This window comes from Amphiprion ocellaris, chromosome 18 (assembly GCF_022539595.1).
Source record: "Amphiprion ocellaris isolate individual 3 ecotype Okinawa chromosome 18, ASM2253959v1, whole genome shotgun sequence".
Lineage (NCBI taxonomy): Eukaryota > Metazoa > Chordata > Actinopteri > Pomacentridae > Amphiprion > Amphiprion ocellaris.
The window spans coordinates 30,937-152,832 of record NC_072783.1 but is presented as its reverse complement, the minus strand read 5'-3'; the positions used below and the strand labels follow the sequence as shown (position 1 = coordinate 152,832).

The window sequence follows — 121,896 nt, the reverse complement described above, 5'->3', positions numbered from 1 at the left end:
AATGTATATCTAACGAGTAATTGATGCCAGAAGTCTGAATCTGTGAATATCTTTCCAACTTTACTGAACCGTAGCCCCGAGGAGCCGTGATGGGCGTCCTTTATTTTCGTTTCTGAAAGGTGGCAACCCTAACGGTGTGTGTGTGTGTTTGATCTCATCAATAAATCCATTTCCTTCATGCCTTCATGTCTTCTCATCTCGTACATTCATGATGGAAACTCATAAAGCCTCCAGATGGATTTATTTTAGTCTTTACTCTTTTATTTTAGATAAACATTTTTCTTCACCTTAATGATTGAGGAATCAAGTTGCATTGTGGGAAACGTAGGATTTATGACATTTGAACAACTTTTAGAAACTATTGAAAGAAATCACTACAGTGATAATTCATTATATTGAGGTTCTCCTGCACTTGTTGATTTAACCTGTTCAAGAAAGTTTTTATCTACAAAAATATTCCCTTCTTGACTTAAAATGGCTTCCTGCAGCTCGAGCACACCAGCTCACCTAGAACTGCTCAAACACTGTAAAACTACTCCACCGTGCACAATAGCAAGTTGTAAATCGGGAGTAATTCAACCTTACATGTTTGAGAACTGATTTTGAAGAAGAATATTGTCACAGGAAGTCCTACCCTGCAGGCTGACAGGATTGGTTCCTCATTTTATTACATATGAACCCCCTGAAATCTACATCCATGTTTCTGAGAGCAGCATTAGTTCACTGTGGAAATGTTCAGCTCTGAAGTCAGCTTTCTAATTAGCGCATAAAGTATGTTCCAGCATATAAAAATCACACAATATGGGCATGTTAATAAAGTAAAAACCTTGGTTTTCACCAGAAGAGCTCTTTAAAATCCCATTAAAATTCTTACAAACACCTGGTTTAAAGCTGCACTGATCGATATTTTAACACCAACAATGGGTCAGATGGCGTTGTCATGTGAAATAGATTGATTTTAGCAGCGAGAATTATCACCTGACTCTATATTTCCATCAGATGTGTGTTTTTGACCCACAGTTTTCCTGTTCTGGTTCAGTCTCAACACTCATCACTGGCTGCTCAGATAAACCTGCTGTCAGGTCCGGCTGGAATCTATTTTTTCATACCTTCCTGACATTTCACCAGGTTATACAGTATATTACAGTGTTTGGGTAAAAAAACAGGTAAAAGCTGAGATGCTGGTGATAAGTCACTGCAGCATGCATGATAAGGTGCTGTTCATGGATTTCTGCTGGAGTTCCCTGAAGGATCCTGACACATCAGAGGGCTGCTGGAGATGATGTGTTGGTGGCAGCCTGGCAGGAGAATCTAAATCATGCACTAATAAAATCATCTCAAGATAAAGTTATTTGTGGCGTCAGTGTCCATTCCATTCCCATTTTTTCCAGTCCTCTAACGTTGTCCTCATCACTGCAGTCTTGACCATTCTCATGTTTGCCAGTTCCACCAGTAGAAACCACTGACTGTATACGAGATGGTTAGAAGCCGAGAGGTCTAACCCAAATCCAGACTAAGTTTTATAGAATTTCTGTAGCGCTTTATTGGAAAACGGTCCAACCCACAATCTAAATACAGGAAGTCCTCGGTTTACGATGTTCCTGACTTACGTTGTTTCTGTGTACGGCGTTACGTCTGAACCGGTTCAGTGGAACTAGCTGGCGAGCAGAGCGGATGAATACATCGTCAGGCAGCGAGTGGAGTGGATGAATACTGTATGTACAGTCGTCACACGGCGCTATCAGATGGCTTTGTTTCCATTTGCCGCCACATTGGATTTTTCTATATTCACTACCTTCATTATGGCTTCCAGTGTCAGTCAGACTCACAGTTTACATTTTCACCGGTATTTTCCCACCGAGCTGTGTTTCATAGTGAGCTAATGACTGCTTGTCGTTACTGTAGTTGTATAAACATGTATACTGATTGATATCGTGACGCAATAATGGCCTTGTTTATATTTTAACTGAAGTTCTGACATACGGCGATAATCGACTTACGTCAGACCGTAGGAACAGAACTCCGATATAAGTCAAGGACCTCCTGTGCAGCCTTACAGTGGTGCTTGGAATGTTAGATCATTCTTAAAAACACAAAACTTTGAACCCATTTTTCTCTAAAACTACAAAACGTGGATTAGACCACTCTGCTTCCAAACCCTTCATATAAAACATGGACGTATCAACGGTGATGTGAACAACAGCTGTAAAGCCTGGAGTCTGGCCGGTGACCGCTGCCATCTTAGCTTCTGGAAACAGGAAATAAAAAGTGAGGGGTCAATCTGACATGAAGACAATACATATGGTGATAGGGCAGTGGCCTGTCAATCACAAGGTAGCCCTGCTGTAAATCATGCCCTTTATCTATTTTACACCAAGTACGACAAAAATTTACAAAATAAACATCATGTTGTATTGAAAGAGACTTGAAATTAGTGATTTAGACCATAAACCCATCAGTAAAATGTGTACTGAGGTAACAAATCAAATGAGAAGTTGGGTTATTTTCTCATAGACTTTTATACAATCAGACTTCTTTTTGCCCTCGCCCCCTACTGGCCATTAGACAGAATGCAGGTTTAGGCCACTTCCATGTTTCTTTCTTTTCCAGATCCAGAGGATGCGTCCATCTTCTACATACAGTCTACAGTAGAGGATGATATCTGCTGTCTAACAAATATTTTGCTCCAATATAGCATTTTTGTATGAATTTTGATAAAAATAGTAGAATCTGTGTTTTAGACGGCATGGAAAATTAAACTTTAAGATATCCAGACAACCTTTTATGGTGTTTATTACCAGCCCAGCCAACGAGACCTACACTGTCTGGTACATATTGGAATTTTTAAAATTGCCTTTGTATCTCACAATTTGCTAAATCTGTCAGAAAATTCTGATTATTTTACATTTATTAAGCCACAAAAGTCACTTTGTCATGTTGTTCCAGTGAACTTTCCCTGTAAACACAATAAACACGATCCGATGTAAAAGAACCACCCAAAACTTTCTCAGAGGCCCAAATATTACAGCTGGATAAGAGTGTCTAGTTTGTTCTGGAGAAAAGTGATTTATAAATGCAGTTATTTTACCATTCTAATAAATTCTGAGGTACAGACTCCCAGTAATCCAAGTATAAGTGCTGCCAGTCCCATTGAAAATCTGCATGGCCGTCTACGCCAAAATAAATTCCCATCTCGCAAAGAAAAGCAACATAAACAGACTCAGATATTATTATAGATAGATAGATTATTATTATTTTCCTTAAAAAACTGCTGACCAAACCAACACTAAAACAAAAGTCCATGTTGGATTTCAGTCAAATGTAATCTGCTATTGTAGATATTTCTTCTTGGTGTGTAGTTTAAAAAACTCAATCATCTCCGTCTTTCTTGTGCAATTTTACTCCGAATGTAAAATCAAACATTTTAGGGCATGTTAGATCATGTTATGAATAAAAATAACCTACTTGATAAATTCTTCACACTATGAAACTGTGCTCTTAAGATTTCAGATGATCCTCCGTTTGCTGCTGATGCTGGAGAATTTTAGATTTTAATATTCTGCATTCGACAGAGCCGACCTTACAATAAACTGTCTGGAAAAACACAGACTCCAACTTCTAATGGATATGTTCCCGTAATAAAGAGTTAATAAAGAGTTTTGGAGAAATGCTGGTTCATGTCTGCTTCTGTTCACTCGCCTCTGTTCCCCAGGGCTCAATTTCGTGGTTGCATTGTTTTAAATTTGCATTCTTTCCTTTAGGGCATGTAATTTGTAAGCATGATCATTTGTAAGCATAAAATCGGGTCTAATTGCTATGCAGATGACACCGCTTTGTGTCTCGTTGAAACACAGTGATGCTGGCAGCTTCTCTGACACTGTGACCTGGATATTAAGTGTTGGTGTCTCAGAGTTTCTTCCAGACTGGCCACATTAAACGGAAGACTGGGATCACTTTAACACCATTATCAGCAACAAGCACATAAGCAACAGCCTCAGTGTTTCAGATTCGTTCTTTATTCGGAGCTGTCTTTTATCAGTCAAGTTGTAGATTTTTGCTCAGTCTACTTTTAGCTGTAGAACATGTCTAAATTTAGGGCTTTCATTGTTAGGCTGCACTCCAGAAGGTTATCTTTGCTTTTATCTCTCATCATCAAGTCTTCTAACGTCCCGCTCTCCGTCCTATCAGGACATTTCATCTCCAGCAGGCGTTTATCTAAGTTAGAGATGGATCATATCATCAGTAGCATTGACTGCCTTTACTGGTCTCCTGTCAGTTTTAGAGAAGCTTAGGTTTAAGGCCCAGAAGAGACGAGCCTTTAGCTGTCAGAGTATTATAGTATTTCCCATGCATTTTCATTGAAGCTAAAGTACTGTTCATTGCACTAATTTGTTCTGTTTTATTCACTCCTTCTCATTTTCTTGCATCTGCCTCTGTTGTGTGCCGCTTTACTGGGCTTTTTAAAGTTTTTCTCCGTGCATAAAATCCTGCAGCTCTTGTGCTCGAGGTCATGCTCAATTTGTAAAGTTATTTCTGTCTTTTATATAGTGTTTGGCCAGAAAAGATTATTGATATGAGACTGCAGCGCAGCAGTACAGTCGGTGTTAGGCGTCTTGGCTCTGACCTAATCACTCCCTGAAGCATGGATGTAATCTAACACAGAGAGAGAGATTGGGGAGTGATGATAGCAGACATCTTCCCCAGAAGCCTGGAGCTGCAGCGTACAGGTGGATGGAGGTGGAGCTGATTAAATGCTAAGCAGACAGTGGAGATAAATGTGGAGAGCAGTGGAGCGGTGGCACCGCTGCAACAGCCCAAAGAAAACATTGCAGAAGGCATCAGTCATTTGTTCAAATGCCCAACAGTACAAATGCTTGAATTTACCTGAGAGAGACCTTACGGGTGGGAGAAGTTAGGCTTGTGACTATTTATATCTGTCTCATAAAGGTGCAGAAGATGGGGGTGGATGGCTGGGTCAACAAAGCCCAGTCAAGAGTGTGATTTCCATATGAATCAACAGTCAGTAAATAAGTAAGTAAAGTTTATTTGTGTTCCCCTTTTTCATAGCACAAAGCCACAAAATGCATAAAGAAAGCCCACATAAGCCCATAAAAACAACAAAAGTAGAGTGAGTGCTGGTTTCTTTTAAAGGATCACCATCACCACATTTTTTCTTATCATAACCAAGTATGTCTTTAAAGAGCCCATATGATGCTCATTTACTAGTTTAGAATTTTATTTTTGTGTCAGAGTATGTTTACATGATTTAATGCCAAAAACAGAAAGATTATTTTTCTCATTCTGTCCGAAATGCTTCGTTTTAGTTCCTGTCTCTTTAAGCCCCACCTCCAAGAGAACCCAGTTTGTTCTGATTGGTCAGCTCGCTTGATAAAAGCGGTAATGTTGATCCACTTAAACCAAGTTCTCTAACTATAGGGTTGTACCTTCAGCAGAAGTTGGCGGAAAAACTTGAAAATACAGTGAACGCTTTTTTAGTTGTTGGTAACATTTAATTTAATCGTACAGAAAGAAATACGGAATTTGTCCAGCATCTCTTTCGAAGAGGAGTGAGAACTTATTTATAAAATGATGTTGAATACGACACTTTTTCCACTGGCTCATTTTAAATGCTTTGAAAAGTATAACCTTTACAATTCTTCTTGACCAAAGCAGATGCTGTAAGTGTACATTCCATAAGCTGACAGAAATGCCTGAACTCTGTTACTTATTGAGGCCTGACATCTCTGATTTTGACCCTAATTTTGCAGCTCAAATGTCACGTTACTGAAAGTAGCGACCAGCTTCAACCTGAATAAACAACAACTTATAGCTTCTTTTCACCACTCTAATAATGGTGAGGAAGCTGCTCATTCTTTGTCTGAGGGCCCTTTAAAGTAGCCACTAGGCAGGTGATACGGAAATGTGTGTCATGTCATCACTAAGTTACAGTAGAAAAGCCTGGACTTCAAATGAGGCATTTCAGGTAGAAGAGGAGGAATGTCTTCTTGATTTGGCGTAAACTGTGAGCTTTGTAAGCTTGCAGAAAAGCACAAAAAAGCTAAAGAAAAGGTTAAACCCCAAAAAGCATAATATGGGCTCTTTAACTAGCAATTTCAACACAGAAAGATCAGTATTGTGAGGACACTTTGGGTCATATGCTGGACTTTTTTTCAGTGGGACAAGTAATAATCTCTGTTGGGTATCTGACAGGTTGTTCTGGTAAAGAAACAGTTCAGCTCATAACCCTTTAAGGTGTCAGGATTTTGTCAGTTTTGGACAGTAATGCTCTTCATCAACCTTCCTCACACAAAACAAATAAAGATATTTCCCAAATCAAACAGTATAGTGAACATTAGACGCTGTTATTGCAGATATCAACAGTTAGCTCACAGGCTCTGCTCCATTAGCTGAATGTCCGTTCTGCTATTTTACAGAGAACTATTGCAAAACAAGTTGCACAACTAACTGTAAAAATAGCCTGACCTGCGGCACAGTAACAGAATTGTCAGCCAGGAGGATGATTCACTGAACCTGCCAAGAGCTGGAGGAACGTTGTCTGGCCCGAGGTCTTTTAGTGGCCGCAGTGAACAGAGCTGTCCAGAGCGCTGGATCCTTCGCCAGGGGTTTAAAACACGACGACGAAGGCAACCAAAGATTGTTTTCACAATGGAATAGTGTGGGAATCATTTTTCTGAAAAGCAATTACATGTTTGGTTCATGAAATATCCAATAAAGCTTTAAAAATAAATGAAAGAGAACACTTTATCTGCACTGTACTGGCAGGTTTGTGTTTTCAAAAGTTGTCATAAATCACTGACAGTGCTTCTGTTAAAGTTCAGTTAGGTTTAAATGGCTGTTAAAGTTCAGGAAGAATGGTACTCATGATTAAAAGGTAATTTCTCCCATGTCAGGATAGCCTTTAGAAGGTGACGAGGCCATAAAAAAGTGATCTTTGATCCAATCGTCAGTCTAAACCTCCAAAAATGTTCAATCCACAATAAAATAAAGAAAAGCAGTAAATTCTCACTTTCTAGAGGCCAGACCCTACATTTTTGCCATTTTACTTGAATATTACTCAAAAATTGTGGCTAATTTAAGCTCATTTGATGACCTGATTGTTAAAAAGGTGAAAAATTGTCTCTTGGTCTAACTAGGATTCTAAACATTAAACATGATCAATCTACAATGTGATAAAATGAAGAAAAGCGGCGTCGCTTTATGGAAAGAGCTCAAAATTCACCAAAAATCAAGGCTTATTTATGCTCGTGATCACTTCAATATCATAAAAAAGTGAAAAATGACGTAAAAAAGGTTTAAAAAAAAGTCATTAAAAAGTGAAACATTGTGCCTCAAATCACAGTGTGATAAAATAAAGAAAAGCAGCAAATTCTAACATTTAGATTCCAGACATTAGTATTTTTTCCACTTTGCTTGAAAATTGCCAAGAAATTGTATATATTTATACTCATGTCATCATCTGAATGTCATGCAAATGTAAAAAATGTGAAAAGGTGTCCCAAAAAAGTGAAAAAAAATGGCAAGAAAATGAAAAAGTGAAACATGTTCCATCACCACTGGGATAAGTTAGAGAAAAGCAGCAAATTCTCACTTTTAAGAGGCCAAACCCTTAAATTTTTGTCACTTTTCCCGAACATTACTTCAGATTTGTGCTTATTTACGCTCATGTGATGACCTGAATGTCATAAAGAAGTGAAAAATGTCATTAAAAGATGGAAAATAATGTCTTTGACCCAGTCAGTGGCCACTTTGCCTGAATGTTACTTGAAAATTTCTGCTTATCTATGCATTTTTGATCACCTAAATGTCATGAAAGTGTAAAAAAATGTCAAAAACAGTAGAAGAAAAATGTCATAAAAAGTGAAAAATAGTGTCTTTAGCCCAATCAGTGGCCACTTTGCCTGAATGTTACTTGAACATTTGTGCTTATCTATGCATTTTTGATGTCCTAATCTATAAATCAGATTATATAATGTCCACGTTGTTTCAGAGCTTCAGATGTTCCTGGCAGGAGCTGTGGATTTGTTGTTGGTCTCATTGACTCATCTCAGCACATATATTCCAGAAATCCTCTTTGACAACACACATAATTGTAGAATTAATTATTTGCCTGTCGGCCAGTGAGCTTTTCGCAGTGAACATGATTCTGAGTTAATCTGTGGATCCGATCGGCTGCTGTCCAGAGAACATATGTTCCCAGCCGGCTGCTTCTCCACGCCGTCCAGCTGCCTTTCAAACATCTGTCTGCTATTGTCTGCCTCCATTCATCAGAGCTATCGCTGGATCCACGGCACAGAGAGGAAAAAACAAAGAGAACACCTCAGTCACACAGTCTCACATCTATTTTAACACTCGTCTGTATTTATAGAGCTGTTAAAAGGCTTGTCACCTGACCAAGCTGCCTAGTGAGGGAAAAAAGGAAGAAAGCAGCTTTTATTAGAAGAGATGGAAACCTGCAGGAGACGACACTCTTTAAAACCATGAAAACCTGTCCGACGCTATGAGGGAAACAGGCGACGAGAGCAAAGTGACACTTTCTGTCTCTTTTGCAATATTAAAGCCAAAAGTAGGAGGAAAAAGGTGCAAATCAGGGACTGAAAACTCACTGCCTTGTCCTTTCTGCACAAACTCATGCATGTCAATCAGTCAACACAACCTACAAATTGTGTTTTCTTTCTGCAGAATGAAAGGTGCAGGAATTATGATGGATTGATTTTTCTTTTTTCCCCTTTCTTTTCTCTGCAGCTTTTCAGTTAGCTTGCAGGCAGATGATTGCCTTCACAGCGAGCACTTTGATCTGAATGAGACGGGCGGCGTACAACACAGACAGGATTTGTATGCCACCAGCACTTCCAGGTCTATTGTCATCTTCACCGGCTCCTGTGTTTATCCTGTCGATACTCCAAGGTAAATATGGCGTCCAAAGATTGTTTTCTTCATCGATTAACGCATCGTCTTTCCAATTAACCGTCACGTCCCTCAGATCTCAAAAACTCGTCAGCTGTGAGGTGAATGAGAGACGATCACAATGCAACACAAAAGTCCTTAATTATCTCCATAAATACGCCACTAATCCCAATGAATTCAACTACATGCAAGAAAATAATCTCAACCCAAAGCTCCACTGAGCAGCTTTTTCAGGGTTCCACTATTTGTGCAGAGTTTTTGTATTTGCAGATTATTTTTAACATTCTGTCAAATTGGTAATGATTTCTTTTTTATTTTTTTTTTATTTGATGGGTTAAAGAAAACACATTTGGTCAAAGATTTCCAGTTTATAATGAAATCCTGGTGTTTATGATAGAGCCAGTTAATGGCATTGTTGTCTGAAAAATAACTTCAGAACGTTCATCATTTCTGTGGTTTCGTTTCAATTATTTTCAGCCCTTTGGTGAAAATCAGGTTGTTTTTTCTTTAGTTTTTACCTCGTTAACATGTTCATCGACCAATCAGAACAAGCAGCCATGACTGAGCGTTGAAACTCAAAAACAGTCAGACTTTCTGTGTTTCATACAAAACAAACTATAAACATAAAAACTTTGTGTCATTTTCTTCCTCAGAATTGATTTCTGGTTCAAATATCCATCCATCATCTATACAGCGTTTAATCCTCATTAGGGTCATGGGGGCTGGAGTCTATCCCAGCTGACTGAGGGTGAAGGTTCACCTGGTCAGGTAACAGTCTATCACAGGGCTACACATAGACACAAAAATTCACACCTACGGAGAGTTTAGAATCACCAGTTAACCTCAGCATGTTTCTGGACTGTGGGAGGAAGCTGGAGAACCTGAAGAAAACCCACACATGTACAGAAGAACATGGAGACTCCATGCAGGAAGATCCCAGGAAGGCCGGGATGCAAACCGGGGATCTTCTAGCTGCAAGGTGACCGTGATAACAACCACGCCACTGTGCAGCCCTGGTTCAAATATGTATGACTGAATTTAGAATAGAATAGAATAGAATAGAATAGAAAGCCTTTATTGTCACTATACAAAATGGAACAAAATTTAAAGAGGTACTCCCTAAGTGCACCAACAATATACGCTATACAACATTCTAAAACTCGATAAAACACGATAAGAACACAATCATAATAACAGCAGTAAGTGGCTCATCATCATTCCATTTCCTCTACCTCCCATATTGTATATATCTGGCCTCCTTTGCAGAAGTTGTCATTTTTAATATTGTTTTGTTATATATGTACATTTGATTTTATTATTTAATGTTGATATTTTATTACTTATTGCTTGTTGTTGTGCACCATCCAGCGGAAGCTATTTATATGTTCGTTGTGTCATGTATGATGACAATAAAGCCATTCTAATTCTAATTCTAATCAACATTAGGACCATTGGCCGCTTGAAATCGGAGCTTTGTTGGTGTGTCATGCCCTTTATTTAACACTAAAGTGACATTCATTAAAATGTGATTAAACAAACAAAGAATATCTGACTGTGTAGCTAAAGTCCGGTTAAAATGTTCTTGAGTTGACCTTATAAATTAGTGAAATGGGTCCAAATAGTGGGCTTCTGTGTCTGTCAATAACTGAGGTTTGGCTGAATTTGAATTTGGTAAATTTTTAAATATTTACACCAATGTTTCATATGTGTTGTTTTACAGCAAATTTGGAAAAAAAACCCAAAGAATTGTAACGACAAAGCCAGAGAGCCTACTTTGTCAGTAAACTATAGCTCCGGCTACTATAGAAGCAGCACGGTGTCACTGTAACCATGACAACAAGTGAACACTACATCAGCTGATTGTGATCCTACTACAAATCCACCGCTGAGAACTTATCAGGACTTATCCATCAGAAATGATCCAAGGAACAACTGATTAAATTGTGGGGGTGTTTCTGAGTCCCATCAATTCCTGCCGCCCACTACATATTTAGGTCACATGATTCGGTATCCGTACATAACATACACATGCAGAACACACACCTGGGCTCAGGTCATTGTGTTTGTGGGTACATCTATGTTAAATGGACACATTCTATGTTGCTGTAATTTCTGATCATCAATAACTAATAAACAAATGCTGCATTTCTGAGATATGGGGGAATGAGCAGCCTTGGAGGAGGACTGCTCTCTGAGTGCTTTTCTTGTTTTATTCTAAATGAATATTGATTGAATGGCAGACATCAGCAGACATCTGGTATCATTCCTGCTGGTGCTCATCTACAACCAGCTTCTTGTTTTGGGGCCTTATGTTGCCTGGGTAATCATCCTTTAATTCAATTTCCAATTCCGTTTTATATATGTAGTGCCAATCCATAACACACAGTGTCTACAATAATTCATTTTAACTGCAAGAAATTTTGCCCCCCACCCCCTTTTTTTTGCTTTTTAATATAACATAACGTACACATGCAGAACACACGCCTGAGCTCAGAGCAAGGTCATTTTTTATTAAGATTTCCTCCGTCAGAAATGACGCAACGACTGAGCAGCCTTGGAGGAGGACTGAGCTTTTCTTGTTCCTATTGCCTCTGTGTAATGTAGAGAAGTTTTACAGTGTGTGAGCAGATGTAGGTGAGCTGGAGTGCTCGAGCTGCAGGAAACAACAGTTTAGAGTTACATCTAAGTCATTTCAAGGAAAGATGAGATGATTTTCCTGGAATAAAGAATGTTAAATCAAAAATCTGAGAATAATTTTAATATAAATAATGAAAGATTACTTGAGTGATAGTTTCTAAAAGTTGGGAAACTGTTGATATTCCTACATTTCCCACAATGCAAACTGATTCCTCAATTACTATGGTGCATTCAACAGCAAAGAAAAATGTTTCAATGAGGCAAAAAAATAAATCCCAAGGCTTTATGAGTTTGAATATATGAGATGAGAAGACATGAAGACAAGAAGGAAATGGATTTACGGATGAGATCAAACACACACACACACACGCACGCACGCGCGCGCACACACACACACACACACAGACACACACACACACACACACACACACACACACACAGACACACAATGCATGTTTGTAGCTAGCTATAGCTAATATCTGCTCCACTGGTTCTCCTGTTGAACAAACACACATTTCATGAAGAGTCTTGAGTCAACACTTTCTGCATGGCAAAGCTGATTATTCTCTCAGGCTTCAGAGCCACAGAAAACATGATAATATCATTTCCACAGGCTGAGTATGATATGTTAGAACTGGAGGAACTTAATGTGTAAAACCCTTTAAATGAGTCTGTTTCAGCAGCACAAAGTTAACGGTGATGTTTGTTTTGTCTGCGATGGTCTGTCGGCTCATAGAACTGGATTCACACAACGAGACTGGGAAACAATCTGGACCTGTTGATGAAGAAAGAAAAGAGACACGGAATGAAACAACAGAGCAAGACAGTGAGGAGGTGATTTGGGGGAAAAGAAGGCAGGATGCACAACAGGAAGAAGAATAAAAATGGGAGAAAAAAAGAAAAGAGAAAAGTGGGCTGGGAGGAGGAGAGGTGGAGGCAGGAGGAGGGGTTGATGCTGGAGAGAGCGAGAGGAGGAGAGGAAGGGAAGCTAAATCCTCACACCATTATTATCAGGACTCACATTCAGCCCCTCCTGTGATGGAGTGAGATAGAGAGAGATACAGGGGAGGAAAAAAGGAAAAGATGGGAATTCTAAGGGAAATGGAAAGCAGGATTACTGTGACAGCGCAAGGCAGATGAACGGCGGCACATCGGAGAGGGAGGAGAGGGAACTCCGGTTTGAAGGGAGAGAAGCCAAACCAGAGCAACAGGATGAGGACCTGCTAGTGCACATCTGTCCTCCACCCACCATCCTCCAACATCTGGATCCTCATGGGAGAGAGGGCAAAGGGTGGAGCCTGAGAAACCAAATCTGATCCTTGCTTCACCCATTTTTTTATCCCTTTTACTGCGGAGTATCATCAGCACAACTGGACCCAAAAGTTTCTCCTCCAAAGATGCAGAAGGAGATCTGCTAAACTTCCCAATGGATCTGGAGGGAGAGGGAAAAAGGAAAGGAGGCGGAGAGGGGGAGGAAGGAGGAGACGGAGGGGAAACCTCACCGCTGCTGAAGTGTTAACCGGCGTCTCTCTGAAGAAGCTTTTTATCATCCTCATCAAGCAGCGGGGAGCCTGAGGGATGCAGACTGAGGGCTAACAGGGCTCATATCTGCATCCTGGGGGGCTTCTTTCACATCATCACTTTCCTGTCCACATCTTTTGACATCCTGTCTTCACCTTCGCCACCACTGGTGCTCACTGTGACAGAAAAAAAGGAGAGGAGGGTTTTCATTTAAATTTTTTTGCTGGTGAAGTTCTCCAGGGAAGTCAGACATCCAACGCTGCCAGAAACACACTGAGGCTGGGTGTGAATGTGAACTCCTACAGGTGCTGGGAGGAAAGAGGGAGGCAGGTGAAAACAAGGAAAACAAAAAAAGACATTTTTGGTGGAAAAGCAAAGCCGGGAGGAAACGATGGAGCAGCAGGAGTTCAGGTCGGGTGACAGCAGAAAGCTCAGGTAAGTCTCATCCAACATGACGCTCTGATTCCTGATCTGTTATAGTTACAGTAATGATAGTTTCTATACCAGCAGCAGAACAGATCTGAGAATAAGAAGTGAAGAGTTTCCTTGAGAGAAAGATCCCATCTGCTGCTGACAGAAACAGAGCAGCCAGTTGTTCTACAGCAGGAACAACTGGAACACGGGACTCATTATTATGATTATTATTATTATTATTATTATTATTATTATTATTATTATCAGCATCTTTATTAGCATCTTTCACTCACAGGTTTGCACATTTATCTGGATTGTCTCTTCTTCTTCTTCTTCTTCTTCTTCTTCTTCTTCTTCTTGTGGATTATGGAGCTGCAGTGTTTTACAGCCGGATCAGTTATCTGGAAATGCTCATCGATTTGTCGCGAGCTGCGAGTAGCGGCTCTTCATTTTTCTCCATTAGCGACGGACGCTTTCTGCTCCAGTTTACATACATCTTGCTGGTTCCCAAGCAGAGGTTCAGGGCCCTTTAAAGACTCACCAGGTGAATCTGAGGGGTCCCAAGATGCTCGAAGCAACCAGAGAAAACACATTTCTTTTAAAAATATCATATTTGTGATTGTGTTTTACCAAATACATCATCAAGCATTTAGAAACTGGTGCAATTGAAATATATGAGTCACATTTATTTGGGATTAAAGGACCCGAGATTCACAAAGATCACAAAATGCCAAAGGAGAGATAATAAAATGTACAGCAGCATTATATTTATGTGACTTTAATCTAACTATTTTTGGTGCCACCAGTTTCTTTTTTCTGTTCCCAGTCTGAGGATCAGAGGCATCATAAATGATCAAACCTTTTTTAGGGTCAGAAGGTTTTTAAAGAGGCATTAAGAGCAGAAATAAAATCAAAAAGCACCTTCTTTTACTTATTTCTGGATTAGCAGATTACAAATTCATGCACACTGCAAATAAAAATAAATAAAACAAAATGAAAAACAATAAAATAAAATAATTTTGTCAATTTTTTCTCATACTTTTGAAAAATGCAATTAAAAAATAAAGACATTTGATTATGAATTTTCAGGTCTATTATAAAATTGTAGTTTTAAAAAGGAATTTATTTCATTTAAGTTTTTAATTTTTGACATTAAAAAGCCATAAAATACAATTCAAATTTAGTGTAATTTTACAAACATTTCCTTTCCATTTGATAGATGAAAATGCTAAATTCCAGTCTACCACTGTAAATACATTTCTGGAATTAGATAATCGTTCAGTAATATTACATAAATATATGAGATTTGTTTGTTCAATGAGAAATATATTTACATATATAAAATTCTAACTGGCTAGATAATATATTTTAATTCTGGAAAACTACAGTATTTTTATATGATGGTTGTGTTTTTATATGATGGTCCAGTGTTTTTACACCAGCTGCTTCTCCTACTTTTGTCTAATTGTTGATTAAATATTGAATGCTTAAACCATTTATATACATGACTAGCAGCATGTGTGTGAAACATTTTGCAGCGTCTGTTCCAGCAGATTCTGATCGCTTTACGTTTGAGTGGCAGCCGGTTTAAAAATGTCCTCCACATGTCAGCATGTCCGGCCAACGCGTCCGGCTGGCAACGATTTCCTGTAAAAGCTGTCAAATCTTTACATGTGAGAGCAGCAACCCACCGGGAGATGGGGTTGGAAATCCTGATTATGATGAATTTATCTGCTGCACTTTGTAATAAGCTCAGAGGTTCAGAATAACGCACTCATTTATTCATATCCCCAGCTTCTAATCAACTCGTCTTCTTGAAATCATCTATAACGAGGGATGAAGGGGTGAAAACAAAGATCAGCTGAGCTTTTGACTGAGTGGCTGCTCCGACTACAGGCCCAATGGTGCTTTAACTGTCACTTACAGGATGGTTAATTCAACCAGTTTGATGATGGCTTCAGGACAGGTTGATGGAAAACGCGTCATTGACAGGAGTCTCATTATTCAAATGTGACTGAAGTCCTGATTTTGTTTCTGACATTCTAAATAGTTCATAAAATGATGTAAATTTAACAGAAGAAGGCTGGAAATGGTAACTGACCAATAGGAAACAGACCTGGAAGTCGATGTTTTAGCCACATATCAGATGTTCATTTTTCTTAAAAACCAGTGAATGCATCAAAAGCAACAACAAATCTATTAGTCCATCTCAAACACAACTTCTGAGGAAAAATGATCCACAATTAGGTGCTTATTTACTCATCCTGTGACATTAGCAGCTACTTCAGAGTAATTTCTCTGCCCATCAGATGAAAGCAAATCCAAGATTCTCTCTTTAGATCTGATCTCTGAAAACCATTCATCTCCTACCTACTGAATCCTTCATGCTAGACTTCATGTTCTCCAGCTAACTCTGTGTTTCTGCTGCTGGGAGTTGGGCAGGTAATACAAGCTTTTAAAATGTGAAAACAGCAACAGCTGCAAATCATGTTGATGAGACAGCTGAGCGTGGAGCAGAAGAATGATGGTGACATGCTCCGTAGAGCTCAGAGTCGCTGATAATTGCCTTTGGGTTTGTTCCTTCAAACACCGTCTGTCACAAACACATTAGAGCCACTGTTAGATCAGAAATATTGATCAAATATGAGGAACTAAAGCCAGACAGAGCAGAGGCCGTGCTAGGAAACAGTGTGGGGGAACTTCAGGTTCAACTCTGGGTTTCTGGATCTCAGTGCTGGTTCAGTTTAGGGGTTGAACATCACCATGGTAGGTTATGCTGCAGATCTAACCTGCTCCAAAACAGGTCATGAGCACGACAGCCAATCAATGCATAGAAAACATCCCCTACTAACCAATCAGCTCTCCTTCTGTGGATCCCTTGGTGTTTGGACAGTAGTTTTTAGGCATTTAAACCCTTTTTTCCCATGTTCAGCATAGATTCAATAGATAAAGATTCCCAGTGGAGGGGACTTTAGTCCTCTTTGCTCTCTTTTTTCTTCTTGACTGCTAAAATTCCCACCAGAAAAAAACACCAGATTGTAGAGGCTAAAACTTTCTTACACCCCAGAAGAAGAGTCCACATCTGAGCAACACCTATCAGGTAGAACACACCTGGAAACATAGCCAATAACTAGAGGGCAGAGATAGAGATATCAGGCCTGTTGACTTAGGAAATAAACTGCTTTTAGCCTGTATTGCATATTTAACTTCCTCGTATTGGGTTAGGATTATGGTTTGGCTTTCTTGTGAGAATTACACAGCGCTGCATCTGAACATGTTTGGTCATCTGGGGCCAACAAAGTCCAGTTTATAGCTGCAGTCAGAAACACTGGGCTGACTTACCAAGCCAGATAATGAAAAGATATCCTGGATTTGTTAAACTCATTTTATGGCACATTCTCAGGTGACAGAAACAAGACATCAATCCCAGAACGCACCTTCTTACGTCTTTGTTCTCAGTGCTACCCCCAGTGACTGAAAGACAGAATGCAACAATCTACAGTCCTTCAGTAGATTTCAGCCATCAGAGAGAATCATTCTTGACCTTGCAATGCTTAAAATCAGCCATTAGGTTGGTTCCTGGTTCAGGTAGAACACCTGTATTCTTGCACCTCCAGTGGACATGAACTGGTGGTAGAGATCCCTGATGTCTGCAGATCTTTCCTGCAGCAGGTCTCTAGAGATCCCTGATGTTAGCAGATCTTTCCTGTAGCAGGTCTCTAGAGATCCCTGATGTCTGCAGATCTTTTCTGCAGCACGTCGATGTGTCGATGTTGTGTTCTACATGAACACCAGCTCTCTAATTAATGCACTCAAGTCAGTTTAAAGGTGCTGTGGATAAAAACACGAAATTTGAGCCGGGCATGTTGATAATTCTCTGGTGATGATGCTCATCCCATCAACTAGATCCTCTCTGCTCATTTCCTGTCCACCCCCTGCAGGCTCAGTTCAGGGACTCCATCATATTCAGACTGAGTAGTTAAATGACTGAATGATTCCTGCTGTATGTACAGAACACTGAATGACAGAGAACTGGGTTACACATTAGCTTGTGGTCCAATATTCCAGGTTTATAACATACATAATGCTGTTTTTATAGTCATATGTGAAGCAGTCCAACTTTGTATTCAACATGAAGTTCCATTATTTTCATTCAATTACATTTAAAAAATCTAACTGGATTGTGTAACATGTTAAGTTTTTCATTAACTCCTCTCTTTTCTTGCATTAATTCTGATCAATGCTGCTGTATAATTAGTAGAAATTATTAGTGCCCTGCAGGATGAGTTTGGATTTGTGTTTTCATGTCGATACCTGTGCAGGTACATCGCTACCTGAGACAGTTTATCCACATGTCAGAGCTGCTCTCCATCTGGAAATCTGCATAATAATAGGAAACCTGTGAATGCACCACCATGCTCAAACCGTGGATGTGATTTTAGAAATACACACAAACATTACAGGACAGTGGGAGTATGCTGTTTGCTGTACTGGTGTCTGATGTTTGGCTGCTTCTGGTCTAAAACGTCATTTTTAAACATGCTGTGGCCCCATTGTTGCGGTCGCATCCTTTCTAATTGCACTCTCGCTGCTGATCTGGGCCAGACACGCTCACTCCTTTAACTTCCAAACCGCCATCACCCCGACTACAATCAGGCCTAGTGCTAATCTGAAGCCCCGTTATGCCTCCTTCCAGGGATTACCCTGTTAAACGAACATCTGACCTGCTCTCCAGTCCTATCATCCACCCAGTCAGCATCTCTATGTCAGCTGTCTCTATTTTTATCTGTTGCTGCTGTCCTCCGGGTTACCTTTTCCAACCCCAGCCTGTTCTGAGGTAAACAGCATTATTATTTCTAAAACAGTACTTCTGCTTGTTCTGATGATTTTGTCTTTTGAAAATCACGCAAAACTTGTAGCTTGAATTGTTTTTCTTGAGGAAACTGCAAACTCTTCATTTTGTACTCTGCTGTTTGAAAAGCAGGCATTTTAGTTAGCAAATTATCATGACCAATTAGTCTGATTCTGAAAAAAAAAGAATTGTTGCATCAGTTTAAAGATTGGTAACACGCAACAGAATTAAGTTTATCTAAATTAAGTTAGGTGTTTAAGTTAGACGTACTAAAATCATTCGATTCTCCTCAAAGAGGCGTTCCTGCAACTTGAAAGTCAACTTAAAGCTTCTTTACCCAAAGGTAAAATGTGAACAAAGATTCAGTCATTAGATTTACTTTTTTCTGCTGCAACTCAGCCAAGGTTTTCCTGAAGAAACATGGATGTCAGATGCACAAAGAAAAGGAGCAGTAAACCTACTTTTCACTATTTTACCAACATATAAATACTGTTTTAAAAGGACTAAAAGACTTTACAAGTTTTAATACAATCATGCATAAACATGAGCTTCCTCTTTTTAAGCCTCTGTTGCCTTGAATAACAATGCCAGAGACTAGCGCCGTGCACTGATAGGACTAATCAAATAACAATATATTATGTCCATGAAATGATTTTACAGGAGTTATATACAGTAGTTTACTAGAGGAAAGTTTCAGTCAAAGCATAAACTGTAGTTCAGAGTAAGCACACAATTTGTAGCAGCAGCTGTAGGTGATGTTCCTGTGGAGTGTAATAAGCAGCATTTACTCTTTGTTTTTTAAATCCTTTGAAGGAAAAATTGTGTCTCATGACCCCCCACTTTGGGAATCTCTCATAAACTACTGAATTAAGATGAAACACAAATGTACATTTTATCGATATCCAGGAATTTTAGCACAATTTTCATTTTCAAATACTCCCAAGATGCCAAATAAATCCCAGAATATGAGCATATTTTTATTTAAATTCTAAAAATTATGAGCAAAAATACCTCTCCACCCTCAGGATATCAAAGTTGTCCCTACAATAACCTAACTGTGCGATGACCAGAATGTAAAATTTGCTTCATGCACGACCATTTCTTCATCAGTTGTCATAGAGGTTTGTATTTAAAGCATTTATTCTTTCTCTTTTATTTCACAGATTGTTTAGAACACAATCAGATGTTGTTTGTCAGGTCTGCCAGTCAGAATCCTCTTCAGAGTTTTGCTGCGTGGGGAGGTTTGTTTGTTTTTAATCTCAGCTAAGCACAAGTGGGTGTTGATTTAACAGATGCTTTGTGCTTACATCAGGATATAATGATTCAATGGAGACAAATAACATGATCTCAGTGAGTCAAAACAAGCAATACCAGGATTTACCAGACAAAGGGATTTATCTCTCTGCACTACTACAGTCCTATTTCAGATTTGAGATGTGGCTTTATGTGTGTTTACCTGTCAATGCCCTTCTTAGTCTGGACCTGATGCCACGGCTAAAATCATCTGAAATGTCACTATATGCGGACGACACTGCTCCATACATCCGTAATCTCAGCTCTCGTAGGAGGCGGTCGCACTTTTCCTCGCTCCGCTATCTCTGTTCCTCCCTACCCTCATGTTTCCCTGCTTGCTGCATTTCTTCGTCTTCGTCTCGTCTGTCTGACTTGGAGCGATCGCTTGGCACTGGACCTTCGAAACACCGATCATGGAATTGATTAACTGGTCTCTCAACGCAATTGACAAGATTGTCGCCACAAAGAGCTCAGGCCTAGGGGAGCCTACCTGCCCGGATGGGAGTTTTGCCTCTGGTTACGTGATCGACGCCTGGGGGAAGTGGAAGGGGATCATGTGCCTGGCACCCCTATCCGTGGAGGATGTGGAAGATGTTTATATATTCAGATTTATGATGACAGGCCTGCTGATAATTGGCTTGTTCACTGGCCTGAGCTTCTGGAAAATCAGGAAGACCACAGACAGAAACGACGTCCAAACTCTGTTGGTCTATGCAAACGAACGGATCACGGCTGCCGATTCTCGGTATGACGAACTCAATCGTAAGATGAACAATTTGCTTGGTGTGACTGTTGATTTGAGTCACAGATTGGAAGCCATCAGGTTGAGAATCGCTACAGCTGAGGTCTAAAATTGTTGAGAGCAGTAGGGAGAAGGTGAAATTACTTCTCTCCCGCCCAAACATGAGAATAACTGATTACATTCTGGCGCCCCTGGAACAATAACAAATTCCTCTGGAAGTTTCATGGCCAAGAGATAGCTCTCCTACACCCCCCCCCACTTTCCCAAGGACACCTGTTGACTTTTGGACCGGGCCAACCGAGGACGTCTCCATAGCAACCTTGCTGTGTTATCGCGCTCCCACCCTCGTGAACTGAGACACCGGAGGTCTGAGACGGAAGAAGATGGGCTACACTCATACACACACATCGGACTCATGAACTGAGGACTGAGCTAAATATTCGCACACACATGTCCATAAACCCCTTCCCCCCGCCTCCACAAGCTTTCCTCACCATACACAGGAGCCAGGAATCCGTGCACAGAAATTGCTGCACAGGAACCGGCTAACTGTGTGGTGCTCCCCCCTCCACCACCCCACATCCTTATCCCAACTATCCTTGTCTGATGTCATGCTTTGCCTGTTTGCGGGTTTGGTTTTTTTTAGGTTTCCTTCTCAAATCGAATTTCCCAATAATTGGAGGTTTCATTTGATACAACGGGCCTTTTTTTTTCTTTTACCCTCTGCTATCCCTACCCAGATCCCTACATGTTTTTTCTTTTTTTTTTCCTGAAGAAAGGCGCCGCGCAGCACTGCGCAGCAGCTGGAGCTGTCATTGGCAGGGCAGCTCAATGTAATTTCATTGTATATGAAAGTGTGCAATGACAAATAAAGCTATCTATCTATCTATCTATCTATCTATCTATCTATCTATCTATCTATCTATCTATCTATCTATCTATCTATCTATCTATCTATCTAATAAATAAATTCAGTTCCACAGAAGGACAATATGCAGCATTACCGACCTTTTGCAAAACCAGGCACCTTGAAAAAAACAAAACATAATCTACACAACATTTAGTAAATGCTTAGAAAAGCCCATAAAAACACAAGAGAGGCAGCTCCAGCTCCATGTCCATCAATCTAGTTTTGACCTCATATTGACTGAATGCTGCATCTTTCATCTGCATCTAATAGCAGGATGGATCATCTTTCAGGGGTTCAAACTATATATTTATTGCTATGGACACCTAAAGCCCAAGCGCTCCAAACCTTATTAAGATGAATGATTGATCTGCCACAAGCACAAAGAGTGTTGGAAGGGTGGGACATGTTTAACCCAGCGTTGCTTTGAATCAAAGCTGAGAGCTACTGTTAATTATCAGAGGGTCTCTGATGACACCGACACGCTATCCATCCCATCCTACCCTTCAGATATGTGTGTGGATGTGTAGATCTTCATTTGCTATATGAAAGACCACCTGTCAATAGTTCAAAGGGATTGATTGAATAAGGAGAGACCTTCAAACAGTGCTTTAATACAGTTTCTCCTTCTATATGCAGATTTTGAGTTGTTCAGTGAATGCTCTTCAGGAAGGTGGTGCTGATTATGGTGGTGGCACATTATCAAAGACCTGACTCTGAACTCCTGTAATTTTATCACTGTTCAAGAAAAGGTTTTTTTTTATTTTAGACTGTGGTTATTGAGATGTTTCAACATTTTGGGGACAAATAGGCGTTTTATAAGGCACGTTGAACGTTCTGACTTCAAACCTTCTGGTTCTGGAGCTTTGAAGGTTCTGGCTTCAAACCTTCTGGTTCTGGAGCTTTGAAGGTTCTGACTTCAAACCTTCTGGTTCTGGAGCTTTGAAGGTTCTGGCTTCAGACCTTCTGGTTCACCGGAGCTTTGAAGGTTCTGGCTTCAGACCATCTGGTTCTGGAGCTTTGAAGGTTCTGACTTCAAACCTTCTGGTTCTGGAGCTTTGAAGGTTCTGGCTTCAGACCTTCTGGTTCACTGGAGCTTTGAAAGTTCTGGCTTCAGACCATCTGGTTCACCAGAGCTTTGACGGTTCTGGCTTCAAAACTTCTGGTTCTGGAGCTTTGAAGGTTCTGGCTTCAAACCTTCTGATTCTGGAGCTTTGAAGGTTCTGGTTTCAGACCTTCTGGTTCACCGGAGCTTTGAAGGTTCTGGCTTCAAACCTTCTGGTTCTGGAGCTTTGAAGGTTCTGACTTCAAACCTTCTGGTTCTGGAGCTTTGAAGGTTCTGGCTCAGACCTTCTGGTTCACTGGAGCTTCTAAGGTTCTGGCTTCAGACCTTCTGGTTCTGGAGCTTTGAAGGTTCTGGCTTCCGATCTTCTGGTTCTGGAGCTTTGAAGGTTCTGGCTTCAGACCTTCTGGTTCACCGGAGCTTTGAAGGTTCTGGTTTCACACCTTCTGGTTCACCGGAGCTTTGAAGGTTCTGGCTTCAGAACTTCTGGTTCTGGAGCTTTGAAGGTTCTGACTTCAAACCTTCTGGTTTTGGAGCTTTGAAGGTTCTGACTTCAAACCTTCTGGTTCTGGAGCTTTGAAGGTTCTGGCTTCAGACCTTCTGGTTCTGGAGCTTTGAAGGTTCTGGCTTCAGACCTTCTGGTTCTGGAGCTTTCTGGTGGAGTTTGCTTGTTGTGCCAACGTTGGTGTTCAGTCTAAAGACATGCGTGGCAGGTTAGCTGGAGACTCTACATGTATGGGTGTTGGATTAGTGTGGATGAAGTGGTGACCTGTCCATAGAGTACCTCCTGTTGTAATAGCAGGTTTTACAAACTGACCTCACAAGTTTAATTATGAGGTAAAGGCAGGTAGCTGGTTGAGCAGGTGACCTATAAAGAGAAGGAATAATCCCTGATACTGAAGTCTGGGTTTGATTCCAGCTCATGGTCCTTTACTGCAGGTTTTCCGTCCATTCTTCTCCCTACTGTCCTGTCTCTACTAACCTAATAAATCCAACAAAATAATAAGGTTAAGACCCTCCAGTATTATTTAAAATGCAAACCCATCTATTAACGATATATAATATTATCGCTTATGGAAATGTATCTGACTAATTCAAATATTAAGGTAAAACACTACAAAAGTACAAATATACCTGAGTAACCTTGAGATGCTCCAGTGATTCTGTTGGCACAGCCATACAAAGGGTCGGAATACTGGTAAATCATACCGTACGTTACGGAGGAAAACAACACAACCAGTCTGTCTTGGTGCCGGGCCAGAACCAACTCGCGCCCACTTTATTTTTGCACATGCGCACATATGAATACTTCCTGTAGTTCTCCACATCAGTATAAGAGCACACTGAACAATGTTCTTATACAGTCAACAGATTCTACACTCTTTATAAGGGGTCAGAAATGACCTATATAAGAATCAATGTGTTTTTATGCCATTTTTGGTTCAGAATAATAATTTATATTATGGTTTCTATTATATTTTGGTCCACATAAGAATGATTTCATGTTTGAAGTATGTTAATTTTTTACTTTTTAGCAGATTTTGAACATTTTGATAATTCAAAAATAAGAATATTACACAGAAGAGCAATAGAGGAACGTCAGCATCCATTTTATTGATATTTTTTCATTCTTTTCCTCCAGCTGTTGCTGCTCTTCTTCCCTCCATGTTTGTGTATTTCATCACCTCTTGTATGAGAAATAGTAAAACAAATATTTCAATCTATTTGAAAGGTAGCTTAAAAATTTAAATGGAATGATGTGAAAAACATGTTTTTTGAGGAATAGCTGAAAAATGAAATGATAAATACTTTTCATTACAAATATATTGAAAGATGAAAATGACCACTTCTGCCTCTAAAGGTTAAATATTAACATTAAGACCCTAAAATACATTAGATTTATTTCAGGAATTATTCTAACAGACTCAAATGTTTTTGTCTTAATGCTATCAGCAGGTGGTGTTTGTATATTTCTACATATAATTCTGCATTGAAGTGTGAAACATCCATAATACTACAGTAAAGAGCTCAGTGTGGGCGGTCTGTCTTCTACCAAAGGAATCACTGCTGGAAAGCACAAAAACTGAATTTAACAGCCTGGAAATCATGTTGGTTTATGATGTCATCACTGACACATGTTGGTTTATGATGACATCACTGACATATGTCCAGACCTCAGAGGCTTCCATGTGTTCCTGAGGACAGACATGACGCTGCAGGAATGTCATGTAATCCCAGTGATGAGGGTCATGGACCGTTGTGATAGTTTTGGCATCGTGCTTGCAGTGTGTGTGTGTGTGTGTGTGTGTGTGTGTGTGCGCTGAATCAGACGTGTAGAGATGGAGAGGTGATTACAGTCATGACACTGGGAGGTGGATTACCGAGGATTACGTGCACACACACTCCGACACACACACGCGTTTTTTCGTGACGACACCAGGGTCTGGATGCAGGACTAATGCTGTCATACAAAGGGTCAGACAGAGAGAGAATATGAGATGGATGTGAACCACGGATTATGAGTTATTCTATCAGAAGCATGATAAAAGTGAAGCAGCTCATGTGTCTGACTGCTGCTCTTTTTCTTCCAGGCAGTAGGAGGCCACCATGGCCGTTCCCAGGGGACGCCCTCCTCCTCCCTGTCCGTGGCCTCCCCTCTTCCTCCTCCTGCTCTTCCTCCTCCTCCTCGTCTCCTCGCCCCTGCAGGCCCGGCCGCTCATCCTCCACCCGTCCATCAACGTGGCGGTGGTGTTCAGCGGCTCCAGCTACCAGAGCGAGGTGAGGGGTCGGCTCAGCGGGGAGAACTTCGTGGACCTGCCGGTGGTGGTGAGCCCGGTGACGGTGCTGGTCAACGACACCAACCCCCGAGACCTCCTGACCCGCCTGTGCGACACCATGGCCATGGAGAAACTGCACGGGGTGGTGTTCGAGGACGACGTGGGCTCGGGTGCAGACGCTCAGGTGCAAAAAAACAAGATTTATGCATTTGTTGGGGGTTTCTGATGAGACGTCCTCTCTGGAGTCACATTGTTCAGTCACCCACATCTGTCTCCTAAAGCTGCACAACATCCTGATTTAAAAAACCACACCTGTCCTGTCAGCTTAAATCACAGAGGAACTCACTGAGAAGCCAAGCACAGCATCTTCACTGAAATTAAATCATGCTGTTGGTATGGTTTCAGAGCGTAAAGGGAAAAGAAGTGACATTAAACAGCAAAATGTAAATATTCCCTCAAACAGCGTTCCGTAGAGGAGCATTGTTCACATTAAAGACTGTTTTCCTTCCAGAAATATCATATCTGTAGGTTAAAGTTAAATTTACAGCTGAAATCCTCTCTTTAAAGTACAAGACTTGAAGGGAAACCACTGTTTATACTGACTGTTTCAGGATTGCTTTGCTATAGTTACAATAAAAAAGTAATTTTATACCAATCAGGAGAGCGTTTAAACAGGTTACAGTGATTTACATGTATGTTAGTTTTTGTTCATGCATGTTGTGTAAAAACATGAGTCAACACCTGAAGTTTAGTCACTGGAAGATAGTTTTGTTTTCGGTGAGGCCCAAAAGTTCTGGAGATTTGGACCGTACTGATAGTATTTGTCCTTTGCTGTGGAAGTCTAGCTTCACATATTGAATTTTTTACTTTTCACTCAGATCATTTAACTTCATATATTCAGCGTTAATCACTAGAAGGCCCTTTACACTTTTATAAACAGTTAATCAGTATTTTTATGAAGAATTTTTAATGTTATTTTACAGATTTTTCCTGTGTTGCTAAATTTCAGATAATTAATGAAATCTTAGAAAAAATAATTCAACAAAAGCTGTTATTTAAATTACAGTTGCTGATATCTGAAGAAAAAAATGTGGATATTAAGGATTGCAAAAAGGTAAATCTTTTTTTAAACTCCAAACTACAGATTTCCCCGAACACTTTGTGTTATTTTTGATTTTGTTAAATTACAGAATAAAGTATTAGTTCACATGTTGACTTCACAGAAACCGGCCAAGAATCTGTATTTTTTACAAACAGCGATCCATTCTTTTACAGTACGTGACTATAAAATTACACCGTATTGCATTACTGTACTTAAATCAGCTAAAAATAGCATTTTACGGCTATGTCACTCTTTTTTTTGCCATCTTTACATTTTTAAATCTTACAGTATTCCACCATTTTTAAACTTTTTTTCCCTGGTACTTTTGCTGCCAGATATTCTCTGTTTATTTACAGATTTTTAAGTATTTTTCAGACAGCGTGTCCTTCAGCCTGGACTTATTGGTAGATGCATGATTATGGTGTGGTTTGTTTGAAGGTTCTGTAACCGTCGTCCTTCTATTCCAGGTTTACTTACATCAGTCTGTAAAACTGACCATGTGATCAGATGTAATTCTGACTTTATGAATAATTTCATCGTGTTATTATCAGGCAGACATCCAGCTAATGGAGCGATACAACGGATGCAGCAGGTTTTTATTAGTGCAGCATTCAGTCATTGTTTCTGTTTGACTCATTCTTCATCAACATCCATTCTAAGGAACGGTTCCAGTACAGAGATCAGCTCCTCTAATGGACCAGTCCATGGAAACGGAGCTTTTATTCCCGGCAGGCTTCGGCTATTCAGATTTACCAGGCTGGATCTGTGAGGTTTCTCTGTAAATGCATCACAAATAAAGAACCATCAGAAGAGTGAATGATGACAGCATGAATGATGGTTTGCTGCTTTTTATGTTTACTGTTAGCAAGGTGGGAAAAATATTTAAATTCACTCTGCTGCTTGTTTTTATCGACTCTATTGCACCACATAAGATTTGATGATGACTGGATCTTCACTTAAAATGATTAAGAAATGTAAATAAAGCACTTTGGAGGAAAAAGTGAATTCTGATGCATCCAGTAGCACTGGACTGATGCTCAGATGTAGTCAAATCTCCACTATAATGCTGCTCACAGGTTGAATAAAAGACCAAACGACCCCAGCAGGTTGAGAACATGTTGTTTACTGGATTAAACTTTCCTGCATTGTTGCAGTTTTGTCTAAACACACAGTAGATGTTTGGAAATCAGTTAGTTTTAGGGTTGAATTGGAGCTTTTATGACCTGGTCAAACTATATTCTCACAGTTTATCTGCATGATAAATGATGATGCATTTTCTTGATCCTTTATTCAAACACTGGTTCTCTCTGTTGTGGTCCTCAGGTTGCAGAAGTGGCTCAGATCCTGGACTTCCTCTCCACACAGACGGCTCTGCCCATCGTAGGAATCAGTGGCGGTTCAGCAGTCGTCATTCCATACAAGGTACCGTCGAAATAATGAGCAGATCAGTTCAGCACTGGCCTTCTAGCACCCGGAGCCTGAACTGGGTCTGCAGTGTTCTGATGAGTTCATCCAACACAGAGGAGTTCAAATGACATCAGTCGAGTTAACCCTTGTGTCGTCCTGCGGGTTAAACTGACCCATTGTAAAGTTTGAAAATGTGGAAAAAATATATATATTTTCACAGTGAAACTTCTGATGTCCACATTTTCAACATTTTTGGGAAATTTTTGAACATTTTGTGGTGGAAAATAGAAATGCTAAAAAGAAATGCTAAAAATCCAGCAAATTTCACTGGATTTTGTTTGATTTTTATGTGAATGTTCTTAAAGAAAATATTAGAAGTTTTACTGATATATATGGAATCATTTTAGATATTTTTAGAATTTTTTTGGAAGATTTTTACTCATTTTTTGAAAATATTTACAAGAATTTTCTTGCCAAATTTGGGGGATTTAAAAAAAAATAAAAAACTTTTAAGGGAAACTTTTAAGGAATTATTGGAATTCTCTTCCTGAAGGTTTTGCAAATTTTCATAAATTTGAGGAATTTTTTTGCAGAATTTTTGGATTTTTTCAGACAAGGAAACTATATTTTGTTGTGGCTGTAAATGAGGACACCAGGAGGGTTAAAAAAGCAGATTTCTGGTTTGAACCCAACCTGTAATGTAAACTGTCAGCAGCTTCCTGTCTTAGTCACAACTCTGCTCCAACATCATTCAGCTTAAAACAACGTAAGTAGGTCAGAGCGCTGAAACCTACTTTGCACAAGCAACTCGCTGCATGCAAATATTTGGATATGAGCAACACGGAAGGGTGAATTATCAGCAATGACTGCAGCCTTCGACCCTCAGCAGCTCCTTAATCCCTGGATGGGAACAGTCAGGAAACTCTGTGCTACAAGTGATCTGGACTTCAATCAATCATCCCTGAAGAGGTTCTTCCTGCCATGATTTAAAGCGTATCTCATTGATGAATGGCGACGGTGTAGTTAGAGTGTAAAGCAGAGATTGATGGCACCGCATGGATTCTTAATCTACACTTTTCACCACTTTTGTGTCAGAAAACGGCTCCATCCCGTCTTCCTCTCGTCTGGTCTTCCTTCCTTTAATTGCTGAACTGCCATCTTCAACACCTCGTATTTATAGAAGCAACTTTCACACATAGAAACGCACATGCAAATCAACACGTCTCACACACACACACACACACACACACACACACACACACACACACACACACACACACACTGAATGGTGGATTCGACATTCTGTAAACATTTAGTGTTTCTCAGCTTCCTGTTAATCAGAGTATCTGCAGATGTCTCGTATTAAACGGGTTTTAAATGGAGGAGCTGCAGGAGGTGATTGATGATTGATTTGCTGTATTTTAATGGCAGAGTGAGGAAGAGGCAGAGAGGAGAAAGATGCTTGGATGAATCTTGGCTGACAGCTGCCTGAAGGCGATGTTTTACCGTCTCTCTGACAGCCTCCGTCTCCCCTTCCTGAGTGAAACAGTCATTCCTGTTCCTCTTTCTTTTCCCATTTAGTTTCACCACTTTCTGTCCACTCCTTACTTCATCTCTACATCATTTTCAGATTCCCTTTCTCTCCTCTGTCACCTTCAGTCGTTGACACGTTTGAATCCAGTTTTGTGACTCGAATTAGAGCTCAGCAATGAACTGATTTCAAATCAAAATCAATTTAAAACAATGCAATTAGCAAATCACAAATGCTGCAATTTAAGGTACGCATTATGCATCAGGTTTTACTCAGGATTTAACCCTCTGAACCCCAATCAGCCCACAGGCATTTCATGGTCATGTCATGTTTTCAGTCACTGTGGACTCATTTTCACTGAGACCTCAATGGAAACAGCACAGAGCTCTAAAATGTCTGCTGTGTTCTATCACAAAGTTTTAATGCATATTAAAAAAGCAGAAGTTGAATTTCTTACAAAAACTGACAAAAAACCTGCAGCCATTTTTTCAAAATATTTCTAAATGTCTACAGTGAAACTAACACTGGAAGAAATGTGGTTCCACATATTCTAGATGATTTATTACATATATTTCTGCTTATTACCACCGTTGTCTCATGCTCTTTATAAACACTGCCTGCAGTTCAACAGAAAAACCTGGAGTTTTGTCCCGTGGCTGTTGGTAAAAGTTGAGTCACTAAAGGGTTCTTAGTTGTGTAAAGAAGTGCAGAATTTTCTGTTTACAAAATCTGGTTATTGCAAACTGTTAATTAGTGTTGAATTATTAAAGAAGATAAGAAAGAATAAGAGAATTTAGTTTAAATTTCATGATTTTAAATTCAGTTAACTTTCCCAAAGGAACAGAAAGTCACAAATGATTAGTTCAGGGTCCATCGAAAAGCTGAAAATCTCATGATTCTTTCTGTTCTCACGGTTTCTGACAATGATAAATCATACAGTTTTCGCAAGGATAATATGCCTTTTAAACCTATCAGCTCATTTCGAGGTTTTCAGGGTTAAACAGTCATTTGAGTGGTTTTACAGACTAATGCCGTCCTCTTTGTGTTTCAGTCCTGTGATAGAATCTCCAGCAGTAATGCTCCAATACATGCTTTAAATATATCTTTATGGTGAATATTGAACTGAGGTTTGAAGGATATCAGAAATCCAATCACAATATCTGTCATAAAAATCACAATTAGACTTTTCCCCCCAAACTGCTGAACCTAGTTAGAGTTAAGCCGGCTGGCATTCCTCTCCGCTCTGCTGGAGCTCCAGGACTCCATTAGCTGTTAATTAGAGCCTTCAGGAGGCAGAGGATTCCTATAGCGCTTCAATCTAAACCATTCAATCTTCTTTTGACTCAGTTTTTTCACTTTTACCATCTGTTCCTTGTAAAAACCTCCCCTAACCTTTTGCTGCTGGTCATATTTATCCCAGATGTGACAGACAGTTCTAAAAATATTTCAGGCCAAGTTTGTTGATGTTCTCTGGTTTGTAATTTGCAGAAGCTGGTTCAGACCCGATTATTTAACCAAAAGACAAACATGCAATAATGTGAGCTGTCCTTCTGGTCTTAGAACTCCTGCTACTGAGTTTTGGAGTAGTTGGAGAGGAAGTGTGGTCTTCTTAGGGAGAGGAGATAGAAAAGCCTTACAGTAGTCAGTCCTACATGTGATAAAAGCATGAATTAGTGTTTCTGCATCAGCTTTAGAGAGAACTGGTCACAATCTGCAGTGTTTATTTGGTGGTAAAAAACTATCCATCCATCTTCTATACACCGCTTAATCCTCACCCTCTGACTGAAGGTGAAGGTTCACCTGGACAGGTAACAGTCTATCACAGGGCTACACATAGAGACACAATCACACTCACAAATCCGCAAACCACGGATCTTCTAGTTGCACGGCGACAGTACTAACCACAACGCCACTGTACAGGTGGTAAAAAGCCATCTCAGTAATATTTTTGAAGTGGAGCTCAAAATTGATTGCTGAGTCCAAGATGACTCCAAGACTTTTACAGAATTTCCCTCTGAGGATTAATGAAGTCTGTCTAAGTCTAAGATGCCAGGCGGTGCAGGTGTGGGAGAAGCTCGTCTCTTTAAGCTTCAGTTCCAATGACAGACCTCAGTTCTGTCCTGGTTGAGCTGTAAAAAGTTCTTTGCCATGTATGATTTAATAACTAATTACAGTTCAAAAGGCATTAATTGGTCTGGGGTCATCGGGAGATGTGTAGAGCTGTGTGTCGTCACCATAACTAAACATATACAGATTAAAAAGTACCTAAAAATGAACCCTGAGGAACACCACGACCAGTTTTATAGCTCTTAGATGAGGAATCCTCTGCGAGAAAGGATTTAAACCATTTAGAAATGAATAATCAACAGTGTCAAAGGCAGCACTTCAGTCCAGTAGTACAAAGACAGCTGGTTTATTTCTGTCTATACTGAACACAAGCCTTTTCTCCTCTGTGGTCGGCATGTGGAAGGCCTCATCCAGCCTCCTAACTCTCCCTTCAGCCTGTTTCTGTCTCTTATACACTCCTTTGTTGTCAACAAGGAGAATAAAAAGCATGTCAGAGGTGTTTGGGACAATGGGACAGGTGGATTGGACGGAGAAAGACGAGCAAATGATTCTCTTAAGGGATAAAAGAGCTCAATAGTGCTTGATTATCAATAGCCTGATGATGATGAATGTCTTTGATGGTGTTTAAAAAGCAGCAGCAGCCTATTTATGGTTCCTCTCTACGGCAAACGGCGAGGAAGGAGGGAATGAGACAAAGATGAAAAGAAGGAAGGAGGAGAGGAAGCATGTCTTTTGTTAGACGCCACAAACATGAAGAGAAAAAGCCAAGAGGAGGAAATGAGGAGGAAATGAGGAAGAGCGAGGAACGGCTGAGGAACGGCATAAAGACTGTTCAATAGGGAAGGAGGGAAATGTCTAGAAACCTGTCTCTGGAGGAGCTGGAAATCAGAGGTGGAATGTTTTCTGTCTTTGTGTTTGTGCTGGATGGATGGCAACGTTTGATCATTAGAGGGCGATGCTTCCAGATGCCGAGTCATGGGAGTAGAGGAGGAAGAGGAGGAGGAGGAGCAGGAAGATGAGGAGAAGGAGGAAGAGGAGGAGGAAGAGCAGGATTAGGAGGATGAGGAGGAAGAGGGGGAGGATGAGGAGGAAGAGGGGGAGGAGGAGGAGGAAGAAGAAGAAGAGGAGGTGGAGGAAGAGCAGGATTAGGAGGATGAGGGGGAGGAGGAAGAAGAAGAGGAGGAGGAGGAAGAGCAGGATTAGGAGGATGAGGGGGAGGAGGAAGAGGGGGAGGAGGAGGAGGAAGAAGAAGAAGAGGAGGAAGAAGAAGAAGAGGAGGAGGAGGAAGAAGAAGAGGAGGAGGAGGAAGGAGAAGAGGAGGAGGAGGAAGAAGAAGAGGAGGAGAAGAAGAGGAGGAGGAGGAAGAAGAAGAAGAGGAGGAGGAGGAGGAAGAAGAAGAGGAGGAGGAGGAGGAAGAAGAAGAGGAGGAGGAGGAAGAGGAGGAGACGACTGGAAACTTTAATGACAACAAAACTTTTATTCATTTGGCACAACGTTCCACCATCTGATAAATGAATATTCTAATTATGATAGCGATGATTGTGGTTCTAATTTGTTTTTGTCTTGTGAAAATCGTACATCTTCAGAATTTGTCATGTTTCAGAAACACTTTGTGGCCAAAAGTATGTGGAGACAAAATATCTGAGAGTCCAGATGTTGTATATTTAACCCTCGTGTCATCCTGTGGGTCAAATTGACCCGGTTTAAAGTTTGAAAACATTGGAAAAAATATTTTCACAGTGAAACTTCTGATGTCCACATTTTCAACATTTTTGGGAAATTTTTGAACATTTTTTGTTGGAAAAAAAGAAATGTTTAAAATGTTAAAAGAAAATATTAGAAGTTTTACTGACATATATGGAATCACTTTAGATATTTTTAGAATTTTTTTGGAAGATTTTTACTCATTTTTTCAAAATATTTACAAGAATTTTCTCACCAAATTTGGGGGATTTAAAAAAAAAAACTTTTAATGGAAACTTTTAAAGAATTATTGTAATTTTCTTCCTGAAGGTTTTGCAAATTTTCAGAAATTTGGGGAATTTTTTTGCTGAATTTTTGGATTGTTTTGAGACAAGAAACGATATTTTTTGGTGCCCATAAATGAGGACAACAGGAGGGTTAAATGACAAAAGGGTTTGACTTGTTTGTATTTCTTTAAATAAATCAGAGTCATCTTGGTGGAGCTCAGCCCAGGATGCAGCAACTGTGCCCCTTCAACAAAATAATGAGTGAATTGTTTTGATTTATCTTTACTGCACTTACCAAATCTTTGGCAAAACTTTAATTTTTCAGTGTGGCAGTTTGCTACTTGGATGTTGTTTCTGTAGTTGTTTCCCACAGTAATGGGATTTTGATGGTAAAACGCAGATAATGAAAGGTGAAAGTGAAAGCTGCATGGCCTAAAGCAAGCTCATTCCTACAGTCCACATCCAGTTAGACTTTCTATTAGGTGTCCTGCCTGAAGCTGGTAGCAGTTAGAAACCAGAGCAAGATATTTTCATGCAAAGTTATCCCAGATCTTTCAGAGTACTCCAGCTAACCCTAACAATCAGGTTTCATGAAATCATTCAAGGGTTATCCAGTTTTCTGTAACTAGGTCATGATATTTACAGGCACAAACTCCACTATTCTATGAAGATTCTCTACAAGACCCTGGAGCATGGGTACAAGAATTTATTTGTCTTTGGCCACATGATTGTTGTTAACGCTGGACATTGATGTTAGTTCAGAAAGGTCCCGCTCATAGTCGATGTTTAAGTTCACTCCAAAGACTGTAGTTAGGACTGAGGCCAGGGCTCTGACTTGGAAAGCCTTTTCTTTCCTGTTAAAACTAGGAATTACCTTCTCCAAGAAACCTGAAGCACACTAGAAATTTAACACAATTATATTTCAGACAAGACTCAGTGGGATGTAAGAATCCTCAACCAAACAATGTGAAATTGTCCACAGCGGGTGTCTACGTGGTCGTCTTCACAGACGCATTGGGTGACTAATCCTTCCAGTTTATTCTGAGTGCCTGTTAGATAGACCAACCTACTGCTGTCTCTCCTAAAGTCTGTCCTTACTAAACTCTGTGAACCTGAGTTAAACCAGTTCTGCAGCAACTTTAAGCTGAACCTAAGAAACATTGACCTTTAAACAAATTTAAGTGATTTCTACCAAATTCAGACTAAGAAACAGGTGCAGCTAAAACTAAAGACACATCTGTACACGAACAAAGCTGCATCCCACATGTTGTCTTGGGGAACTTGCAGAAACAACTGATGTTATCGTCTTCCTTTAGAGGACAGTCAGTATTGTTGAAAAATCTAGTAACTGATAGAAGGTAAAACATCAGAACCGATGGAAATAAACAGAATTTGCTGTACAAACTATGCATAAAACAAAGACCAGTGACTTTCTGGTGATGAGTTTACTTTCCTCCTACACTCAGTGAAACCTGAAACCCCCTAAAACATGCAGAAAGATCTCAAAACACATCAAGCTTCAATGAAGCCTGACTTTGTGACAATACATTTAGGAAATGAATGGTTTTAATAGGACATAAAGAAGATAATAGTTGCTCTGGGGAAAGTAGAGTTTACTCTTTAAATCATGAGCGTTTAATAGAGAGTGATTTTATGGCTGCTGTGAAACGTTTCAGGAAAGGAAAGATTAATTAACTACAGATGACAACTCTGATCTGGTGTCATGAAGTGCTATTAAATCTGTTTTTGAGGAAGTGAACGTTTGATCTCCTGCAAATCATTTTATGTTGGTTACATCAAATAATGAGTGATCGTGGTTGTAGGTAGTGATAAAGTCTGGAATAAACAAAGCTGACAGCTTTAGGTGAATGCCAGTAAATGGGAACAAAAGTGCCTTTTAAATGTGCACATGATGGATTTTTGAAGCAAAGAAACTGTTGAGCTGGAGTGTTTGGGCATATAAGATCATTTATTACAATTTGAAGCTGTCAGATGAAGATTATATTTCAGGAGTTACTGGATGAAGTCAGTCTGAGGTCAGTCTGGTCGTGATATTAGACCTCAGACGTTTGCATTGGAACTCGATGTACAGTTCTTTTTTGGGGTTTGTTTCTGTGGCCAGACTGACCCGTTTTCTCAGTTTGTCCTTTCGGACTTCCATCTATCTTCACTTCTGGTTCTCTCTTGGCCTCATGATCCAGAAACTCCATAAAGAGGTCACGAGGAGCCCGGAGCCGCTGCCGGTTTTCCCTCTGGATGAAACGACATTAATGTCCAGCTGACAGCATGGCCCAGTAACTTCAATAAGGAGTCAGTGGAGCTGGTAATGCCGTGGCATCGAGTATAGTGTCAGAATTTGTAGTTAATTGTTTGTGGCAGTGGATGACTTGAAGGCAGGCTTCCCTAAATTATTAAAAGTTCATCAGTTTAGCACTTCTGTTAACAGAATGAGGACATAAATGTCACTTTGCGATGAGACAGTTTCATTATCTGTTAAAACATCCCAGATACATATTTTGTGTTCCAGTAATGTTCTGAGAAAACTCTGCAAATACAAACATGTTTTCTTTTAGTTCCTACAATGTTCTTTGTAAAGACAGGACTGTAAATCTAAAGATGTTCTAAAAATGTTTGTTAAAATGTGAGCTAACATTCTCAGAACTGAACGTTCCTTTGGTATCACAACATGAGGATAAAAGTGTTTTTCTTCTTTTTTAGTTTCAAGTGCTTGCATTGGTGAAGAATATTTTCGTTTTATGTTCTATGTGCGCGGATACTTAGGAAAATGACATTAAAGGAATCTTGAATCTTAAACACTGTGGATTATTGTTAGACCATTTTATAGATTCTATAATGTGTTCCCTCAATAACCCCCAAAACATTCTCAGAACATTCTAGGCAGAATGTTCCATGTTTGTTCATAAATCACATCACAGGAACGTCTTACAAAGAACGTTCTGTCATCAGAGGGTGAGGGTTAGGTCTCTATAATATCTTGAAAACGTTGAACAGACAACACCCTTCCTTTGTTTCCATTGGGCAAACCTTTTAAAGGAGAATGTTCTATAAATGTTCCACCTTTACTGTGTCACAATACAGGAAAGTTAGAAAATATTTGGGCGTCTGGGGCCTCAACATCTATAAAATGTTTTCTGAGCGTTACATTGAGAACATCCTTCATTTAGTTTCACTGAGGAACTGTTCTATAGGAGAACAATCTATAAGGTCAACCAAAAGGCTTCAGGCTCCACCTAATGTTGCAGGAATGTTAGGAGATGTTTTCTATAAAGAACGTTCAGCTGAGGCCTTGATAGCATCTGGAAAACATTTTTCAGTGTTTTCATAATGTTCTTCCTTTGTTATCATGGAGAATCGTGAGAATGTTTGATAGAAGAACATTCTTTGTTCCCTCAACAACATCCCCAGAACATCGTCAGAACGTCGCAGCCAGAACGTTCCAATTTTATATCACATTACAAAGGATGTTCTGTTGTTTGAGGCCTTTGATACCATCTTGAAAACTTTTGTCTGAATGTCGCATTGAAAGCATCCTTCCTTTGTTTTTATTGGGGAGACGTTTAAGGGTGCTTTCACATCTACGTCTTTTAGTCCGCTTAAAGCGGACTGGAGTCCGCAACACCTGCAAGTACGGTTCGTTTGGGCTGATGTGAAAGCATACCAGATTTTTTTGGTTCGGACTAACGAACCGCACCGAGACCACCCTCGGGAGGTGGTCTCGGTCCACTTCTATGTGAACTCCAGTTCGGTTCGCTCCTGGTGAGAACACAAACCTGTCTCCATTCGGACCACTTGATGGCGCAGCAGACTTTTTGGTCTACGGGAGCTTCCGTAGCAACCTGCACAGGGAATTTTACGCCAATCAGTGTACACCTACGTCATCGTAAACGCCTTGTTTTGTAAACAGCGCCGCCAAACGACTGGGGGGAGATATAACATTAATTGGAGTAGGTTCACCTGCGAAAACACTGGTGTGAATGCGAACCGAACCAGTTGAAAATAGCAACATTGTAACAACTTTTGGGTCCAAACGAACCACTTTAGCGGACTAACAGGTGTGAAAGCACCCTTAGAAGAACATTCCATAAGATGTTCCCTCAACAACAGCCCCAAAACACCCTCAAAACATTACAGATCGTCCCACATTTATCATACTAAAAGCTGTATATACAGCTAATACATAAAGCTGCATTTCAAAGCATCAAAACTACTTTGGTAGAAAGTATCACCGGCGGTATTTCCAAAGAATTGGCCACTTTCAGGGCCCTAACTGAAAACAAGGTCATGTCTTCAGTAATGTGCCTGTAGATGTGAAAGTTTCAGTCATATAAACGCATGTTATTAGTTTTGGGTTTTAAAGTCACTTAGTTTTCTCCACTGAAATACATCAAGTTCATGTCCATCAGATCAAGCTTAGAAGCAACATCTAGACCAAAATGCAAGGAGATAAAATTGTTATTTTGCTCTGGTACTTTTAGGCACCAATATTATTTGGTTAAATTTAGGAAAACATCAAGGTTTAGGATAAAATGCATCCATTCACAACATTAACCACATGTATAAGACAAACTTTTCCAACAACCTTCTCCTCTTTTATCTTGGCTAACACAATGGTGAGTCCTGATTTAGAGTCTGAAAATGAGTAACAGTGTCAACACTAGCAGAGAACATTTGTCTGCCATCTTATATATGATCAGAATTAGGCATTGAGGGACTTCTATTGACATCCATCAGACTACCTTGCTAGTTTGAGAATGACATCAAAGGAGTCTGGTGCATTTGAAAGTGATGCTAAAGGGTTAGGGTCAGTTCAGGATGCTGAGGTTGAGTGTCAGAATGTACACCGAGGGCAGTAGTTGGTATATTGTGATCTAAATGGGTTAGGTGTATTTGTTGAAAAGGTCAGTGCCATCCACGACAACACAACCACCACAGCTTCTAAGATTATAATCTCCAGGTTTTGTTGAACGTGTGTGAAAACAAACTATTTTTAAAAAGCTTTTCTTGCACAAACTGAATGAAAACTCTTTGTAGTTCATGATGCTTTCTGGCTTCTGCTCATCACTGAAGGTGTTTCTGTTTCGTAAAGAGTCACGAGGCTGAAATGGACTCTGGTGGAAGGATTCAGTTACTTCACTCCACCAATCTGTCATGTCAAAGCAATCTCCCTGTCACAGAGAGCGCCATCTATCATCATTCATCAACAGTTTTATCATGTATTCTGAGGCTCAGGAGGATTTTTGTCAAGTCTGAATATTTGACTCAAGTGACACCGCCTGATTAATATCAGTTTGGATGTGGAGACTATAAATCCTGAAGTGAAAACCTCTTTTCCACCTGTAGTAGGGCCGAAGCATTTATCAGACAGATACGGTCTGGACATTTGCATTTTTGGAGGTGCAGGATCAGGTGTTTGTCAAATATGAGCAATAGTGTGGGACTAAAAATTTTAAAAATCTAGGTTTTTGACTGTTGTTGATCTCCTCTGACAGAGCGTCTCCATAGATGCTGATGTCTGTCAGTTGGTCAGTCAACCACCAAGTCAACAACTGTTAGAAGGATGAAGTTATTTACAGGCATTCGTGGCCCCCAGAGGATGGATCCTAATTACTCTGGTGGTTTTCTGGCTTTTATTCAAGCACCACGATTGGATTCAGATCTGGAGGTTTTTTACTGAAATGTCGGCGACTGTTGGATGGGTGCTGTGACAGATGCAGTGCAGTAGTGTAGAAACGTGTAATTACATTCAGATTTGCACTAAATCAGTGGTACCAAAGTATTCTTCAAGGTAAAAGTACCTGAGTCAAGACAGTTGATTAGAATATCCTCCTCTGTAATCTGCAGACACATTTACATACACTTTTTCACTTCTGTTCATTGGTATGGTGTTGAAATCTCAATTTGCAAAGAAATTATGGCCATCAGATATATGTAATCAAGTAAAAACACAATATTCAGCTGTATATTATTGTGGATTTTCATTATAAGGAAGCTTGCCTGTTCATTTCTCGTGATTTGTACTCGAGACATAAACTTTCCAAGAGATTTTGAAGCAGCATCTTAACTTTAGATGTGTTTGTATCGGCATGTGATTGAGCATCTGTGTTTGAACGACGCCGGTCTTTCCTCCGATGGGGGGAGGAGGAGAGGAGTGTGAGCAGCCACCATGTCCACTGTCTTCCTGTCACATTAGCATACGCTGCTGCAGTCGGATTGCTAATTATGCCTGAGTGTGACAGAAGAAGACGGCTGGGAGGAGGAGGACGATGGAGGAGGATGAACTCTGTGTCTTCATGTGTTGCTGGGAGGCTCAGACATGGAGGAGAAGCTGGTTTTGTTGGGAGGAGAGAGTGAAAATTGTCTTTGATTTCGACTTGCTAATTGGATTGTGATAAAACACCGAATTGACTACGAGGGTCGCCCGTTATTGGTTTGTTTAATAGCTCGGACACAGCTAATTGGATTTTAATGGCGGTTCTTCGTATAATGCAGCTGAACGCTCCTCTGGCAGCTGAAGTGGGGCGCTATAGTTAACCAGCACTGCCACTTTTTATTTATTCAGTGACAGCCTGACACGGTTGTGTTCTCTATTTTTATAGCTGTTCTGGTGCGTAGCCAGTCAGTAGTCTGGTGGCGTTAGAGCTCCTGGAGGTGAGTCTCAAACAAGCTCAGACAGATAAAACTGGTAAAATTGAGTGAAAGAGAGTGTGTCTGTGATATTCTGGTGGTATTCCTCAGGCTGCAGAGCTCTCTGGGGCTTTGCTGAGGCTCTGAGCTGTGGGAGAGAGAAGAGCAGCAGGAAGGAGAGATGACAGTTAGTCCTCTGAGACCAGAACAGACTGAGGAGATCTGAGACCTGATCCCAAACGGCACTTGACAGTTTAACACTATCTGCGTTCTCTCCTTCTGCATGACTCCTCATACAGTCAGTTTCACATTTATTCCTGGTTAGTGTACGAGGACAGATGCAAAAAAAGAAAAAAGGAGACTATATTTCCCTGATCTGCAGCCTCTTGCACCAGCTGCCAGTCTGTTATCAAATCTAATTTAGAATATTCCTGCTTGGCTCAAATTTTCTGCAGCCTCTTGCTCTTGCTTACATCACAGGGCTATTGGAGAAACCAAACCTCTGGTAACTACAGCAGAGGCTCATTTAAAAGAGCCCAGATGGATGTGTTTGGTTGTAAAAACATTCTGAGAAATTTCTGCCAAGTTCTAGTAATGTTTTCAGTCAGAAGCTATTCTTTAGTTCCCAGAAAGGAGAATAAAGTTCTCTAAAGTCATTCTAAAGAGGTTCTTCCTCAAACATTTCTTGTGGATGTCCTTCTTTTATCCTATGACAATGTGTGAATGTTTTTTAAAAGAGTGTTCGATAAAGTTTTCCTCAACAAAATCCCCACAATGTTCCCATTAGAACCCAATATTTTAGTTCGCTGCATTTTGTATGTATTTGCCTCTTGAGCATGGCTTTGTTAATGTGGAGGTAAAATAAAGCTGTAGACTGAATTTAAATGATTGGTTTCAGCGTGTAATTTTGGCCTGCTTCATGGTGAAAAACGACTGGTGAAACAACAATTACACTCGACCTAAATGTCTAAAAAAGGTTTACTTCCAATCAACTTTGACCCAGTTGTATGACAGATGTCTCAACGTGGTTTGACCTAAAAATCATCAAATCTTTGAGTTTTCCTCTCGATATAAATTAGTTTTATTTTCAGTGTTCTTGTATGTGTATATATGTGTGAAAATGAGCCCATATGACCAAGTTCACTTTAAAGGACACAATGATGTTTTATTTTCTGCTTCTGTCGATCATTTTGTCTGTACTCAGCCCCTCTTACACTCCTTTCCATTTACATTCCTCCTCCTCTCGTGACTGTCGCCTGTTTTATCTGAATGTTATTTGAAGTACGTTGGTTCGTTGGACTCATGCAACCTCCTTTTCTGTCGACACACAGCAAGTAGGAATGCAAATGTATGCTAACACTAGAGACAACATCGGACCTGTTCCTGACAGAACAAGAGCAGCTCAGAGACTCACATCACACCGAGGATGAATACGGCCGATAAAGCAATGAAAAGCATCAATAAAAGGTGTCATTTAAATATTCATGGTAGCTGTTCCATACAGGACGCATCACTTTGCATCTTTATTGCTGTAGGGTGTAAAAATATGCTGTTATTGTCAATCACTCATATTTTAAATGGTTTCCTGTCATACATGTAAAAAACTTAAGGCTTTTATTTTATAGTTAAAGAGTTTTTAAGGAAGTGCCGTCTTTCAAGCACACTACGCTTATAGTTTTCTTTTTCTGTCATTTCTCATTTAATTGGTTTTGTAAGTCCGTTCCACTGAGCCGAATACGTGACTTTTAACCCTGACAAGTGATAAAATGCTTCCTGAGCAAGAGGACGGCATCTGAGGGTCGCCTCGTCATCAAATCAGAAACCCCCGAGTTTCCTTCGCCCCCCTTCACGCGGACCTTTTTATTAAAAACCCACCGTCTTTCAAGTTTCATCCAAATTTACATGTTCCGCCGCAGTAATAATGTTAAAGGTGAGGAGAAGCAGACGAGTTAATCCGAAAACCTTCCGACAGATCGCTCGTGTTGTGACAGGTTCAGCACTGTACTTCCATGTTTTTACGGATTTGCTGAAGATATCGAGTTTTTTTTTCCACAAGTGAATATTTCATGACCTGAGGGTGCATAAAACCCAATCAGGACTCATAATTCATGTTGTTTAACAGCATTTTAAACCAATGTGAAAGAAAGCTCCACCCTGCGTCTTTGACCAATGACAACCTGAATCATTAATTGAGACTTTCTTTGTTCTTCCAGGCTGAAGGATCGTCCTTTCTGCAGATGGGGGCGTCTCTGGAGCAGCAGGTTGTCTGCATGTTTAAGGTATAGACATATAATTACTAGCTTGCAGTAGCTTGAGTTCTGGGTTATTATTTGAAATTTCCCTTTAAAAAAGCAGAAGTTTTGTCTCTAAAAGCTGCAAAACTTCAAGACCAACAACCTCACACTATGGATAAGAGACAGTTATAATAAAACCAGAGCAACATTTGGAAAATGTACATTTTTCTGTGATTAAAAAACAACCTTAAATGAACCTGGTCTCACTGAACCTGATTTAAAATTTCACGACTGCAACTCTACAGAATTTACAACTGTTATTTGCATTTTAGTTGGACGCTTGGAAACCTTTGAAAAATGGTTGCACATTTTGTATCGGACCAAAAACTGGGACAACGGGGTCAGTAGTTTAAAATAAAATGTAGGTTGTCATACCAAATGGTCACAGGGTCAAACCCAACCAACGGGAGCTCTCAGGCTGATTAATGGGACATCCCACCATCGGCTGGAGGGGAATCCCTGATCTGAAGTTCTGGACCAGTTTCCACTAAACTAATACAGTCTCTGTTCATGATGGATTGGGCAAATTCTCATGAGATTAGAAGGCCTCTTTGTCACAGATAATTTGGGAATCAACAGGATAATTTTGGTTAAGTCTGCGTTACCCTAAGTTTACCTCATCATCTGACCACAGCAGTTTTACAACCGAGAGACTTTCATTTGGAAGCAGACAGGTATGTTTGTGATGAAACGCGGAGCTTCTTCTGGTCATTACTGTTATTTAGTTTTAATTACAAGACTTCCTGATCCAAGTCATTTAATACTTAAAGGACTAGTTCTGATATTTTACCTGTTATTCTTTGCTTACATGAAGCAAGATGAGAACGATCGCTACCATCTGCTGTCAGTATGATTAATAATGTAGCAGCTGGTTCATTTAGCTTAGCATAAAAGTGGAAACAGGTGGAGACAGATGGCTTGGCTCAGTCAACAGGTAACAAAATCCACCTACCAGTGTCTCTAAGGCTCACCAATTTACACTTAATACACTTTAAAACTTACAAGTGTAAAAAAGAGAATTAGCATTTTTAAGGGGGCTACGAGTTGGACGACCTTGAGTCTGGTGTTTAATCTGAACCTACTAATTCACCCTACAGCCTGTCAGAGTCATATTGATCTCAGTAAGAATGCAAGCCAGCATATTTTTTCCAGTTTATAGCTTTCAGTCCCCCCAGTGCCACATGTGCATCACCATGCATCTCTGAACTACATTTTCTAACCTTAATATCTTGAAAATGCTCGTTTGTTCCAGATGATGGAGGAGTACGATTGGGGGGAGTTTGCGGTGATCACCAGCATGCTGCCGGGTTACGACACCTTTGTGGATATAGTTCAGTCCTACACAGATACTTCCTACTTCCTGTGGAATCTGCAGGACGTCTTGTCCACGGAAATGTCTGTCGGGGCGAATGATGCGAAGACCAAACGTTTGCTGCAGCAGGTACGAGGAGATCCAAGACATCGGGCTGTCATGTCTGAGTTTGTGTGAAAAGGCTTCCAAAGTAACCATTTTTGCAGGATTCAAACAAGTGATTTACTGAGTCAAGAATGTAATTAACTTAGTCAAGCTGAAAAATTATATGGAATACAGCAACAGAAGCTGTTTCCTAAGTGTGAACTTGAACAGAAAGTGTTATCAGCTCCTTATAACTTGCAGTCATTCTGTACATTCAGCTTGCGTTTCCTGCTACAGATTTCTAGGGTTAGGGTTAGTAGGGTTGTTAGGGTTGTTAGGGTTAGGGTTAGTAGGGTGGTTAGGGTTAGTAGGATTAGGGTTAGGGTCATTCTGTACGTTCAGGGTGTGTTTCCTGCTCCAGATTTCTCTTCTGTTTGCAGGTGGACTCTCAGGTCCTTATAATCTGCAGTACTTAGGGTTAGTAGGGGTAGGGTTAGAGTCGTTCTGTACGTTCAGCTTGTGCTTCCTGCTACAGATTTCTAGGGTTAAGGTTAGTAGGGTTATGGTTAGTAGGATTAGTAAGGTTAAGGTTAGGATTAGGGTTAGAGTCGTTCTGTACATTCAGCTTGCGTTTCCTGCTCCAGATTTCTTGGGTTAGGGTTAGTAGGGTTAGTAAGGTTAAGGTTAGAATTAGGGTTAGAGTCGTTCTGTATGTTCAGCTTGCGTTTCCTGCTACAGATTTCTAGTGTTAGAGTTAGTAATATTAGGGCTAGTAGGGTTAGTAGGATTAGGCTTTGATTTGTTCTGTATGTTCAGGGTGTGTTTCCTGCTACAGATTTCTCTTCTGTCTACAGGGTTAGGGTTAGTAGGATTAGGGTTAGAGTCGTTCTGTATGTTCAGGGTGTGTTTCCTGCTACAGATTTCTAGGAGTAGGGTTAGTAGGGTTAGGGGTTAGTAGGGTTAGGGTTAGGTTAGGAGAAACTGCTGCCTCCCCCCACAGGGGGAGCCAACAGTATGCACAGGATCAGGGGCCACCTAGCTTCTTTTAGTGTCCTTCTGTTAAAAAGTTCAAGAGGTCAGGGTCAGGGTGCTAAGAATTCTACTCTGCTGGGGAGGATGCTCCCCCGCCAGCTCAACAGAGAGAGAAGATTAGATATCAGGGCTAGGGTTAGGGGTAGCGTTAGGGTTAGTAGGGTTAGAGTCGTTCTGTACATTCACCTTGTGTTTCCTGCTACAGATTTCTCGGGTTAGTAGGGTTAGGGTTAGAGGGTTAGGGTTAGCATTGTTCCATACGTTCAGCTTGTGTTTCCTGCTGCAGAGTCCTCTTCTGTCTGCAGGTGGACTCTCAGGTCCTGCTGGCTTATTGTTCCCATGAAGAGGCTCAGTACCTATTCTCTCAGGCAGCTGAGGTGGGTCTGCTGGGTCCGGGCTACATCTGGATCCTCCCCAGTCTGGCCGTGGGCAACCCTGAAAGCCCTCCACCTGTCAGCTTCCCCATCGGGGTGATCGGAGTGATCACGGACCAGTGGAGGAAGAGCCTGAGGCAGAGGGTGAGGGAGGGAGTCGCCATCGTAGCCAAAGGGGCGGAAGGTTTCAAAAAACAGTTTGGTTTTATCCCTGAAGGCCACGGAGACTGCAACAAACCGGGTAAACACTCCGACAACAACACTCTGTTCAGGTGAGGCAAGATCCCAACATCTGCTGCACGTCTTTGTTTTGTCTTTGGAGATGTTGACTGTTGGAATCCACTGGAGTTTAGTTCAAAATGCAGCCACAGTTAGTTAGAAATTAGTTAGAAATTCTGCTGTATGAGTGCGATAAAGTTTCCTTTATGTGGCCTGTAGATAGAAAAAGGTAGATACACCCTTGCTTCAATTTGCTCCTGTTTCTTCACGAAGCTATAAACCCTTTTGTGACTCTGGTCTGGAGAAAAATTAATATGATTTTACTTAAATTACTCTCATTAACTTGAAAAAAAAACAGAAATGTGTATTTTCTGATAGACTACAACTCTTAAAGTGGTCACCCTTATAAGGTGATAGTTCTACTCAGCTTTATTGTATGAAAATATTAAGAACAATGACAAAATATTGTTGGTATTCTGTGGTGTAAAATAATTCAAGCTAACCATGTGCAAGACAAAAATGTAATTTTCCATAAATAAAATACATTTTCTAGCCTTAATGTTACCTAAGATGATGTATATTTTTGGGGATTTTAGATGTTTAATCAGTAATATTTAACTGTTTAAAAACGATTACCTCATAAAATTGCCTATGATAATAATAATAATAATAATAATAATAATAATAATAAGAATGGTATATTAGACAGAAAGAAACACAACTTTTCTCCAACATGACATGAAGTGAAAGTACTGCTCGTGTCTTCATGCATGTGGTCTGAAATGTTAATTGCTGTGGATTCATTATTCAGCAGCCAGTCTATCCTGTATTTACGTCTTAAGAATCACTCAGTAGGAACCTGCAGCCGTCCGACCAATCAGCTACTGCCATCGGCCTCTAATGAGCCAATTAGACGCAGCCTCCTGGAGCTTTAGCTTTCATTAGGAGGTGATCATTGTGTGCGTGTTTGCATGTAAATTATAATGCAGATCCTCATGTGGAGAACGTGGAATCAAAATCCTTGATTGTGTTTCTGTCAGACACATGCTGAACGTGACGTGGGAGAGGAAAGATCTGTCCTTCAACAACCAAGGCTTCCTCCTGAACCCGTCCATGGTCATCATCGCTCTGGACCGGGAGAGGCTCTGGGACAAGGTACTGAACTGAAACCAACATAGGGACACTTTTAGAACCAGAACGGTAGAATTTAAAGAATTTAACACCTCGAAGCTCAACCACTGACTGTAGCTAACATTAAAAACATCCCAGGAATATAAATGTTTGTTCTCTTTGTTCCCGTCCTTCATGGGATCAAGCACGATACAGGAGAAAAAAAAGGAAATAAAAAATAAATGAAAAAGTTGTAAAAGAAAATCCCTTATTTAGCGTACAAAGCGTACTCTAAAATATATTTTTAAATTAAAATACAGTAAATTCAATAATTTCAGATCTTTTCTCTCTTTTCAGAAGATGTTTTTTTGGCTTTTTATTTTTTAATGAAGGAAGTTTACATGTCTAAAACAATAAAATTACCTTTAATAATAATAGATTTTGTGATACAGATATATTACAAAGTGATAAATCCGGTACTCTGTCAGATTTCTGTTGCATATAGATAATATTCACTCACAAAAACGCATCCATTTAACATTTTTGTTGTGAAAACATCTGTAATTATGCAAGATATCACTTATTAGTCAAAGAAATCTATATAAAATGATACATTAAGACCTCTTTTTCTGGTATTCTGATTAATTGTGTGTAATTTTAGAAGTAGATTTACAGAATTAAACCTGAATTCAGCAGTATAATTTATTAAAAAGGAAACATTTGGAAAATTGTGCAAAAATCTGGCAACATATTTTAGCATTTTGTTTTTAAGTTGTTGGTTTTTTGTAAAAAAAAAAAAAAAAAATTAAAAAAGGAAATTTTCTGGGTATTCATAGTGACATTAAATGTGTAAATTCACAGTAGATTTTAGTAATTTTACTTATACTTTTGGGCATTTAAAAAAAATACTGAAAAAAAGTAAAATAAAAAGGGAAAATTCCACAAAGCCCCAGTTTATTATTTTAAGTTTATTTCTTTTTGCCAGTGAGGAGGGTGGAAGTCCAGCTGTGTGATGACAGTAAACTGTAATATAATAAATGCATCGAATGCACCGTGAACTTTATGATTTCTAAAGTGCTGAAGCAGACGCTGATGTTTGCATGAACTATGGGTCATGTTTTGTTGGTTTCTGGCTTCATTTTGTTGTCGTTATATTCTGTTAAAGGCCAAATATAGCTGACAAGACGTCATGTTGACATCCAGAGCAAGTCGGTGTTTCCTTGAGCTAAACTCTGAACCACAGAAAGGAGTTATTTAAATAAACTATAGATCTAAAAACTATTTAAATAAACTATAGAACTAACAACTATTTAAATAAACTTCCTGCTGCTGTGATTCAGTGGAGAAGAGGCGTGTTGTCCCACAGAAACATTTAGAGGACGAGCTTCAACTGCAGAAAATTTCAGCTTTGAACATCTCATAAACTGGTCTAATGACTTCCTCTAAAAACGTGTGAATCATGTCCTGTCTGCTTGGATCTGATTGAGTTGTGACTTTGAGAAGGTGCACGATTTGCAGTACAAATTAGAGGAATTGCCTCCGTGAGCCGAATGTCGCAGCCTCTGAGTGTGAAAACGCCTCTCTGACGTGTAGAAGCATTTGGAAATAACTCAGAACATCACAAACGGGGGATATTTGAAGGTACAAGTGTAGACATCGTTTTGAATCAATAATGCCGAGCATCTCCGGGTTTCCTTCTCTGACTTCCTGTATTTTCAATCACCAGAGCACACATTCACAGCCCTAAACAGAGACCTGAACGTAATCTCACAGCTACAGTTGAACTCATTTATTTCTGGCCTGGAAAGACCAACCTCCTTCATCACTGTCACCTCCTGCTGCTGTGTGTGGATGAACATGCACATGCATTGTGCCAAAGCGGGGTTTGCTTTATATGAGAGGATCTTAAAGGCGTCCCACAGACTCTCCATTACGTCCTCATTGAGCTGGATGTCCATAATGAGACATCTTAAAAGAAGAGGTCTGGATTCTGTGAACCTTCTCCAACCTTGTCTCCTTTTCCGTCATGTCTCATCAGGACTTGATTGTCCTCGTCGTGTCTCCTAACTCATCCATTAGAAGGACTCGTCACGGTTTACTCTCTTTTCCAGTTTCTCTCCTCGGCTGTGACAAGCTGACAGGATAACATGATGTTGTTTTTATCATCATCTGAAGGGTGACATTTCAGCAGGAAACTTGTCTTTTATTGTCAGGATCCTCTCCTTTAGCATCAGTAAATAGAAAGCTGAAATAATGAAGATTTTATATGAGCCATGGATCAGATAACTAACAGTAATGTGGAGGTGGTGGGTCATAGTGACTCTGCTGTTCCCTTCAGTTCTATTAAGAGCTTTGGAATCTTTCAGCTTAAAGTTTTGGTTTTCCTGCTCACTCTTTTACTGTTTTTGACTTCTACCAAACCTCATTAAAATGACTGTATGCTACCGGTCCTAAAAGCAAACGAGGTCAAGGAACTGGTGGAGATGAGGACTTTACAATTATTGTGGTCAAAAGAATTTACAATAAGATAATTATTGTAATACATAAGGAACATTGTTGAAAAGAAAATAATGCTGTCAGTCAAATTCATCTGCAATCTTGTAGTTTGTGTCTTTTGTCTCTTTTTTGGTAAACAAATGGAAATCTCAGTTCAGGGAGGTGGAGACCTGTCTAGTGGACACCAGAACGGAATTACAACGAGGATGAATATTGGGCTTTTACTTATTCAATTTATTTTATTTATTTAGCACCAATTCACAACGTGTCATCTCATTATACTTCACGTATTTCAAACAAAGAACCCAACAATCCACAGTTATCCTTGGATTCCCGAAGCTGTCAGCGATGGTGGGAAGGAACCAGAAAAAACACCTTTAACGGAACAAAACTCTGACAGAACCAGGCTCAGGGAAGGCAGCCGTCTGCTCGACCAGTCGGGGTGAGATTCAGGATGAAGAGGAACAAGAACACGACTCTAAATTATTGTTATTTTGAAGTCATTTTATAAGTTTCAGGCACATTAACTTGCAAAGATGCATTTATTTGAGCAGATTTTAGTGATAGACTTCATTCTATTTAATGTTGGTGCAGTAAAATGTTGCGCTAATAAATATAAATAGAAAGCCAGACAGGGTGCAGGAGTCTAATTGAAACTTTTGATTATGTTCATCCTTTCCTAGACAAACGCCTCATAAACTAGATGAACAAAGTGTTTCTTTGGTTTAAATCATGGGTCTGAGAGCGTAAATTAGCAGCTGTTTGTTACTGAGGTGATGTTTTAAAGAAACTGCTTCTAAGGAGGCAGAGAAAATCTAATAAACAGCAGCTTCAACATCATGTTACAGAAACAGATCTGTTGTTTTCAGAGATCGATTATTACTAAAACACTGTAGATCTGAAAGTGTACTGTTCTTTTATAGATCTTTCTGTTGTGAGTCTTGATACTGACTGGTAAATAATTAATGCATCCTGCTGCTCACTAGAATCAATCAATGTCAGGAATCAGACATTTTATGAAGATTGTGAGAAGCTTTTCAGTCATTTTTCATGTTTTGGCTCAAGAAAACTTCTGATAAGATGCTGAGAGTGACAAAAAATCATCATGTTGGCCTTTTTTCAGATATTCGACACAAAACAATGCAGCTTTTCCTGACATCAGCACCTCTTCGAGTCCCAAATGAAGGCACCGGGTTCCCTGGGAATGAATTCCCAACATGTAGGGAAGTTTGATTGACCTCGAAACATCAGAAATGGATGCTGAGAATCTTGATCCAGATGTTCTCTGCTGGTGTCGTCACTGCCACATGTGGTTAATGTTTTTAAAGCAGTATTTTAACCCAAATCATGACCTTTTATTAAACTAAACCAAGTAGTTTTGGTGCCTAAACTTATCCAACCAACAAATGAAACAAGTGAATTAAAACAAAACCATGAAATAAAAAGCAGCTAAGTGAAAAAACAATGGAATGATGGGAGACATGTAGTCCAGTTTTTTTTAATGTATTCTTTAATGATTTATTTCTGCTAAAGTTCACCTTTTTAATTTATCTTTTTTTCCAGTGTAGACCCTCTAAAGATTGCTGTTTTGACTTTCACAGAAAAGTGAGCAGAGCTCTCAGTCAAATATGAAGCTGACAAGTTTAGACGCTGTTAGATTGATGGAAAAGGGTCCATGCCACTAATTACGTGTAAAAAAAAAATCCATTTCGGAGGGATTTTCCTCAGCATAAAAAAGTTTCATTCACCTAAAGTGTGGCTGAAATCTCAGCAGTTTATCTGTAGAAACGTTTGTGCTCCTATCTGAGGATGTTCTGATCCTGACAGAATGAATGTCGCTGATGATGACACTGACAGAGGCTGTGTTAATGTGGATCATTCACATCAAGGTCGATTCCTGCTCTCCTTAATGAGGGAATCCATCCGTCAGTGTCAGAACTCAGCCGGCTGATTGGCTCGGAGCATCTCCACAACTGTCTTCATGTCTAGATACGACTACAGGAAGATTATCTCACTGTTTCAACCCAGAATTCAATGATCCACACAGAATGACACGAACATGACGGAGCTTCTGCATGTTAAAATCCCATAATAGACGAACGATTGATCTTCAACAAGTGACATGTGTGAGTCCGTCATTCACAGAAACAAATCAGCGACGTGCTGCAGCATCTCACAGATCTGAAGTCATCCATGTATGACGAAGGAAAAGCCTCAGCTGAGAATGAAAAAGAGTTCTCATTAAATGTGAGAGTTTCACATGCAGTAAGTCTCTGTGGCCGAGCCGTGCATGGATCATTAGGTCTGCTGATGACTAACAGCTTCTCCTGCAGCTTTTCATTGAGCTTTCAGGGACTATTCATCGTATGACGTGGTCCAAAGCAGCTCCACCTCACATTAAATAACTCTTCTTTTTGCTTTTTTTCCAGCAGTTATCTTGTTATAGTTTCTGCCGGAGCCTCTCTGTTGATTTATTCTCAGTTCAATGAGCTTTATTAGCTAAAGAGCTAATAAAGCTCCACAAGGCAGAAAAATACACCTAATAAACAGCAGTAATCACTCCAGTAGTTTCCATTTATGAATAGTGACATTTCAATTTGTTTATTAGCCCAAAAAAGGAAAATTAATAATTGAATAATCAGTCAACTAAATGAACACAGACTGAAGGCAACACATGCTGGGATGTATTATTCATGGAATGCAGTCGCTTTGCTCTTTGTTTTAGTTTCTGGGGCTTTTTTTTCCTCCTCAAACACTTTTAAGTCTCCTCATCATGCCTTAATGAACTCTGCTCCTTTCATCTTCTAATCCTCTTCCTCCAGGTCAGCACATGCTAATTTTCACTTTATAAAATTAAAAGAATCAGTCATCCTGCGAAGCAGGGAGCGACAGGACAGGAAAGAGGTTTGACATGAAGGTCAGATTCAAACACGCATGAACAAGATACCAATGAGCTCTTTTTTTTCCCTCCCTCAGGTGGGGACGTTCGCCCGAGGCATCCTCCAGGTTCGCTATCCAATCTGGCCTCGATACGGCAGCTTCCTCGAGCATCTGTCCGACGACCGACACCTGACTGTGGCCACGCTGGAGGAGCATCCCTTTGTCATGGTGGAGAACGTGGATCCTGGAACCGGAACCTGCGTCCGGAACACGGTGCCCTGCAGGCGACAGTCCAACCACACCGAGAGGTAAAGCAGCAATATGAAAACAGGATATATGTGCATAAATATGTACATATAAACACACAAATACAGCTTAAAATTCCATACGGTCTGCAAAAAACAATCTGTGCCATTGCCATGTGTTTAAAATGCTGGTTTGGCCTCATCCATGGCATTTCTATGCATTTTAAAACCAGGCCAGAGAAAAGAGACTGGAGATAAATGGTCTATTTGATGGTAAACATGGTGGAAGCAGCACAGAATTTTAATGCAGCCCAAAGTAGTCATAGGTGGATGTTTTCCTATTCAGTCTTCAACCATGTGCAGCATTTAGCTTCTAAAACCTAAACTTCCACTCAGATTTCACTCATTTGTCCTGCAGCTCTCATCGATATCACACCATCCTCATCGTCAGTCGGTTTGTTCCCTTTTCTTTGAACTGTAGTTTTACGTTCAGACTTTCCAGCACTCTTTAGGACTTCTCATCCACTTCAAAGTTGAGTTTAAAAGTTCTTTGTCGAACTCGGAAACAGCAGCTGGAAGACAAAAAAACAACCACATGCTCCTAAACTGACAGGATCAATTGTTTGTTCTTTGATCAGAAAGTTTCTGTCTTCCAATAAAAATGCAACTTTTTTCTGTCATTTTGACTGCTTTTTTTTAGACAAAGTCAAACATTGAACACAAGGTTTAGATGTGATTTATTTTGGTTTGGTTACCAAACCGTGGGTATACTGAAACATCTCCAAGTCCTCCACAGATCTGCTTCTCCCTCGGTGCTCCTCTGCCCCACTTTAGTTCAGACACCGCAGACCTCCACACTTCATTAAACACACAGTAATTGTGTGTGCCGAGTGTCTAAGCACTTGAAAACACACCTCCGGTGTCAAACGCAGATCGCAGCGTGGCAGAAGACAGCCATTAAACAGCTATTACCTCTGACTAGCTGCTCCTGGAGCTCATCAGGAACCACGACGTCTTCATTATGTTCAAACAACCACAAACAGTCTGTCAGGGGTTCAATCACAGATCTGTTGTAAAAACCAGCCTCCACCACTTCGTCATCTCAGTTTCCAATTTGTTTGACAAGATAAGCTCTCTGGCAAATACGCAACGTATTTACAACGTTTGGAAATGGTATTCTCATTTACAGTCTGTCTGTCTGCCTAAGACTGCCATGAAATCAGTTTACTACTGATCAGTTTACTGCTAAAGTCAACTCGTATGTTCTTATATTACGACTAAAACATTAACTAATTAGCAAAGCTCAACAGCAAAATGAATGATTTCAGTACAAACTGTGGAACTGTGAAAGTATAGCTGAATTGAAACTGAAAATGAAAACTTCCAGATTTCGTTCCAGAAATCAGTAAACCTCTTTCAGTTTTCTCATTCTTTTGTAAAAACACAGAAGACTCAACAGTTCATGGTGCGGTTCATTGCTATGTCTGAGCAAATAAGTGATATTTACTGAAAAATGAGCAAAAACTGTTAAAACTCTTGACAAAAAGGGAATTTTTTTAGATTAAAGTTAGAGGGAAAACTTTATCATGCTGGCTTTATTTCATTTCCAACTCTTAATGGAAACCAGTTTGTCTCATGGAAAGTAAATTCCAGGAAGTTGTATTTCTTCTTCAAAGAGACTGATAAAAGAAATGCTAAATGAAAGATGAACAGAATGTAGAGGAGCACAGGTTAACAAACAAAAGCAGAATAACTGAATCCCAAGAATCCTCATCTACTGAGGTCTGGCACGTCTCTAATGATTTGACAATCTGGGCTGTGGATTGGTTCGGGTCCTCGTTTTGATGTGCTACTAGTCCTTGAATTCTTATTTTTCATTTGAGTATTTTAAGTGATTTCTTTTTCATGAATAAATTAGACTTGTAAACTGCATTGGAAAATGTTTTTAATGATGCATAAAATCTGCTTTTTGTCAATAATGTTGAAGTGATTATGAGTCAGAAGTGGCATGTGTGTCTGATTCATGACATATTAGTGTCTTTTCTTTATGGATCTGCCAAAACAGCCTTTATGAATAATCAATCATCATCATCAATCATCATTAAACTGAAAGTGAGAACCTCAGATTTAAATCCCAACCAGCAGTTTGAATTATGGACTTATAGGGAACAGACTCGCAGTAAAATATGTAATAAATTCTGCAGCTTTTTCCTGGTATGTGAACATCCAGAAGGGAAATGCTTCTTCCAGGAAACTATTAGTCACATGTGATTCTGTACATTTTGTTCAGCTTATCAAGAGAATCAGGAAACACTGAGAACAGACGTCGCTTTACGGTCGCTGTCCGATGATTCTGAAAAGATTTTAAGTCTTTCTGCAACACATCAGCTGACCTCTAACTTGCTATACCAATATCTCACCTCACTGATTCCAAATTACATTTATTTATTTAAAGGCCTTTAGGCAGACATTTACTCAGTGTCTCGATTTTTTCTTGCTGCTCTTGGCTCAAACTTTCTCGACCCTCTGGAGGTTTGTTACCTTGAACTTATTTCTCTATTACCGATCACGTTCTATTTATACTTCTATGTTGTTTACCTGCAGCAGAGAGTAGAACCACATTAAACACACAGCAGCTCCACTGACTAGAGTGTTGAACTTTACCGATGAAGTTATACGATTTACATACTGTACATTTTATAACTGAGTCATCCAGGTCAAGGTAATCTGAGAAACTTCAGTAAAGAGCTCCTGGACTTCTCTTTCAGGTTCTGAAAGTTGTTCCACCTTTCAGTCTAAGAGGCTTCTTGGCTTGTGGAACTGAACTAAACGAAAAAAAAGCCTCTTGGATGAGAAATGAAACATCTTCAAGAACCTTAAAAATAGGTCCAGTAGCTTCTACAGGAGCTGCTGTGACCAACAATGGTTTCCTTCCTTTATGCTAAGCTAAGCTAATTGGCTGCGGGTTGTAGCATCAATTCAACTGATCCAAGAGCTTATTTTAGTTTAGTTCAGTTCCAGATCTGACGAAGCCTCTTAGACTGGAAAGTAGAACATTTCAGGAACCTCAAAGAGAAGTCCAGTTGCATTTTACTGAAGCTGCCTCAGCCAGTAATGGTTTCACATGAGACCATTTCCTCTGTTTCCTCTCTTTATGCTAAGCTAAGCTTATTGGCTGCTGGTTGTAGCATCAAATTAACTGTAAAGATGGAGCAGATTTATCAAAATACACCAGAACTGTGAGGTTTAGTGGGTAGACTGACCACATTTTAATCACCTGCATCAACGTAAAACCAGAACTTGGCCTATAAATGCCACTTCATCGATTCCATGTGTGTTTGTATCGGGGATGCAGATTGCAGAGCTGGCTGTGACTGGCACATTAATTATAGAAAAGGATATGTAGCGGCTGTTGTTGGACGCGATGGCACATTGATTGCCAGTAAAGAAGATTTATGTGTCCAACATGGGGACATCTGTCATAGCGTGGAACAGTGTTATCCCGTCCGACCCTCTGGTTCCCGTTCACTTTCTGTCCCATTTGGATGGAGACCAACCGACGGAGCAAGAAGAGCTGCTCCATAAATCAGTTAATCTCGCTGTGTGGTCGGAGCAACTTCCCGTAGAGCAGATGTTTAGCGTGATTAAAACTTTTTGTCTTGCTCATTAAAGCCCCTTTCTTTGGACAGATGATGGCTGAGCCTACCTCTGCACTGATTAAGAGCCGGAGTTCCACTCAAAATTCAGATTCTAAAATCCTGTCTGGTGTAATGGATCTCAACCTGCAGTGGCCAGATGATGATGTTCAGCAGGTCGGAAACAGTTATTCCATAATTAGCTCTGACAGAACATTGTTTGCCAAAAAGATTGTTTATGTAATTTATCCATCAAAATGGACAAACGTTAGTTTTTTGGCTCTTTTCTGGGTTTCATATAATTATATTCTGAAAACGTTATATTGTCAGAAGCATATAGACCTGTTTGAACTGTGATACTGAGCGACTTTATGAAACTTTTTTCTAAAACAGTTTTTAGCCGACAGACATGGAAACTGTGGTTAATGAAGGGAAGAGATCTTGGTTATGTCGAGTGTTTGGTTGTGGTTTGGCGACTAAAACACAAAAAATGGTTGGATTATGACTGTCAGTGAGCAGTATTCAGGTCACCACAATCTGAAAAAATATTGTTTGGGATCCACAAAAACAATTAACACTTTGCATCACTCTTTTTGAGTTATGACAATTTGTCATGAAATTATGTTCAACCAGCAAACTACACTGAGTTAGGGGAGGTTCGTTGTTCCTTCCTATGAAATGTTTGCTCAAAGGGAATCCAAAGGAAACTTTGGATTTGTTGAGGTTCTGTTTAAAATTTATAAAGTCTTGATGGATTGAACTGAACTATTCCACTTTAATCAACGATATCTTTAATGACCTAATATTTGGTGGCATAAATGCAAGTTTTTATGACGATTCCTCATTAAACAAAGTATGTTTCAAGTGTTTACATGTTATTTAAGATATTTGTTTAATTGTTCCGCACTTATTTGGTGTTAATTGTTAACACTGTTAAGTCATCCCAGCCCATCTAAATGAGGTTTACACCTTAAATAGTTTATCTAAATCAGTAAATTAGAATGTTTATCGTGCATCTACCATGCATCCTATTAAGTGGTGGGAATAGGTCGCTTGAATTACTTTTAGATTGCACTCTACCTCCAACTCTTCCTACAAAACACAGATTTAGATGATAGTTTTTAATTCAGTTGGAGGCTCTGGTCTGTTTGCATCTTTGTGTGGTTTTGGTCTGTTCTGCTTTCAACTATAAAATAAAGTTGTTTTTAGTCTTCAGTTTACTTCAGTCTTTGTGGCAACTAAACATTTAAAGCACATTGAAAGCGTTCTCCATAGAAAGTGGATTTGTGATTCTGTGCATGAACTTGACCTGAACACACGAATCTCTGACCTCTCACTCAGCCGACTCTAGATTCTGAACTGGACAGAAACCCGACATCAGTCAGAATCAGAGTCGGACCTCACTAATGCTCTTCACTAAATAGCAGCAAATCCCTGCAGGCAGATTCTATAAGCTGGTGGAAAGCCTCGAACCAGAGGAGTGGAAGTAGTTACAGAGAGCTGAAATCCTGACGTCATGTCCGAGTTCATCTCTGGAAATCACTGCAGTCATTCAGCGTTACTTTCACATGTCCTCCTGAGAAATGATGCAGTTTTCCCAGGGTTTAGTTTCAGTGTTCAAAGACAAATCAATAGAAAACAAAACCTTTTTTATTTGATCAAAATTTACCAACGATTACATGAAGAGTTCAGACAAAAATAAGCATGCAGCACTATTAGAAGTCCTTACACCTTGGTTTCATTCAAATCACCACCTTTTGCCGCATCTTGACCTTTCACACCTTAACTTTTTACACCATTTTGGTCCTACGTGCTCTTTTCTGCACCGTTCTTTGTAAATTCAGTGCAATGAGTGCATTTGAGGTCATTCTGTAAATAGGTTAATCACCACACCAGAGAGCTCAGAGTTTCGTTGCACTGATTACTTATTTTTTTGTTGCATTTGACCAAAACAGCCTTTAAATCCTTCATGTCCATAAAATTCACCAATGTTTCAAAAGGTGATTTTTCCGGTTTTTGAATTCCAATTCTTTGAGCTTTTCCTGTCTGTCCTCTTTCAGTCATCATTGCTGAGCCAATGATGGTCTAAGGCTTCAGATATACCAAAAGAAAAGCAGCTATATTACATTATATTTTCAAAAAAACTGACACCTCTATCAAAACAAAGTGAACTGAACTCTGTTCAAAGACTGATTTTGAGTTTTTAGTGTTCTAGTTTTGCAAATTAAAGCTCATAGCTTTGGAAAGAGACATTGAACAATCATATATACAGTAGAAAGTGGTCAAATGAAGATTTAACTAAATATTTGAATTTCTGTATGGTTGTTTTTGCAGCAGATTTTTTTTTTATACTTTCAGAATATTTATGATAAATCTATGAAAGAACCAAAATGCTGAATTGTTTTTATGACAGATATGCATGTTTCAGTCATTCCATCACCAAAAATTAAGACTTATAGGAGTCACTTGAAACTCCAGACGGCTGTGATTTAGATGGTTTCTATCAGTGTCTGTACGTTTTTGTTTAAGATTATAGGAATAATGTTCCAGTGTCCACATACTTATGGCAATGTGTCCTCTGGAGCTGGACTGATGGCTTTCAGGAGGACTTGATGTGCTTTTTTTCGTGTTTTTTGTGATATTATGGTCAAAATGCAGGAAATGTTTAGTGAACTCATGGAAATAACAGCTTTAATAGTACATATAGTGCACAGACAGTGACAGTTATTCGTTCCAGGATCACAGTGGTTTCTCATATCCTCCATCTGTCCTCCTTTGCTCTTGTCCTCCTTTTTCCCTCCAAACCAGTCGCTGATCTGTCAGGACTCGTCTGCTTGTTGTGTTTTCTGTCTGAGAATCTTCCTCTTCCATGCTGCGCTGGTTTCTGGGCGTTTTATGGAGACCAACAGCTAATCCTGGAGGGTTTTTCTGCTCTACATGTGTTTAACCAGCCCAGTTTGAGGGTGTTTTGTGTGAGTTGTTAGTGGAGTGTTTATAACGATGACAGGTGGTCAGTCTCCTGCAGCAATTAATTAACACTGTATTTATGAAGTCAGTCCTCCAATACACTCAAACATGTTCCTGATACCAACTCGTACAGTTTGGGAAATAATTAACTTGAATGTTAACTACTGGCTTGACTTTTTCTCCTCCTCATTCAATTTGCTGCTCATTTATTCCCTCCATGCTCTCTTCTGCTGACTCACTGACATTGTTCAGCTGCTCGCTGTATGACTCAGTAGATTTTAGGAATCTACTTTGCCAGTGAGATAGATGGAGGGACAAAAATGCAAGGATTTTTTTCCTACAAGTGTGTCAACTTCACTTCCAATCTGTCTGCTTTTAACTTCCACTGTCTGCTGTCACTTTGAGGTTCTCCGTTATTTTTTATTCTGCTATTTTCTCTTTTCCTTCTGTTCTGTTTCTTCCTCTCTACAGCCCATTAAGTAGCGAGGCCATGGAGAGGAAAGTGTCCTACGAAGGCGACACCTTAATGGGCTTTGATTAGAGGCCATCGCAGCCACTCAGCCGTTCATTGTGTGTCTGTCACACTGTGCAGGAGTGTATTTGTGTGTGTTTGCAATATTTAGGCATCTCCTCTGTCTCCATGAAAGACACCTTGTTAACCAGCATTGATTTTAGCTAGTGAACCGGACATCGGCTGCCCTTCACTTTCCCTCCATAGACGATGGTCCTGTCAGCGTATTTAGCTCTCGCTCTCTGAAACTAAGGAGAAACAACAGTTCTAGAGGCTAAAGACAGCAACAAGCTGCCAGTCTCTGATCACCAGATGTCCAAGTAAAACTGTATTTACTGTACGTGGAACTGTGTTTTCTCTCGACCCTCTGCAGTTTCATGAGCCAGTCGGAGTCCTACACCAAGCTGTGCTGTAAAGGCTTCTGCATAGACATCCTGAAGAAGCTGTCCCGCACCATTAAGTTCTCCTATGACCTCTACCTGGTCACCAACGGGAAACACGGCAAGATGGTCCGCGGGATTTGGAACGGAATGATTGGAGAGGTGAGATTTATCCGAGTTATTTAAAGAACGGTAAATCCCTGAGAGCAGCAGCCGGCGTATTGAGTTTACAGACACTTAGAGGTTTAAAATGCTCATCCGCAGATTTAACTAAATAAATGTGGCCTTGGGCTACAGCAACCTCCATTACCTCAGTCCAACACGGTAGGAAAAACAGCACTGAACGCTGACCCACTGCATAGTGTTTATTATTTTGGTGTCTAATCTTTTCAGTCAAAAATAATCCTATAGAGGTCATGAGTAATAAAGAACCAGTACCATCATTTAGCATCAAGTCTTATATTCTTTGCAAAATACTGCATTATCTTTACTTGGACTCAGACTACAGACACATTTTACAAAACTTTTTGCTTCGTTTCCACCATGTGTGATATTTGTTAGCTACAGAACAGCTGAGTTGCACAAGGATGAAAAAATAAGTTTCATTCCATCTGTTTATTTTTGTCAAAATCTACTTTACAACAAGCACCAGCTCCATCTTAGCAGCGAACCATATGGAAAGTTTAAAATTTGCTGAGGATTTGGATCATGCACTGGGACAGCTGTGCTTTTTTTTGGTAAATCAGACATTTTAAACAGAGTTTATACAAATTTTCCACCAAATAAACACCAAAGGTGCAGCTTTCGTTTAGCTCTCGATGGGACTGTGACTGAACTAAAAAATACAAACAAGCCAGAATATATTTCCCTCTTCAGCAGAACAATAATGAAGCTCAGCCACAATACCAGCTTATAAAGTTGTTCCACATTAATTAATGCCACATCCAGCCAACCCTGAGAAATACAGCAGCGCCTCTAAGTCCAATATTCACCGTCCTTTTAGACCTTTTTTGGGTTAGGATTAGCTGGTAAATGCTCCCGTCTCTGCATGCGGTTTAGTGCTGGAAAGGTGGTGTTCAGTGGGTGATATCTGAACTTTATTCACTGTAAACAGCACTGTAAATAGCACAGATGAAAACTAACCAAAACTGCAAATCTGCAGCCCATGAAACCAAACCGATGCACTCAAAGACACCAAAATACTGCTTAGAAGTCACTCCTTTCACATTTAGCATTGTCTTTTAAGTCAATATTATTCTAAATATATTCAAATAGTGCAGCTTTTAAGATCAAAAAGGCTTTAAAGAATGAATCAAGTACAAGTGTTGAAACCTAAATCTTTATAATCTTATTATCCTGAACAATTCCCAACCAAAAACCAGCAAAAGTTGTGATCAGATCCTTCAGTGTTTCTCCCACAAAAGGCAGTAGGCTGAAAAATCAAAGCCAGTTTGGGTACTTTAGCAGAGAAGAACAGTTTTCTGCATTTCTTTCAATAATGCATCATGTCTGGGAGCTAAAAAGGTCAAAAGTCTGACACTAGGATTTAATTCAACATATTTTATCAGCATATCCCATGAAAACTCTGAGTGAACAGATGTAGGAGAGAAAGTTCCTCAGAGCTGTGACACTAGAATAAGAGTTTGTGTGACGGTTTTATGGAGGTCAGTGGTGTGAGGTCATAATAATCACATGGAGCACACACACACACACACACACACACACACACACACACACACACACACACACACACACACACACACACACACACACACACACACACACACACACACACACACACACACACACACACACACACACACACACACACACACACACACACACACACACACTTTATCCCTCCTAAACACACCAAACACAGCTGCATCTGAAACACCTGAACAGGTGTTCCTCAGGAGAGAGCTCTGCTAGTGGCCTGAAGGCACTGAAGGTGTGCAGCTGTAGAAGTGTGTGTGTGTGTGTGTGTGTGTGTGTGTGTGTGTGTGTGTGTGTGTGTGTGTGTGTGTGTGTGTGTGTGTGTGTGTGTGTGTGTGTGTGTGTGAGTACACAACATGTATAAAAAATTTAAAAATTACAATAAATTCCTGCTTTTCAGAAAAGCAACCTTTAACATGAGCACCCTGGAATGCAACGTTCCGTCTTCCTGGATGAGTTGAACGTTTTCCGTTAATCTAAGCCGTTATTGGAGTCGTGGCGAACAGCAGAACCACATGTCTGCTGCTTGTGGCTTCCCTGTTCAGAAACATTCCTGATCACATTCAGAATGCTCTTTTTACTTGAAGCACAGAAACCAAAAACAGAAAAACTTCCCACTGATTTGTTTTCCAGGTTCTGTACAGGCGAGCCGACATGGCCATCGGTTCTCTCACCATCAACGAGGAACGTTCGGAAATCATCGACTTCTCCGTTCCGTTCGTTGAAACGGGCATCAGTGTGATGGTTGCCCGTAGCAACGGCACCGTATCCCCGTCTGCATTTCTGGGTAAGAAAAGTCCGGTAAAACAGCTGTTATCTTCCAGTGATGGGATGTTTCTGCTGCTGCCACCTTCTTCCACTTTCTTCCAGGATGGCCTACTTTAAACTAGTTCTGTCTCTGCAGATGCTTGAGGAAACTTCCCATTAAGCTTTTATCCCACCAGTAACTGTAGCCTACAACTAAATCCCCTTATGCACCACACATACCTAAATCCCTTTTCCAAACCCCAAACAACAAAATTCAGCACAAAATCCTTCACAGTGCATTCCCCTGCTTTCATTTTCACATCAGTCCCTTCCTTCCTTCGTTCTGCTGCTATCCTCCACCACATGGTGACCCCCACCGGCTGACGTTTAGAAGCAGGAAACACTAAAGAGACTTAACTTCAGTCCATGTTTGTTCCTTCCTTCCCTGCTATCCAGAGCCGTACAGCCCAGCGGTGTGGGTCATGATGTTTGTGATGTGTCTGACCGTGGTGGCCGTGACGGTGTTTGTGTTTGAGTACTTCAGCCCAGTCGGCTACAACCGCAGCCTGGTCAGCGCCAAAGGTGAGTTTTACATCATCTTCATTCCCTTTCAGGGCTGGAATTTGTTCTGCTTGAATACAGGGGGCGACAAGGAGTGAATAATTAGGACAGAATAATTACCCCTCGTGTCGTCCTGCAGGTCAAAATTGACCCGGTTTAAAGTTTGAAAATGTGGAGAAAAAAAATATTTTCACAGTGAAACTTCTGATGTCCACATTTTCAACATTTTTGGGAAACCTTTGAACATTTTTTGGTGGAAAAAAATAAATGTTAAAAATGTTTCTTAAGAACATTTACAAAAAAATCAACCAAAATCCAGCAAATTTCGCTGGATTTTGGTTGATTTTTATGTGAATGTTCTTAAAGAAAATATTAGAAGTTTTACTGATATATATGGAATCATTTTAGATATTTTTAGGATTTTTTTGGAAGATTTTTACTCATTTTTTGAAAATATTTACAAGAATTTTCTTGCCAAATTTGGGGGATTCTTTAAAAATAAAACATTTAAGGGAAACTTTTAAGGAATTATTGGAATTTTCTTCCTGAAGGTTTTGCAAATTTTCATAAATTTGAGGATTTTTTTGCTGAATTTTTTGATTCTTTTCAGACAAAGAAATAATATTTTTTGGTGCCTGTAAATGAGGACAACAGGAGGGTTAAAAGAGGAGGGAAGCAGGAGAAAAGGCCAGTATAGTCATTATTTATTACACAGATTTTCATGCCTATGATCTCACATACTTGTAAATTCTGCTGTTTCCAGAGCTTGAAAGTGGCCAAATTGGTTAAATTTATTGTTATTTACATTTACTTCTTCTAAAAATACCAACAAAATAGTTCCAAGCTGCTCAGTTTCCATCCGACCAGGAGTTTCCCTGTAAGCCTGCCTCCATCCAGAGTTCGTCCACATGGTTTTGGTTGGAGGGCTAATCCATCCCAGAATGCAGTGCCTCGTCTCCAGGTCTGAAAGGTCACTTTCCTGTTTTAATTAGCATCCGTCGCTGTGCTAATCGAAGTGTGATTGATGGTGGAGGCAGAGAGCGATGGAAGCCGAGGGGGGAAATGAAAGTTTGCAGAAGGACATAAGAATACTCAGTGAACATTTAGCTTGACACAATATTCTGAAAACAGTCAGTAAAGCTTTAAAAAATAAAATCTGCTGACTGTATTTAAAGGGTCGGCTCACAGAAATGATTTTCTCTCTGACTCCTGCTGGCTGGGACTTTGTCTTTATCATTCAGATGTTTTTAATTTTATTGTCCCAGATTGAAATTTCATTTTTTTTCTTCTTTCTTTCTTTAAAAGCTTGATTTTGGGATTGTAAAACCTTCTAGCAACAACAGCATTTACAGCTTGGTGATGTTTTTTTTAAAGTAGAAAAAGGAGATCTGATTGGCTGATCAACAAAATGCTTAACCCAAGAGGAACAGCCACTATACTCTGCTGACCAAATAATCACTGTTAACACTGATCATTCCTGGACCTTAATGGAGTGCTTCATTAACCCAAACTATGATCATTCCCTTCTCTCCTACTCAGCTTCTGTATTTACTGAAACTTAATCAAACCTTCATCCTCTGAACCCCAAAACCTGCCGGTGGATTTGAAGTGTTTTATCTTTGAAAAGTGTCCAAAATTACAGCATTCATGTTGAGTCAAAAACTATAAAAACAGAAAATATTGTTGGATCTTCAACTTTCCAATGGTCCTTGAACTAATCATGTGTGAACTAATCATGTGTGACGTGCAGTTCAGGTCAAAATGACGTCATGAGACATCATGAGAGATTCAGCTACAACCAACAGTCTTGTGGCAAAAGTTAAATGATTTTCAGCTGAACTCCAGGCTGTGTTTACAGAGCAAACAGTAGACAAGAATGGAAACTAATGAGAAAGAAGGGGCAAAATAAAACATACTTTATTATGAAAATGACTTCTTAAAACATATGCAGTATGGCTATAAAATGGTGTACAGAGGGTCAAGTTGACAGCAAATACTGACAAGATGTGGTCAGCAGGAAAACTAAAAACTTTAGCAGTAAAATGCCACTGATGGACCCAGAAACAAACGAATATGTTGACTGCTTGAACCTGCATCAGATTAGTTTGACTGAATGACCTTCAGCTGCTTTTCATGGAACCAGACTGATTTATACAAGCCACTTGTTGAATTGCCACTTTTCTTAGCATGTTTTATAGAACAGACTCTGGGTTTGCTTCCCTGCATGAAGTCGCTTTGTGGAACCAAAATAACCCACAATAAATCAGACAATCTGAAGTAATCCTGGCTTATTTAGTAAACCTGCTTTATGGAAAAGGCCTCTGGACAAAGAGCATCTAGAACAAACAACTAAAAGCAAACAGGCGCTCTGCTACCAGAGACAGCTGATAATCTGGTGTCTTTATGCTGAGGAGGATGATCAGTGAACCAGGATCAGGTGAGCTTCATTGCACATTTAGAACAGGTGAGGAAGCAGCCAGAGAGGAGACACACCCTGAGAGGAAAAATGGACAACAGGAAGAAAGAAACACAAAAACTCAGCACAATCAGACATCAAAGCTGCTTCCATGACAGCAATATATCTAGAATATGTAGAGCTACCTTTCCCCCAATACTGGTAGAACCCACACACATTTGGCAAAAATGTTGCACAAGTTTTGTGAAACAATCAAAGAAACTCAAATTTTGCATTATTATTTATCAAAAACTTTGGTTTTTGAGTTCTCTACTTGTAGATATGGTTGTGCTGCTTCCATAGAGGTTTAAGATTTTATATTGAAGTGAAAAATGAACCCAGAGTGACTGAAAATATGACACTAGCAAACAAGAAAAGCACTCAGAGCTCAGTCCTCCTCCAAGGCTGCTCAGTCATTTCATTTCCGGCAGCTGAAATCTTGACAAAATTTGTGACAGAGATCATGAGAACATAGAATGTGTCCATTTAATATAGATATGAAATATATTATTATTATTATTATTATTATTATTATTAGATATATCCACAAACACAGAGACCTTCTGCTGAGCACAGGCGTGTGTTCTGCATGTGTACGTTATGTACGGTACCGGATCACGTGACCTAAATATGTAGCGGCCGGCGGAATTGATGGGACTCAGAAACACCCCCACAATTTAATCAGTTGTTCCTTGGATCATTTCTGATGGATAAGTCCTGATAAGTCCTCAGTGGTGGATTTGTAGTAGGATCACAATCATGCAGTGTTCACTTGTTGTCATGGTTACAGTGACGCCGTGCCGCTATCTGGCAATGATACAGAAATCTTTAATAAATCCGTGGATCCAGACTATAAGCTGCATCACTGCCAGAATCTAATCACTTGGTCCTTGAGTCATTTCTGACCTTCCCTGAAAATTTCATCCAAATCTATTAGTCTGTTTTAGAGGAATGTTGCTGACAGACAGACAGACAGACAGAGGGTTCAACATGTGGTTTTGTATGGAAAAGACAACATCCGTCTTGTATTAGATCAGAAATGTGTATCGTTGTGGAGCTGAATTAGAATAAAACCTGTCCAGAACTCTGTCTGTAGATAACAAAGAGACGATGATTGGAAGAAGAGAAGACGTGACTTTTTAAATATAATTTTTCTGTGCTGTAACCACAGTGAAACTCCATGCAGTTCTTGTTGCTTTGGGCATGAGGTGTTTCTTTTTGGATAGAATTCTTTCACTGACCTGTCCTTAAAAGAGATTTCCACACAGAGCTCCATCTTTTCTTTCTTTAGCCTGGGGACGTGTCAGATTTGAATTGAACTGAGGACCTCGTCACACTGAACCTCTCTTCTTCTCTGTTTCTTCAGCTCCAGGCGGTCCAACGTTCACCATCGGGAAGTCGGTGTGGCTGCTGTGGGGCATCGTCTTCAACAACTCCGTCCCCATTGAAAACCCAAAAGGAACCACCAGTAAGATCATGGTGCTGGTCTGGGCCTTCTTCGCCGTCATCTTCCTGGCTTCCTACACCGCCAACCTGGCTGCTTTCATGATCCAGGAACAATATATCGACACGGTGTCTGGGCTCTCCGACAAGAAGGTAAGAGACTGAATGAAAGTTTCACTGTGAGTTTGTGAAGCTCAGAGATGAACATCGGAGGCTGTTTTTATGGAGCTGTGAGATGTTTGAGTTTGAACCCTGAAACATCTTCTGCTCTTTTTCCCGTTCATCACTCTGCATCGACTAATAAACCATGAACGGAAGAGAGACAAAGGACTTGCAGAAATGCCGTTAAGATGAAATCAAGTAAAAGGATTTCGTTGTGTCTATCCTTTTTCTATCAGCGGGAGCCCAGTGGCATGAATGACTGATCAATGACTGCCGTCTGTCCAAACCGATGCTGTCTGAGTCTCAACTTGTCCTGTCAGTGTTTCAGTCCATCAATATTCCCCCTGAGCGTCTCCGTCTTCTGGTCTCCCTCACACTGTTAAAACAAGACCGCCAAATGTCAAACGATTAAAGAAAACAGTCGAGCCACGGAGGAAAACAACGCCCACTCTCTTTTCCTTCCACTTCACTGTGTTGGAGACAAACACACTGGAAACTCAGAGGAGCTTTAAGAAAAACACATTTCATTCTTCACACGGAGGAAAACATCTAACAGGCAGGGATCAGCGGAGCCTCCCTGATCTACGGCTGTATTAACCAACTATATTAATTTCATGCAGATGCATTAAGGCCTGGTGTAAATTGGCCAACATCAGCTGCCCTTTAATTCTGAGATCCTTCACAACAGAAGGATTATTCTGGTTTAGGTCTTTGGTACATTCACGTCTCTCAGGTTTAAAGGATAAGACTCTTGATACTCAATATCTTTCCCTTATTGTCAGGAAAAGAATTAAAAGGATTAGTTAGTCCCCATCAAAGTCTTGTTCAGAAACAAACCCACTCCAACCTGACAGGCATAAATCACTTTTCCATAAAATAATTTAATCTGATATTTCCAGAGGATATGGAGATTAAAAATGTGTCGACCCAAACAGACCGAACCACAGATGAACACCAACACAATGCACCATTTGGAGCTGTAGTTTCTATTAATTTACAGGCAAGTTTTCTGGAAACGATGGGAGTTAGGGGCAATAAGAATTTAATTTTAAAAAAGAAGGTTCATTTAAACAAATAAATGTTCATTTGTTGTTAATTAATCAAAACTTAATATGTCACATTTACTGTAAAAAGAAATTATTGCTTGAGCAACTCAAACTACTTTAGTTTGTGACACAACTGATTGAAGTTTAACCAAATTAAGGTTGCAGATAAAATAAATTAGATAGATTTAATTAGATGAACTTAAATTCTTTGAGTTCTTTTAAGCAAGTATTTTTGCAACCTAATTTTATGTCAACAGGATTTTTCCAACTTCATTTTTTGCTTTACCCAGACGTAAACATAATTTGGTGATTAGACTCATCTTTTTTCCTTTTATTTACTGTTTTATTTACGTATTTTATTTAATTTACTCTGTAATCCTCCTGGAAGAGTTGCAATAGAAAAATCTGAAAACATGTTGTAATAAGGGCTAATACAGGCATATGGGTTCTGTAAAGCGTCTTGAGACAATTTGACTGTAATTGGTGCGATATAAATAAAAGTGAATTGAATTGAATTGAAAAATTGAATTGAATAACACCAGGCGCTAAATGAGCAGTAAACCTGATTTTCACACTTTTGCTGAAATAAGAATAGCAGTTTAAGGTGGAAAAGTGTCATTTTAATTTAAAATCTACAAAAGTAAACTGTGATTGTAAAAAGTGATATTTACTGAAAACAGTAAAAACTTCAGGTTCAGTTTCAACAGTGTCTGTGCTTCATTGTGAACCACTTATTTTACATTTTTGCATGTCCAGCCATGCACTTTTTAACCCTTTCTGTAGGTTTTAGTTTGGATTTGGATGATAGTTTTATGTTTTTAAATGTCACTAGGTGATGTTTGTGATATTAGTTGGGAATCTGCTGAGACGTTAAACAAACCGTCGATCTGTCAGAACGATCAAGGTGTTATTAATGATGGTAGCATTAAAAATATATGGTACCTGCCAGCTGCTCTGCTGTTTATTGGGTGTATTTGTGGCACTTATTTAACATTCCATCAGTGGTTGGCATTAGGATCAACCATGTGGTGGAAGTAGGCGTCTACGCTGCTGTCAGTGCTTGGATTGAGTGAGGAATCTGGTCTACGCCGGCTGAAACACTTTTTGAATGCTGTGCAGACTCTAATTTATGGAGTGGGAAGGTTCAGAACCTCAGTAATACAACAGGAACCTGCATGACCCAATTAGACTGAATATAATGTGGTCACAAGGTGTGGACTGGGTCTCAGTTTCTATTAACTCAGTGGACTTATTAAAACCTCGACCCAGAGCCCATTTGTCCCCAATGAGGAAATAACTCCTAAAAAATGGGTCACATCTGCATTTTGAGTATTTCAGGTTCAGATCTATAAATCAAGGTTTCATCACAAAGCAAAAAGGAAAACAGAGGAGAATGTCTTGTGATGTGGCTCATGGTATGAAAGTGATTAAAAGACACTTGAAAGAGGATATTTCACCCAGATTCTGCCTTTGAATGAGATAAACACTGCTGGCTTGTCTGTAAATATATTAATGTTAAAATGTATAGAATGAAATCTCCTCATTGCAATGGGCAAGACTCTACTCACCATGGAAGAGACCTCACTCCTCTCTCCCCGAAGGAGGAACTACAAATATAACAGCATTAATAGTGAACACAAACTCTTTTCCTATTGGCTTGTTGTATATACAACCTAAGTTTAAACCTTATGGTCCAGTGTTTCATACCACAATGGAAACACTCCATCTTTCCGAAGCCAAAAACCTTTTATTGATATAAACATATCGTCTGTGGTTGATCTCAAAGCTTAACCTTCTGACCGCTAGGCAGCTCTTCCATAAATAAGCTGAGCTACAAAGACACTTGTACCTAAAATGAACAGTGCTTTGGTTAATTTACTTTCACAATAGTCAGTGCGAGTTGGAATGAAGGACTTTTTCACTGTGTTTGTCCTGGTCGGAGGGTTTTATTACTGACAGTCAGATTGGAGGAGGTGCTGAGGGTTGTTGGTTCTGAGTGGTGCTCGTTAAGTTCTAGAGTTGGACGTTCTGCTGGATCTCCTTGAATTAAACCATTATATTGCAGCCCAGTGTCCCAAAAATGACTTTCCTGTGGAACCAGATCTGCTGGATTCCGTTTGTTTGTGACAAAAGCAAATATAGCATGAATGCGTTTCAATAAGGAACAATCATGTGAAAGTAGAGAACAAAAGTTTAATGCAGAAAAATACTAGATCAAAGTATTTTGGTGGTTAGACTCCAGTGAGATTCAAGTCCCAGATGAAGGTAGAAGACGAGGACAGGAATCCCCAGAGTTTAGAAGCTGGTGGTGGAGCTGTGTTAGCAGATGGCTGATGGAGACCGGACAACCTGGATGAAGTGAGGAAGAGGAGGGACACAAAACCAGAATGGCAGAATTATAACGAATTTAAAAAACCAGGTCTCGGGCTGATGGTTGAATGGAGAACAAGTGTATTGGTGGTGAAATTGAGAGTGATTCTGATGTGTAGGAACTAAATAGTTCTTAATTTCAGAGAAGAACGAAGACATAATGCGAGTAATGTTAAATATAAGCTTTAAATCAGTATATCTTTGCCATTTTTTGTTGCGTTATTGCTGCTCCTTGTAGATGGGCCTGAAACCACCACCCTGGTCACCCAGAAAATCGAGAAGAAGCTTCAGAAATGTTGCAAAACGCTTGTACTTTAACCCAAACTGTGCTATTTTTCTAATCCTAACCAAGTAAAACTGGTGCCTAAACTCAACCAAGCTTTGAGCTAATGGTTATCTTTGTGAAAGTGGCATAATGTCCTCAACCTATCCATGCTGTTTTGGTGCCAAACATAACCAGACCAACAAAAAACAATATTTAAGAATAAGGTTTCCTGGATGAAGGTCCAACTGCTGACTTACATCCTCATCCTCACCTCTGAACTCCTTTTGTAGACTTTGTGGTTCTTTCTAAAAGGAGTCCAACCTGCTCCACAGCTTTCCCTTTCAATTCCTAGGTTTCAAAAAGTGGCATCACTGGACGTCTTTTCATTGACTCAGAATAAACTGTAGTAGCTTTAAGGCCTTGGCTCTGCAGACAGACTGGGTCGGCTCAGTTCATGGTTGGTTTTGGTGTTTTTGATCACAACAAGGAAAGATTTAAAGCGATGTTGACATGCTTAGATCGTTGAACTTCATTGCTTGATGCAGTTGTTCCTCACATCTTGCTGCAAAGATACTATCTCTTAATGGAGTTCCAAAGTCTACAGTCCTTGTTCTGTAGGTTTTCCAAAGCTAAGGTGTTTTTTGGTTGTATACAGTGTTTTCTTTTTAAATCATGGAAGAACACGGTAACACAAAGCAGGAATTTGCCACAAAGAAGACAACTATGGAATATAGAGACTGAATTTCTCCAAGTCAAACTGCTGAGGCCTTAGATTAACTTCATTAAAGCTGAAAATGTGACTTGTGCATTAAGATAGACGTGAAAATTGTAAACGTGTAATTTCTAATGTTCTGCCTGCAACCCGAGCTTTTGTCCAAACAGCTGATTATTAAAAACCATCTGAACTAAATCCTTTGTAGCTTAAGAGTGATTATAATAACACACACACACACACACACACACACACACACACACACACACACACACACACACACACACACACACACACACACACACACACACACACAAGCACACACGCACGTTGTGATTGGCCCATTCATTTGCGCTGAGCTCAGAAGGTCAGTGCTGTAACCCAGATGAATGGATCCTTTCTGTTTACAGTCTAACTGAGCTCTAACATGTATAGCAGCGCTTTTTTGTATTTCTGCTTGGCTCTGAGTGAAACGTCGTGAAATGTGAGCTTCGATCGGCGCAGATTGACTTGGATTAGGATCATCTGTGATTCAAGCAGATGCATGCTGACTGATATCAGATTTAATGGATTGAGGTGAGGAGTGGCTTCCAGTCCGTTTATTCAGTCAGTTTGCTGCTGATTACATCAGCTTGGGTGGAAAAAATAGATTGACTTTAAAATGGATTTCATTTAACTGAGTAGTCCCTCATTCTCTTTATTCTTTCTGTCCCACTTCTTCATTCTGGTCCCGCTTTTATTCGTTTTTTGCAATTATTTCTGCGCTTCTGTCTCTTTCTTCTCTCCTTTTACTTTCTGTCCTTCACTTTTCCCTTCTCTTTCCTTTCCTTGTCTTTCTCCTTCTGTTCTTTTTCCTTGTCTTTCGCCTTATCTCCTTTATTTTTCCTTTCTCTTTTCCCTTTCTGTCCTTTACTTTTCCTTTCTCTTTCCCTTTCTGTCCTTTAACTTTACTTTTCTGTCCTTTACTATCTGTATCTTTCTGTCCTTTATCTTTCTGTCCTTTATTTTTCCATTTCTGTCCTTTCCTTGTCTCATTCCCTTTTCCTCACATTTAAACTCTTCCCTCTTTTTCCCAGTTCCTCCTCTTTTCTTTTCCCATCCCTTTTGTTTTCTTTCCTTTCCCTTTGTCCTTTCTCCTTCTCTGCTCTTAATAATCCTTTCTCATATTTGCTCACTACTCTTTCCCTTTTCTCTTTTTACTTTCATTACATCTTTTTGCTTTTTCCCTACTTTCCTGTTCGTCTTTCTTGTGTTATTTCTCTGTCTTTTCCTCCACTACTCATCTTTTTAAAAACATTTTACTTCACTTGTTTGCCTTTTTCTCTTTTCTCCATCTCTTTATCTCATCTCCATATTCTGCTCTCCCCCATCTCCCCATTTCTTCTCTCCCTCCCTTCAGTCTCTCTTCTCTCCTTCTATTTCTTCCTCACTTCTTTCTATCTCTTTCTCCTCCTCCTCGCCTACCTTCTCTCACTTCTCTCTGTTGTTTCCCACTCCTCATCTCTCCGATCTTCTCCCCTACCTCCCTTCCTTCCCCCTCAGTTTCAGAAACCTCAGGAGCATTACCCTCCTTTTCGCTTCGGGACGGTCCCAAACGGGAGCACGGAGAGGAACATCCGGAGCAACTACCCCGACATGCACACCCACATGATGAAGTACAACCAGAAGGGGGTGGAGGAAGCCCTGGAGAGCCTCAAAACCGGGTACCGTTCTGCTCACATTTAACAGGAGGTTATATTTAACCCTCTGTCATGAACTGAAGTAATAATTATGTTAATTTGGGTGATGCAGCAGATATTTGATGCTCTTTTGTGTTGTAGCTATTTTTGAATTAGGCCAATGTGACGAGTGTATTTTTAGTTGTAAAGTCATGCCTAGAAAAGCTGCTGTCAAACATCTTCACAAAAGAAGCAGCTCACTCCTAAAATACTTGAAGAGACCATTTTGGGACCATTAACTTCAAATTGTGTCTTTTTTATTGATTTTCTCATGTCAGTGTGGAATGAAAATTCACTTTCGGAGAGCTGGAAGTCGTCTGGAATGTTAATGCATCAGAATGAACATTATGTCACCTCACATTCTGGTTCAGTTCCAGACTACAATATCTCATCGCTGTAGGACTGATAGTGATTAAATTTGGCAGCAACATTTTTGACTGTGAGAAGACAGCTTTACTTTGGTTTAACTGTGATTTTTATGTGTAATGTCTCAATTAAATTTTGAAAAATTACTATGAAATTTGATCCAGATATGTTAGACACCCAGAGGATAAATAATAAGGTCTCTGGTTAACTTTTTATCTCATACTGAGTTTTCAGTTCTTTAACCCTCGTGTCATTTGAAAATCGTGGGGGAAAAAAATTTTTTTACAGTGAAATTTCTAATGTCCACATTTACAACATTTTTGGGAAATCTTTGAACATTTTTTGGTGGAAAAAATTAAATGTTAAAAATGTTTCTTAAGAACATTCACATAAAAATCGACCAAACTCCAGCAAATTTCGCAGATTTTTGGTTGATTTTTATGTGAATGTTCTTAAGAAAATACTAGAAGTTTTACTGATATATATGGAATCACTTTAGATGTTTTTAGGATTTTTTGTGAAAGGTTTTTACAAATTTTTTGAAGATATTTACAATTTTTTTGCCAAATTTTGGGGATTTTTTTTTTTTTTTTAAATAAAACTTTTAAGGGACACTTTTAAGGAATTATTGGAATTTTCTTCCTGAAGGTTTTGCAAATTTTCATAAATTTGGGGAATTTTTTTGCTGAATTTTTGGATTTTTTTCAGACAAGGAAACAATATTTTTTGGTGCTCGTAAATGAGGACAACAGGAGGGTTAATCAGATTGTCCAGATTTTGGCTCAGATGTTCTATGATGTCTAACAAGCAGGTCAACATTTTAATTAACGCTTTAGTTTGTGACCAAATGTCTGCTGCTGTGAGGATATTCTGATTCCCACTGACATCCCATCATCATTAGCTCAAAGCGTTGCTTCAGGTCAGCCTCACTGATTCTGTTGGATTCTTTTCTAACTGTTTTTCCTGGTTGGTGTAAAAAAAGTCTCTGTTCATTCACTGAATCTGCCACATGAGCAGTAACTTTGGCAAAATATTTCCAAAATGCTGACTGAAGGTCCACAGTGATCGATTTCCAATCTGAGGCAAACAGATTGTTCCTGAGATTACCTGAAAGAAGCCGGGAAGGCAGTGAAAATCTAAAAACTTATGGTGTGCTTTTGAACATGGTCAGCAGAAATATAATGTACTCAGCATTTGTATTTAACGTGGTAAAACCTGCAGAAACGCTGGTAGTGTAGGATCCTATAAGACAGCAGATAAGAAATGAATACAGTTCTAATACATGAGGAGTTTATATGGAAGAACTTAATAAACTTTTCTCAGAAAAAAAGGCCTCTTCAGTCATGGCTTCATTAATTCATTAAAGTGATTTCATTCTGTCATTCAATCAAAGTTGCATTTTCCGTTCATGTTCTTCACAGCTTCATTCAGACGTCTTTGGAGAGAGTCGTCTCATGCTGCAGGTTTTAAATAAACTCAGAGGAAAGAATCCTACAAACAACTAGAAGCGACAAACTAAACTTCAGCCCTGGTTAACATCCATCCATCCATCCATTATCTACATACCGCTTAATCCTCATTAGGGTCGCGGGGGGGGGGCTGGAGCCTATCCCAGCTGACTCGGGCGAAGGCAGGGGAAACCCTAGACAGGTCACCAGTCTGTCACAGGGCTACATACAGAGACAAACAATCACTCTCACATTCACACCTACGGGCAATTTAGAATAATCAATTAACCTCAGCATATTTTTGGACTGTGGGAGGAAGCCGGAGTACCCGGAGAAAACCCACGCATGCACAGATAGAACATGCAAACTCCATGCAGAAAGATCCCGGGAAAGCCGGGACGCGAACCAGGGACCTTCTAGCTGCAAGGCGAAAGTGCTAACCACTACACCACTGTGCAGCCCCCCTGGTTAACATTTTGTCATAAATACACAAAAAATGACATTCATATTCATATCTCATTTATCTGAGCTCTCAGTGCTGCTATCCTGGCAGTAAAGCAATATTTTCATAGATATTTCAGTTTGTAGCTCATAGATGAGGAATTCTAGAGCAAAGTGAAAGGGAAAGTACAGAAACTGGGTCCAAGCTGGTGAGACTGTTAGTACATCTCTACAAATGTATGATCAAGTTAGTCTGACTCAGGTTAATCTGACTAAGGTTAGTGTTACTCAGGTTAGTTTGACTCAGATTAGTGTTACTCGGGTTAGTCTGTCTCAGGTTAATCTGACTCAAATTAGTGTTACTCAGGTTAATCTGACTCAGATTAGTGTTACTCAGCTTAGTCTGTCTCAGGTTAGTGTTACCCAGCTTAGTCTGTCTCAGGTTAGTCTGACTCAGATTAGTGTTACTCAGGTTAATCTGACTCAGATTAGTGTTACTCAGGTTAGTGTGACTCAGATTAGTGTTCCTCAGGTTAGTCTGGCTCAGGTTAGTCTGACTCAGATTAGTGTTACTCAGGTTAGTGTTACTCAGGTTAGTCTGACTCAGGTTAGTGTTACTCAGGTTAGTCTGACTCAGGTTAGTCTGACTCAGATTAGTGTTACTCAGGTTAGTCTGACTCAGGTTAATCTGACTCAGGTTAGTCTGACTCATGTTAGTGTTACTCAGGTTAGTCTGACTCAGATTAGTATTACTCAGCTTAGTCTGTCTCAGGTTAGTCTGACTCAGGTATAAACCTGCCGTTGGCCGTTCATGTTTCACATGTTACTGTTCTCAAAATCCCCTTTATGTTGGCAAACAGTTTTGGTCTGTAAGGCAGCGCCTCTAGTTTTTCTATGAATCAGCTGTTTGCTAATGCATGCTAATGTTCTACCAAAACAATTCTATCAAGCACAACTTTACATAGGGTCACCTATAGCAGAATACTAGATATTCCTATAACGGAATACTAGATATTCCTATAGCAGAATAATAGATATTCCTATAACAGAATAATAGATAGTCCTATAACAGAATAATAGATATTCCTATAGCGGAATACTAGATATTCCTATAGCGGAATACTAGATATTCCTATAGCGGAATAATAGATATTCCTATAATGGAAAATTAGATATTCCTATAGCAGAATACTAGATATTCCTATAGCGGAATAATAGATATTCCTATAGCGGAATACTAGATATTCCTATAGTGGAATAATAGATATTCCTATAGCAGAATAATAGATATTTCTATAGCAGAATAATAGATATTCCTATAGTAGAATAATAGTTAGGTGAGATAAAGTGAGAATCCTGTCAGGTTAATTTAAAGGACTAATGCTGATCTTTGTGCTTGCAGGAAGCTGGACGCCTTCATCTATGACGCTGCTGTTTTGAACTACATGGCTGGGAAGGATGAGGGCTGCAAACTGGTCACCATCGGCAGCGGGAAAGTGTTCGCCACCACGGGATACGGCATCGCTCTGGAGAAAGACTCCCGCTGGAAGCGGCCCATTGACCTGGCGCTCCTGCAGTTCCTGGGGGATGGTGGGCTCAGATGCAGACTTAGACAATAGAAATACCTGCACACACACACACACACACACACACACACACACACACACACACACACACACACACACACACACACACACACACTTTCCTCAGCTTTATCTGTGTTTATTTCTGTCTCGCTGGCACACCGAGTGAACCGAGGACATGGCGCTAGTCCAGTTCAGTGTGTGCTGCATCAGCAGGGAAGTGGGCTTAGAGGGAAGAGTTAATATCCTGGAGAACAGCGGGAAGCGTTAGGATATGATTATCTCCGTTACACACTCACACACACACTCACACACACCCTACCTACGTACACACCGAGAGAAACACACTCACCATGACGGTTGCTGGTGTGGCGTTAATATCCTCCCTCCTCTGAGAGCTTAAGAGCACCTGACGTGCACGCTCACACCCACTCTGATGATATAATAAAGATTGTTTCTGGTCAACATACGGTAACGGAGTGATAAAACGGCCGTGCTCCCTGCAGACAGCTGTTCAGAGGCTTACATGGAAATGACGGCTAATGGACGACGTGTTCAAGCACTAAATTCTTTACATATGAATGGATCTTCATCAGCTTAGTAATATGCATTTACATCCCCCAGAATCCAGACTAAATAGTCATATATATATATATGTTTATATTCAGTATGTTGCAGTGAGCAAATACAAGGACCCTGTTATATTTTACACTTCTGGTTCATTGCTCCACTGGGTTTGAAACAGAATAATAACTATATATTATGCATACAAAATCTCCTTTTCCACTTCACTCATGCCCCCTTAAGCTATATGATATCTACTGAGGGAAATATTCCAACTCATGACTCGACTGTTTTATTGCTGCAGCTTCAAATAATAAAATTTTAAAATTGTGCAGAAGCCGTATTTTAGACACACTTCTCCAAATGTCAGCCACACATACTGGGTATCTCTGGAAACTTTGGGATCTCCACCAGAATAAATGAGCAGGGAGCTGATTTTCCACTTTGATTTGAGGGAATTCACCTCTAAACTGGATTTATTTACAGTAGAGAAGGACAGGGACTCTACACATACAAACAAGGTGTTTTTTTCAATAGTAAATTGTCTTAAAGTCAGTCCATGTGAACCAAGTTCCACTGATGAAGAACACATTAATAAGGCTGGATCACAAACCAAGACAAAAAACAACTGAGCCAAAAGTCTGGGGCCTCAAGCTCTCTGGTGGTTCACCTCCAAGGCTGCAATATCAAACAGGTCAAATTATTCTTGTGGCCTCATCTACAAGCAAGAAAATAAAGCTGAGTTTCTTTGAATTATCAAAAAATGTGAGAAAACTGGCATCGATACTTTGCTGTTTGCACTTTACTCCCAGAAGTTTGGATGTAACAGCTGTCTAATAAGAAAACCTTCAGCTTCTGGTCATGACCTTCAGCCTCCAATCAGGGAATCCAGACAGGCTGACTCTGCATTTATGTTAAGGAAAAACTTCCATGTATATGACAAGCATCCCCATCATGCAGCTCGAGGTGGACTGCAGGCAACCAAACTGTTCTCAATCCCAGGACATCAAATACTGCTGCAGTTATAGACGTATAGGAGCTTCTCCAGTTGCTCCAGCTCCCAAAACTCCAAACACAACCACAACAATCAGTTTAGTTGTGTTTATGTGGAGATGGTTATCTTACAGTTCCTATAAATAGTAATTCTACAGTCATATCATGTCTTCTTTGTTCCGATAAGTCATCTCACACCCTCTTCCTGCTCATATTTCCATCTTTTTATGGCCTCTTTCCCCCAAACCTCCATCCCTCCAGGAGACACCCAGCGTCTGGAGACCGTCTGGTTGTCGGGAATCTGCCAGAACGAGAAGAACGAAGTGATGAGCAGCAAGTTGGACATCGACAACATGGCAGGCGTCTTCTACATGCTTCTGGTGGCGATGGGCCTCAGCCTGCTGGTGTTTGCCTGGGAACACCTGCTCTACTGGAAGCTCCGACATTCCCTGCACAAGTCCCAGAAACTGGACTTCCTGTTGGCCATCAGCAGGGTGAGATCTGCACATTTGTCACTATATTGTGAAGTTGTTTTTGTGAGAGAGCCGGGCTGTTTATGCATCTTTGGTTGGTCTGATTGAAGACGTGGGGCTGAGAAACTGCTTCACTAATTTTTACATGGAATATTTAGTGAAGTGACTGATTGGCCTGCTGTAATTGGATTAGTTGTAGAACAGCTTGATTGCGAGATTGAACGACTGCCTGGTCGATTATTTTGTCTCTAAGTGGTTCGTTGGCTTTTTCTCAGTCTAATGTGCTGTTTTACATGAAGTAGCAGTTATGCGATGATAAATTAATGCAAATGGCTGTATTTGCATGTAATTACATGGTATCATTGGAGGACCTTGTTATAATATTGGCTAAAATGAAACAGCATTCTTATTAAGAATGAGAAGGGAGGGGAGAGAGGAGAGATAAAAGACAGAAAAGCAGCTCTAATTCTGGTGTTCACTCAGCATTTAACTTTGATTGCCAAATGTTTGTTTGCAATTAGCCTAAATCACTACCCAGTTTGTTGATAATGTTGTTTGGGAATGTGGTTATTGAGGCAAAAAGCTCTGGCTGAAGTTCCAGCCAGGGAAATGTCCATGGACTCCAGCCTCCTCTACTGTGTAATTATACCATTGTGCCTGGATCTGGGTTTTATCAGATTAACGGCTAAATGACTATCACGTCATTAATCCATATGGGGCGGCCCCAAGGACCAAATTAAATTAGGCTCTTTCAGGATCTCTCAGCCAACTGTAAGCAGAGAGCAGTCATGGGATTTCGCTCTTTGTTTGTCCATGGAGTTAGAGACCATTCAGTAAAGGACTTTAGGCGTTTGTGTCCGTGTTCGTTTATTTGGGCAATCCTTTCAGCTTAAACTATTTTTCTTTGAGTCCCAGGAGAATGCATAATGAATTTGTGACTAAGACTCGCCTCAGTCATAAAATTGAGATATTAATGAAATCAGTTTTTCCTGAACTGCCAATGGAGTTTTTATTAAAGAGGTGGGTCAATACTTTGAGCTTCACACACTGGTTAAAATCCCATCTATGAAATTGTTGCCTTAGGACCACTGGGGTGATTCAAAGTCAAACAGTTTGTGGACTTAATTACAACTGACTGGTTAATTTACTTTTCTTCTTTGTCTGTCTCTTTCATCATCAGGGTATTTACAGTTGTTTCAACGGAGTGGAGGATCCTGGCCATTCCTCTGGTTTGGCCAAACCTGACCTGACCTCCAATTACGCTCAGGCAAACATGCTGAAGATGCTTCGCACTGCCAAGGACCTGGTCTCCACTGCCAATGTTGAGTGCTCCCTGGACAACGCCACAAAGACCATCGAGCAGCTGAGCCGTCACGGCAGCAGCTTGCCTGTTCGTGTGCCACAGGTTGCCACGGAGGCTGTACCGGGAGGGTTTGCTTATATCACAGAGAATCACTGCTCTCTTCCTCAGCGCTCCCTAACGCCACCTCTGACCACCGTGACGTCTCTGAAGCAGCAGAGGGGCGTGACCAGGCCGACTCCACTGCGATACACGCTTCCAACACGCTCAGCTTCATGTCTATATGACAGACCGCTTCCTGTGTCCAGCCTCAGCAGCCCTCACCTGGCTGTGGGCGACCTGGCTGTGGCCGAACCGCTGCCTCATCAGCACCCACATCACTACCAGACCACCGGGAGACTCTATGTAGACACCCATCCTCACTCGCCCTTCATCTCCTACACTGACCTCCAGCTGCCTGACATCTACACCTCGCATCCTGTCTCCTCACCCCAAAGCCAGCACGTCTATGCCGGATTCTCCCGACGAAAAAGGAGGTCCAAGAGTTTTCAGTGTGACGATGGGGACATAGAGAGGAGAATCCACGGGGACCAGGAAAAGGCCGACAAAAGTCCCATCTGCCTGAGTGAGCTCAAAGCTAACCACCTCCAAGACAACCACATCTCCGCCCCGAGCGTTGACAACATCTACTCCGAGGAGGGGATGTGTCCTCGGGTAGACAACTACAGCTCTTGGCCTCCAGAGGATCTTGTGCTGAGGGGGAGACGCAGACATCGCCGCCCTTCATTTCTTAAAGCGACCTGGGGCAGTGAGCAGATCCACCAGCTGGATGAATCCCAGTCATCCCTGTCCAGCCAGTCACCTTCCACCCTGCCGGACCTGTTTCCATGCATTCTTAGTCCGACCACTCCTTCCAAGGCCTACAACCCTGCCCATCTTCGAAACAACCTGTGCCTCCCAAGGAACCAGGCCTACCTCCACATCAGGGAGGACCAGAGGAAGCCAAATGGGCGCAAGGGCCAGAGGCTGCGCTACTCCCACTCCACCCACCTCCCCACGTACGGAGAAGCAGTGCGACATGGGACTGGGTTAGGCCGGGGTATGGTCCGTCGAGCCACCAGCTTGCTGAGCAGACAGTATGCCCACTACCTGAACTCCTACCCTGGACTACCCCTCTACCACGGCCCCCTGGACCTGCAGCACCACAGCCAGGCCTCCAGCAGCCACCCCAGCCCCAGCCCAGTGTGTCAGCTGCTGGCTTGTGGTGGTGGGCGATGCGGGGGCCAACGGGCCCTTCTGTACCAGGACAGCGTTTATGGGGCCTACGGGGTCTATCAGGGTTCCCAGACTGGATCAGAGGCTCAGGCAGGTCAGGGAGCAGGGGGTCCACCTGTGGGGAGCCCCTGTGTACTGCAACCTTGGCGACGGGTGTCCAGTCTGGAATCTGAAGTCTGATTTAAAACCATCAGGACCTCATAAGATGTAGACCGTGGAGATACAGAAGACTCTTAAACATTGCCACTGTGGGGAGAGTTTACTGGTTAGATTCATGTGAAGGGGTAAAGTTAAGATTTGAAGTAACTGTTGATTTTCTGTTTGTGTGGTAAAGAATAGAAGTTCAGGTCTCCAGATGTTCCAGATGTTTAGGATGTGATGTACACCACCGAGATCTGTGGAAAGCTGGAGTTCCAGGTTTAGCTCACTTGCTTTCCTACGAACAACGCTTGTGTGTTTTCTGTGCTTTAATGTGCACTAAGATCTCCAACAGTCCATGGTGTTGGCGCATGGTTAAACTATAACCAGAGTCTTCATGCTGTGTGTTTGTTGTGTATATTTTCTCGTGGATGGTTGGGATTCAGTCTTAGGTGTCGTCTAGTGGATGAACTGTTTACAGACTGGGGAGAAATGCTGGAGGAATGAGGGATTGTCTCTTTAAAATGCAGTCACCAAAAACAAGCAGCCACTGTAGCAAGATGTTTGAAGCCAGATGTGAAGAGTTTAATTCCAACACGTGACATTAAATATTAAAACACTTTGACTCCAGATACAGAAGAGCAGCAGTTTTCTAGAATGAAATAATCATTTTGAGACATCTGTTAATCAACTTCAGGTACCTTCTTTAAATATTTATAATGTTTTGGAGCTAAACCCTTCACATCTTCATTTAGTGATGAGTTAGAGGAAGAAAGCAGTCCATATGAACACAATCTGCAAAATGATGACAGCTTTGGAACAGCACTGACCAGCACTAGGTGTCTTAAACCATGGACTCTTGTTCCTCACTGGGTCTCTCTGAGGTATCAGTACAGCACAACATCACACAGGGCCTCACCTTCAATAAATCCTGTATTCTAACTACTATAGTGATATAGAGAAATGTGTTATTTGAGGCTGGTTAGTGTCATATTCATGTATTCTACATATAAGAATTTATAGTCACTCTTTTTCTAAACACACCTCTGGCACTATGAGTTTTTCTTTTTGTAAAACTGTTGCTGGTTTACTGGAACATTTGTTATTTACTGTATTAATTCTATTAGTTGGCCTATATGAAGATTTTCATCACTCCTTGTTTTCCATTTTTTTATATTCCCTCATCATCCCTCTTTCCCATCTCTAACTGTTTGATGATCAAATTTAAATGAGGTAATTGAAAGCTATTCTAGTATCTATGTTACCTGGTTCCCTCACCCTGTAATTAATCACTTAGACCAATTAAAGAGCATTTTTGGATGAACATGCGCTTGTGCCTCTTCTTTCTAAAGCCTTAATCTTTCTGCCTTTTTGCACCTCGAGGAGAAAAATGGTGTTTTAATGGAAAAATGCTTGCTAGACATTCTGGGTATTCCTGCCAAGAGCCAGAAAACACTCTCGTGTGTGTACACTAAATATGAAGCTGCTGCTAAAAGCCCAGTGTTGTAGAAAGATTAGAAAATCTGCTGAACATCACATCTAAAGTAAGTTTGACTGGTTTATGCTCTTTGTTTATTTGAACAAAAACAAAAGAGTGAAAATTAGAAGCTGTGGTCTCACTTAAGGTTATGTATCTGGCAATTTTATTGTCCCTAAAAGATGCATTTTCTTTGCTAATACTGTAATAACACATCATAAAAATACAGCAAAATTCTGATTAATGTTCCGTTTCTCCAAAATGTGGTTAAAAACTGTAAAATCTGGTGATTTTGTTGGAAAAGAAGAATGACAGTTAACAGCAGGCTGCTGTAAAATCTGAGTGTGACCTAAATAAAACAATTCCACAACCAAACTACACAAAACAACAACAACACAAACAAAACCCCCACCCCCCCAAAAATGAGAAACACAACAACAGAAAGGACACACAACCACACAGACAAAACAACAAAAACCACAAATAAGACAAAAGAAAAATTAGCAAAATGAAACAAAAAAATAAACGACAAAAAATCGTACAAATTAGACACAAAACAACAGACAGGACACATAAAATAAAGACAACAATCACATTAAAAGACACTAAAGAAAAAAGAGACAATAAGCAGAAAGGAGACAAAACGAGACATTAAATGACACAAACAAGACAGAACAGAAAAGTGAGACACAAAACAATAACTGTCCCCACAAGACATGAAATAACACAACACATGGAGGTCATTCATCTGCTGCAGCATCCAGGAGGACTTTCCTCTGATCACATGGAGGTCGTTCATCTGCTGCAGCATCCAGGAGGACTTTCCTCTGATCACTGGTTTGACCGATGCAGTGAACTCCACAAGGTTTCCTTCGGCGGTTTGGTGAACCTGGAGTCATGACATTGCATAAAATTTACACCTGAAGCACATTCAGGTAAAGATAAGCTACTTCAGCTCAAAGTGACCTGTTGCCATGGCAATTACTCTCTCTGTGTTGTTATCATGAGGAGATAAGACTCCATTCAGGAGGCCAGATGAGTCCAAACATTGAGCGCTTTGATTTTTCCATTACTCTGCTTTGTTACTGGAGTGCTGCCTTGGATTGGACCATAATATTGATTTAATTCTCCACTCACCTACTGATCCCATATTTTTAGACCGGTTTAATTGGAATTCTTTTCATCCCTGAAGAGCACAAAAGGCCTCAGCATGATTTGGTAATAAAGACCTGCTTGTTGGTTGAACAGAAAACCTGGATTTACACAAGTGGAGGTCGATTTATATCTGTTTCTGGTAGAAAAGTCTGGAAGTATTGACATATGGAAGGAAAATATACGAAGAAAAAGCTCTTACTGCCTACATTTAATGCATTTAATGGTTAAATGGGTCCCAGCTGAACATGGGTGAAACCAAACTTGTGTAAATGCTTGTAGTCCTGCCATTTATAAAAGAGCAAAGCTAAATGTGACAAACTTAAAATCAGGCCAGTAAATGAAAGTGACTTTATTAGACTTAATTATTTTCCAAAAATAACTACACGCTTCAACTCATGTGTCATATTCCATAAAAATGATATTTGAATGCTTTAATCACAGAATCTGCTCCAGAAAGATCATGAAGAAGGTATTTGTTGAATAAATATACATCATCACATCACTGCTAATTGGTTGATTACGTAAAACTTGAGCAGACTGAGGTTCATTTACCATTATGGAAAAGAAATCCTGCAATAGAAGGGAAAATTGTCACAGCCACAGCTTAAGGCTGTGGACTGTGGTAGTGCTTCCTGTTCTCTCTCTCCTAGGTGTGTTCTAGGTGAAGCTGGCAGCAGGTGTGCTGCATTGTAATCAGCAGATGAGCTGCAGGTGGAGCTGAGTGACTGGTCTCTGAACATCTCCATAAAAGCAGACTGCACCTGTCATTTGAAGCTGGACTGTTGTCTAATCTCCAGTTAGTGCTGGGAGTAGAACTGTCTTTGCCACCAGCCTAGAATTGCCAGTAATTCTGTTTTCTGTGTTTAGAAAGCTGATTCTTGCCTGCTGAGTTGCCTGGGTTCCTTCGTCTGCTGGTTTTCCGTCCAACCACGGATTCTGCCTTCTTCTCCGGAGGATCTCCACCTGTCACCAGCTTAACCTGGGAACATCAACGTACACCTGGAAAGAGGACTTTCTCTGGAAACATCTGCCACGACCGGGTTCTACCGATACCAACTTACCAAGCACATGGTGAACACCTGGAGGGAGAGTTCTGGATGAAGTCAAACTAAAAGGACTGTTCTCAGCTCATCAGCTGAGTCTCCAAGCCCTAGTATCACCAGACTCTTTGTATTGTTAATACGTTGAATTAAATAATCAGCGTTCCGTATTTAACTTTAATGTATTTTATGCTTTGCATAGGATAGCCTTAGTCTGGGGTTTCAGCTCATAATTACTGGTAGTCTAGGCTGGATTAGTTTTGTATTTTCAGTTGTTTCCCTACCTTGGTGTTACCATATGTGGGTTAACCTTAGTTTCAGTTTCCATGTTCATGTAGTTATTCCTCTGTACCTCTAGGTGGTTTTTGTTTTTTAGTTCTAGTAGTAGTTTAGTTCTTCTTTGTCTAAGATTCTAGTTCTGGTTCCTGTATAGAGTTTCTTGTTGTGAATAAAAGCATTTTTAAAACATTTACGCTGGTGTTGTTTCATTTCCTGCTCCTGAGCCTTTTGAACCTGCCGTAACAAAAATATTTGTTACCACTTTACAGTTACTGAGTTAGTGAATAATCAATTTGTGTTTACAGGACATCAATAAAATACCTTTTAGGGACATGTATGCAAGTGTAATGTAAAAGAAGAAAAAACAAGACCTATCTGGGTAAAAACTTTTAGAAAATGTGTAATAGCATCGACTAGTACTATAATCAACAGTTTACTAACAGACTCAATACTGCCATAAAACAGTGTCTACAAAAGAGACTGCAGCGTATAAAGTGTTTAATAAAAATTTATGCATCATTAATATATTTAAATGGTTTTTATTTGTTGGTTTTTTTTTTAACTGTATATTCATGCCGTATAAAATAACATTTTATTTTAATTAATTTTTAGTGGCACTCATACAGAACGATGAGAAATTAAAAGATAACCCTGCATAAATGTGTTGAGAAACACAACAAACCCAGATGGACCACGTGGTAGAGCACAATAAAGGAGTTGGCATCGGTCATGCTCTGTCACATGCACAGGAATGCTGAGCAGCTCAGGGGAATCAGTTTTAGGTTTGTATCAAGAAGAGAAGATAAACATGACTTTGAAATGGGATCATTGTTGGGGCCAAAAACTTGGTCTGTCTTTAAACAAAAAAGAAAACAGAAGTAATGGTCATTTCAAAGAAAAATATCATCTCAACCTGTAACATAGAATTAGACCAAAAAAATACTGAAGCAGGTTCATCATTTCAAATATCTTGGTTCACGGATAACATCAGATGGAAGATGTGAAACATCAAATTTAGAGTAGCAATGGCAAGAACATTTACAAAAATGAAAAATATACTGACAAATAAGAAAATAGCAATCAGCATCCGTATGAGGACTCTCAGCTGTTACATCCTACCAGTTCTGATGTACAGATGTAAATCTTGTAACTTAATTAATAAAATGTAAAACAAAATCACTGCAGCAGAGATGTGGTTTTACAGACGCATGCTGCGTATATCTGACACGGACAGAATAACTAATGAAGATGTTTTAAAAACACTAAACACAAATTATACACTACTGAACAAAATTAGGAAACAGCAAGCAACATTTTTTGGACACATCTTAAGGAAGAAGACCCTGGAATATATTGTCACAACTGGAAAAATTAATGAGAAGAGAGGACGAGGCAGACAGAGAATGAAAATGATAGATGGACTTCCATCATGGCTACACATGGAACAGGCAACAGTCACAATTCAGAGAGCAAAAGATCTGAGGAGCTGGAGAGAAATGATCGCCTACGCTGAATGGCATGGCACTGGATTGATTGCATCAAGAAGAAAAGATAAACAGGACTTTGAAATGGGGTCATTGTTGGGGCACAGATGGCAGGAGCTTCAGTCACAAAGACTACTCAGCTGGTTGGACCTATGGGAAAGACCTTAGCAGGAAGGGTCAGAAACTGTAGTCGACAGGGTGCATTTGATAACAGTCGCATTAGTATGATATATAAAGAAAAACATAAGAAGCAGCTATTCCTCAAGTGACTAAAAATGTCAGTGCAAGATGTGATCAGATTGTTGCAAGTCAAGTCCATCAAACTTTACAAATTTGACTCCATTTTAGAGTTCAGTGGTTCAAAAATCATCATCATTGGTCTACAGATATGATGAAAAAAGTGATCCAATCAGATGAGTCATCTTTGAGGAGTTTCTCTGTAAGTGGGGGAGAACATGGGGAGTACACCAAAAGAATGTCATTGCCCCCCTAAACCTAATAAATGGTTGGCCACCCATAGCAGCTACAATGACGGTTAAATATTTGTGATCCGTCTTTAAAACCCTAATTTAGTTCTTTTTGAGCCCTTCAGAGCTAGACTTGCTATTGTGCTTTAACTGGGTCTTTGTCATGCTGCATAATTTAGTCATTTAGTAGATTGGTACCTAAGGGGGCAATAACTTTTCACAAGAAGGGGTGGACAGCATTTTACCATCTAGAGACTACATTTGACATTATTTTTAGATTAAAATTAGTTTGATGATCTGAAACATGTAAATGTGACAAATAAGCAAAAATAGAAGATTTCTGTCAAATACTTTGTCCTGGCTCTCTACAGGCTGCATCTGTTGACCCTGTTTATACCGTATTATTCAGTCCAGTCCACCACTTAGAATGATTTACTTCTAAGTGGCTCTAAATGCACATTTTTTTAGCCCTCATTTACTCCACTTGACCTACAACAGCCAGTGAGTGTCTCCATGGTTTCCATATGTACAGAATATTAACATATCTGCAGCCTATAAGCATTCTGAATGTTCACTATAAATGTTTATTGTTCTGCTAATATAAAAGGCTGTTCACTCCTGGCTCTCCATTACTCAGTAATCATCCAGAAGAGCTCCTCAGTCCCACCACAGGAAAAATAGGAAGTCATTCGTTAGAACAGCAGCAGACTGTAAACACCTTTTATACACTCCAAGGCCAGCTGGGGCTCTGGGCTCACATTTATCCACATTTAACGGCTTTATTTCTCTGCAACTGTCGCATTTCTTGCCCGTTTTTAACACATGCATATTCGTCATATTTATTAGTGTTGAATTACAGTTTATTTTCATGTTAGTGAGTGAAAAATCTTTACAGGTAATGGACATATTGGTCTGAGGTTTGGTGCAAATATTTAAATCCTACTCAGGATATTTTCTATAGCAGTAAGAACTGAATTTGTCCAATACTTTGTCTTCACCCTCCTATTCAGAGGTTGATTTTCAAACACTATTAAAGACCTCGGGTTGCTAATATCTAAAAACCACATCAAGTGCTTGAAGTGGGCCAGAGCTCACTACCTGCTGATCTACATACTTATCCTCAGTGTAAGGAGACTTTTTAGTGCTCACCGGTGCTTTTCACAAGCTGCTAGTATTCTTTATTGACCTACCAGCCCTCTGGATGAGTCCTAATAGCCCTAAAGGAGGGAATATATGACGCTCACCTGTTAGCAGTCAGGATGAACAACCCAACTGCTGGTCAAAGGACTAAATGTTGTATTTTAGCTCCCAGAATAAATGAATCACCATCAAAGACAAAAAGTTTGAATGCAAAGTGTGTAGTAAAGATGCATCTGTTGCTGCTAAGGAAGAGCAGAGACTGAGACAGGGACGGATTTCTGTCTTTAAGGCTAGACCCTAAAATTCATTGCATAAGAAAATCAAAGAACACAGATTCCAGATTCCTAGCAAAGACTGGAAATAATTGCATCACGTCATGAACTACTGAGAGTTATATTGTGAGCATCAGCAATATCTGCTGGTGTCTTTAACGTGTAGAAATTCAGAGTGTAATACTTCAGGATTTAGTCATAAAACACATATATGATGGGAGCAGTGACACTTCAAGCACTGGACATATATTAATGCAGCCTTTTCAGAACGTAGTACCAACAATTATAAACACATTCCCTTTATAAATGTGTTCAAGTCATTTATAGATGTCAATGTGTGTGTGTTTTTTTTAAATGATTCATATTTCTCAGTGTATTCTGACTGGTGTTATAATCTGGATCAGTGCACCACTATCCACCAACAGCTGCCGGTCTTTTTCCACAGTGGAATCAACAAAAATCAACAACATAGCAGCATTTCACAGGAGGATAACGGACTGCAAGACATTTTATACACCAACAAAAAATGCTTTGCTCAAAAAATTTTAAAAAATGCATCAATCTATTTGAAATAGTACATCATGAAATGCTCAACCAAAAACTACATTGAGTGAGATAAATTATCTTTTCTTTTCAATCGATCAAAGTTATTGATAATTATACTTAATGATTGGCAGAATAAACACAAATATTAAAGGTAATTACTCATAAGTTGAGTTGTTCAAAGTATTTCCCTTATTATTTTAAGTGTTATGTATTTAACTAGAATAATTATGTACAGAAGTTAAGTTGGCAGATTTAAAAATGAAGTGGCTCCAGTCCAGAGTAGACTTCAAATTCTGACCTCAAAGTGAAGAAAAAACAACTCATCAAGCCAGTTTCAGCAGCATGAAGCATGTGGTTTCCACCCAGCCAATCAGAGAAGATTACTCTACGTTACATCACACTACATCGTGGCATCTGACCAATCAGAAGCCTGGAATGGATCAAACTTTCTGTTTTCTCCAAGTTGGAAAAAGACGGACTTTTGGCTCCTCTTCCATATCTGCGGTGGAAACGTCCAAACTAGCCGTGATTAGTGGACAAAACTCACATTTTACCGCTGAATAGTCGTGCTAAGTGATCGTATATATAGTGATATGTTTCTTAGAATGTTTTTTTATTTATCACTAACGAGCAGGAACCATCCATGGTAACATCACTGGCCTTGAATTTCAACACAAAAATTCTAAATTTTAAAAATGTCACAAAAGTAAAAAAAATCTTCTGTCCTCCAAAAACACTGTAGGGTTGAAGTTTAGAATTTCAAAGTATTCAAGTTCCCTCAACTTGAATTTAGTTTTAAATCAACTAATGCAGAAATTTAAATTACCAACAATATTAAAGTGACCCAACTCATCAAAATAATGTTTGCAATTTAAAAGGTTCATCTAAATTAATATATTTGAATTCAACAGTGCATTTAATGAAGTGGTGGGAATAGAATTACTTTATAGTGAACACCACAGACAGCAAAACTGCTCTCAGCTCTCGTAGGAGGCGGTCGCACTTTTCCTCGCTCCGCAGCTATCTCTGTTCCTCCCTACCCTCATGTTTCCCTGCTTGCTGCATTTCTTCATCTTCGTCTCGTCTGTCTGACTTGGAGCGATCGCTTGGCACTGGACCTTTGAAACACCGATCATGGCGCCCCTGGAACAATAACAAATTCCTCTGGAACTTTCATGGCCAAGAGATAGCTCTCCTACACCCCCCCCCACCTTCCCAAGGACACCTGTTGACTTTTGGACCGGGCCAACCGAGGACGTCTCCATAGCAACCTTGCTGTGTTATTGCGCTCCCACCCTCGTGAACTGAGACACCGGAGGTCTGAGACGGAAGAAGATGGGCTACACGCATACACAAACATCGGACTCATGAACTGAGGACTGAGCTAAATATTCGCACACATGTCCATAACCCCCTCCCCACCCACCTCCACAAGCTTTCCTCACCATACACAGGAGCCAGGAATCCATGCAGTAATTTGCTGCACAGGAACTGGCTAACTGTGCAGTGCTCCCCCCTCCTCCACCCCACATCCTTATCCCAACTATCCTTGTCTAACGTCATGCTTTACCTGTTTGCGGGTTTGTTTTTTTAGGTTCCTTCTCAAATTGAATTTCCCAACATCGGAGGTTTCATTTGGTACAACGAGCCTTTTTTTTTTCATTTACCCTCTACTATCCCTACCCAGATCCCTACATGTCCTTTTTCTTTTTTCTTCAAGAAAGGTGCACGCAGCACTGTGCAGCAGCCTGAGCTGTCATTGGCAGGCAGCTCAAATGAAATTTCGTTGTATATGAAAATGTGCAATGACAAATAAAGCATCTATCTATCTATCTATCTATCTATGTTGAGATTCACTGAACAGGATATAATTCCAGTGTTTTACAGTTTTAAACCGTAGGAATCAGAATTCACTGCGTTGTTTTCATACCTGAAGACTGGACTTATGCATGTCTCTGTCTTCCCCACATGTCTCTGTCTTCCCTACATGTCTGTGTGTCTTTCCCACATGTCTGTGTGTCTTCCCTACGTGTCTGTGTGTCTTCCCTACATGTCTGTGTGTCTTCCCTATGTGTCTGTGTGTCTTCCCTACGTGTCTGTGTGTCTTCCCTACATGTCTGTGTGTCTTTCCCACATGTCTGTGTGTCTTTCCCACATGTCTGTGTGTCTTCCTTACATGTCTGTGTGTCTTCCCCACATGTCTGTGTGTCTTTCCCACATGTCTGTGTGTCTTCCCTACGTGTCTGTGTCTTCCCTACATGTCTGTGTGTCTTTCCCACATGTCTGTGTGTCTTCCCTACATGTCTGTGTGTCTTCCCTACATGTCTGTGTGTCTTTCCCACATGTCTCTGTCTTCCCTACATGTCTGTGTGTCTTTCCCACATGTCTGTGTGTCTTCCTTACATGTCTGTGTGTCTTCCCCACATGTCTGTGTGTCTTTCCCACATGTCTGTGTGTCTTCCCTACATGTCTGTGTGTCTTTCCCACATGTCTCTGTCTTCCCTACATGTCTGTGTGTCTTCCATACATGTCTGTGTGTCTTTCCCACATGTCTCTGTCTTCCCTACATGTCTGTGTGTCTTCCCTACATGTCTGTGTGTCTTCCCTACATGTCTGTGTGTCTTCCCTACATGTCTGTGTGTCTTCCCCACATGTCTGTGTGTCTTTCCCACATGTCTGTGTGTCTTCCCTACATGTCTGTGTGTCTTCCCTACATGTCTGTGTGTCTTTCCCACATGTCTCTGTCTTCCCTACATGTCTGTGTGTCTTTCCCACATGTCTGTGTGTCTTTCCCACATGTCTCTGTCTTCCCTACATGTCTGTGTGTCTTCCCCACATGTCTGTGTGTCTTTCCCACATGTCTGTGTGTCTTCCCTACATGTCTGTGTGTCTTCCCTACATGTCTGTGTGTCTTTCCCACATGTCTGTGTGTCTTCCCTACATGTCTGTGTGTCTTTCCCACATGTCTGTGTGTCTTTCCCACATGTCTCTGTCTTCCCTACATGTCTGTGTGTCTTTCCCACATGTCTGTGTGTCTTCCCTACATGTCTGTGTGTCTTCCCTACATGTCTGTGTGTCTTTCCCACATGTCTCTGTCTTCCCTACATGTCTGTGTGTCTTCCCTACATGTCTGTGTGTCTTTCCCACATGTCTGTGTGTCTTCCCTACATGTCTGTGTGTCTTCCCTACATGTCTGTGTGTCTTCCCTACATGTCTGTGTGTCTTCCCTACATGTCTGTGTGTCTTTCCCACATGTCTCTGTCTTCCCTACATGTCTGTGTGTCTTCCCTACATGTCTGTGTGTCTTTCCCACATGTCTCTGTCTTCCCTACATGTCTGTGTGTCTTTCCCACATGTCTGTGTGTCTTTCCCACATGTCTGTGTGTCTTCCCTACATGTCTGTGTGTCTTTCCCACATGTCTGTGTGTCTTCCCTACATGTCTGTGTGTCTTTCCCACATGTCTGTGTGTCTTCCCTACATGTCTGTGTGTCTTCCCTACATGTCTCTGCATCAGGACTGATGAAGGACCATCTACCAGATGATGAAAGATGTGAGTCGTACGTCTGAAAACATCCATGGAGCAGCTGGGACGGCTGCAGACATCACGTACCGAGACAACACACACACACACACACACACACGCACGCACACGCACGCACGCACGCACGCACGCACGCACGCACGCACGCACGCACACACACACACACACACATATACCTACGCACACACACACACACACACACACACACTGAAATATGACATCTCAGAGGCAGATGAAGGGGGAGGGAGGCAAATGGAGAGCTGAGGAACAATTAGGCGCCTTTACCAGCGTGGAGATTTAATCTTCACGTCAGGAGGACACAGGAGTGTTTCAGGACCACCCTGAAGCTGAAGCGTTATTCATTTATTCTCTAATGCAGACATACGTCACGTCATAACTGTCCAACTCTTTCATCTGCATCTGCTTTTACAATAAGTTCAACAGAATGTGGAGGTGTTCAGATGCTGCTTCTATGTCTATAAAACAACCTTGACAGGGTCGCTGGCCACAACGTCTGGAGCCACCAGAGTCCGGTCCTCACACCTCCACTGGCCAATAAACCGCCTCGCATCCCAGCAACAAGTCCAGATGCTCCAAGTCACCTTGAGACAAAAGACTGGCCTCCCTGATAGGAGAGAGGAGGAGGAGGGAAGAAATGAAGAGAAGCAGAAAAATAAATATGTGGGACAACAGTCGGGGGTATTGGAGAGGAGGGAGGAAAAAAGGAGGTTTCTGAGAGAGATGGGGAGAGGAGGAGGGAAGGAGATGAGGAGGCTTTAAGAGAAGATGGAGAGAATAAGGGAGTGAAAAAGGAGAGAGAAAGGGGGAGGAGGGAAGGAGAAATATTAGGACAGCTGATATGAGAACAGGTGGGAAGTGAGCAGGAGAGCAGAGAGATTTATTTCTGTGTGTCTAACAGAGAGGGGATTAGAATTTGAATTGCAGGACGACGATGATGAGGGAAAGAAAACATCCCCGCACACTCACACCTTCATTTCCAGCCTGAAAAAATGCAATTCCTGTGCAATGATAGCCTTATTTAAAGAGCAGAGAGAAACAACATCATCATATTTCATTGGCATACATGCAGACGTGATGGAAACGACAGCCGTGTTCTGATGTCATCACATGAAGCGAATCATCAGAGCAGCTTCAGAGTGACGTCTGAGTAGAGGACAGCTTATGGTGCTGTGAATTTGAGCTCAGTTGTGTGTGTGTGTGTGTGTGTGTGTGTGTGTGTGGGTGTGTGTGTGTGTGTGCAGCTTCTTGTATCTTCAGACAGGACGGTTGGATCTGCCAGCAGCAGGAGCGTTAATTACTTCAGCAATCTTCAGGCTCAACTTTCCACAATCGCTCCCATCTCTGGGAATGAGCCGGTCCATTCAGGAACTCCGGGCCGAGCGTCCGATTCAAATCTGTTCCGAGGAAAGAGGGAATGAAATAAGTGGAACAATACAGATGGAGTCCGGAGCATGTTCGCTGTGGAAAAGACTGTTCTGGGGTTTTTTTGCACTTAAAATGAAATTTTCCACTTTCCAAAAACAGCTGCTGCAATCATGAATAATAAATGCTTTGATGAAAGTCGTCACTTCGGGTGTGAAGTCAAGGATTTTGTTTGTCAGAGAGTTTTAAATGAAAGCCGGGTGATTGAATGAAGCAGATTGGATCTTAATTAACAAATCAAGGATTCATTTTAAGAAAAAAAGAGAAAATTTTCTATTCTTCGGTTAAAGGTGTTTTTTTTAAACTGGGCTACTTGTTATTTTTCTGTCAAATGTAGATGACTGATGAAATTTCCTTTGCTGATGAATAATTTGCAATTGCAAATATGCTTTTAAGGGAAAGTAGTACTGTACAACATGTTTTTATCTCTGCAAATGTGAGATTCAAACCAGAGGCATTATGTCTGTGTGTCCATCCATTTATTTATTCATGTGTCCTTATATCTGTCCCTACATCTGTCCTCACATCTGTCCCATCCTCAGGAATCCGATACATCAATCAATGCAGTCTCACTCCAAAATCTGCAATAAATACGTTGGTCCACAGTGGAAAAATGCATTAGTTTAAAAAGAAGGGCTGTAAAGCTGTGAGATGTCTGTGTGTTTTTTGTTTTTTATATTGTTTTGTACTGGTCTGCATCTGATTGTGTTTTACTTTCACTTCACACATAAAAAGAGCAACTGGTCCATAAACTGAAGCTGAAGCTTGGAGAGGCCGTTAACTGCAGGACTTTCACAGACTGGGTTTTGAGTCATTTGAAGGGCCTCATTTGCTGTTTATGCCGCAAAACTACTTGATTAGGTTGAGGGAAAGATCACAGTTTTGGTCAAAATTCACCCAGACAATCCCTCAACACAAAGTTTTGATTATTTTCTATGTAGCTAAGGTGATGAGTTCAGCCCCGACAGTAAAAAAAATCATTTTACAGTTTTACAGCATATTTGGGGGAAATAAAGTTTGGTGCTGTAGTTGTTGTGTTAGTTTTGTGAAACTGGTCTGAATCAGTCACTGATGACCGTTAACCTCACATAACTGATTTTATGGAGCTGTAGATCAGGTGTTAGAGTGGTTACCCCCAGACTGGAAGGTCACAGGTTCAGTCCCTGGTCCTCCATGGACCAATGTGTCCCGGACCAGACACTGAACCAGAGATGAAGGCAGCAAGTTTCCACCATTTCTGTGAATGAGTGACGGAGAAACACGCTACCGAAGGTTAAAAAAGTGATATATGGATGTATACCATTTATATTTCTGACCATAATTCAAACATATCATCCACCAGTTATGACAAAATTTCACACAGATGCTTAATAGGATATACTGATAGTGATGACATTTAATACCAACAGGTTAACCCTCGTCCTGCAGGTCAAAACTGACCCGTTTTAAAGTTTGAAAATGTGGAAAAAATATATATTTTCACAGTGAATCTTCTGATGTCCACATTTTGGGAAAATCTTTGAACATTTGGAAAAAATGGAAAAAAGGAAATGTTAAAAATGTTTCTTAAGAACATTCACATAAAAATCAAACAAAATCCAGTGAATTTCACTGGATTTCGGTTAATTTTAATGTGAATGTTCTTAAAGAAGATATTGGAAGTTTTACTGATATATATGGAATCACTTTAGATATTTTTAGGATTTTTTGGAAGATTTTTACTCATTTTTTGAAAATATTTACAAGAATTTTCTTGCCAAATTTGGGGAATTTTTTAAAAATAAAACTTTTAAGGGAAACTTTTAAGGAATTATTGGAATTTTCTTCCTGAAGGTTTTGTGAATTTTCAGAAATTTGGGGATTTTTTTGCTGAATTTTTGGGTTTTTTTTCAGAAAAGGAAACAATAATTTTTGGTGCCCGTAAATGAAGACAACAGGAGGGTTAAAAGGTGAAGTCTGTAAACTGTATAGCTGAGGAAACAAGTGGGAGTTCTGCTTATCTACACCAGCGAACCCCAATTGGCGGCCCGCGGGCCACATCCGGCCCGCAGTATACAAATGTCTGGACCGTACCAACCCAACCGCACTAACACACCTGTCCTAATGTGGAAAAAAAATGCGCTGCGCTTTTTCATTTTGATCTCATCCCACACCGTACCCTTGACCTCACGCCGTCGAACGCGCGTGAACGTAAGATTTCCTGCACGCTCTTTTCAGTCCTGCAGCAAATCCGTCTACCTTGAACGCTAATAGTGGTACCAGGCACCAGGAAGTTTTAGCCGCGGACTGTTTTTCCCACCTACTCACCGATTTGAAGAAAGCTGAAGCTATTTCACTAGCCATAGACTCGTCCTGTGACCGCACCGATATGGAACAGCTTTCTGTTTTTGCAAGATTTTTTGATGGAAAGACATTTTGGGAAGAGTTGCTGTGTCTTCTTCCTCTGACTGGGCGCACAACCGGGGAAATCACCTTTACCGAACTGACTCAATTCTTTGTGAAGAATGGCTTGTGTGTTGGCAAAATCGTCTCCATTGTCACCGACGGGGCTCCGTCGATGGTGGGACAACACAAGGGCTTGGTAAGCAGGCTTTCCGCCGTTAATCCGGCACTCCTGGCATTTCACTGTATCATTCACAAATCAGTGCTGTGTGCTAAACTGTGTGGGAAGATGAAAGAGACGATGGATACTGTTACAAGACTTGTTAATTTCGTTCGTGAAAGTTCCAGTTTGCAACATGGCCTTTTCAGAGCAATGCTGGATGAAATGCCAGCGGAACACAAGGATCTCTTGCTGCATAACGATGTCCGCTGGCTGAGCAAAGGCCGTGTGATGAACTGGCATCCTTCTTATCTACCCTGCAAAGCCAAAAAGCCCAGGAATTTAAAATGTTTTTAATCGACAATGACATGATGGGATATGTTTTTTTCCTGTGTGACATCATGTCTCATCTAAATTGCCTTAATCTACAACTACAAGGCAAGAACCACACGTTGCGGACATGTACGAGGCAGTTGAAGCTTTCCGTTCAAAGGTAAAACTTCTGGAGAAAGACATTCAGGGGAGAAAGTTGCACTTTCCACGTCTGAGGGAGCACTGTGAGAAGAACAACATGGGTGAGGAACAAGTGATGCAGGATTTTGTGAGTAGCCTGGCAAAAAACTTTTATGAGCGTTTTGAATGCATCCCCAAACTCTCAAGTGACATCCTCCTCTTCCTGAGACAACCATTCTCTGTCTCAGCTGATGGTCAGTGGACTGCAGAGGCCAAAAAGTTGTGGCCTTTCATTGATGAGGCAGTTCTTCAGATGGAGGTCTTGGAGATGGGAACATCTGATGTGCTCAAAGCACAACACAGGGATGTTGGGGTGAATGACTGTTGGATCAACATGGTTCCCCAAGCTCGATTCAGAAACACCCGAGCTATTGCAATGCTCCTACTCACAATGTTCCCCTCCACATACATATGTGAGTCATCATTCTCCTCAATGAACTCAATCAAAAACCAGGACAGAAACAGACTGTCCAATGCTCATCTTGACCAGTGCCTCAGGATTGTCACAACAGAGTACAGGCCTGATATCAGAAGCATTGCCTCCTCCCAGTGCTGTCACTTCTCTCGCTGATTGGTCAGTGAGCATTTATTTTTGTCCATAATGCAACAATAACACTTATGATTACATTTTTTGTTGCATCTTTTCATGCTTTAAATATTTTCATGGAATTTTTGCCCCCCCAAAAAAGCTAATATTATTTGGTATTTATATGCTGATATGATCTGATATGTACATTTATACAAATGAAACTAATGTGTTATTGTTGCATTTAGCCACATTTTAAAAGTACCAGAAACATCTTAAAATCTGTGTTTGTGTGTAAATAATGAAATAGTTGCCTTTGTTGTTCTGTTTGCTGGTTCTGGTGTCATCTAATCTAACTTGGTACTTCGTGAGATGAATATGATGTAGTAATGTGATGTGTCTGTGGAAAGCTGTTTGGACGTTTTGCAGATGTACACTGTTAAACAATATAATTACAGTACAATAGCATTCAATGATATGTCAGACCTTGAAAATCTGTTGAAAATCTGACAGTAACCTCTGCCTCAGGATGCTCTGCTGTCATGTTAGTGCCGTTGTTTAAGCTTTGTATGAGCATGGACCGTATAGATGTAAATGCATTTGGTTTGAGATCTTTAAAATTAATATATTTCAGTGTGTTGGTGGGAATGTGAGTCTGATAAATGGGCATTTAGGTAAATAAATGGTTGGCTTTGGACTTAATTTGTTTACAGTACAATTTCTTTTTTTGTGCGAGCCTCTAGGTTTGAGAGGTAGATGTCTAAATTATTACTACTGCTGCTACTACTACTACAAATAATAGCAATAACGTCAACTTGCACAAAAAACAAAGTGAATGTTTTGGCCCTTGGCTTGGCACATTTGAAATTATTTGGCCCCTGGGGAAAACTAATTGGGGAACTCTGATCTACACAATGAAGAAATCTTATCTGACATGTTGCAAAATACTGAAAATGAGCCAGTCACTAAAATGGTCTTTGATATTGCATTTTAATTGTTTTCCAATAAATCAGTCACCCTGGCGCGTTTCAGTGCCATGTTTTTTGTGGAACGTGCAGCAGTCGGTTCAGGTTCCACTAGAGCAACGTTCTGTCATTTAAAGGTAATAATCACTAATTGTAGGCACAAGTTTATTGGTACGTAGAGTTAGATGACAGGGCTGATCCTACTCACTCACTTTAAATATGAAACTGCTGCGGGCGTTTGGTTAGCTGAGCTTAGCCTGAAGATTTGAAGCCAAGGCAAAATGCCAGCCTCCTAGCACCTCTAACGCTCACTATACTAGGGAGTAAATTAGCAGATTTACTCAAGTATTTTGCTTATAAAGTTCCAGACTTTACTTGTGTTCTTAATGTGATGCTAATTTATTCTTATAGTCCATCTATACTACAGCTGAGGTTACAGATTTTAAAGGAAATGCATTGTTAGATGTGATTAAAATCAATTTACTGAGTATAAATGAGTACATTAGCTCTGTCACAGCTAACTACAACATTAAAGTACATCTGGCATGTTTTGACAGGTGAGTTCTTTAAATTTAAAGTCTTGCCAAGCTAAAATATGTCTTTAAAACAGGTTGTTCCCAATGATCTCCATTCAACCCTACGACTGCAGAACACGACAAACACTTCCTTTCCTTGGAAACTCTGCAGCCGTGAACATAATCTACACCACAATTATGTTTCTTACCACAGTGTTGTTCGGGAAACAAATGAGTAGTATATAAAAGTAATTTCTAGGAGGCAGGGCTGAAAAATGATGATGTGGTTCAATGTCCTGCACCTCATGTGGCCTTTTCCTCAGCTTCTTACTGATCAGCCTGATTTTTCATCCCTTCCAAACTGTCACCAATCTCTATTAGACCAGAGGCTCCAATCCTCAGGCTCACCACCTTCTCAATGAGTTTTTCGGGGAGCAATTTCGGTGTGGCACATCCAGGTCTGGACTGTGTGAACACAACCTATATATCATCAGACATAAACCTCATCCAGACAGAAAGAAAAAACAGGAGCTCCAGCCCAGCCCCAGCTCTGAGGAATAAACCAGCTGTGGAAGGTCTGGACTTCTGCGTGGAGATGCTGTGGGTCATCAGCTGAAGCTGTGATTAGTGGGTGTCGAGCCGCTGACGTCCTGAGAACAACACAATAAAGCAACACTCTGCCACCTCTCCTCTTGTCCTTCCAAGGTGACGGATCCTGGGGAGTTTTGGCAGCGATTATTTCAGCAAATTAACGAAACCCCATGACGAGCCGCTGACGGCACAGCCAAGGAACCAGAACACACTTCCTCCGGTCTGCCAGCGACACACTCCACGTGAACACGCTTCAGGTGAACACGCTTCAGGTGAACACGCTCCACGTGAACACGCTCCATGTGAACACACTGCAGGCTACTGAAGCCCAAACCACAGCCTCTAATTAACCAGTCCACCTCCTGACTGGCAGCCAACAGCAGTCTGACCATCAGCTCCTCCTCTACCAGTCTGACCATCAGCTACCAGTCTGACCATCAGCTCCTCCTCTACCAGTCTGACCATCAGCTACCAGTCTGACCATCAGCTCCTCCTCTACCAGTCTGACCATCAGCTACCAGTCTGACCATCAGCTCCTCCTCTACCAGTCTGACCATCAGCTACCAGTCTGACCATCAGCTTCTCCTCTACCAGTCTGACCATCAGCTACCAGTCTGACCATCAGCTACCAGTCTGACCATCAGCTACCAGTCTGACCATCAGCTCCTCCTCTACCAGTCTGACCATCAGCTACCAGTCTGACCATCAGCTCCTCCTCTACCAGTCTGACCATCAGCTACCAGTCTGACCATCAGCTCCTCCTCTACCAGTCTGACCATCAGCTACCAGTCTGACCATCAGCTCCTCCTCTACCAGTCTGACCATCAGCTACCAGTCTGACCATCAGCTTCTCCTCTACCAGTCTGACCATCAGCTACCAGTCTGACCATCAGCTCCTCCTCTACCAGTCTGACCATCAGCTACCAGTCTGACCATCAGCTCCTCCTCTACCAGTCTGACCATCAGCTACCAGTCTGACCATCAGCTCCTCCTCTACCAGTCTGACCATCAGCTACCAGTCTGACCATCAGCTTCTCCTCTACCAGTCTGACCATCAGCTACCAGTCTGACCATCAGCTACCAGTCTGACCATCAGCTACCAGTCTGACCATCAGCTCCTCCTCTACCAGTCTGATCATCAGCTACCAGTCTGACCATCAGCTCCTCCTCTACCAGTCTGACCATCAGCTACCAGTCTGACCATCAGCTCCTCCTCTACCAGTCTGACCATCAGCTCCTCCTCTACCAGTCTGACCATCAGCTACCAGTCTGACCATCAGCTCCTCCTCTACCAGTCTGACCGTCAGCTACCAGTCTGACCATCAGCTCCTCCTCTACCAGTCTGACCATCAGCTACCAGTCTGACCATCAGCTCCTCCTCTACCAGTCTGACCATCAGCTACCAGTCTGACCATCAGCTACCAGTCTGACCATCAGCTACCAGTCTGACCATCAGCTCCTCCTCTACCAGTCTGACCATCAGCTACCAGTCTGACCATCAGCTCCTCCTCTACCAGTCTGACCATCAGCTACCAGTCTGACCATCAGCTCCTCCTCTACCAGTCTGACCATCAGCTCCTCCTCTACCAGTCTGACCATCAGCTACCAGTCTGACCATCAGCTCCTCCTCTACCAGTCTGACCATCAGCTACCAGTCTGACCATCAGCTCCTCCTCTAGTCTGGTTCCTCCTCTGCTCATGTGAGCTTCAGCCCTGTGTTCTACTAGAGGACAAGAAGGAAGGTAATCCATGTTATTAATGGAGACTTGAAATTTTCAGACTGTTTGACCCTTTTTAATCCTCCTGCTGTCTTCATTTACAGGCACCAAAAAATATTGTTTCCTTGTCTGAAAAAAATCCAAAAGTTCAGCAAAAAAAATTCCCCAAATTTCTGAAAATTTGCAAAACCTTCAGGAAGAAAATTCCAATAATTCCTTGGAATCCTAAAAATATCTAAAGTTATTCCATATATATCAGTAAAACCTCTGATATTTTCTTAAGAACATTCACATAAAAATCAACCAAAATCCAGTGAAATTCGTTGGATTTTGGTGGATTTTTATCTGAATGTTTTTAAGAAATATTTCTAACATTTCTTTTTTTCCACCAAAAAATGTTCAAAGATTTCCCAAAAATGTTGAAAATGTGGACATCAGAAGTTTCACTGTGAAATTTTTTTTTTTTCCCCACATTTTCAAACTTTGAAATGGGTGATTTTGACCTGCAGGACGACACGAGGGTTAAAGGCGACTTGAGTTTTTCAGATTTATTGACCCTTTTTAACAGACTGTCTGATGGATTCTCAGAGTTTACAGACTTGTCTTCTTCTCATTTATACTTAGTTCTGTCACAGTGCTGATGAGACAATGAGCTGCAGCTGCCGGACCTGGGCAGCTGCAACTAATTATTCATCCTCCACTATATAATCCGGCGCTGCACTGCACACAGCGCCGGATCATTCTTCTCCTCCTCCTCCCGTCTCCATGTAGTGAGGCATACTCTTGGATACTCAGCTGACGGAGCAGCCTGTTTCCCCCCTCGAGCCGCCCTGGAATCCTTAGTTCTTCAACAACCTGATTCCTGGAAACCTTCACCAATACAACCATGCCTTGGATTTCTGGATGTCACCCCGAGAACCAAACATTTGGCTGAATGTTGGTGAAAAACGGATGTGATGAGTTAACATGGAGATGATGATGATGATGATGATGGTGATGATGATGCCTGTTTAGTAAAACAGGTTAGGTTTCTGTGGAAAAAGGAAACTTGGATGGGTGGCGAGCTACCCTTTTTAAAGAACTGTAAAGTTCTGAGAAGATTCACCCCTTCACCTACCCCACTCACTGACAGGAGACCAACAGCCCCATGCCCCTCCCCAGTGGTGGGTAGGACTTGTTTGATTGATTACCTTGATTGGCACATCATTAGCAACTTTTCTTCTTTTACCTGAACCCAGAAGTGCTGCTGCATCACTGACTTTAAACATAGCACTGAGTCACTTTACTGGATTAAAGTGTAGCTGTTTTATGTCATTTAATGCCGTTTAATGGATTAAAGGTGAATCTTCTGTGAATGTCTGAGTACTGATATCCCTGAAGTTAAAGGTGGACTGAAAACCTAGCAAATATTAGTTTTCTGACCTTTGTGTTATTGTTTTACTTTATTATTTGATCATTGTTTTTTCTTGATATATTTCAAGTGTTTTGTTGACTGAATTTTTAAATATATTACCGCTAACATAATTTCTGTCTGTCTCATTAATCCTTACAGCTCCAAGAGTCAAACCTGCCCTAGCCTAGCCCTTAGCCTAACCCCTAGCCCTTAGTCTAACCCTTAGCCCTAGCCTAGCCCTTAGCCTTACCCCTAGCCCTTAGCCTAACCCTTAACCTAGCCCTTAGCTCTAGCCTAGCCCATAGGCCTAGCCCATAGGCCTAGCCCTTAGCCCAACCCTTAGCCCTCCTAATAGTCACAAATGATTTCCATTCTAAGTGCTACAGCTGTCCTAGTTGGTTTGTGTTGGCCTTAAACATGAGCTCTGGCAGGAGGTCATTAAGCACCACAGAAGTCTTTGTCATGGTGGCCGGTTGCTAGCTAAACCCCACAGTACTCTCACAATGCTGCAACAAAATGAGTAGCCACTTCCTTGGTTCTGTTTAGCTGAAGACAATGAGAAATCTGTCACCTCAGCAGCAAAATGCTCCTCTATGTTCACTAGCTAATGGCTAACTGTCATTCATTTGATGCTGAACTGGTAGTACTGGGTTGTTTTTGTTTTCTTTCTACAGCTTTTTCACTGAAAACAGCTTCCTACTCTTTTAAAGATATGAAGCTATGAGAGCGGTTAAAGTGAACCAAAACACCAGCGTCAGGTGATGATTCTCTCTGGGTTTTCCGTTCACATCATTCCTGCTCATTTAATCCACTATTAATATGAAAATGCAGGACATTGGAGCCATTTTTGGATCAGACTGGGTTTTTTTTTTTTTTTTGGAAAGGTCAGTTTTGTCACAGGTGGAACTTGTTGAAGTGTTCTCAGCTTACAGAAGGCGGGCCCTCGTTTAGCCTCTTTTTGGAAGTATTGACAAGTCAATTCAGGCCAGAACATAGAAATGACTTTGGTGTAAAGGCTTCTAAAAGCATAGTCAGACCAGCAGAATGAAAGAGGGGAAAAAGACATGGTGGATCCTGAGTTGAGCAAAGTCCATTTCAGTTTGTACCCTGAGGAAATCAGCGAGGATGCTGCAGCTATTAGAAACCTGGAAGGATGTGAGAAACTCTCTCAAAATTCTCAATCAAATAAGAAATGTTTTTAAAACTCCTGGTATATCGGCTTATACTCCTGTCTGCCATAATCATGCTTTTGTTCCAGCATTGCTGGACAATACATTTTTTTGTGGTGTGCCAAAGGGCTGAGGTGTGTAGGGGATTTATATGTAGACTTTGCATCATTTCAGCAGTTAAGGTCCAAATATGATATACCTCATTCCGTTTTTTTTCGTTATATGCAACTGAGGCACTTTGTGCAAGAAAACATTCCTCACTTTGAGTCAAAATGTGAGAGACACGCCCTTTTTGAATTGTTTTCTCTTTTACCCAGCAGTAAGAAGCTCATCACCAAATTTGTAAGATATTTTTCAGAAGACTCACTATCTGCTGATAGTATTAAGAAAGTATGGGAAAGAGAAACTGTTGTTCTTTCTGATCAACTGTGGAAAACTGCTTTTTCTCGTATCCATAGTTGTTCAATAAATAGCGGACATAGGTTGATAAAGTTTAAAGTAATTCATCATTTTTATTATTCTAAAGACAAGCTTCATAAGTTCTACCCCTCTATTTCTCTTAAATGTGATAAATGTAAAGTCAGTGATGGTACAATGTTGCATTTATTTTGGGATTGTCCGTTAATCTACCAGTTCTAGGTCAGAATTTTTGTTTTTTTCTCTGAGGTTTATAAGAGGAAGCTCCCTCCTGACAGGGAGTTTGCTCTTTTTGGAGCCTCAGAGGATTCATCTGTGCTCCCTGCATACATACAAGCAGCTCTCTTAATGGGCATGGTGCTAGCAAAAAAAAATTATTTTAAAAAATTGGAAAACACCAACTCCACCATGCTTCAAACATTGGTTGTATGAATTGGTTTCAGTTATTTATTTAGAAAAACTGCGAAACAGCAGTCTTAAATTCCAACTCAAACTGGAGAAAACATGGGATTCCCTCCTGCAACACTTGGAATTATCCTAACCACATTTGTATTCTTGAGTATTTTTCTTTTATTGCTCGCTTCTCTGTACAAAGATGTTTCAGGTTTGCCATGGAAGGCTTATTGTATATTCTTTGTGTCCTTTGTCAAGAGTTATTATGAATTCCCTTTTCTTTTTTTTTCCTTTTTTTTCTCTCTCTCTGAACCTCTCCTCATCAGTCAGAAGTGTGTGTGTGTGTGTGTGTGTGTGTGTGTGTGTGTGTGGTGACTATGTTGGGTTTTTTGGTTTTTGTTTTGTAGTGGGGAGGGGGGGGATTGAGTATGGGGTGGGAGATATGATTGTTTTCTTTTTTGTATCACTAATCTGTTAATAAAAATAATACTTAAAAAAAAAAGAAACCTGGAAGGATTCTGAGGTTGTGGGTCCAGGGACACGGCGACCTTCATCAGCAGCACATAGTCTGTCAGCGTATATACTCCATTCCTCAGCCATCATCACTGCTGATAGAAACTGACTTTAGTCATGAGTCAGTAAATGTCAGGGGAAAGTTGTGTAGCTGAAATGAGCTCAGGATTCAGACTCTGCTGCACAACTTGAACATTCGAGGAACAACTTTTCACCTTCGAGTTTGACGTTGATTTTCTGCTCAACACATCTGACGCTTCATCAGGACAGCTGCATCATTATTCTAGGTTTTCAGATTAGTTTTATATTACATCTTCAGTCGTTATGATTCTCTGTCCTTATGTGTTATTCTACTGTTCACCACACAGGTCACATCTGAGCAAAGACAAATCCACTGCTGCACAAATGCTACTTTTCACTACCGTTCTCACACTGCAGCTTCTCTATAGTGTTGACTTGATATAAAAACTCAGAATGTGTTAATAGCTTTGCAATCTTGAGGGCCAATCAGTCATCAGATATTTGCATAGATATGCATCATCTAGAAGGCTTGAGTTCGACTCACAACTCAAAACATTTTCCTTCCTTGCAGAAACTCAGAGCAGTTCATGTTTGTTGCATCTGAGCTCAATTTTTCACACAATTTTATAATTTGCCTTTAAAGAAATGCAAAAATAAACACATTTTGGTCCTCCTTGCTGTCCTGAACATGAAATCACTGTCATCCGGATTTAGAGCATCTCATGAAGTGTGAGATTTTCCACAGATTGGTTTGAGGTCTGGAGCAGTGGAACTCAGTGACTGGGTCGTGACCCAATACGAGTCCTCACACTGCTGGCTTTACCCCAGAGATCCGACTGACAAGAACAGATCAGCCGTCCATGCCCTTCCTGCCCCTGCCCCGAGCTCTTCGCCATGAAGGACATAAATGTGCATTCAGTTCAGCATCCTCTAGAATAAATCTCAGTATCTGCTCTGGTTCTATCAGCAGTGAGATCTTCCAGCTCCTTCTGTTCAGCTTTTCTCTACCGTGTCGGCCGGAAACAAACATCTGCTGCTGATATCCATCATTCATTCTACGGCAGATTACTCTGAATATGCACAGATTTCTCATTAATTTTAAATGGTATCCAAATAAACGTGAATTTCCCCTTCTATCCATATGTGCACGCTATCTCACTAAAGGGAAGATATGAGGACAGAATTACTGGAAAAAGGAAAATAAGTTTTACTATAATGACAGCAAGAGAAAGCAACCAGAAATGCAACAGAAACACCTGAAAACATATATCAGTTGTTATTTTAGGCCGTTTATGGCTCCGACCTTCACCAGCTGGTATCAGAGATGGGAGTGATCATAAGAGATGATGGGAAAAGCTTGTGGAAGGTCAAGTCTGACACCAGGATGTGACAGAAAGATGAGAGCACATGGATGTGGACAAGTTTGTGCTTAAAGGGAGACAAAGATAAGATGGGTGAAGCTTCTCTGAGTCACAAAACACCTCCAGAGCTTCCTGTACCTGGTTGTGTTTATTTACACTCTCTGGTCGACATCTGGGGACAGACCTGAGATTTTGGGAGTTTCTGTTTCGGCTTTAGGAGTTGATTTTAACCCTCCTGTTGTCTTCACTTATGGGCACCAAAAAATAGTTTCCTTGTCTGAAAAAAATCCAAACATTCAGCAAAAAAATTCCCTAAATTTCTGAAAATTTGCAAAACCCTAAGGAAGAAAAAAATCCAATAATTCCTTAAAAGTTTTATTTTTAAAAAATCCCCCAAATTTGGTAAGAAAATATTTTCAAAAAATGAATAAAAATCTTCCAAAAACATCCTAAAAATATCTAAAGTGATTCCATATATATCAGTAAAACTTCTATTTTCTTTAAGAACATCCACATAAAAATCAACCAAAATCCAGTGAAATTCGCTAGATTTTGGTTGATTTTTATGTGACTGTTCTTAAGAAACATTTTTAGCATTTCTTTTTTCCACCAAAAAAATGTTCAAAGATTTCCCAAAAATGTTTAAAATGTGGACATCAGAAGCTTCACTGTGAAAATATTAATATTTTCCCCACATTTTCAAACTAAAAAGGGTCAATTTGACCCGCAGGACGACACAAGGGTTAAAATTCGAGTCAGATTTAGTTCTGGTCAGCTCAGGAGAAGATGTTCCATTTTGTCCTCACAAAGAACAAGCACGTCTGTAGGACGGAGAAGATACCATCTAGGCTTTTAGAGACAAGACACTTTTCTCCAGAGTTTCTGAACATCTCTCTCCGTCTTACTTTCTGTCACACTCCCATCTGCTAAATCAGGTCAGTTTGATAGATGCTACACACTCCCCAAGTCAATTAAATCAGAGGAAAAAAACTCCATGCATCCACACTTTAGATCATAAATGATGACATCTACACTGAAACTCTTCATTCTCTTTCAATATGCATCCAGAGACAGTAGATCACTGTCAGCATGTGGTCGGCTGCTGAGGACACACATCCATGATCTTGCTTTAACTGTGTTTCACAGCTAAAGTTGTTTTTAGTCCGGTCATTTCCAGTTCCTGATTTATTTTCTCTGTTGTCAGACAACTGAAAGAATGAAAATCAGTCATTTAAGAGACACACTGGTTACAGGTTAACTGGTGCACACAAATACACTCATTTACCTGCAGGTTGGGAGCGACTGTTTGCTGAAATCTGCCCATTAGCAGCGCAGCCAGAGGATTTAGCGAAACATTAACTGCTGTTTTGCTTCACTGAGATATCAAATATCAGTTTTAAAAGAGGAATCAGCCAAACTGACACTTTAAATAAGGACTTAGAGTGAGTTTAGTGTAGGAGAAATCTCTCTTCTTTTTTAGGTTTCCACGTACAAACTCTACATTTTAGGTGAAAAACGCAGCTCACTGAACACTGACGCTGAAAACAGCCCTGCATCGATAAAACCAGCCAGGACCTGTGGAGATGTGGGAGGTGTTGCCTCCAATCCAGGAGGGCTGTTTGAGTGATAGAATAAATTATCATCAGACAACAAAACACTGCAGATTGACACCTTGAGGAAGATTCTTTTTTAGCTGAAACTGTGGATCAATACAGGAAAACAAGAGTGAGAACAATCATTTTATCTTCAGGTGTGACACCATAGTGGCTAAAAATCCCTTCTTTGTTCCCTCAGACTTCCGTTTTTAGCTGAATGAACCTTTGATCACACAGAACAGCAGTGTCTCTTAGAAATTACATTTCTATACAAATAAACTGCATTATCAGTTATGCTTGAAAGAAAGTCTTTCCTGACATCTGTTTGCAACCATTTCAGTCATATTTCATGCCTTGTATCGACACATTTTAAGCTTTCTGCACGTCATTTAAAATTCCATGTGAAAAGGCTGAGGTAGGGTTAACATCAGGGTTTCATTCATTGGAACTGAAAGTTTACATGTTCTGATAACATGAGCAGTGGTTTAGCTGATATCCAACCCACTGTTCAGGATCCCAGGCAGCCCGAATCCTAGTTAACAGAGTTTTGTCTTGTTTTATTGCTGTATTTGTCCTTTTTAGCCGACCAGTCATGTCTGAATGGGCTGGAACTGTCATTCCCAGGAAATGAACTCTAAAACATAATTCAAGTGAGCTTCTCCTCCACCTAATTAAACACATGAACTCATTTTGATGTATTTGATGAGTTGGTTTGACAGTAATGTTGGTAATTACATCAACTTATTATTGTGTTCGTCGTTTAACCCTTAGATATAGAAGTGGGTCAAAAATAACCCGCCGAGGTCGTTTTCTTTCTTTAATGAAAAGTTTTTATCGTTTCATTTTCCAGCTATTCCTCAAAATATCTGTTTTTGATATGATTCCATTTAATTTTTTAATTTACCTTTAATACTTCTAAAGAAATTGTAATATTTGTATTATTACCCCGAAGCTCTCCATCACTGAAAATATCAAGATGTGATGCACAAAGTTTGAGGGACGGAGAGCAGCGACAAAAAAGCAAAGAAAAGAGCGGAAAAATGTCAATAAAATGGATGCTGACATTCTTCCATTGCTCTTCTGTGTAATATTCTTCTTTTTAACCCTCCTGTTGTCTTCATTTACAGGCACCAAAAAATATTGTTTACTTGTCTGAAAAAAAATCCAAAAATTCAGCAAAAAAATTCCCCAAATTTCTGAAAATGTGCAAAACCTTCAGGAAGAAAATTCCAATAATTCCTTAAAAGTTTCCCTTCAAAGTATTATTTTTTCCCCAAATTTGGCAAGAAAATTCTTGTAAATATTATCAAAAAATGAGTAAAAATCTTCCCAAAAAATCCTAAAAATATCTAAAGTGATTCCATATATATCAGTAAAACTTCTAATATTTTCTTTAAGAACATTCACATAAAAAATCAACCAAAATCCAGCAAAATTTGCTGGATTTTGGTTGATTTTTTTGTGAATGTTCTTCAGAAACATTTTTAACATTTCTTTTTTTCCACCAAAAAATGTTCAAAGATTTCCTAAAAGTGTTGAAAATGTGGACATCAGAAGTTTCACTGTGAAAATATTTTTTTTCCACATTTTCAAACTTTAAACCGGGTCAGATTTGACCCGCAGGACGACATGAGGGTTAATTTATCACAAACTGTTATAAAGTAAAAAATAAATATATTTCAAACATGAAATCATTCTTGTGTGGACCAAAGTATAATATAAACAATACTACAAACTATTATTCTGAACCAAAATGAATGGCATAAAAAGCATTGATTCTTCTGTGGATCCTTTCTGGCCCACTGATGGAGGAGTTCAGGTCCGATCTCTGGAGCATCTCAGGGTTAAAGCAACATTCAAGTTGAGGTCATTTTAATCGTTTTCACCTTGAGTTCAGGACTTCGTCTTATTATACTGGATCATTTCAGCTGCTAATCAAAAAGACCTAAACCAAACCAGACAGCGTGAAAAAACAGGAAGTCAAAACTAAACTAGTATTTCAGAATAATGGTCCTGACTGTGTTGTTGGAGAAAGTCCTGTTAAACACACCTAACGTGTCGTTCTGTCACTTTTTGGGGAGAAAATAAGTTCCTTTCAAAATATAGGTTCAGTTTAGTTGTAAAAGAACATAATTTGAGAGACAGGCTGTAAAGAAATTAGATTTTTAAGTGAACGTAAGGCCAAAAATAGACCAAAAAGATGCATTTTCTGCTTCTCCACCTGTGTGGACAGTCTCAAAGGTGATTTATTGTCTTTACCGTGTGTCCTGTAAGGAAACCAGAGCGATACTGACGTGTGAAAACAAATCTACACAACCTGTAATAAAACCCAGTTACCTGTGAGTCTCACAAACAGACAGTGACTGGAGTAATTCGGTGTGTTTGTCTTCACTGGTTAGGCTTTAATCCCTCTCTCTCTCTCCAACACACACCTGAGCATCCACCGGAATTCACTTTTCTACTTTCCGGCTTTGCTTCCTCTCTCCGTATATCCGATATATCCAACCCATTCATTTATGGAGGAGAGAACATTGCACTTTCTGATCACTCCTCCTGAGTCACCGGGCAGCCGAGCCAAGGACGTGAAGCCCATCGCAGCTGTCAGCGCTCAGGGAGAGATCCCCACCAGCCAGAGATCAAATCAGAGCCACTGGTCTGGATTTAATGAGAGGAAAAAGGAAGGGAGACTGTAAAGTAGCAGAGAGGGGTAGTTAGAGGTTAAAGGAGTAAGAAGACGCAAAGAAAGGAAAGGAGGAAGGTTTCAGAGGAAGAGGTGGAGACAGATGTACACACTTGGCCAGTTTTCCCTGAAGCCCTGACAGGTGAACATGCCGGTGGAGATCTGCTCTGTCCAGCCTTCTCTACCTCTGATGTCTGTTCTCTCTGTGGTATCTGCTGTCTGGATTTTGGATGAGCGGACTCTGTCCAATCAGCCACACTTCATTACCTCCTTTGTGGTGCTTCTGAATGTGTTTATGGCTGAATTAACACCACCAGCGATCCATGTGCAAAAACGGCTGCTCAACCCGGGACTCTATTCATCTTTTAACCGTCTGCTGTCACCGATCAGCCGATACGACAACACCGAGATAAGACAACAAGACAGTGGAGGGAGTGAAGGTATCGGTGTAAAAACCATGCAGGCCAAACAGGGGACCAATCACTGAATGAAATCCAACAATCCCACTGAACAGAGCGCCAGACAGGAGTGAGTTTTAGCATCAGAAGTCTCTAATCGTTCGCTGCCTCTTGTTAAACAACACCAGGTCAAAGATGGAAGCTGCTATGGATTAAAACCCAGCCAGCAGCCCGGCTTCCTGTTTGTTTACTGATTTATTCATGCTGATTTCATTTGTGATGAGAAGCTGTTCATCATGGTGCGTTTAAATAAACCCTGATGCATTCATCTATTACAGACTCTCACAGTGAGGGAGTAATTGCAGTGCAGCATTTAATACTCTTTAATTCAGCCCTAATCACATCAGCCGGTTTGTCTGCATCTGTCTGGAAAGGCTTCTTTCTCTAACTTCTTTTATGTTTTTTTCAGAACTTGACCTGAGAGGCAACAACGACTGCTTCATCCAGAGTTTGGTCTATGAAGGCCGACTGTTCTAAATGTTAAAACGAAGCCTTTATAGAGGATTAAAACTATCCCATCCTGGGAGATTTCTAATCTTGTTTACTGACTCTCAGGCTGCTAAGTGTAGTCAGCAACTAATATTTGATGGTTTTCCTCTGTTAAAGCTGCTATGATCAGTATTTTTACCTTAACAATGAGTCAAATGACTGTTTGCCATGTGAAAGAAGTCACTAAAAGAAAATTATCACCCAATTTTTCAGTTCTTTGCTGCTCTACAGAACAATTTCAGCATCTTTCAGTTCATTGCTTTGGATTTACAATCTGCAAATTTACTGCTTTTGTTCCATTTCCAGCCACAGCAGATCAGCACAACAATGATTCCCCTATTAATTGCTTTGTTAACAACTGTTTTGCTAATTTATTCATTTCTGAGTATTTTTTTCTGTCAAAAATGCTCTGAATCCAGCTTCTTAAATTTGAATATTTTCCTTTTTTTGCTCCTTCATCACAGTAACCTGAATATCTCTGGGTTGTGGATAAAACGAGACATTTAAGGATGTCATCTTGGGCTTTGGGACATGTTGCTCGACATTTATTATCCTTTTCTGACATTTTATAGTCCAAAACAAGTGATCGATTAAGCAAAAAAAAAGCGGTTGGCAGATGAATCAATAATGAAAATAATCATGAGTTCCAGAATCATAGCAGATATTTATCATGTGGACAAACACAAAATGATGCTCTGAGCATTCTGGGTGGAAAATAGGTTTGCTGAAATTCCAGGGTATCAAGTTTATTAGGTAATAATGTCAACAACAACAACAACAGAGAAATCAATGAACATTTACTTAAATGAAAAGAGTTTGTATGAATAAAGAGTAACTTGGTATTAATGCAGAAATATCACCTATATGGTAACATGGAACTGGCTTTAATCTGTCTGCATAATAACAGAAGTCTTGGTGAACAGATTAAATTTAACCCTGTTGTCCTGTGGCTCAAATTGACCCGTTTGAAAGTTTGAAAATATTGAAATATATATATATATATATATATATATATATATATATATATATATATATATATATATATATATATATATATATATATATATATATATATATATATATTCACAGTGAAACTTCTGATGGCCACATTTTCAACATTTTTGGGAAATTTTTGAAAGTTTTTTGGTGGAAAAAAAAAAGAAATGTTAAAAAAATGTTTCTTTAAGAACATTGACGAAAAAAAGCAACCAAAATCCAGCGAATTTCGCTGGATTTTGGTAGATTTTTCGTGAATGTTCTTAAAGAAAATATTAGACATTTTACTGATATATATGTGTAATCACTTTAGATATTTGTAGGATTTTTTGGAAGATCTTTAGTCATTTTTTGAAAAATATTTACAATTTTTATTTTTGTTCATTTAAAAAAAAATTATTTCTTGCCAAATTTGGGGATTTTAAAAAAAAAAATGTATAAGGGAAACTTTTAAGGAGTTTTTGGAATTTTCTTCCTGAAGATTTTGCAAATTTTGTATAAATTTGGGGATTTTTTTTGCTGAATTGTTAGATTTTTTTCAGACAAGGGAACAATATTTTTTAGTGCCCATGAATGAGGACAACAGGAGGGTTAAAGAGTAAAAAAGTAAAAGGTTAAAGCAGAGTTCATGGTAATCTATTCGATATTGTCTCATTTCTTAAAGGCCACAGTAAACCTGCACTCCTCATGAATGAAGCAAGCAGCTGTTGATTTCTATTATTCTTTTATTCTATTCTGTCTGTAAGAACTGTTTCATGCGTTTCACTCCCGACTTTTCAAGTTAAATTAACTCAGAGGAACCACATTATATTCTGTGAAACACATTCCCACATATACACGGGAGAATACAGTGTGTTTCTAGCAGCGGAGAGTTAATGAATATCTCTGTGTGGTTTGGAGACAGTCAGTGTCACTTCCTCCTTAATGTCTTCACGCTCTACATCCTCCCATCTCTGCCCCGCAACCTCTAAACTAAAAAAAAACGGGTCTATGTAATACCTAGAAAATCAAAGTCAAACTAAACTCTGTCCTGTGGGAGGTTCCCCTGATATATGTGGACATTTCGTTTCTCCTGTATGTAGGGTTTCAGGGATAATTCTGACCAGCTGACTGGGGACAGAGCGTCTAATTGGGGACAGAATTGGTGTCCCCATTTGATTTTTACTGCAGCTGCATTATGCAGACGTGAAGTGGTTTCTGTCTTAATTGTTAGGCTGAGGTTAGTAATTGGGGTCAGGGTTCGGTTAACTCTGCTGGGAAATGAAGTCTGTGATTTAAAAATATGCTACACTTAAAAGATGTGTAAACCGATCAGCAGGTAACTGACACAGTGTTCACTTGTTGTCATGGTTACAGCGATGCCGTGCCGGCAGCTATATCTGGCAATGGGAAATCCTTAACAAATCCGTGGATCCAGACTATAAGCTGCATCACTGTGAAAATTTAATGAAGTGGTCTTTGTGTCATTTAAGACTTCCATGGAAAATTTTATTCAAAATCAATTAGTCCGTTTTTGAGTAATGTTGCACACGTACAGACAGACAGACAGACAGACAGACAGACAGACAGGCAGACAGACAGGCAGGCAGACAGACAGACAGGCAGGCAGGCAGACAGACAGACAGACAGACAGACAGGCAGACAGACAGATAGACAAGCGTACACCGATCGTCACATAACCGTGCTGCATTCCTTGGTGGAGCAATGATGTCGTTTTAGTGACATTTCGGACCACATATTAAACTATGACGTTTTAGTGACATTTTGGACGACATACTATGACGTTTTTTGCTAAGCTGTTTTTTGGGCCTTTTTGTTGGTTTTATTCAGTAGGTAAGTAAAGAAGAAGACAGGAAAACGGGGAAGACCTGCAGTGAAGGGCCATGAGCTGGAATCAAACCTGCATCTCTGACACAGTTCTGTTTCTGAGTCACCCTCTCAACCAGTTAAGCTACCTGGGCACGTTTTTTTTCACTTGCAGGACGACATACTAAACTATGATTTTTTTAATATATATTTTGGACAACAAACTAAACTATAACCGCAGTTTCTTGGTGGAGTAATAAAATTCATTGCTGAGCAGAAATATCGTCACAGACACCAGATTTAAAACTCCAGAATACAGAGGTTAATTTTGTGCTGCTGGACTTAATCAGTATTGTGTGAGTTCATCTGAACAGAGCATGAATGTAATGAAAGTTCATTTATAAGCAACTTGTAAGTCATGCACATGTAGCTCACAGTAGACAAACAAACTAGAGTAGATAAAATCTGACAATAGGAACTCTAGCAAAAATAACTAAATAGTTATTATATACAAAAATAGTTAAAATCTTTAAATAGTTATAACTATGTACAGTGAAGTTAAAATTGCATTAAAATATATGGAAAATTTGATTTGCCAGGAGTGTATGTTGAATAAAAATTTGAGCGTGTTCCAGTTTAACTGGTGATCAGGTTAACTGGCGATAGTTTCCGTCTCCAGATGTTCCGTCCGCAGATTCGTCACGGTCAGACCTGGATTTATGTGAAATAAAGATACCAGATAAAGAAGACGTCGCCGAAAAACGTCGGCATCACTGCTTAATAAAGTCTGTATCCATGTAAATATCATCTACAGACAGTAAAAAGAAATATGCGGGCCGAAATAAAAAACACGTATTTTTGAAGTACAGTGAGAGGAGTCGAACCCACGTAATCCAGCGATAAAATTACGAAACCACCGTTTTACTCATTGTGCTACCGATCAACTCTGCAAGTATTCTGCTTCATCCATATAGATCACTGTCATCCTGTCAGGTGTTTAACACCTGGTGATTGTTCAGGAAACACGTCCATGTTAACTGGGGATAGTCACAACTTAACACAGGCTTCCTGGTTAAGAACGAGTCACAAAACTATTTATTGTCTCACCAAGAAAACCCACAACATAGAAGCACGTCCACTGCTGTGTTGTGTGTTAGTTTGTGAGTTCAGTGGAACAGATCCAGAGCAGAACTTCAGGTTTAACTCGGGTTTGCTCTCAGAAACACTCAGACCCTCAGCAGCCTCCCATCAGAACAACACGCAGCAAAACATTAGCTTGATTTGATAAAATGCATTGGAACAAACTGAGACCACGTTGTTTAAACTAGTCACTCGGAAAACAATAAAAACTCGTTCAATCATCCACGTCCTAACCGTCATTTCAACGCACGTTAACCGCTGACAATATATTTTTTTTTAAAGGAAGGGATCCGACCTGGTCAAAACAAACAATACATTTGTGTGATTTGTGTCTTCCCAAACACCTTGGCTGGTTTAGAAATGGCAGAAGATACTTTAAAGATGTCGCAGAGGAAGACTAGAGTGAATTGTGGTGTTTGACAGTATCTGATTTAATGACATGTTCCTAATCCACCTTAGAGTACATGTAGGCTAAATATACAATTATGGCAGCACAATATCTTCAGTGTCCAACAGGAAGATCTGTAGCTGTAACGTTCAAATGTGACTGTAGTCTACTTCAATACCTCCTGCTTATGGCTCACTGTGTAGAGCGAATAAACCGTTGTTTGTTTTGACCAGATCGAATCCCTTTACTTCCTTTTAAAAAAAATATTGTCAGCGGTTAAAGTGCTCTGAATGACGGTTAGGACGTGGATGACTGAACGAGTTTTTATTGTTTTCTGAGTGACTAGTTTAAACAACGTGGTCTCAGTTTGTTCCGATGCATTTTAGCAAATAAAGCTGATGTTCTGCTGCGTGTTGTTCTGATGGGAGGCTGCTGAGGGTCTGAGTGTTTCTGAGAGCAAACCCGAGTTAAACCTGAAGTTCTGCTCTGGATCTGTTCCACTGAACACACAAACTAACACACAACACAGCAGTGGACGTGCTTCTATGTTGTGGGTTTTCTTGGTGAGACAATAAATAGTTTTCTGACTCATTCTTAACCAGGAAGCCTGTGTTAAGTTGTGATTATCCCAGTTGACATGGGCGTGATTCCTGAACAATCACCAGGTGTTAAACACCTGGTAGAATGACAGTGATCTATATGGATGAAGCAGAATACTTGCAGAGCTGATCGGTAGCACAATGAGTAAAACGGTGATCTCGTAATTTTACCGCTGGATTACGTGGGTTCGAATCCTCTCACCATACTTGAAAAATACGTGTTTTTTATTTCGGCCCGCACATTTCTTTTTACTGTCTGTAGATGATATTTACATGGATACAGACTTTATTAAGTAATGATGCCGACTTTTTTCGGCGACGTCTTCTTTATCTGGTATCTTTATTTCACGTAAATCCAGGTCTGACCGTGACGAATCTGCGGACGGAACATCTGGAGACGGAAACTATCGCCAGTCAACCTGATCACCAGTTAAACTGGAACAAGGGCACAACCAATTGTTGATGTGAACGTACTTCACATCAGCCAATCAGATTGTTTGTCCCGCCCGTGTTTGGTTGCTCTGAAATAAAGTTCGTTGCACAGAAAAAAAAACAGCCGTGGCAAGAGGGAGGGAGATACGCTGTTCATGTTGGTACAGAAGTTAAACATAAGAAGACCAGATATCCCTGTTCCAGAATGAAACATAAGAACCGGGGGAGGCTATTTCTTCGGTTATTGTCTGACGCTTTGCTTCGGTGAGTTGAAATTGGCATATAATCGCGCTAGCCGCTATGCTAATTTTTACCATTGTAAGTGACATTCGCTTATGCTAAACATGTTAGCATTCTGACGTGTTCGTTTGCTTGTTAAAAGAAGATGAAACGCGGTGTATTCATGTTTTATAAGTTCATATTTTAAGGTGAACAATTATTATTGTGTGTTTGTGTGTTGTTTATTGTTGCACAAAGTTAATTAATTTTCCAGAAGTGTGCAAGTTCAATGTCAACCTTTAACTTGAAAACTAGTTAAAACTGGTATTATTTTTTAACTGAATGTGTGAAATAGTACTATATTTGATAACTTAAGAAATGAGATGAGAGATGATTTACAGTTACTTTGTTCAAACCCAAATGTAATTGAATTCTGACCTTGCCCATAGGCAATGTTCCCTCTAATTTTTCCTGAGTGTGAGCAAACAGCGTCCCTTGGACCACTGTGAGCAACATCAGACGTGTGCACTGTGGTCACACCAGCATCACATCCATTCAAGTTACATGGTTCATTAAAAGAATCAAATTACAGCATTTACATTTCTGTTAAAACACTTTGTCAACAGGAGCCAGTTGAAGGCTGCAGTGATTTTAGTGACACTACAATGTAGAAGAGTGAAGTTATTGAATATTTGTCTCTCTTTACTGTTGCAGCGGTTTTGCAAATTGCAGACGGACCCTGTTCACTCCATAGACACCAATGTTATTCCTGTAGCTTTAAAGACAGCTACTTTTGATAAAACTGGGTTTGTAGCACATTGTCTGCCTTGCAACAATGGGAAAGAGGCACTGTTTATGTTTTGACAACCTATATCTAATGAGTTATTGATGCTGGAAGTCCCAATCTGTGAATATGTTTCCAACTTTACCAAACTTGGGGCCACAACCACCTAAGGAGTGATATATTTAATTTTGAAAAAACCATTTAGCCATACTTAAAGCTTTAAGTGCTTTATTAACACGGAACTAAAAATTTTGTATTGTTTTATTATCACAGGTTCTGTCTGAAAAGAGGTGGCATCATTTTAAACAGTGAAATCAAACTAACAAAATGTAATGACCAACCAGTGAGCAATACTGGATTCTGCAAAAACATAAACAACTTTTTTAAAAATCTAAATCTTAACACAGTTAATGTATTAACTTATTTATGTGTGTATGCATGTATTTATTGATTTATTTAGTACTGTTAACATAGAGTTCTGAGTGAATTTTTCTTAAGATAGGCAAAGGCCATTTATTGATTACATATAGGCTGTTAAATATTTATTAAAAACTAAAAAGCATTTTTAAAAAAACGTAGGCATTTATTGAGTCACTAGAATACTGTACAGACCACATCAGCATGATTATAAGCATCCTCTGGTAAATTAACAACCAGATACTGATGTCTCTCACCATATGGACTTCAGGAGATGATTAGATGATGATAAACTGTGACCTACTGGTTGGGTTCTCTCTGTTCTCATGTTTCTTACATGTTTGTCCCCTGACAGCCGGATCCTAATGTTTTTTGAGCAACACACCATACTATGACGTTTTTACAATGATGGTTCTACTATGGAACCAGTTTGACATGTTCAGGTGTTCTTTGTGTGAAAACTCAGAGATTTCAGGGATCAGAAGGTGGTTTTCAACTTTCTTTGTTAACTTTCTGCTTCAACTTTAAACTAAATTTACTTCACTAAGCCAGCCCTCTGGACTTCCAGGAAGCTGTGTTCCTATTGGCTGTCCAGGTGGCTGCTTGGTGTTATCAGGAACACCTGAGCAGCTCAGTGTCTTCCTGCTTTATTTAGCTGCAGACAAACATTTCCTCTGTTTCTCTTCACCACTGAACCAGGTTTGGCTCCGTTGCTTTAGTTTTTTCTTTAGACGTTGGCTTGCAGCTTCCAGCAGTAAAATCATCTTTAATGTGTTTCTTGGTGTGTTTTAGGGCTTTGTACTGGATAGTTGTCTTGGTAAATGTGGTTCTTTAGCCACAGTTAGCACATTGTGCTAATGTGTGCAGTGATTAGTGGATTTGGTGCAGCTGAGTTGTGTCTTTATCTTGGCTGTAGTGAGTCTTTAGAGGTTTTTGGTCAGACACATTCTGTATTCTTGTTTGAGAACCAACGTTGGTTGTCCAGAAGGTAAGAGTTCCTGTCCTGATTCTCTGTTCTCAGAGGTTCTCTGGTAGGCTGCAGGAGACTTTAGCGTTTGGGTTGTGCTAGTTTGGTTTTTGTACGGTTTCATTTGGACGACTATCTTGAGGCCCCTCCATGTGGTTTAGTGAGGTTTTCTGGAACAGTTCTACAAAGCAACCTGCAGCAGAAGAGACTTAGAGAGTTTTTAGGAAGTTCTGGAGACCAGACTTTAGAGCAGCAGAAACATTTGTCAGCAGTTTGAGCAGGAGAAGATGAGCTTCAGAGTAGAAATGAGACAGAAACCTTCTTGACCCGTGTGGTGAGGTCCTGTACCAAGAGTTTGAGCAGGTTGTGAAGAGTCTGTAGTTCTTTGGTCTGAAAGGACAAGAATAGTCGACTCATTAAAGGAGAAAACAGGAGATATTGTTGCTTCTTCTGTCGCTCTGCAGTTTCCAGTTTCCTTAGACTGAATATCAAGTTTATATTTTAAATGTTACCATGTGAGCCCAAGAAGATTTCAATAAACTCCCTCCATCCCCTGGACACAACAGATTTTATTACCATGTTAAATCTTTTTTTTTTTTTTTTAATGTTTTTGAGTTTTAATCATAGTTTTAGCATAGTTTTTTTTTCTCTTTGCTTGTTTAGTTTTGTCATCTGTGTAAAAGGTGCTAAACAAATAAAGTTGAATTGATAAACTGAACAATTGACTAACTCATGATTGTGACAACAGAAGTATTTTCATTGTGATTTAAGGTTTATTTCATTTTTAAGGTTGGGGTTAAAATCTTGACAGAAAAAGAAGATTTAAGAAATAAACTACATAACAAAAAGCAATTAAAGGGAAAAAAATTATACAATAAAACTTTTTAAAAGTTTTATTATTAAAAAGATTTAAGAAATTTAAGATGTAATTTTCTAATTAAACATTTAATTTTTTAATTAAATGTTTTGTCTTTTTAAAGGTTTAATAATCTAATTAAATGCTTTGCATTTTTTAAACTGTTTAATATTCTTGTTTAATTGTATTTTTTTAAATGTTTAATTATGGAAAATATTTTATCTGTAATTTTTAATATTTGTATTTTAAAAATTTTGTTTAATTTCATAATGACATGTATTGTATCTTGTTGAATTATCTAATTCAGTATTTTGTCTGTTTAATAGAGTTAAACAATAAATACAATTAAATTATATTACTGAGGGTTCAACCCACCAGCAGAAAGACTGAAGTCCAACCTCCTGAGAAAAAACGGTCGAGACTTGAGTTAAAAAAAAAACTCAAACGACAAAAAATAGATGATAAATGCGCAAAAAGAAGACTTAGTGTCTGAGTGTAGCTCAGGGGATAAGAGGACAGGCTACCAAGTGGAAGGTTGCAGGTTCAAAACCCACCACTGGCACTTTTCTTTCTTTGTCAGGATTTTGATAAAAATTTAAGAATGGTCTGGTTTTGAACCAGTGACCTGCAGCACCACAGGCAAATCCTTAACTCACTGAGCTACAGATCATATAAAATGAAATAAATTCGTCGTCCCTTTGGCGTCGTAGTTTGTGAAGTGACCACATGGGTGGAGCCAAGGCGGAGTCTGGGTGGAGTGAGGGCGGAGAGTAGGTGGGGAGGTGGGTGGCGGCTTCCCCCCTCTACCCACCCACCACACCTTCCCCCGCCCCACGAGTTCTTTGAGTCTCCACGAGTTCTTCCAGTCTCCACGAGTTCTTCGAGTCTCGACAGGTTTTCCCGAGTTTCTGGAGTTTCCACCAGGTCGGAGGCAGAACAAGTTGTCATGAAGAGGTGTTGAAGTCGGCCAGGATGGACTGACTTTTTACAGCAACTAGAAGGAAGACGACTAGAAGAGCAGGTCTTTAATCACCATCCATAAAATCCATGGAGTCGCTCCAGAGAAATGAAGGGAGGTCAACTTTTATCAACCTCCATCCAGATGTTCAACTTCATATCTTTGACATTTTTAGCACCACAAACCTTTAGAATCACACTTTATTATCATTTATTAGGACATTAATGGAATCCACCAGCAGATTTAGTTTAGTTGACAAACTTTATTCTTGTTGTCGTGGGACTGCAGTATTTAAAACTGTTCCTTCTATTTGACCTCATGTTTATTAGTTTTAGTGGAGAAACTTACTTTAATTGTCGATTAATCTCTTAAAAACCAAATCATAAATTGGATCAGTCAAGAGGTTTAATTTTCTTACTTTGTCATATTTTAAATATGACAAAATACATAAAAATAAAGCAT

At 40.1% G+C, this 121,896-nt stretch overlaps 1 protein-coding gene across 2 annotated transcripts; it reads left to right on the top strand.

The window, feature by feature from the left end:
• The first annotated feature begins 12,578 nt into the window (after positions 1-12,578).
• LOC111567437 (glutamate receptor ionotropic, NMDA 2C-like) lies at positions 12,579-82,492 on the top strand. 2 transcript variants are annotated; one of them, XM_035947404.2, is made up of 16 exons: positions 12,579-13,518; positions 24,946-25,315; positions 27,557-27,655; positions 42,067-42,132; positions 43,400-43,588; positions 44,944-45,221; positions 46,209-46,323; positions 51,751-51,962; positions 59,386-59,554; positions 61,742-61,895; positions 62,312-62,437; positions 66,238-66,467; positions 72,412-72,572; positions 76,245-76,432; positions 78,244-78,476; positions 79,636-82,492. In XM_035947404.2, exons 2-16 carry the CDS (start codon positions 24,962-24,964, stop codon positions 81,208-81,210), a joined length of 4,149 nt encoding a protein of 1,382 aa, XP_035803297.2. In that variant the 5' UTR covers positions 12,579-13,518; positions 24,946-24,961; the 3' UTR covers positions 81,211-82,492. The 2 variants fall into 2 exon arrangements, with proteins under 2 accessions (XP_035803297.2, XP_023124329.2); XM_023268561.3 differs by having other exon boundaries at positions 44,881-45,221.
• The last annotated feature ends 39,404 nt before the right edge of the window (positions 82,493-121,896 follow it).

Bases quoted from the DNA above. Each gene is read 5' to 3' on its own strand.
- LOC111567437 (XM_023268561.3), top strand. From the start codon at position 24,962: ATGGCCGTTCCCAGGGGACGCCCTCCTCCTCCCTGTCCGTGGCCTCCC. The intron at 61,896-62,311 runs GTAAGAAAAGTC...CCTGCTATCCAG, and splicing joins ATCCCCGTCTGCATTTCTGG to AGCCGTACAGCCCAGCGGTG. The intron at 66,468-72,411 runs GTAAGAGACTGA...CTTCCCCCTCAG, and splicing joins CTGGGCTCTCCGACAAGAAG to TTTCAGAAACCTCAGGAGCA.